This window comes from Sylvia atricapilla, chromosome 2, assembly GCF_009819655.1.
Source record: "Sylvia atricapilla isolate bSylAtr1 chromosome 2, bSylAtr1.pri, whole genome shotgun sequence".
In the NCBI taxonomy this organism is placed as follows: Eukaryota; Metazoa; Chordata; class Aves; order Passeriformes; family Sylviidae; genus Sylvia; species Sylvia atricapilla.
Genome location: NC_089141.1, coordinates 88,298,363 through 88,442,541, shown reverse-complemented (window position 1 = coordinate 88,442,541; position 144,179 = coordinate 88,298,363). Strand labels below are relative to the sequence as shown.

Genomic DNA, 144,179 nt, shown 5'->3' with positions numbered 1-144,179 from the left:
AAATTTAGCTGCATCCAAGTTCAAGCCAGCTCTTTGGTAAGAAGGAACCCAGGAAAGATTCACTCTTTTTCCTACCTCCCCTGGAGGTTGCATATGAAGACTAGGCTTTATCCTCTGTACAGCAATGGAACAGGCTGGGGACCAAAGCAGAAACATATGGACAAATAATGAGAGTGTTTTAATTCTGACAGGGCATCCATCTCTTCTTTTGGATATATCACAAACAAAAACTATTGAAGTGCCAGTTAAGAAGCATACAATTATTTGCAGATTGAGTGCCAGAATTTTACATTTCATTTGAAGCAAGAACCATTTTATGAGTTCAGGATTAGATACTTGTAATTATCCAGGCTAGAAAGATGCATTCCTAGGACATGCTCCATTATTTTGGAACTCTATACACACTGCACTTTTTGAGAGAAGGATCAGGGAGGGAAAAAGATCTGTACAGTAATAGCTGATAAATTGAAGCTTTCTAGAACTTGGCTTCTGTCACTGAAAAGAAGAAGAGTAAAAGACCCTGTACATCTATATCACACATCTTGGAAGAGAAACACTGAGACTGCAAAAATTATGATGAACAGATGATATCAAAGGCTAAAATAAGCAGTCTGTTAAAATACCTGGTGCTGGTTTATAGCCTGCTCTATGAAACAGACAGAATCATCAAACATGAAGGACTTCAGTTTACCTCTTATAACAAAGCAAAACTTGAAATCATGATCCTTAAGTAACATTTTTTTTCCTATTGGAATCCACTAAAAATGAAAAGGCCGGGGACATGTTCTCTTTTTGTCACTTGGGATTTTGCCATTTCGTCTCTCGGTGGGTAGCTGATGACAGTGTGTCCCCTGAGTTAGACATGTTTGTATTTACAAAAATAGGAAAGAATCATCTGTGGGGCTGCCACCCATGCAGTGGTACGTGACAGGGGGCCAGCAAAGCAGCAGCACCTTCAACTGGCCACCCTCTTTCTTTCTGAGTGTTTACCACCTGCACAGCAGGCATGGCTCGATGGCTTGTGGGCTCACCTCCAAGCCACGGGAGTTTATGGGCTGGCGGATCCGCGTAAGCCGAGGCTAGCGTGAAGTCTGGCAGTCTGAAGCTGGTTTCATGAAGCATCCAGTTTTGCCAGCTGCAGGAGGGTAATAATTTCCAAGAGAGGGACAGAGCACACAGCTGAGGGCAGTAACTATCTCAGCTGTCACCATTTATTCCATCACCAAGTCTGAATGTCAACACCCTCCAAGAGAGACAAAAGTAAAACTGAGTATCCAGGCATTGTGGGGCACAGATTTATTTCATTAAATTGAAATACTTCCCCATGATGAGTCTTGTCTCTTTAAATTTTCCATAGTGAAAAAGCATGCCCTAATATATTGCCAATTGGAGGGATATATTTTCTGTGCATGTGTAGATCCAGTTGGTTTCTTTGGGACGTAAAATACAAAGGAAAAAGCCATTGTTCTTGTCTTGCTCTCAGTTTTCAAAAACTGACAGTTCTTATGAGCAGACCAAAACAGATAACAGATGGCACTGGCTAGCAACAGGAAAACCTAGATGCAAATATTATATGGTATATGAAGAACATCACTGATGTGGCAGGGTTATGTTTTCTATCATGGTTTGTAACCAGTTGTGAGAAAAATCCAGTACTAGCACTTTGTGGTATTTAATTGGATGTGAAAGGTGCAAATAATTCAGCTGGTGACCAAATGATAAAATTGGTAATAAATAAATAAATAATAAATTTAAAAACCACCAAAAAACCCAACCTGATAAAATGAATATAAAGGGATTCGATATACTTCCCAGTAAAGCAAACAGGAGACTCTCCAGTCACGTCAGCAGATATCCAACCAGCCTGTGAATTTCTGATTTTCTTCCAAGATCCTCATGTACACAGGCTACACTGCAAAAGAGAAATAAAGGGTGCTTTTCTCTGAATGCTTTCCTGACACAAGTGATCAGTCAGTGATTTTCACGGACATCAAAATCAGGCACCATGCAGGGTCTCTCAGAGAAAGCAGCAGGTCCAGCATGTCATCCTCACAGGTACCCTGCACCCCTGCTCTCCCACACCTGGACATCTTCACGATGAACCAGGAGCCACAGCTGAGCTGAACTACAGGAGTGTGCCCAGTACGGTGCAGGTCTCCCAGAGCTTGCATAAGGCTGTTTCTAATTTAGCTTTGGTGGAAGTCAGACTAAACAAACAAATGGGTATCTCTGCTGCAAGTATCTGTGCATGGGGAAACACCAGGAGCAGCTTTGAGGAGGCAGTGAGTGGTGCCCTTGGGGGTACAGCACAGGGGAGAGGCATGTCCACATGTAGATGAGACATCTGGTTGCAGCTTGATGAGTGTACATATTTTCCACTCACTCCTGCCCACAATGTCACCTCTACCTTGGCTTTTAAAATGCAGCCTCCACAGCAGGGAAAGTCAGTGCAGGTTAAAACTTCTCTTTCCAATCAAGAGTGAAACTCCTCTTGTAGCAAATGAGTATCAGATCCAAACCCTAGAATGAGTGGTAGGGGTCTGAGCAGATGGAAAGTTGAGGTCTAATGTCCTGGTTGGGTAAGATTAAAATTAATTGCCTTTTTTCTTGAAGAAATGGGTGCTTGCCAAATCTCCAGTGTAACGCAGAACACTTATTTCTTGTGCTGCAGAGCTCTAAGATATCAGACCTTCTATGTACTGCAGCAGACAAATGCACTCAAAATGACAGAGCAATTTCTCATACTTCCTCTCTTTGCCTCTACCCTCAGTGCCTGTAGAGGCAGATCCATGGCAGTGAGCACAGTCTTACCTTGTTGGTAGAAGAATGTGGTTAAATGCTCCCTGATTTTTTTTACTAGAAAATGAGTCTGTTGATGTGGTGCCAGTCAAATACTGACAGAAATTTGAGAGAGCTGTGAAGCTCACTTGTTCACTGATGCTTCACTCATAAGTGGTGTGCCTTAGTAAGTTACTTTGCTGGAAAAATACCTTTTTCTTAGCCCTTTGCCCATTTAATACTGAATTTATGCCTACAGAGAGCATCAGAGCATCAAGAGTTTTCTTCATCATATGTATAAAATCCAGGATTTCTTTGAAGTGTTTCTTAATACTCTTTCTGTGTTCAAGTAAACTGTCACTGAGTTCACTGAGGTTTGCCCATGCAAGGAGCAAAGGTTCTGTCCCCTTGAGATTACATAAGCCATTTTCTAGTAATTTGTCTACTAAGGTGACAGATTTCCTTATTATAGCACTGAAAACAGGAACTTCACTGTCTTCTAACACAAATGGCTTTACATACTTTATGAAACAGAGCCAAAGGCACTGCTCTTGTCAGCTGGAGTTGCTGGCTGTTTGGTTGATCTGGACATGAGAATTATCTACTTCCCCTTCCTCTTTTTTTGTTTTTGTTAATGAAGGCTTTATACCTGACTAAAATACATAGCTGCTGTGTTTTTCCCTTCAGGTCATGTTATCGGAAGCTTTGACTTGGGGGTGGGAGTAAAAAAGTTCACTTACTGAGTAAGATTAAAGAAATTAAAGGCTAAGGCTCATATTTAATTTTCCCTTGTAGATGTAATTTTTCAAGCAGTGACAGCATCAGAACCTTTTCAAGTTTTATAGCTATTTCACATTTGGCAGAAACAACAGGAAACCATCTGTAGAAAAGCAGGATTGTTGTAAGCATAATATTCAGTAATGAAAAAAAAGATTAAAAGAAAACACTGTTATCTATATGTGATAGCTTTGAAGGTGCAAAGAGCAGGATGCTTGCATTTGCTACTAACTTTATAAAAATCTTCTAGATGAGTAAGCCATGGAAAATAAATTATTATTTCAGCAGAAGGAATAAATCCAATAAGAAATTTGGCTTTTGGTTTCTTGTTGAGATTTCCATGCTGATTGTAAAGATGCTTGTGGTAAGGAAATTGTATATGCCTGTTTTCTGTAAATTGTAACTTACAGTGGTGGAGCTTACCACCATTGTAATTGTAACTTACCGGCACACACACAACTTCAAATAGTCACATTGTCCTGCAAAAGGCAAGTAAGCTACTCATGTTCTTAAGCTTTAACTCCAGGCCTGAAAGCTTTTTTTAGACAAGGGAAATAAAAATAAATTGTGGAGATTCAGATGGCATGTACTGTCCTCCGTTCTCATATGACAGGATGTTCTTGTTCTGGTTTTGTGTGTTTTCTGTGCTGGAAAGGAGACTTCCAGACTTAGAAAGTGCATACCCATCTCTTGAAGGTAAAAAATACTTTTTGCTGAAACTTGCTTTGTTCAACGGGGTGTCACATCCCAAGGCTGCAGTTTCAGGGGTGCTCATGGTAGCCAGTAAATACCTCTGAAGAGCATGGTCAGTCCCATAAAGTTGTTACATTGCAAATATCCTTGTCAGAATGTCCATTTAAGAAAGGGGAAGAACCATTTTTTTCAGATGTGTTCTAAAATCTGTCTCTAATTTCTTTGTCACAGTGTTTCAAATTTTAATAATCAGACCTAGTTTTAAGATAGCATTTCACTGTGCAGAAGTCAAAATGTGTCAGGGAACTGCAATGTCTTCTTGTTATTGATGTCTTAAATTATAGCTAGACACCCTGTTTTTCCAGTTTTTGAGGCAAGTTATGAAGGCCTTTTTTTTTTTTTTTAGCGCTGAGCTGATGAGACATTAAAGGTTTCTTTTTCAAATAGTTTGGCTGTTAGGTTGCTCCTTTCACTCACACCTGCCCCTTGACTTAGAAATCGTCTCCGCCTCTTCTGCATCAAACACTGAATTTACATAGGCACAAAGAAAGTGTGGAAGGCCAACAGCTCGCACCGTCATTAAGATGAGACTACAAGAAGAACAAAGCAGCACAATGGTAAGAGAAATCTAACAATACCGTGCCTTGCTGCGAGTCTGACTAACCAGGGCTTTCCCACAGGAGGGAAGGGTGCTGAGGATACCGCAGGATTAGCAGATGCATGCAGGGCTGCTGGCAGTGACTAAGCCAGCAACAGAGAGTGAGTCGAAGTTCTAGACATGAGTCAGGTTTTGAACTTGTTGTGGTTTGTAGCGGCTCAAAAGGCTTTGTATGGCATCACTGCCAGAGTCTGCCACTGTGAAGTGATGGGCTTACAGCTGGTAGAGCCACTGACTGCTTTGGAAGGGAGTGCTTGCTTTCAACAAAACACTCTAGTTGAGCTCAACATCCACAGCACAGCTTTGGCATTATTTTAATGCCTTTAACAAAGTGCTCTGGCTTATTAATTCAGTAAGATCTTGCTAATTATGCAAGGCTCCATGGGGAATTTTAGAGATGCTCAGAAGTAGCATCGTAAAATTATTTCTTAAAATATATGAGACAAAAATAAGGCAAAAGCGGTGGAATGATACATGCATTTAGCAGCTAAAGTAAAAAAAAAATCTCTCTCTGCATGCCTTTTCTTCTGGAATTCTAAAACACAGAGGAAAGAAAATGAGAGGAAAGCATGATGTCTGGATTTGTTTTGTTTCTTCAGAACTTTCTGTTCGTGCCTTTTAAAAGAGTTTGGCATAAAGATTTGAGTCCTCAGTCCTGATGTCATGGGTGTTTTTGCCATTTATTTTAACAAACTGTTGATGTACTTTTATCTGCTGTTGCCTGTGCCTATGTCGGAGATGGACTGAAAGAAAAGGTGCAATTGCTGCACAAGCTGCTGAAGCTGTATGAGTTTAATCAAAATGAGTGAAGGACATCTATTATTCCCCTTGCAAATCCAAGTGCAAACACAGTGCTAACAGCTCAAGTTTCCCAGAAATAGATGCAGAAGCTGCTCTCTGTGGTATTTTCCCTACCATTACTAATTCTAGATGGATTAATTTAACAAGAGGTGCACACAGACCTTTGCTTAGCTTCATAGGCATGTCCACTTTTGCAGAACAGATGCAAACTCAGAAACAATTCTGCTTAACTCTGCAATATTTTTCATCTGGAGTTTTCATGCTTTTTTGTAAATGTAGATGAGACACTTTTCCTTATTCACAGAAGAGCAATTAGTGCTGGGTGTTTGAAAAGTGCATAGAGTAGCAGGCACTCTCTGAGTCTTTGATTCAGCAGCACTCTGAGGTGAGAAGCAGATTCTGTTAGATCATCTTCAAGGACTTAATCCCAAGGAGGAGCTTGGATGCCTAGCAGACAAGTCACTTCATATGCTCAGTCTGAAACTTAGGTACTAAGAAATCTTGCTTGCCTCCTCTTCACCGCAGAGGTACCTACATACCACAACACCCACGTTTGTATCCAGTGAGTTCCTTGCATGCCTGAACATGTGCTTCTGGACATGCTTTACCTGGCTTGGGCTGTGCTGGATGAACAGACCCACACACCACAGTCAAGTCCTCCCTGAGAATGGGCACACTGTTGCATGCTCAGGTAGCTCAATGGACTCAATGTGTTTCTCAGCCTGTGGAGACTTAAGCTGTTTTACTCACAACAGTGTCCCCAGCCCCAGCCCTTGTGCATTCCAAAAGAGGTGTCTGTCTGTCTATCCCTTTTGGTTTTTTAACTGTTATGTTTTCCCAGGGATAAGCGACAATTTGAAGAGAAAAGAAAAATAATACTGCAATGTGGTGGCTAGGGTGTCCCTACACACTTGCCGAAGTGTGTGGAGGTGTAGGCTCTGGGTAGTAATATATCTACATTTAGCTCAGAGTAAGAACTGGAGCCCAGTTTCCAAACCTTGACCCAGGTGATGCCCCAGTCACTAGGTTTGGGAGTCATGTGTCTGAGTGAAATAGAGACAAAAACTGTCTCATGCAAAACAGAAAAGCTGCAAGAGGGGGGAGCTGGACAAACCTAAGGGAGCCTGTGTAGCCACGCTGCCTGGCCAGGGGCTCTGAACAACTCCCTCTCATAGAGCCCACACCGCCAGCCCCCAGCCACTTAGAGGCAAGATTTCCAAAATTGTGTTCAAACAAAGGAGGATCCTGGCAGATGGAGGTGTTTGGCCTTGTGTTGCCCTGTAGATGATGGGGGTATTTAGTGCAAAGAAGTGGCAGGAAGGGTTCCATAGGCTGGAATTTGGAGGGAGTCTGGAGGACTGTATGGCAAAGCCTTGTCAGGTTTCTAAGCCCTGCCAGGGTCATGGCCAAGGCATTTTCAAGATTTCTATTTTGAAATGTCTCTTCCCAAACTCTGGCTGTAGCAAGGATGCTGCTACCTTCTGTGTCTGCTGTGGAGCACTGAGTCCATTATGGCACTGTTTCTGTTGTGAATCTGGTCCGATCCCCAGTGAAGTAGGAAACCTTCCTGGGAAAAATGCCAGACATTAGTCTGGGCTAGTTAGAGATGGCTAAGAGGCAAGTGGCTGCAGGAACACTAAGCATGCATGAAGGATGATTTCTAATATATTAGTGTCTTGTGGCCAATAGCCAGCTCCAGCTGAAGCTCTTCTCACTGGGACACTTGCAAAGACCTTGCTGCCATGTGTATTTGTCAGTAGCTCACAAGGCACCCTTGTCACATGCTGTAGTGCAGCATGAAACCTTTGGGATCTGCAGGGAAAAGGGGCTGGGGGTGCACAATTAAGCTGTGTGGGAAGTGTGTGGGAAATTACTTCATGGCCACACAAAGGCCATTTGCTTTGGAATCCACTTAAAATTTGGGTAAATACACACAGTTAAAAAAAACAAAACCACAAAGTAGCCGTCCTGCAAATATCCAATAACCCCATGGCTTTGGCACTCTCTTGAGATGCAGGTGTTGGAAATTCAGCTCCCTGTTCCAAATTAAACAGAGAGAGTATTTGATGTTGTCCCGTGGTACTCGAAGTGTGTCATACACCTGCACCAATAAATTGATCTGTGGAAACCATGTACTCCTCTGAAATGTGCTAACCATGCCCTGTAATCAAGCCTTCAGTGCTTACTAAAGTTATAGCAAAACATTTTGATCTGTTAAAGAACTATTATTCGGAGTGAAAGCAGAGAACACAGCAGAGATTTAGGAGAAAGATGTTGCAGGGCAAACTTCAGTGAAGGGGTAATAGGTGGTATCAGTGTGGTCATCTTAGTTTATATTTCCAGGCTTTTGAGTGGCTTTGAAGTTTAAATGTTCTACAGTAACCATAGAATTTTCTGAACTCTGACATTTGTATTGTAAACTAATTGGTTTTAGGTTGAGAAACTGCTGGCTGAGCTAATATACCTTTCTCTTAGAAGGCACACTGACTTCAGCTGCTGATACCACTTTGGGAGCAGGAACAGCATCATTTGATCTTTATGTTCTAAAGTTACTCCCTTTTGGAGAAGTTTGCTTTATTGGGCACATAAATTACGAAGAGTCATTTTGTATCTCTGTATATAGCTTAGACTTCTTTCTACAAGAAGAATACATGTGTGAGAAATAAACAGCGCATCGGGGATTCAGGTGAGGAGCTTTATATATGTAACAGACTGGGCAAGAAAAATGTACAGAACTGATTCTATGCAGACGGGCAAACTCAGTCATTGTTTCCTCAAGGCTTTAAACTTGTGTCACCATGAGGTGCTAAGAGATGGGGCAGTCTTATGGTGGTTTTTTGGGGGGTTGTGGTTTTTGGGGGGTTGTTTTTTTGTTGTTTTTTTTACAGATTTATATATCCAGTATGTCATGACACGACAACAAAGATGAAAGGGTTTTAACCGGCATATAATTTATGTGGGTTTGGGTCACTTTTAATTACATGTGAATAGTGCAGAAGAAAAATAACAAACACAGCTTATTAGTAACAAAGAAAAATGCTACCCTTTCTGCTGCACACTTGTGGGCTGAGATTTGATATAATTAAGCTCAGTGTAAAAATAACTCATCTATCAATACCATCATTTATCATGAAAGGATGAGCTCTCTGTAATGCATGGTTTGAATTAACTGTTGCTTGCTGTCGAAACGACTGAGATGCTGTGTACACATTTGGCACTTATGTGCATACATGAGTTTTTGTAGATGTCTTTTGGAGACAGAGCCAAGAGAGCAAAAAAAACCAGGCTCTGAAAGCAACCTGAGCACACATGTGAACACAAGCACTTGCTATGCACTGAAAGCTTTGTCCTTTAAACAAGTTTCCTGTTTGCCTTTTTTGGAGAAGAATTAGCTTTCGTTGTTCGCTGTTTCAAAGCTCTTCACTTTAACATGCCCTCAGGTCCCTGCAAGGTGACACTTTAGACAAGCTGTAAAAGAAATGTAGTTCTTCAGCTGCTGCTGTGCACTTGATAGTTTTGTCTTATAGAAATTATGTTTCTATAACCCTTTATTTATTTCAAGCAAATATTCATGGAAAGAAATTATTTTCTATTACAGGGTTTTGCTATAGAATACATTGCTACCACTACAAATATGACTTCCCCACTGCTTACACGGAGCAACACAATTTAGTCAAACTAAGCCATCTTGTAAGAGCTGCCCTGGACCAGGGCCTGGGGGACTCCAAGGGACCCTGAACCTTGGCAGGCTATCCTCAACTCTTGGAGAGAAACAAGTGTGCCAGGAGGGGCTCTTCTCACAGCCCTCTCAAGTCACAAACATGACTGCTGCTGAATTTCAATTTGCAACATGATCTTGACATTGACCACCGCTTTGCAGGCAGAGGCTGATGACACATGGTACCACATTGCCCTGGTAGCAATAGGCCCCAGGCAGGTGAGAGTGAGTTGCCTGGGATTTCTGTCCACCTTCTTTCTATGGAGGAGTTGAATGACTGTGGAGAACAGGTGAAGGGAGCAGGTAGAACAGAAAGTTGGGGTTGCAGCAAACATGAGGGTTGTAGGAGGGGATGCTCAAATCCTGTTTTGGCTCCCAGGTGTATGAAGGACATGCTCAGCAGGGACATGAGCAGTGGCTGTGGGAACAGCACAAGGTGCTGGCAGGAGGGAGGGGTACCTGCTGCTTTCCAGATGCTGCTCAAGGTAGAGTGGAGTGGGAATGGCACCCAGAGGTGTCACACAGCATTAAAAAGGAGTCATTGGCCCCACAAAGCATGTGCAGTGATGGAGAAACTGAGTTAATAAGAGGCACAGGACTGAATGGGGACAAAACCCAGCAAATTATTGGAGGACAGGGAGAAAGATGACATCTCTCTGTGGGTGGAGAAGGAATTGCTGCTGAATCCAGGGCATTTGCTATCTTATTCATTGCTGGTGCTCTCATTCTTGAAAAATATAACAAGCACCAAACTGAAATTCCATTTTCAGAATCGTAAAATTATTAGATCAGAAACACAAAGGAGGGAGACAGTACAAATAAAACTTCACTGGCTGCAAGAAAACTATCTTGGGCCTAAAACCCATCTACCATGTAGCCCTGCATGCATATGTACATATAACATATAAATAAGTATTCACATTTTTCATTGGCTCAGAAGTAATTTTAAAATTTCCAGTGATTACCAGTATACAGAAATTCCCTGGAACCTTCTTGGCATGGTATTTCAGTAAGAGCTGTTCAACACTGGCAAAAGATGACATTGTGTACAAATACAAAATACATTTATACTCTGGTCAAGTAGTTATTTACAAATAATTATGTGAACAATCTCAGTTAATGTAAAAGTTTGTCATCTATATTCATATTTTCAACTTCTGATAATCTTTTATCACTGTTTGTTGCCACTTGTTTTGGGAGATGCTGAAGATCCTTTTGGGAAAGAAGAATGCAGTGATTCTACATGGTTGTGAACTTAGTAGTGCTGGGTTAATAGTTGGATTCAATGATCTTTAAGTTCTGTTTCAACCTAAATGGTTTTATGGTTCTCTGTTTAGGTCAGAAGGCCCTGATAGTGCTTGTAACTGCTTCTTGAAAATTCTGTCATTTTTATTATGCAGGCAGCAGTGAAGCAGCTGCTTAGAGCCAGGTACTTCTCTTTCCCATTCCTGTGGCTCCCTGTGATGGCAATATGAACTGGCCTTGCTGATGTTTTTTGTTTTGTTATTTTTTGGCAAAGCTGTGCGCAGTTTATTGCATTTGACTTTAGGTTCAAGCAGCAGTCTGTAGTGCTGTCAAGAGCTGAAATATCAGAATGAAATAGTGAATGCTGTTACCTCAGAAGCATGGTGTCACAAATTGTGGAGGCTCCAGGCTAAGTGTCTGCAACATTTCCTGTGATTGCTGTAGTGGAGCCATGCTCCATTTTTCAATGCATTGGTCACAGGCTGATGAAACTAATTTCTCTGAGAATCTTATGCTGGCACCAGGTAGAAGACATCACCCCACAAGAGAGGAAAAAAACCCAAAAAAACCCAACAACAGAAGAAACAAACCCTACAGAACAGCCCAGAGGGGGAAAAAAATCTAAAAAATAATTATAAATGGTAAGTTTTTCAATTGCAAAAAATGGAACAGGATACCTGTGGCCAAGCTGAGATTGATGCTGTAGCATCACATGCAGTTGTGTCAATTCAGTGCTAATATAGATGTCTTTCCTCTCACCCAAGTTGGCAAATGTTGAATGTGTTGTTCAAGCTCTCTTCCCGCCCTCCCTTTTGCCCTATTTTAATTCTGCTGCAAACTTAACCTGCCTTATTCAGATTTGTAACGGCATGAGGCTTATGTGCTAGCTGGGACATGCAAGTACCTGGAGTCCTAGAAATGCTTATAATTTGCATTCTTAATGAAACATAATTTAAAATCCTAAATATAGAAAGTGCTCTATAACTGAAATGGATTAAACCAGCTCCTTTTTCCCAGATCTCAAACATCCCTGTCAGCCCAGAAGTTTTGGAAGAAGCCCTGTAAATCCCTGGGTCTTAACTGCTTGACAAAGGAGAACCAGAAAACCAAATTAAGATCTTTCTGTTGAGTGAAGTTCAGAACACGGTGATGGGTCCTGCCCAGTAACAGGTCAAACTTGTGATGCTAGAACAGTCCATAGGGACCTTAGTTTTTTTGCTTATCTCATATTGCTTTCTGTCTCTGGATCCAAGATAGGCATTATTAAATGCTTCAGAAGGGCAGGTTTTTCTAACCCTAAAGTTTTGCATTAACTACCTATGCTGTCATTTTTTCTGCCTTATTTTCTCTATCAGTTTAATTTCAGAATATCTCCCCAGAACTATGTTTGAATGCCCTGGATTAATGGGGCATTATTCTAAATGCCATGGTAATTCTTCACCCTGGAAAATGCTCCTTAGCTGGTTCTGCACCGCAAATTGCATCCTTACTCCCCAATTTTTATTTGGCCTTTGAGCGATAGTATGATATAGGCAGTAAGTATCTCTGCCAATTGCCAGGTGTTATTCTCTCATTACGACAGACGTTTTCTGCCTGCATCACTTCAAAGCCTTCAATAATTAGCCCAACTCCTGCTAATGCTAGAGTTTCAGCAGCCTGAGCTCTAGGATGTTCAGCTGTGTTTCTCTACATCCTGACGACACTGTCCTGAGCACACTCTCCTTTCTCTCCTATTGTTTGCCTCACCTATCAGCTTTGCCCCCCATCAGACAGATTCAGTGTAAAACTATGTCCTTATTACAAAGGGTTTTCCTCCAGAGAAATTTAAGAAGCTCAATGAAGGTAGTGAACCACAGCTTACTTAGGGACACGATCCTAAAATGAAGAAATCAGGCTTCCCTCAGACAATATGGAAATGACATGAATTGCTGGCACAGTCCTTCTCATTGTCTCCCACCAAGTCAAAAAGCTCCTTTCAGTCCTCCACAAGCACCCGAGTGGTTGCTGCTTCCCTGGCTCTGGTGTGGCTTAAGGATCCACCCAGTGCCTGGTCCCACAGCCTGGCTGCCAAAGGCAAGGAGAGGCTGGGCCAAAACACAGGTGCCCACACAGGCAGCCAGACCCATTTCATCCTTGCGCCCCATGCCTCAGGCTGGCTGCTGTCGCTGGCTCCTTCCCTGGTCACACCCTTACACACTCCTTCATGCCCGTCTGTCTTTTCCTCCACCCACTACCTGCATCAGAGGTTTGATTTCCTCACCCCCCCCCACCAGGTTTTTTTCACCTCAAAGTGATAGCAATTCCTGGTGCATTTATCTTAGATGATGTGGTTGTTGTAAGATGAAGTACCTGCAGCAGCCAGTCTGCGGTTGATTTGAACGCAGGCGAGTCTCAACAATGAGCTTTAAGGAGGGTGTCAGGTATAAATCTTGTCTTCAAACAGCCAGGTTGCATTCCAGACTTCAGAGACACCTCTTTGTGTAGAAGGTTGGTTGGGTTTTTTTGCCTCCTTTTTCTTTTTCTTGGACCTGGAAGAGGATGAAAGTGGTGGGGTGTGTGCGTTCGTTTAGGCTGATAATGAGAGTGGGGCTCACGGGCATGGTAATTTGGCAGCCTCTTCACTTCCTGTAACAGTTTAAAAAAAAAAAAATCATTCAAGGGCTGCTTAAAGACAAACATTTTTTGTTTAACTACTGGTGGCTCATTTTCTGAACACCCATGCAATTAATCTTATTTGTATTAAAGAGGCAGGCTGCTTTTTGTAAGGTTTTCTGAGCTATAATTAATGAAGATCAAAAATGTTACAGAGACGTAGCATTTAACTTTTCATAGGTGCAACAACATCTGCAGCAATTAGAGAAGCAAAAGAAAAAGGCATTGTGTTGGGGTTTTTTCCCTTCAAAGTGTCTTTGTTAAGCCTCTTCAGTATTCTAGCTGTGAATTTAATTTTTGCTAAGGAGACTAATCAATACTAAAACCACAGATTTTTTTTTAATTGCATTGATTGTCAAATGCATAGTTAAAAAATATTATCAGCTATGTCAGACTCGTGAGAACCCAGCCCATGAAGTGAAGAGCTACCTGTGCAGCACCTTGAAGAATCAGACCCTAACAAGAGTGTTTACTGCTTGCATACTAGTTTTCAAGCAAATGCATGATGAGTGTGTTAAAACTTCAAAAGCATCATAGCAGTTTCATGATTTTACAGGCAGAAAAATCCTGAATGTTTTGCCACTAGGAATTCTGTAACACAGATTAGCTTTTAGCTGTGCTGTTTAAAACATAATTAGTTTTTAATAAGTAGCTTATTTATCTCTGGATGATTAAATGAAGAACTCTGGAATGCATCACTTGAAGACATATGACAAGAAACATGCATAGTTCTACCTTGGCACTAGCTGCCTCCCGCTCCGCCAACCTTTCAGCAACTCTAGCAAAAAGAAAATCTGGTTTCCACTGGCTTGAAATCAAAATGTGGATGGCTCCAAGTGTGTCACTTGGGTTCACAAGGCAAAGTCAACCTTTGCCTTTATAACAGACACACACCATCCTTATGCCAGGGATTGCCTGTTTCATATACATTTGGCATCTTGGTAGCACTTTATTGGATTAAAAAAAAAATGCTGCAGCTACATTATTCCTATTACTATCTGAACTCTTCTGACACTGCTAAAGCAAAATCATCTCTGTCATCTCTGTGATCTGCAGTTTGATCTCAAACATTGTTTGAGGAACAAGCTATCCTGGTGTGATCCCAAAAGCCAAGAGAGGCACCATCTGATGTGTACTAAACCACATTAAGAATGAAAGAAGAATTAATCTTTGTCCTTTCATTGTGGATGCAAGTGTCACATGAAAAGCAACACATGGAGAAGTTACAACCCATGGATATCTACTGCACCCTTTCTATGTACCTGATGAAAATGCTACCTGATGACAAGTCCCTCCATCTCCAGTAACAAAAATACTGCATGTGTAGAAACCTGGAGGCAGCTCTGAGCAAGGGTTCTGGGCAGTGCTGAGCACCCTGCTGCTGTACCCCAGCAGCCTACAGCCCGGCTACTCCTTCCTAAGGAGCCAGCAGCTCAGCACCCTTGTGTCTGGGGATTACTTGTGCTTAACCCGTGCTTGATGTCTGAGGATAGATGCGTTTGGTTCGAAAAAAAGTTGGCAAAATTGAATCATGGAATTGCACATGCTGATTGCATCACATTTATTTCTGTTTACCTTGTGACTCATAACTTTCCTAATTATATGAAAGCAAAAAAGGCTAAAAATTTGTTGTATTTAAATGTAAAGTTATTTGTCATCTACAAGAAATATCTGGTCTCCAAATCTAACCCCTCACAAGGTAAGAGCCCAAGCAGGGCCAGTGGTTTGAAGGAGAACGTTTGGCTTTGTGCAGAGGACAACTGTAGCAGGATGGCTTGGGGGTGTCAGGAGAAATAGCAGCAACATGCTACCTCAGTCCTAGCAAAACCAGGCACAAGAAAATGTCAACAGTTTCAGCTTTTTTCTTAATTACAAAAGTGTCATACATTAAAAAATCCACACTTTCAGGACCAAAATCTGTACGTTCTTTGAATGATATCCAGGTTTTTACATTTTAACTGAGGTGAACCCCTCCCACAGTCCCCAGTTACTCATCTTTCCAAGCACTCTTTCATCTCTTATCTTTCAGACTGTAAGATCTCTGAGAAAGAGACAGTCTTTATTTATGTATGTACAGAACCCGCATATTTAGCACTAAGCTCAAATGTTTGCCTATACACTGTAAAATAGCTGCCACACAGTGTGGTTTAAGAGTGTGTCAAGGGTATTAATTTCTAACAATTAAGAAGGGAGTGAGAAACAGTGTGAGCAAGCTGTAGTTTTTGTTCAAAACAAAGTGATTGAGCATGGAACTCCCAGAAGATTTCAGTCAGGGAACCCCAAATGCACCTTTGGTCAGGACAAAGCTGAGGTTGTCTGTGCAATGGCATTTCTGCACTGTAGCTTCTTTCTCCCTCATGCTACTTGTATGCTAATCACAGCCATCATCCTGAAAAAGTTTTGATAAGGATGCTCTCAGGAGGAGTTGCAGGGCTCTGGGAAGCTACACTCACAGTACTCACACTTAACAGACTCCATTTGTTCAGGAAAATTATGTGTTCGGGGATTTTTCTTTACCTCTTCAGCCTGTACCCTTTTATCCAACAGGTCTACTGTGTGAGGCCCTGAATTTTTGATCCTGCCCTCAAAACGCAGCTCTGCTTTAAAGTCAGATGAACAGTGCCTTTGATGGCTTTTAGTTATTATACCATATCACCCCTACACACATATGTTCAGTTTATAGGTAAAAACACAGCTGGTTTGACTCTGTATGGCACTTTCTCGTAACATGATTCTTTTCTCTGGTGACCTGCAAGAGTATGAAGTAAGTCAGAAAAATAGTATATTCACCCTCAGTTCATGTAGAAATAAATAATTGCATGGGCACCAGCCACTGGAAGTTTGTATCTGTTTTCTTTCCCTGACTACCATCATAACCTGAAATCAGAAAATCACTCTGCATCTTTCTTTTATGTGGTCTCAAAGATGAGATCTTTTAGTGGTGGTTTTTTTTTTTTTATTTTGTTGGGGTTTTGGTTGGATTTTTTGTTGTTGTTGTTTTTGGGCGGGTATTTCGTTTATTAGGTTTTTGGTTTTTTGGGGTTTTTTTGGTGGGTTGGTTTTTTGGGGTTTTTTTTTGCTTGTGATTTTAAATGAGTAGTAAATCCTCTGAAGAGCTGTATTTATTTACCTGCCTGTGTGTGACTACTGCCATTTAGGCTGTGCTACGTAAGACATCCGTGTGAGCTTGGCAGGTCTGATATAAGACCTTGAGGGGACTCACTGCTTTTTGAAGTGGCACACTGGGGTCAGGCAGTGTGCCATCTCAGGTGCCACTAACCCCCTGTACATGGGTAGCTGTATTCAGTCCTTGTTGAGGCCAGCAACAAGAAAAATTGCTTAGTTAACAGATCCAGAAACATCTTTATCTACTTCCTGGTCATTCGACAACTTCCTTTTCCCAAAGAATATCATACATTTATTCTTCCTTGCTCTCGTGAGTGTTCCCAGCTATCCAAGTGAGTACAACTTTTATGTTTGCTGCTGCATATAGTGGGTTCCTACCTTGAATGTCACTATGATCACTTTGCAATATCCTAGTAGGGTTTCAAAATTATGCAGGTAATTTATTATCACAAATATGAACTGATTATTAAGTCCTATCGATCTTCTATGAAAATCACAGAACAGAACATTAAAAAATTGCTACAACGTAAGATCAAAGTAGAGGTTTCTTGAGTGTGAGCTCCAGTAACACTGAATGTCCAAAAAGCAAGATCACTCTATTTTTAGAAATTATAGATTTCCTGTTCCTTGTGAAAATTACTGTCATGTTTTCAAAGATACCTGGAAGAGGAACAGGTCTTGACATTATTGAATGAGTAATATGAGATATACTTCCACATATAAAATTGCTAGATAAAGAAATGGCACCTATCTGGTAACATTAACTGCTTTTTTCCAAGCCTGGTCTATTGTAGTGTCTAGAGATTTACACTAACACTGTGTTCAAGCCTTCAACTTAGTGTTATCATGGAGATAAAGGTCATCTGGAATTTCAGAAAAACCGGACCTCTTCTTTCAAACCTCACTTCTCTCTGGATCCATTTCTTTGTTAAAGACACATGACAAAGTGAAGTTAAAGTGTATCTACACCTGAGGCAGGTCATGGGTTACTCACAGTTGTAGTAGGCTGGTGAGGATCAATGTACAATATTGCTTGCCAGGAGTAATCGCATTTAAAAATCTAGCAGAGAACTACCCCTTTTGCATTCCTTTATGCTCTTGATCCCAGATTTTTGGTACTTTAGAGAAACCATCTTTGTGCCCATTACACCGAATCCATAAAAAGCAAATTTGAGTGTGTGAAGGCATTGATCTATAGTAATGAAGTCCTTGTAAAAAACACTGTTTGCTTTACCTTGTACACAGTGCTAGAAGTTAATAACACAAGAGCTGCCATGAAACAGTGTTCCCTGTGCTGGTGAGTCATGGAGAGCCCATCTAGGCAATCACCATCAGAAGTCAGCATGGAACTTTCACACTAGGAATTCAATGTAGTTTCTAAATAAAAGCTTAGAATGGCTGGTAGTTCAGAGGAAGCTCTGTGAGAGGTGAAGTCTCGCACATCTGAGGATTGTCTTTATGTTGGTCCCAGTGCATTAAATGTGTCAGGATGAGGACTGGGCTCCTCAGCCCTGTGTCTACCACCAGAGCTCTCCCTGCCACTTCTGCAGAGGGGTTTGCATTAATGTTAATAAAGATTACACATAGAAATGAGTTTTTCAGCCAGATGTTTCTTCATGTGCACACACTCAAACACCACTAACACTGTTTTTAAGTAACTTAAACAATTTATAAATTCAATTCTAATTCAGAAAGTGTTTTAGGCAATAATACTGGGAAACAGCTTTGGAAAATACAAAGCAATTCAAATGCAGGATTTGTTAAGTGAAACAGTTTACATGTTTGTAGTACTTTACCTGATAAAATTGCTTACTTTTTTAATGGGAGCAAAAGTCTTTCCCAAAACCATGGGGAAACAGTATCGGTCAGGTCTTCTTTTTTATGCACCATTTCATCCAGTATGAACTCAGTCCTCAGCTTGGCCAGCAAAATACCCTGGAAGTATGCCCTTAGGCCCCCCAGTCATGCCAGGAAAGCATTTGCTTCCTGGAGGCACAGACTGCTAGACCTGTAGCAGCACCACCAAGCCATCTCCATCTCCAGAGCAGCTATGTTTGTTCCAAAGGCTGAGGAAAGGACTGCTTGGCTAAACAGATCCCATCCTTCCTAACTGGAAAGCTTCTCTTTGCTCACCCCTAAGCAAAAAGAAGTTAGGAGAGCAGCTCAAATCACACCACCATGGCTTTAGGACCTAGATTGTGGCAAGCCTAGTGTTCAAAATGTGAGACAGAGCACTGGACACCTGAGAGTACTGAGGTGCCCACAGGGTGTCCCTGCTGAAGAATCTGGCAAAGGGGCACAAGGGAGGGTCTCCTTGGGTTGCCTGCATTGAGAAGGAAGGTGAACTCCAGAGCGTTCCCTACCCGCTCTCTGACATGTCTGTGTAGGGTGCTTGGGGGGAAAATATGGGCTTCCTCGGGATCACTGCTCAGTGCCATAATGGATGGCTAATTATAGGTCTTGCAGTGAAAGAGGCAGCCCCACAGAGATCTTAAGCTACTAGACTTTCAGTAGAGACGTTATTTCTGGGATATTATTCCCACAGGCCAAAGTACAATTACAGTGTTGGTTTATGTTTCCTTTAAAAAAAATGTTAAATGAGCAAGGTGTATGATTTTAAATTAATCCTCTTATCAAAGACTTACTTAGATGGAGTTTCACCTTTTGCTTCTTCCCTGTAATGTCAGTGATATCTGGGAAAGTCTCTGGTGTGAATCTTTGCATGGCACAAGGTAAAGGATCTGAGCAGGTACAGGGTGGAAGGCTTGGTCCAGCAAGGATGGGTACTTTCTTTGAAATCATCTGGAAACCTGATCCTGTATAGTAAATGAAGAAAGAAAGAAGCCTTTTGCTGTGCAGTAATCCTCCAAAACAGCAAAGAGAAATTAATGTTGTTCCCTCTACACATAAGAGAACAAGTTTGTGAAGCAAGTCAGGGATCTACTTCAAATATTGTTACTTGCAGCTGACCACTCTAAGGGGAGATATTGCAGTGCAACTCTTTGCATATATCCTAATAATTGCCTAGAAAAATATTCCCACAATTTGTCCATAATTAACCTCTCCCTAGAAGATGAATATATGAGGGAAAGATTGGGAAAAATTAGGTCTGATTTCAAAGTATTGAAGAACCATTTTTTCCTCTCTAAAGTGTCACTTCCTTGGGCAAAGTGACAGAAGGATGCAGTTTGAAAGCTTTGAGCTGTCATGGAAGTGGTCTTTTCTACTTTGTCTTTTCAGAGCACACATTTCTGACTTGAAAATAAAGATGGGCAGAATTTGACAGAGTTAGGAGATGTTTGCAAGCTGTGTCTTGGGAAGAGGTAGTGGAAGAGAGAAAAATCTATCAGAACTGAGAACTGAGGACTGTGCACGTTTGCCTGGGATAAATTCAAAGTCAGGGCGCTGTTTTGAGGGTCCTTTGAGTTCATAAAGGATGTCATTGAAGCACCAAAGCCCAAAGTTTATATGTGTCCAATACTTTGTGCTGTACTATCGAGAAACAGCATGCAGCAAGATAGTGAGAAGTCATTAAAAATAAGGAATATAATAGATAGGACCATATTTTTCAGTCTTGTTAGTATAACTTCAATCCCAAAATACATGGAAGGATTTTATGAAAGGATATACAAATTGTATGTAATGGCTTTTCATAGTAGTATGCCACTGCCTTTTAAACACATGGTGGAAAACACAGCAGTGTGTTGTGCTCAGAAATACTTTCCAATTTCCATTTAGAGTGCGTGGGTTTGGAGCATGTGACTAGAGGGGTAATGTTTTAGGTTTAACTAAAATGGGCTCTGGACTGTGCATTTGTGGGCCTGCATTCTCGAGACTTGAGCTTGATAACATTCTTTTTCCCAAGCACCAAACATGGTTTAAATAGGATGCCTGTTTTCTGATCTTAAACAGCATTGTCAGCAGCCTGATACTTCAAAGACTGAGCTAGGCTGCTGGCAGGGGGCCAGTCCTCTGAAGGAAGGGTGCCCACATCACTTGGCACAGCAGGTGGTGTTTCTCCTTGTCTTGTCTCCAGTCACCAGTGCCAAACCTGCCCCTTTGGTAAAGCCCAGGATCTCATCTAACCACAGGCCACATATACAATAGCCTTTGCAAACATGATTAATTGTCTCTGAGATGTACAGCAGCCCGGGGAGTAGCTCAATCTCTAGCAAAGAAAACCTGTTCCCTGAGATACAGGTGTATGGTAACAAACTAGAGTGGAGGTGGGCACTTTAATTACAAACCCAGGCAGTCTGTAGCAGACATATCCCAACCTCCAGTTCTCTAAACACATTTAAGGGATGAAAGTGAGTGATTCATGTGTAAAAGAGGCACTAGTCATCACTGACTATCCCAGTCCAAGAGTAAGATGAGGGTTGTTTTTAAAGCCTGTTGCTTTCCCAAGATGTCAATTTGTGTGACAGGATGCTAGCTGTATTGTCCAAATGCCCTGTCAAATCTATCACAGTGACAAGGAAATACTGTCCTCTCCTCCTTCCTTCTGAAATTCCTTGAATACCTGGTGCCAGCAGTTCAGCTGATAATGCAAAGAGGGATGAAAGCAGACGGCCTTGTTTAGAAGAAGTGACTTTCCAAATGGGTTTTGACAGGCTCCCTTCATCTTTCTGTAACATGTCATTTCAATGCAAGCAACAGACTACAAATAAGCCCTTTGGTACAGCAAAGGCTATGACAATTCTCATATGTTCTGTAACTGAACTGCTACTTAATTGCTAATGTTCTTGTGATTATTCCATTACTTGAAATATGCAGAGTGTTGTATTTCAGTCTCTGAGCTCAGATTTGGCTATTTTCAAGACACTTTTCAGGTTTTGGATCAAACTGCTAACTACAGGCTTATGTTAGGGCAGGTCTCTGGTGCTTATAGTGGTATTGTTTTGATAGGGAAATTATAAGACTACTTCCTTTGAGTGCATTGAGCACTCACCAGTTTTATCTGTGTGATTCTCTTTTATTAACTCTGTCAACTGCCATACAGAATGCACTCTTTGTGTCTCATGGCTCAAATCCAGATGCCACCAGCATCACTGAGAGCTTCACTGCAGACTTCAGGGAGGTTTCAGCTGCACAGCTGTGCCTGATGCTTCACCTCAGGGAGGAAGCAATCTTGTTCATCCTGAACTGCCAGGCTGTACTTTTGAAATGGGATTGTTCAGACAACCCACATCCCCTCAAGTGTCTCAGCCCCTCCTAGTCTGGGGACAGTGGTGTCTCTCCCTCACAGGTCTGGAGTCAGGCACCTCAGTACACACCCCACCTCACCAGATGGAAGATGAGCCACCACACAGGGAGCGTGGGACTGTTCACAGAGACACAGCTGTGTCTCTCTGTGCCTTCTAGTAAGCAATGCTGCAGATGACAGGTTTTAAATCCCTAATACGAGAGAAAAATCTCTGAAGGACAGGGGGAAGAAGTCTACCTAAAAAACAAGGCTGGGCTGACTATGTTTTACTTAAGGCAGAAAAGCACCATGCAAAATGTGACCAGGAGCTACTGTATACACACCATGTAGTTTGCATAGCAGAAGAAATATATCCATGTGGCAACAAGGGCTTCAGCACAGAGCCTGAGGTATGCCTTGGGCTTTGCCTCTCTTGGCTTAGTCCCAAAATATATTAAAAGTAGCCTGGAAGTTGCTTTGACTTGTATCCAACTGTAAGGGCTCCAGTGGACCATGAAGGCACACAAGGCAGAGTACAGAGTGTAGTAATGGTTATAGGTTTTCTAAGTTATCTGAAGCATCTATGGCAACTTGTCAGACTGATCCACAGGAAGATAACTAAAGTCTACTCAGCTGCACATGAGCTTGGCCTCTTAAGACAGGTCCAAGGCTATAGAGAAAAAAGCTTGTTTACATAAGAGAGAAAATGTTTCCCATATTTGCTGCTTCCAAGCTGATCTACAGCAGTCAATGATGGAAATTATCCTTCTGTGCTTCAGCCCCTCCCTTTAAAGCAAGGTTGTACTATTAAACACAACAAACAAATTCTGCTAGTCTACTTACCTTGACAGGTCATGCTCCAGCCTCCATCCCCTTTTCCAGGATGATCTCCCTTCCCTGTGGGATAACCTCGAGTAATGTGAGGCCAAGAACAAGAGCAGCACTACACAATGGCATGCTGTGTTTGAGCCACCTAAAGAACATGCATCAGGGGTCTGCCTGGATCTCCTATGGGTTGGAAAGGCAGCATTAGTCCTTTCTCACACCGTAGAGAGCTGTTTCTCATATGTATGTGTGTGTGTGTGTGTGTGTATATATATATATATATATATATACACGGGAAGACCTTGTCTTTCCCTGTGAGAGAAGACTCCCCTTCTCCAGCTACAGCACAACCAGGGACCTTCATACAGCTACATATCATAAAGCTGCAGCTAGAAGCACTGCCAACATGCAGGACTTTAGCACAGGATGTCAGCAGCAGCTGTGTGAAGCCTGGGGGAATAATTACATGTGTGGCCCTCAGTGCTTTCCTAGCTTCACAGTGATGTGAGTCTCAGGCTGTTCCAGGTTTCTCCATGCTGGATGTTAAATTAATTAAGTAAGCAGAATGAGAATGCTCTAGCAGCCACCTTCAGAAGAAGCCTTGGAGGTTTAATGTGCTTTAACTTCATGGGTTTAGTTCATATTACAAGTTCAGGTCCTCTCCTAGAATCCCCTCCATGGTTACAAGCCTTTAGTGTTATTTTAGCTTCTCACTCATGCGTTTATCATAATCTGTGAAAATCAGAGTTGACACAATGACAAAAGTTGTTGCATTGAATACATTGTTTACTTGGCTTGAACAGTTATTTTTATAGTCTCTCCAGAGAAAATTTCTTACAAATTTGCCAGAGATACTCAACAAGTTGAACTAGAAACTTGGCATTTCTTCTTCCAAAAATTCTTCGAATTATATTTTCCAGCAACAGACTAATTGACAACATCTTGCTTCACATAGGCACATATGATTCATTAGATTTCCTCAACCTATTAACACTTGGAGTTGATGGAGGTGGTCAGCTGTTGGCACTGAACAGCCAGTAGATGGCTCACCTAGCAGGCACACTGATCAAGCCCCCAGATTCAATTTTGTGTAGAGGAGGGATAAAATTCCTGCCAGCTCCTGACAAGAGTGATTCTTCATGCCCAGACTGAGATTCTCTAGTGTTCTGCACTGTATATTTTACATAGTGAATCTCTCACCATTTTAATTTTCCCCAAGGCTTTCATGCTGTTCTAAGGGAAACAACTGCTCTTTTTCAAACCAGTGGGACGAGACAGCGTGTTTGACAGGAAAGGCCTAAAATTTATGTTTCTCGTGCTTCATGCTTAGACTTGAATTTACCAGAACAGCTTCTCCAAGAGGTAATAGTTTCTTGTTATTTATATCCACTGAACATCACAGTCACCTGTGCAATCCAGAGCTGTCTGTGTCTGGGTTATTTACATATTGATACCTGCAGACATTTTAACTTGGAAGAAGGAGAGAATTACTTTAAATTTGATTTGTAACCAGTAAGGAATAACCACTCTGATGCAATTTTTAGCTTAGAAACACTATCTCCCAAAAATTTGGGTGAGTTCACCAGGACCATAAAATACTTTATGATATATGCCTTTGGACTCCAGAAACCATGGACCTGTTTGCAAGAGCTCTGCAGCAATCACTATTTAGTTGCCTATAGGGCCGCTAAAAAAATCTTCTAGGTACAACACATTTGTTAATACTAGTGTGACTTGCAGTCTACGGTATAGTGAAGGTGGAAGGACATGAGGAGACATGGTATTCCAGCAGCCATGATTTCAGAGTGGTCAAGATATCTTTCCCCAAAAAAGGAGCTGAGTTCTGCATACTAAAAATATGTTTATTAAAATTAAGTTTAATTTAAACTGAGATTACTACCAACATCTGTTCCAGCTCTGCAGAAGACAAAAGAAATGGCTAGAGAGGGTTAAAGCCTGGGTTTCCTACCAGCCACCAGGGAGGAAAAATGTTTGTAAAAGAAAAAAACAATCAAAATTTCTCATTCTACAAAGTCTCATCCATTCTGTTTCCAAATTGTTTAACATTTTAGGTTTTAAGGGGTAAACAATGCATCTCTGCTTCTGACTCTTCAAAGATTTACCATTCTCAGCTCTAAGACAGTGGGTTCACTGCCCATCCTGCCTTGCCTCCTGTCTGCTCCTGGTGTCTGGACACTGAGCTCTGTGCAGGCAGCAGCACCAGCTCCTCCCAAGCCCACATGGAGCCTAGGAGCACCCAGCATTAGTCCTTTCTGGGCTGGTTATCCTGCTAAACCACATGTGCCCTCTCTGTGCCACCCTTCTCCACTTCCCACTGCTGTGAGTGCCTGTCCCATCATAAATCATGGATCAGATGTGCAGGCATCACTTTGCTGTGCATAAGGTTTTTTCCCAACTTGCCCTGCAGAAACAACACACGCATGTTTTTAACATAAAATGTAACTAATTAAAATATATCAATTTGATTTTGGAGATAGCTCTCAAAATCTGTCCTGTTCAGGAGGGGAGCTTACTACACAAACTGACTCTAAGCAGCACCTCAAGTGCTCCAGAAAGTACTGAAGGAGATGTTACTAGTTTGACCTAGTTGTGTGTGAGCTGATTCAGACAAAGAGGAGGCTTCCTCCATTCCCCCAGCTGGCTTTGATGTACACACAAGCTTTTTATTCAATATAAACTCAAACCAATATGGTTCTATCCCAACAGCTAGAATTGAGAATAGCTGACAGATAAGACACGTTAAAACATTCAGTTAGCACTGTTAGGCTTGCTCATGTCATAGTGTAAGTAGACTTTTGACCTGTTTGACTCTTTCAAAGCAGATACTTGACTGCAGCAAGTGCTTTCTCCGGGTGCAAAGTCAGGCAAGCAATAATATACCTGGATGGCACTCCAGGATATTTTCAACGCACTGTCTTTTTAGGAGACTGAAGGAAAAAAAAGCAGAAAGCTAAAAACATACGTTTTCATCATCTGTCCCTTTTGTCCTTGGTGCTTGATTTTACTGCAACCTGTAAGATTTGGTCCTTTAAAACTTCATCCCTTGCATGAAAATTTCCCTCTCCAATTGCCCTAACTTTGGTATAGGAGGGGCCACATAGTGTTAATGATGAGAAAATCTTAGGGTTTGTAAGCAATCAAAGCTTCCCATGTTTCTTCTAAGTTGTTGATCTTTGAAGTACAGAGGTGCCTGCTCTGGAGGAGTAGTCACTGCTTTATACTAAAGAAAGCTTCCGAGAAGCTCAGTGTCTCCATGTGAAAGCCATCCCTCAGTCTTCCACACAAAAAAAAATGGAGTCAACACTAAGCCATTGCTGATGTACTCCAAAAAGACAAGATACAAGCTTCACTATAACATTTCCTAGGCTCTACTCATTACATATCACTCTGCTTTGCTTTTACTTTTAGGATGGCAGTTAAATGCAATTAGTGACCCCATTTCTCTCAGGTCACTTAAGGAGTTAACCAAATTTTAACATAGTTGTTTAAAGAGCAGTTAAATATCTGCAATGAATATTTGCAGACATTGATAATTTTGTGTTGTTTTGTTAAAATAGATGTTATCAATTAAGGCATCCTCCAGTAGTTTGAGCTCAGAGTTGGCCAACAAGTGACATAGGAGATATTAGGAGAAGTTAATGGACAAAGGGGAGCAATTTCCCAGCTCTGTTTAAAGCAGAACTGTTCTTGCCAGTCACCACAACTGTATTCTCTCCTGACCACACAAGTGTGTTGCCTGTAAAACATTCAGTCCTCAAAAAAGAGACACTAGAACTTGAGGATGAAAACAGATTTTTGTAGGGGAAATATTGCAAAGATATTCTGCCAGAAAAATCTTTTTCAGCAACTTGAGCATCCAACTCAAAATAGCAGCTCATGTTGCTGGAGTCACTGCTTTCATCCAGCATCACAGTGAAAAGATGTGAGCTGGCATGGCTCAGCAGTCTCCAGGAGAGACGATGACAGCTTTCTGAGGGTGCAGATTGCTTTTGTTCTCCAGATGAAAACACTCTTACCATAGCAGTCTCAACATCTCCTTTACCAGCCTGGCAAAGCAAGGAGCATGAAGAACGGGAATGTGTTGCTATGGCATCACTGGCAGAACAGAAAATACAGTAGAGTTTACTCCAGCCGGATGAAAAACCCAGGACAGTTGTTAGGCACAACTGGAATGCATTTGCTGGGGTATAAATAGAAACACTGCAAAACTGATATATGTCTTACAAATGCAAGATTTTTTATTTTTTTTTTTTTTATCTTGGTAGTAATGCCTAATAGCTTATGGGGAAGAAAGGAGGAAAGCAAGTTAAAAACTTACTAGCTTCAAACATGTAGCACCTTAATAGATGAGATTTTAGTCTCCAGCAGATCCCTAGCTGACTTCAGGACCTTCAGTCTCTCACAACCCCATTTGGGGATGTGTGAAAAAGAAATTATAAACTCTTTAATGCAATGCTCCATCCAGAGTGGCCAAGGCTTTCATAAAATTACTCTGTGCAGCTTTAGACATTCATTTCAAGAAAGATGAGGTCACAGTGGAGAAAATCCAGGTAGAAGCATAAGCAGACAGTGCTCTAGAAATCGTGGGTAATGGTGCAAGACTGAATGAATCAGAACTCTTTTACATAAAGTATGACCAAGCTCAGGTCACAAATATCTAGGAGACTATTGCAGAGCAGAAGGAAATAATCCTTCATGTCTGTGGAGGGTAAGGAAAACAGCAGCAGTTCCAAGTGAATGAAGGGAGATATATATAGATGAGGCATGCAGAGAAGCTGCCTCACAGCAGGAATGGCAAAGCAGTGGAATAAAGACATGAGAGAAAACTGTGTAATCTCTGTCACTGGAGGTTCCCAAGATGCATTTAGATAAAAGTTTGTTGGTGTGGCAGAGAATGATTCTCTTAGTATGAATCAGAAGGGTAACTTCTCTGAATGTGACTCAGAAGATAACTTATTGAGGTCCCATCTCGTCCTGGTGTTCTTTTGACAACTGAATTATTTGATAACTGTTAAATATAAAATAAGCACTTATCACAGAAATACCTTTTTTCTTCTTCTCATAGGATGCACTTTAATGTACTGATACAATGAATTATAAAAGATCTGTATAATTCTCTGTAGAATCTGATTGCTTTATAATCTGGTCTTTTTGGGTGTATCTTGAGATATGTAGACTTTTAAAAAAAGTAAAGCTGAGAAGATGCAAGAATCTTGTTTTAATCAAGTTAATTTAATGTAGTTCTGAGATTTGTTTCAGTGTAAACTTTATTCTATTAATGTTACTTCATCATCAAAATTGCTGAAAAAAGTGGGAGATGAAGTATAGGAAAAATATCCATTCTGGCCTTGCAAAAGGAATTTTTATGTTAAAGTACTTGGCCACAAATATCACACACATAGACACAAACTACAAAGCTGTCAGATGTGATAGAAATGAAATATTGGGAGAATTAATTTCTTCCATGTTTAGTAATAAACTGCATGAAGGCCATAAGATGAAGATGCAATATCCAACTCTAGTAAGCATCTATGGTCCAAGTTTTCCAATAAAAAATATCCATGAGAACTGAAGAAGTATCTGCAGTATCACCTGAATTGCAGGCAACTGTAACCCAAGGAAACCTTTCAGCCTCTCATTGCTGAAATTACAGTGAATTCTTTAGTGCCAGGACAGTAAGAAAAGCACTTAAAACTACAGCTGTAAGCTATTATTCTTCTTTCTCATAATCCCGATAAATATGAATTACCCATTAATTGCCAAAATTATTTTTAATCTTCTTAGAATTATCTTAGCTCGTTTTAGCCAGCTCTGCTTTCTGCCTTGCACTGCTGTGCTATGTACAAGCTGAGTGGAGAGACATCCCTCCAGCCAGATGTTGCATTTCTCCTGTGCCAGGGACCTCCTGCTCTGCTTCCCAACAGCTCACCTCTCCCACCCAGAGCCCAGCACATCCAACTTCAGCCCTCATTCTGCCATAGCCATACTACAGCTTAGCAGCTGTGTGGAACCTAGTCAGGCCACTTCTCCAAGTACCTCCTCAGCCTCTCATCTCTTCCTTGTGAAGTCCAAACGTGATCCACCAGCCTGTGCTGAGGTAAATCTGTGTTCTTGGCTGCAACGCTCTCAGACAAAGCCCTTCATGGCATGTCCAGCCCTGAAAAACAAAACAAAACGAAACAAAAACAAAAAAAAAAAAAACAAAGGAAAAACCCAACAAAACAAAGCAAAGCACAACAAAACAAAATCCACAAAGCCCAGTGAGAACCTCCTCCTCCACAATCTCCAAAATCCAGCGACTGATGAGTAAGCACAAACTTTCCAGCAAGTTCTGCCTCTTCCTAGCCTAGAGAGATCCTAAATAGCTCTAACACTTCTTCCCCACTCTGCTCTGAAACCTATTCAAATATACCCAAAGGGGAACAAGAACAGTGACTGGGATTAGTGTGAGTCATCTGACACAGGTATAGTCCTGGTGCAGGTATCTTTAAGGTTGGAAAATGCCTCTAAGGACATCGAGCCCAACCATTAACTCTGCACTGCTGAGTCCACCACTAAACCATGTCCCCAACTGCCATATCCACATGTTTTTTAATACTTCAAGGGATGATGACTTCCCTGGACAGCCTGTTCCAATGCTCGACCATCCTTTCTGTGAATAAATTTGTCATAATACATTATCTAAACTTCCTTGTGTGCAACCTGTGACCATTTCTTCTTCTATTGTTTATCACTTGGAAGAAGAGACACACCTCCAATCCAAATGACTACAGCCTCCATTCAGGTGGTTGTAGAGTGACAAGGTCACTTCCGAGCCTCCTGATCTCCTGTCAAAACACCCTCAGCTCCCTCAGCTGCTCCACATCAGACTTATGCTCCAGATTATTGCCCATTTACCAGCTTCATTGTCCTTCTTCGGACACATTTCAGGACCTCAATGTGCCTTTTGTAGTGAGTGGTGGATATGTTACATTTCTCTACAGTCTGAAACAAGACACAGGGAAGCACTCATCTCCTCTCAGCTGTGCAACTGCAAAACTACTACAAGGACCCCAGTGAGAGCACATTAAGGCCCCCAGTGAGAGGGTGACTGGGTTACAGAAAGCACATATCTCTCCCAGGGACATGTCCTGGGCAGTCCCAGTCTGTCTGCCAGCTCAGGCTCCTCTGAGCTAACCAGTTCCTCCACAAGCACTGCTCAGGGTGAGGGCTTTGCTGGGAAAGGCAGGACCTGCCTGAGTGCCTTCTCTCCTGCCATGTAGTTCCTGTGTTTCACCTGTGGTAGCTGCTCTGTGTATATGTGTCCCCAGAATACCAACATGTCTTCCTTCAGGTTTGTGTGTAACTGAGTTTTGTCCTACTGACTAATTCTTTGCTCTAATTCTCGTCACCATCCCTAGGCACTTGGCATAGCTCAGCAGAGCTGGGGAAATGTGAGCAGGTCTCTGTGCTGCCATGGGGCAGACATCCCAGCTTTCTGTCAAGCTGTCTTTTCCCATGCCTGCAAGTAAGAGCTTGAGCCTCATCACAAGGCTTGTTTAAGACTCATCCTCTTCCCCTCCCACTGCTCAGCACAGGATGGCTCCAGTTCTGCTTCATGAAGCCTCAACAACCCAGTCCATTCCATCATGCTGTGCTTGCTTCCAAGCCTGGAGGCCCTATGCTCCCTGATTGCCTCAAGACCTGGGAGCCCCAATTCATTTTCCAGAGTCATGTAACTCAGACTCTACCAGGCAACTGGGTTTGGAGCAGCCAGCAGGCAGGACCCCACCGAAGGGCCCCTGCAGCCTGTGCTTGGCTCTGCTGTCTTCCAGTTACGTCACATTTCCCATTCCTGTTTCCACCCTTGGTGCCCTCTCTCCAGTGCAGGCTCCTGGTCTGGACAGCAGCACTCCATGCCCAGACTTTTGCCCTGGTTTCTGCTTCTGCCCAGCTTCATCCCTCCTCCCCAGCTGCCCTCTGGTCTTCATTTCTTTTCTAACCAGGGAGCACGGAGCACCGTCCCACCCAAACCCTGCTGTAGAGGTGTGGCAGCTCCCTGTGGGGTTTAACTCCTAGGCAGAGCTCAGAATAATTAAGGGGCCAGATGGATTCCTCCCACAGTTTGGCGGCCCTGGGAGAGCTGGGATGTGCACACATTGCTCCTGCAATCCTGCACACGGCGTTCTGACTCTGCACAGCTCCTGTTTTTGTGCCGTTCCAGGCAGCCTTTGATGGATACAGGTTTGCAGCATGCAGACAGGACCTTTGCCATGTCAAATGCCTCCAAGCAGCAACCACCCATGTTGGCAGGCTATTAGGTTTCTATGGAATTTTGACAAGTCTTCAGATGAACATCAAACCATCTCAAATCTCCTGAGGGGCTAAGAATTAAAAAAAAAAAAATCCCACACCAAACTGATTTCACATTTCAGGATTCCCTGCAGCTTTGTAGCTAATTTAGAATCTGTTGATCCTGGTGCCAATAAATAGTTTAAATTATCTCTGTACTTAGGCTTGGTTTCATCCTCAGGTTAGCATTAGTTGTTTAGCTAGCAAGTCAGTAACCTAACAGTACGTATAGGAGAGATATTAGTGCGTATTTGTTCCACTAAGCAGAATGTCTAGTGGTAGCTAAACATTTCTCTGGAAATCTTGCTTTCTCAGAAGCAGGTGAGTGCATTATTAATATATGTGCTAATGCACTGCCCCCCAGTGGAGTCAGAGTCCTGTTCAGGAGATTGAGCTTTGCCAACCTTCACTTGTAAAGTGTGTAAAGAGAACACTCACAGGACATACGGTAAATCAAAACGTTAAATTAACCATTGGTGAGGCAATATTAAATCTATTCAAATGTGTTTTATGGGGAGGATGGTTCACATCCGATTTTAAATTTGCAGTACAATTAGTGCTATCCCTGTATACCTCCTTTCTCAGAAAGCACTGCAGTTAGAGGGAGCAGAAGGTCTTCAGTTGTTTGGGGGTGATGCTTCCCATTCCCAAGATTCTAAGAGAAGCTATAGGAAGTTCTCATTTTTAGAGAATAGCCAAGTCTAAAATGTCTTAAGGCCAATGAGCAATAATGGTACTAATAATAACACATAACTATAAAAGCAGCTGTCAGGACATATATTTATTCACTACAACATCCCTCATCATCTGGTAGGAAAATGTGTTGCTTTCTGGTAGGTAATAGTAAAGATTATACATATTTGATCATACTGGATGTTTCTGGAGATTACTTTAAATACTCCCAATGGCTCCTTGTTTTCTATACATCTTAGGACTTTCACTGCTTCACAGAGGTCCCTTTCCTATCATAATTTAGTTTTTCCTACAGCAACACAGAATATTATAAAACCTGAGGTTAGGTTCACAGTTACAGTCAGACTTATGGCATGTCCAAAGACTCTTATTAAAAAGTAGCTTTACATGACTATAAATTTTTAAACCTACAACTAAACATCTAGATGATCAAAATCAAGATCATAAATCTGTGACACTCACTGTTGTGTCAATTATTCTCTGGTGTCATCCTCTCCATTTTTTCCACAGTGCTCTGCCATATTTCCATCACATCACCTCTGTGTCAGGACAGGGTAGTGCTTCTGAAAGTGCATCTCCATCTTTTCTTGTGCCCATGTCACTGGAATGGGATGAGGCAGTAGATGTGCTTATGAGTGATAAAAATATCTTTTCTTCTCAGCAGCTTAATTGGGTTGTAGCACCATAAAAGGTATCTGAATGAGCTAAATGACCAATTAATGGAGTGGGGAGAAGGAGAAATATAAAGCTAATTTGTAATTCAGTACATTTGAAGAGAACATGTAGGCTGGGTTTAGCAGCACCTGAGCCAGAGGCAGTCAGCAGCTCTCCCCAGGTGCCTGGGGAAGGGAGTCACAGACACCTGGTAGTGCACAGCACTAGCAGCAGGAATATGGCTTTCTTTCTGCAGATATATTTTCTGTACACCACATAGGCTTGCCTTCCAGGGCATTAGTTTGCCAGCCTGAGCTCCCCACTTTGTCTGTGCTTTCCGGAGTGCTTGCTGTCAGGTCAGCAGGTGGGAAAGCTTGGCCTTCATATATTGCAGGGGTGGCCTACATCATGTGCAATGGTTTCCAGTTACCTCAGCTCCCAGGCCACAGGTATCAAGGCTGAGACACCAGTGGGGCCCGTGGAAGGCAGACCCACACCTGCCCTAGGGCAGCCCCCCACTTACCTGCAGCGAGCAGCCCCTGGACACCACTGGCCCTTCCTTTCAAGATGTGTGCTCGCAGCCTATTCCCTCTCCTGTAAAATCACAGCAGAGACACTGCACAAATTAAATGTGCAATATGTCCTTGATAGGTAGAACATGGCTCCCGAGTCCCCCTTGACAGGAAGCTTTAATTCCTAATGAAGAGGATACCATGGAATCCTTGGACTTTGATAAAACATTTGACACTCATATGCATAAAAAACACAAGACAGGTCCTACAGGTCACATCAAAAGAGAAATCACTGATTGAAGACTCCTGTCTGGTCTCTCAAAACCAGTCTTATTTAAGTGAGTGTATTGGACTGCAAATTGCAATGACAAGTGGCTGAGTGCGCCGTGGTGGAAAGCAGTATCTGTTCCCAAACAGGCAGGGTGCAGTCTCAAGGCTGCTGTTTCATAGGAAGGAGGTCAGATGGTCACTTCCACAAGATGACACCTTGTGTGGCAAGGAGGTGGCGTCTCAAAGTTTTCCTGAGTCATGGAATGGTGGTGTTGGGAGAATAGGCATGGAGAGATAGGTGATGTCTTTTATTAGACCAACTGACAGATCTAGAAAAAATAAACATTTCAAGCCTAGTGTGTTCATCAGGTCCAAAAAGTACCAGTAAAATCCATGGTAACTGCAAGGCAGAAGCAAGAATTCTTGGATCAATCTTGTTATGCTAATAAATCCCTCCACATGAGAGGGAAAAGGTGGTTAACACCTGTGGAGCATGGGGGATGTTAGCTGGGAAAAAAGTGACAGGCTGTAAGCTCCTGCAGAGAGGAGAAAAAAGGAGAAGGGGAGGAGAAAACAAAAAAAAAAGTCATTAGCACCTGTGTTGTATTTTTAAATATATTATTACATTTCTGGTATTTTGTAATTAACTGAAGTTAATTGTGAGCTCTTGGTTTGCATATTTGAACCCAGAGGACAACCAGTTTAAAGTTAGTTTGCTGCCTTGAAAGGCTCAGCTTGACATAGCCTACTAATGGGTTTATCAGATAAGGTACCACTAGGCTTAATGCACTCCTTAATTAGGAATGTAAACACCTTCATTAAAAAAAAGAAATGAGGACCTCAGAGAAATTATGAAGAGATTTTATGATTATCAACTCGAAAGAGAAAGTATTCCAACAGAGAAACCCTTTTCTCCCTTCTTCTCTAGGAACAGAGGCAGCATACTTTGTAATTGCAACCCTACCGAGCATGTTGACCTTAGAGATTCCACTGCACTAGGACCTTCCCAGAGTTTTGGGACATCCTGGCTGGACAGAGAGGTGAAGGACAGTCAGCCTCTCTGAAGACGTGTGTGTATAAATAGTTGTGTTGTGTACACACACATGCCTGCAAACACACAATTCCTGTGGGCATGTCCGTGTGACGAGCTGGAACTTCAGCTCTTCTTAGCCAAGGTGGTGGTTGTTCCTTCTCTTGCCTGTACACGTGGTGGTTGGCATAAATAGCAGCCTCAGCAGGCCGTAGCTCGCCAGTACCCACAGATGTGGGGGATTTTAGGTGTGTTCCTCTGCCCAGCACTGGAACTGGGAGCTGTGTTCTGGCCTCTGTGCCCCATCCCCTTCACTGAAGCCCCAGGGGGAGCCGTGCCCATGAGATGGGTGTGTGGATGGGGCGCATGGAGGGCTGCTCCCATGGGCCATGCCCTGGCCTCCTGCTTGTGGCCCCTGGGGCTGGTGCTCCTGCCCTGTGCCGTGCCCTGCAGCCGCCTCTCTCCTCGGGCACCCCGGCACGGCGCCCGCTCCCTGTGTGGCCCCTGTTCCCGCAGAGAGCTTCCCCTCCCTCTGCTCTGTCTCCCTGCTCTCCCCAACAATGGTGGCCCGGGCAGCTTGGGATGTAGCTTTGAATTTAAATGCAGCCAGCCTTTAGTTTACAAAAATAATAAGTGCCCTTCAAACACAGTTATGTAAAAAGTAGAATAATAAAAAGCTTAATGTTCGTTGGCAGCATACATATCCCTTTGTCTGTAAGACAGAGGCTCGCTGACAAACAAGAGGCTTTTCTGGGACTCTAACATCCAGTACCAAAGTATACATGGCCACCACATAATACCGCCTCCATTACCTTTGCCAAACAGTGAAACTGCTGCACCATCGTTTATGCACTTGTACAGGGAGGGCGAATCTGTGGCCAGGAACCCTCCTGATAACATCCTGCCCCATGCAGGGACCTACTCTGCAGTACCTCCAGAGGCACCACCATGCTCTGCTGCATCTCCCTCCCACTGCACCCCAGCTGCTATTCTCAGTGCCTGTCAGATGCAGTAATTCAGATGTTTTCATGTAAACCATGGAAAAACCAGAACTGTGTGTTGACCTCTCTAACAATATTTGGCTTTTAGTTAAGAAATGCAAATGCCCTGTAGAGCTAAGAACAGACATTATTTGTTGAATGGTCACCATGCGACTTTAATTCTATTTACAATTTCAATAAATTCTTTCAATGGTCACTGCAGGGTTTCACCTCAGTTCCTTCCTGCGAAGTATTTCTAAATTTCAGCCATTATTGTATTTAAATAATAATACAGTAATAAATACAATAATCAATCATTATTGTATTTAAAGAATGACAGTGTCTGTACTGTGCTAAAAATCATCTGCTTCACAAATATTGTGATCTTTGAAGGTAATCAACAGCTCCCAGGAACAGACCCTGAGAAATGGAAACAAAGTGTAAGCTCAAATCCTTATTGGTCCTAATAGCAAAATCCAGGTCTCAGACCGTTATGCTACTTGTCATCTAGAAGAGTAAAGCACAGCAAAAAGGAAAAGGTGGTAGAAAAGCACCATCATTGCTTTGGTAGTTAGTATTTTCCTAATAAGCTTTTAATTTTCTGCTCCAAATGGAAAGCAATACGTGTCTCAGGAGAGCTTCTGAATCTAAATTGTTTCCATATCAGCAGTTTTACCTTGCCCGTGGAAGCAAAATTCCAAAACCAAGTTTCCTGTCCCTTGGGTAAATGAGGAAACTTCTTAGGAAATGGTGATGGAGAAAGCACCGAGCAGATGTGGCACTGAGACAATCCATCAGACAGTGAATGACTGTGTTGCTGCTCATTATCTCATCTTAGAAGTATTAGGCTGGGAAGTCTAGGATGATCACTTGCAATTTTTCATGCTGATGTAAGATCAATTTTCCCACTATTTCCATGGAAATCTCAGATGCCCTCTGGCAGCTGTGAGCTGGCAGCAGGGTGAGCTCACCTGGGCGGTGGAGCAGGAGATCTGCTGGGGAGGATGGGGATGTGCCCCCAGCACCAGCACCTTTGCCAGTGCTTCTCCAAAGAAAAGCCCTAGCCCTCAGAAAACAAATACCTAAGCAAGGAAACCAGAAGGAATAATATGACCATTATAGCACTTCATGGCAGACATTAGGAGGAGCTGAAAATATTCAGAAAGTCTTCATGGAAATCACCTTAGGAAAACAAGCAGAGGTGGAAAGCAAGCCTGTACCACTGCTGAGAATCCTCCTGGTGTCTAGCCAAAGCATTCAAGATTTTTTTTCTCCATTTTATATATATGTGTGTGTGTGTCTGTGTATTTACATATCAGAAATACAAAATTTCTGGAGGTTTTTACTTAATTATGCATCAGGACACATCGCAGATTTGTTTGGTTTTTTGTTTGTTTGTATTTCTGGTGGAACACAATAAGAAAGCAAAAGAGCCTATGTAACTTCTCCTAAGATCAGGGCAGCCTATTGACTGGGAGACATGCAAATCCCTGCTCACATTTTTGCCCTAATATTTTCTTGTTTGCATAAAGCAGCACCAACTGCAGTAGCCTTCATGGCAGGAGGTCATGAGTGCCTTTTCCCTACAGTATCACTTCCCCACCAAAACACCAGTCTAGCATGAACATCACTGATGTGGATGTGTTGTGGTGGCAGGTTGCAAGATTAATTAATTTCCATTTTCCTGCCCAAAAAATCCATCCTATGCTCACTTCCCTCTCACCTCCCCCAAGGGGCTTGAGACAGCACAGAGAGGAGTTGCCTGTGAGCCATGTGCCCTGAGAGGACTTAGGAGCAGGAATGGAGACCACAGTGGTCCTCCAGGAGTCCCAGCCCAGCAGGGTTAGGTTTTGGAGGGATGCGGCTGGCAGATAAAGCCAATGTCAGTCCAGGGGAGAGGCTGAATCAGGGCTACGCCAGCAACAAATGGGCTGGGGCATGGCTGGATTGGTACCAGCCAACTGTGAGCACTACGGGAAACCCCAGGGTCCTCTCAGAGCTTGTTAATGCCCTGTTTCTGTAGAAATGTGTGTCAGTCGTGCCAAGTGTGTTGGGAAAAGCCTTTCCTTCATTTCCTGCTTTTGCTTTGTTCCTGCATTGTAGCCTCTTTTCCCCAAAAGGACTTTTCATAAAGCTGATGGGCCGCCTACCTGAGAGCTAATACTGTCTTTATGTAAGGTGAAAAAACAGGTTCAAATATCAACTTCAAGACATAGTTTCCAAATAAATAAGTCTATAGGAGATGGATGGCTTTTCATTAGGTTTGATTGTCCCCAGGTCCTCAACACAGTGCTTCCATTAACAAATTAAAGAATCTTTTGTCTCCTCTTGTCAATACTGCTCCCACTGGAAAAAGTCTTGTTTCTGTGCCTCATCTATCAATTATTTTTTCTGACAGGATTGCCAGATCACAGGGCAATTAAAGTTTTATGTGTAGCTTGGGCTGTTCTCACTGCCTTTTGATATTTCAGGTAAAAAGGGAGAATAGAGTTGTATCATTTTAGCACTTTTTACGTGTCTCTGAAGAAATTCTTAAGGTATTTGCAGGGTCAAAGTGATAAAGAGACAGTGGGAAACAGTATAGCTGGTGTTATTCTGCAAATGTAATAATGTTCTGCACAATATTTTTTCACAACAATGCAAATTGTAGTTGAAGCTGCAAAATAGCTTTCTTCCATCATCTCTGAGTTTCCATTTACTTTTAATTTGCTGAGTTTATTCCATCCCTGAGCATCCAGTGCCATCATTGTCATTCAGTGATGGGCTTCCTGCCTGAAAGCAAAACTCAGACTGCATCTTTTTTCAGAAGTCTGGAGCCAGAGTGAACTCTGCTGCTGAACTCTGGAGCCTGTTGAGGCCCTGCAATGAGGATTATATGCTTATCTCAGTTAAGAAGGATTTAGCACCATCAGGAGCATACAGAGATTGTCTACTGAGCTCATGCAAAAAACTGTGATAATCTGTGGAAAAGGCGGTTTGTGAGGTTCTTCCCATAAACCCTGGAACTCAGGGAAAGTGCTGGGTTTACTGGTGGCCCTGTGAAGGACAAATGTGCCCACCTTTGTTTATATGAAAGCTTTTGTCATGCATTCTGCTGTTCTTAGCTGGGGTCATGGATGTGGATTGATGATTGATACCAATTTGCCAACTACTTAGGGATTACATTCCTAGCCACAGACCTGATAACCAAACTGCTGCTTAGGAAACCCCTGAAAAGAAAAGTGTACAGGCCTGTTGGAATTGGCAAAGTTGTTTGAGACCGTGGTTGTGCCTTTTCTTCTCACAAGGTTGTTTTCTGTCCTTGAAGTATATCTATCTCAATGATGAAACTAAAGAAATACAGAGATACAAAAAAGCCCCCATCTGTCTACATGAGAAACATTTCTGTGCTTCAATCCTTGTGTTTGCTTTCCTCCTTTTTTCAACTGTATTTTAAAAACCAAAAAAGTCTATGTTAGGAAATTATTTTTCCCCTCTATTATTTACTGAAGCCAAAGAATTAGAAGAACATGTAAGGTCATCCATTGAAAGCTGTAAGCTTTAGCTTAGTCCACCAACATGGTAACCTCATTGTTTGCACATTTCAAATGTGCACTCTGATTATAATCATGGAAGCTGTAAATCAATCATGGCAGCGCTACCTAATAATCTAAGTAAATTATCAAATTCGAAGGCTAACTACAATGAATGATGCTTTTTCTTGTTTAGACAACATGAACTAAGCATTTTCTACCATGTAGTTTATTTGTTTGTTTGTTTGTTTATATCTACTAGTTCTTGATAGAAAACCACACTAGGTTTTTTTTTATCAAGGAAAAAGACTCTATGGAAGGATTTTTGGTCTGAGAGGAGAAATATTTGAGTAATAGGGTCCCAGTCATCTCTTTTTTTCTGTTCCCCAACTTCCTGTCTTGCATCTACAGGAAAGTAGCTGAGACAGGGAGTCTCTAGCATTTTTTGCTGTGGTTGCCACTGGGAAAATAGTCTTCCTTTTCGTGTCATCTTACGTGTATATTCTTACCAGCTATTAACGAATATGCCCAAGAGACAAATATAGCTGTAATTAGCAACCCCCGCTAGTCATGACGAGACTTGCTGTGTGTTGCACACCTGATCCACAAAGACACTGTCTGTGTTTTACACCTCCTCTCTACAGACACCCACACGTCCCAAACAAAAACACAAATCAGGATCTCTGGAGGGCTTGGCAGACAAGCAGCCGGAGATCTCAAATTCCTTAGGAGCAATACCAGAGTCCCAGCAAAAAGTACACCTTCAGCTCCTTCCTGCTCACTGCTTCATGCCATCCCACAGGAGAAAGTAATTTCCTTCAGCTGAAAGAGAAGAATTCATTAAGAACTAATTTGTTTTAATGGTTAGGGGCCATAATGTCTGGTCACTCTTTTTCCTGCTTCTTGGCAGAAGGCGGCTGGTTGAACATGTCTTCATAGGCATCAGCTAGAAACAAAAGTGATCTTGGCATTAGAAGACCCCTTTTTGTGTGGATGGGATTAATGAGTGACAGAGAGCCTGGTGCAGATTTAACTTACCATGAAAACTGACAGCAAGCCCAAGAGCAGCCTGGCAGATCTTGGTAGATACCTTCAGGTGTCTCCCCAGCTGAGTAACTAACTACCTGTGGTCCTACTGCCAGAAACCTCCTTCATCTCCCTCCCCCCACTCCCATGTTCACTCCTGTGTTATAAAATAAGTGTTTTGAGTTTTAACACCAAAGGAGGAAAAACCTCAACCAAACAACCAAAACCAACAGAAATAACACAGCCAATTTATGGCAGTGTACTTGAATAGGAGGATGAATACCAAAATTTAACTTTTTTGACATTGCAATTTGTGGGAAGTCTCCCCTGGAGTTCTAATCTAGCACTTTGAAATGGCTTTTTCCAGTTAAAAGAAGTATTTCCCATATGCTTGACATATTGCTGCATAAAGTGAAGGAATGCAGGGGAAAAAAAAATGTTTACATACAGAATATACCCCACATGCATATTTATATTAAGAGAGAGAAAAATATTTTATTTATGTATGTATAGCTTTGACACTTTCAACATTTTATGTAAATAAATGCCAAATGCTTGTATTGAACATTAGTGGGCTATACTTCTTCATTTCCATTTTTCAAATCTGGCTATGATTGCATGAAAGTGCCTCAAACAGTGAACATCTGGGTGGCTTGAAAGCAACTGAAGCGCGGTTTTGCTGTAAGATATACTCTTACTGTAAAGTTACAGATTCAAGATTTACTGGTGAAAGTTTTGGTTCTGAGCAGCCTCAGACCAGATTTATAATTAATGTGGTAATTTAGCAGCATCATATTAATAATTTTAATATCTAAGGTCTAACAAATTTTTTCCTAGTTAGGGTACAGTTTAACATACATATGCATGAAGACAATATCCTTGGAACTTTTCCAGGCAACTACCCTGCCACAGAGAAAGCCTTCATCCAACTTCACGTTTGACACTTTATACAATGGAATTACTATTTTCCATCTCTTACCTCCAGATTTAGGACAATTGATCTCTGATTCTCTTTTGTTTCTAGATTTCAAAGTGTAATTTCCTGCACAAACGAATATACTCATAACTCAGGTTGTCCACCCACCCACCCAGGTACCTGTCTCAGCTAGCCCAATTGCTGGAAGGAACATATAAAGCAAGTTCATAGCTTGATGCTGGAGTGATATAATCTTTGCTTAATCTACTTGGTGTTTAAAAATGTAAATGTTAGCAGCTATCTCAAATACTAGACCTCTGCTCTCATGTAAGTTATATGCTTGAATGTAACACAAAGCAGTAATTGTATTCTTCTGGGAGGCTAAAAGTGTCCCAGCATCTGAGACATGGAAAATTGAAAGAGTAGTCTACATCTGCTAGGACTAAAACGTTGCAACTGTATCTCAACCATTTTGCAATTTGAAGCTCTAAAACCCCCAGGGCATATTATGTGCTGTAACAATATAAGTAAATATGTTGTATCAAACAAACAAACAAACAAAAACCCCAGTTTGTGCTTCCTTTTCCTGTCTCTTTTTTCACCTTAGTACTTGAATATGGAACTTGAATCCAGTACTTGAATATGGAACATTAGCTCTTCTTCAAAACTAATAATTTTAAGAAACTAAATAAATTAGCACATGTGTTTGTAACATTGATTTCAGGCTTTCTTTTTCCCAACTGTTTTAATGGCTTTTTGGATATAAGGTTTGGCTCCTTCCTTGGCTATAACTTCTTAAATCTGCAGTTCGCTTATCAATCTGATGCTTCCTAAAGGAGAGAAAGCAGCTCTAGGTTTTCCCAGTGCATCCACGGGAGCTGACAAGGAAAGAGCAGCCCTGCTGCTCTGGCTGCCCACACTGCTTGCTGTTGGTTCACTCCCTGGCTCTGCTTTGGCTGCTCCACACAGATCTTCCCCAGACAAACCTGATGTGCTGTGGTCAAGCACTAATTGGTGTAGACACAGGCCAGGCTACAGATCTCCAGCCCTCCTTCATTTAGTGGTCAAGGCACAGCCCTCAGTACCTTGTGGGAGGATTTCTCAGCAAGCCAAGAGGTGGCAGAGTTCAGGCTTGGTTCCTCATCTTTCACAGATTTTTGTAAATATGGCAAGACTGGATTCCCTCCTGGCATTATCTTCTCAAAGAGATGTGTCGTACAGGCGTGTGCTGTCTGTGTGTGTGCACAACTGCACGTGCACATCTCCCCCTCTCTTTGTTTAGACCTCTGGGCATTGCTCCCATGTAACCTTTGTTCTGCTTATGAGCCTTCTGTTCTTATTTTGGCAACACACACAAATATTTACTCATGTTCATAAACAATCACCAATTCTATCTTTTCAGGTAAAATATCAAGAGAGCATGGCTCACCCGGGTGAACGCAAATGGACTCACATGTTCCCTTTCCTGATGGTAGGTATTTCTGTGTGTACATGTCTCCCTAGGGAGAAAGATAAGGGGGTTCTGCTTGGGTTATTCATAACCACCTGTGAATTGTGGCAGAGGAACTAGGCACTGAACCCCAATGCAGTGATCATTTTCATTCCATAAAACACCTGGGAATGTGCTGTTTAAACCATAGCTGCTGGAGAAAAGGAGGAAGGAGAAGGACCCAGGATGGAGCAGAGACAGAAGGTGCTGGAAGAGCACATTGGCCGGGGTGTCACATGAAGCACAGCCCTATTGTGGTTGAGGCCCGAGGCAGTGCATAATCTCTGCCTGTTATAGTTACCCCTTGCAGTCACATTCATAAAGGCTCATTAGGGCTGGGAGTGATGAGGGTGTGAACTCGGGCATTTGCATGTGCAGGAAGCATATGAGTTAACAGGACAGGAACCATGGCCTTCAGTGTTTTAAGGAGTGGCAGTGCCAACAAGCATGAATGTCAGTCTCTGGGAAACTCTTGGAAGTACCAGGGTGCTGGAACTTGCATCTGCTTCCATTCAAATAGTGTCACCACTTCTGCTTCTGAGCTTTAGGGGTGTTTCACCCTGCAATGCTGGCCCTGCTGCCTGTTGAACCATAGCAGCTGTGCAAGGGGAGGGGGTGAGGCATGGAGGACCATGGCAGTGGGAGTGACAGTGCTCTGGAATGCTCTCTGGTGACAGGTCTCCCTGGTGTACTCTGCCAGTGCCGAATACTCCAACTGCGGTGAGAACGAGTACTACAACCAGACCACTGGCATGTGCCATGACTGCCCCAAGTGCGAGCCGGGAGAAGAACCTTACATGGTAATTTCATACTCTGCTGCTGCTGGGGGGAACATACCAAGCACCAAATGCAAAAAAAACCCAAATACTTTGTTACGTGGAAGTAATGGGTAAGGAAAGGAATCAAGGAAGGCTGTGGATGCCTAAGTAGGAGCACTCACACCTCCGAGTGTGCTGTGGGAGTGAGGCATCTTGCATGCATGCCACATCACAGAAGCAGCCTGTTAAAAGGGATACTGTAAAAACTGGAAGGTAGAAGTTCCATACACAGCCTCTGCCAGTCTGTTCTCATGTCAGTAGTTGTGTAGAATCTGGTGCTGACATTCCAACACAGAGTGATAAATTGGTCAGTCTGGTCTGCTTGCTGGCCCCTCACACTGACAAGTTAGTTTTGCTCTCCCACTAAGATATTTTGGCACTAGAGGAGCTTGGGTGTTTGTGCAATATTTTAAATTATGGTTTCTAAGTTACTATTTGATTTACAGCAGATAATTGTTGCTTATTAAAAAAAAAAAAATATTACTGAAATCCTGTTTGGTTTTAATGGGATAAACATCCTATTGCAATTTCACACAGTTGGTAGTCCCGAACAAGTATGTTTGGGTAGAAACCAGTTTGGTTTAGTTTTATTTAATCTAAACATCATGTTCAGCTGGGACATGTGAGTTCAGAGGTTACAAAATCTTACCCAAATATTGCCTTTTGGGCTGTTCCCTCTGGGGTCTCCTAGCCTGAAACTGCTGATAGCCCTGCTGCAGCTGTTTCTCCTGTAGGAGTCTTCTCTACTCTTCCATTTTTAGTTCACTTTCTATCCAAGCAGCAGCTGAAATTCACTTCCACAATTTGCTGGACTATGATAGTGTGGGGAGCCACTTACAAGCAGTATGATGCTCCAGTTCCCCTTCTCCTCTCCAGCACACAGCGTGCTGCATTCTTATATCCCTGCATGGTCATTTTAGGCTAGACACTAACAGGCCAAATGACCGACTCCTCTCCCTTTGTGCTGGAAAGCCAATGGGGCAGACTGTGAATGTTCTCTTTTGCTGGAAGTTAGTGTGCAGCACCAGACTGCTTTTGAGTGACTGTGTGTGTTTGCAGACATGTGGATACGGCACCAAAGATGAGGACTATGGCTGCGTCCCCTGCCCTTCAGAGAAGTTTTCCAAAGGAGGTTACCAGATATGCAGACGGCACAAGGACTGCGAGGGGTTTTTTCGAGCCACAGTCATGACACCTGGGGATCAGGAGAATGATGCAGAGTGTGGCCCTTGTCTCCCAGGGTAAGGACTTATCCATGGACCTTTGCTCTACCCAAGGCACTGGGAAGTACTTTTCTAATGTCAAAGTCTCTGACAGCCTCTCCATGTCAAAGCTGACTGTAGGTGCAATACTGGTAAATTATGCTTTTCCATCTCTGCTAAAACAGTACATTTAAATGTTTCAAAGGCATTGGTGAGTTTAATAAACACAGAATCGTAAAATAGCTAGGCCTCGAAGGGACCATAAAGAAGATGTTTTTAATCTTACTGGATTCTCACTGAAAAAAATAGCTGTTTGGAACAACTAGAAAACTTATTCTTTTACTAGAAATGGAAAGGGAACAGGCACAGGTGTGTAGTGCCATTTTAAATACCCAAAGAAATCCAGCTTGGCCTCCAGCTGTAGCTTCAGAGGGACACCTTCTAAGTCTTGCTTCCTACTTATGAGCTGCATGACAGCACCTTGAATACCCTGTAGGGTCTATGATGGCACTACAGCATGTTTAGGGGCATAAAATATCTCCTCTCCAGATGTGAACATCTGGCATATTCATCAGTCATTGGCAGTATTAGCTAACATAGCTGTTCAGTGAGATTTACCAAGGCATTTTAGTCTCCAGGGTCCTTTCTACACATCAGAATGGAGTCTGAGGAGCTGTTGATGTAGTGTGTGTGGTGTTGTTCAGAGTCAAAACAAGTTTCAGGGCTGGCTGAAGGGGCTTAAAATAGGTGCTGTTTATTAACTCCATCTTTGTAGTGGTCTCTCACACTTGGTATAATTCTGGTAAGAGTAGTGAGAAGGAAATTGCTACATTGGATATGTGTATCCTTGACAATATTACATCTGAAGGTCTGCAAGCCCAAGCATATATTTGGACTCTTGATATCTTTCTGTAGGATGAGTAAATACTCTAAAATACAACCTCACCTTACATACTTTTTTGGTTTCTGCCACTATTTGTCTTTGGTTTAGAGAGTAATACCTTCTGACATTTGGCTTTTGTGCAGTTTGTCGATGCTATATAATCCACACTCCCTATAGCACAGGAAGCTCTGTTAAAGAGGCCCTGCAAGCTTCCAGGTTTATATTATCAGTGAACCTGTGTGAAATTTTCACAGTTTACAAATAAAATGAAGGATGTGTCTAGCTGCCAGCCAAACAGACTGATGATGTGACCTGAAAAAAGCTCCCTCTTGACTTCCTCTCAGATCATAAAGAGCAAGAAACTTAAATAGTGGTCACAGTTGCTGTTTTGCAATTTTTGTAAGGACTAATGAGGTCACCCAGGTGGGAGCAGGGTGCTGGCTGAAAATAATCAGCTTGCACAGCTGGTGCTTGGGGAGAAATCTCAAAACACCGTGTTTGCACAGGTGTAGCCTGTAGCAGAAACTGGTCTGCCCGAATCTGGCTGAGTGCCGCTCCTCCTGCAACGCTCAGGTCCTGGGATTGTTTGGCAAAGCCAGCAGTTGAGGAGAAACACCCTCTCTCAGTCCAAGCTTGAATAGATGGAATTCTCAAGATAAACTAAATATGAGCTAAAACAAGCTCTGAGGCTGCCCTGACTCCTCATGCTACTTAAAGTCCTCAGAGTTTGCTCCTGTGTGCTGGTGGGGGAAATGCAGAGCCTCTGTGTCAGAGCAGAGAGCTGGTGAGTAGCTGATTGTCCTTATTGTCCCCTGTGCCACAGGGAAAGCCAGGTACCAGGGTGAGTGGCAGCTGCCAGGGTGCTCCCTTGCCTGGGCAGTAAACTCAGAGAGCCCCTGAGTGCATGTGAGGGATAAAAGCAAGGTTTCCATTTTCAGAGGACTGCTTCCATACCACACCGCAGACCTGCCCAAGGTAACAGCCCACATGCTGCTGTTTGCACTTAGGGCCATCTTATCCCTTTGCTATTTTTCACCACCTCAGTTCAGAAGCCTGAGGTAAAGATGAGCATATGGCACATTCTAAATGAAAGTTTTCAGATAAAATGCCACTGAACTGGCAGCTTTTTCCAGTGGTTACAAGAGACATCCTCTGTACTTTATCCTAAACTAAGTGCTGGATAATTATATATTTTTCCTTTTATTTTCTTTTTTTCACCATTACCAATGACCAATTTTAGGGAAAGAGACATTTGGTAAAAGAGGAGAGGTCATCTGCTGCTTCTTTGTGTTCCCTCTCTTATAAAATAAAAATAACACTGTCATGCTCACAAGAAATGTGCAAGACAGGGAAGACTTTAAAGGCTTAGTTCCAAGGATGTGATCCTCAAACTAAAGTCCAGTTGCCAGTGAACCCTAGAGGTACCTAGCCTGAACCTCCTGGGACACTCAGGCTTTGTCCTCTGCTCCCCACCCAGAATCTCTTCCATCATGCCAACTAGGACAGGTTAAGACCGTGGAAATTTGGTGTGACTCAGACTATTTCCCTCACTGAGGTGATCCATTAGTTATTCCTGGAGTGTGACTGAGGTCACAGCCGACTGCAAGCAGCAGTGGCTGGTCAGAACAAGGGTCCCTCTAGCCTGGTCATCTTCATTCACCAGTGACCATGAGGAGTAAGAAAAAGTCAGGTATTAATAATACATATCCCTTATGTTGTCCCAGCACCTATTTTCATCTTGGGGTAAGTCTCCTCACAAGATAGTATTGCAATGAAATAATTTTCTTTTTAAATACTATCAGAAATGCCTCTGCTACTGGCACTTCCCCATTTCATGTGTTTGTCCATGACTACAGCAAATGCAGGATCAGTCCTCTGAGAGGTTTTAAGAGAGGGAGTGAGTGCTCCTCTGTTTTCTGCATGAAAAGGTTTAGCTAGTTAATTGCTAATGAAACTAAGTCCCACCCTTGCTGTTCTGGATAAGGCAGCAGATGCCTCCACCACAGATACTCCTCCTTGCTGTCTCTCTGCAGACTGTTCCCTGCTGAGAACAGCATCCACCCCTCTCCACCTCCTGCCCCAGTCCCAGGCTCCCTGTTCCTGTGGGAGCACAGGCCTAAACCTGGGTCCTGTCCCTGAGTCTGGAATGGCAGCACCAATGTTAGCCCAAGATAAGCCACTGTAGTGTTAGGCAAGAAAACAAGTCCATTTTTCAGTCTAGCATCTATTCTTGGATTTTGCCTGTAGCCCCTCCAAACCTGAGCCTGGCAGTTGCCAAGGAAAGAAAGACTAAATATCATAGTGGAAGAGTTACACTGTGAAAATTAATTTTGTCAGTAGTGGGTCACTTCTCCATAGCTGGTGATATAAAGCTATCACATATTTCCAGCATTGCCTTTAGTATCTGGTGCATTGGAAAGTAACCAGAAACATAAATCTGTCACCAGTACTTCGTGGGGGTGAGTTACTAATGCTTGCAACTGCAGTTTCCTACTCACGTGAGTGAATGGTTGCCTGCCATCAGCATCCTCTTCAGTTTTCTTTACATGTCCTCCACCATTCTGCATTGTGGTGAAAACCAAAATTATTCCACCAGCTTGATTTAATTAAGTGTCAGAAGGATTGTTTGTCTTTCCTAAACCAGCACAGCTATTAGACTGTGGATCCTAACTGTCCTGTATTTCTCTTCATAGATTTATGTGTATCTTTGGGTTTCCACTCCTTCGTTTTGTGGTTTGGCAGCATTTTCCTGTGTATTTATTAACTGTTTTACAACCTAAAATTATGTAGGCCCCCATAAGAGAGGCAAGATGAAGTTTTGCTTCTCAGAGAATGGTAGAGGGGCACAAGGAGCACAAGAAATATTTGAAGGAAGAAGTGAGGGTGAATCTTTTAAAACCAGTAAGAAAGAAATCAGGAACCACGTGTAGTTCCCCTGCTCTCTGAGTTTCCTCCCCTTTCTCCCCTTTGCAGAAGTCCCTGTCTCCCCTTTGCATCTCTGTGTATCCCATTTCCTAGAATGATATCCCTTATTTGCCATTCATTAATGCACCAACTGATTTTGATGGATGGTTTCAGCAGTGATTTCCTAACAATGCATACATTTTCCAGAAAAAGCCCACACTTCACATGTGTAGGCAGGTACATAAGAGCAGAAAACAGATCTCCAATTGCATAAAATGTTTGTAGTGTTGAATTCCTGTCTACACAGAATAGATTATGAATTTATTCATCTCTTCATTAAAATATGTAGTGATTTACAAGTGATTTGTAAGGACATATCCGTAACATCAACATTATGATGTTACATCAACATATGTATGATTCTGATTCAATTACTCATTAGAGTGCATATGGATCCAACCCTTGAGTAGCCAATTACCTTATTTCAACACTTACTTTATTAGCAGCCCAGAAGTTCAGATTATGAAAACCTTTCCTTCCCACTGTAATTCCACTATCAAGGACTGATTTATAAAAAATACAGCAAGGAAATAAAAAACCAAAACCAACCTGTAAAATCTAACCTGCCTTGCCCTGTGAGGGTGGTGCTTTTCTGTATTTTTTATTATGATCTGGCTCAGATTTGGTTCTAAGATTACAGAGAGTATTCTTACAGTGTTTTGAGTGAAATTAGCCAACCATATCCAACTGGTGGTCTTCCTTAAAAGATTACTGCTTCAAAAAGCTACATTCTCCTATTTTGAAAAATCTTATTTCAAGGCATGCTGTAAACTGCAGTTTGAACTCAGCAGGGAGACTAATGTTGTTTTAGGCGATGTTACCACTTCTTGTCATGTCTAGATGTTTGATTAATTACATTCTAGGAGGAAAGGAAGAAGGGAAACACAGTCTCTATTTAGGCAATTTGGGGAAAAAAAATAAAAATCTTTGCCTCAAATTGCTTATAAAAGTTTTTTTAAATGATTTTATCTCCGTATAATTGGTTGCTGCGGAACAATGTTCAGTCATATCATATTAATTTGCACTGTTTTGCCTCTTCTTGCCCTTCACTGCAGTTACTACATGCTGGAAAACAGACCTCGGAATATCTATGGGATGGTTTGCTACTCGTGCTTGCTGGCGCCTCCCAACACCAAGGAATGTAAGTGTTCTGATGTTTCCATGCATTTCATCTGGTTTTGACTTAAAATCATCTGGAAACTCAATGTGAAATCTTTCAGTGATGATAATTATGTTCAAACAATAAACCCAGCTCCAGTTGAGCAATTTCTGCTTCCAGCTAGCCTTGCCAACAAAGGGAGGGAATGCTTATCATTTGAGGAAAAAGCAGAATCTTTGATTTTAGGATCTAGTATTTCTCATTTGTTCTCCAGCTTTTATCTGTTAAGATATTCCATGCAGGACTTATTAGGGTGACTTAACCAGTAGATCCAGGAAATCCCATGTCTGTGTAATTTTCTTTTTTAAACTGAGTGAACTTCATAGTCTGTTCACCTGTGAAGAAAACTCGTGGCAATTTGTAGACCTGTAATTTGTCGGAGTAAAGGGGCATCACACCTTCTCATAGCCTTTGGCTGATTCAAGGGTTGACATTGACATCTGGTGGTCAGCATTGATAAGAGAATTAGTTCTGTAGATTTCATTGACAAAAGGATCTGTACATTTCATTGACAAAAGGGTCTGTTGTTTGCTAATTGAAGAAGTCATGTGTGAATGTACCTAGAAATACCTAGAGGTTCATTTGTGTACCATGCACATGCAGTGGCTTATCCATTCTTATGCCATGGGGAGGAGGGACAGCTCACACCAACACTGTACTGCAGGGGCAACCCCCCAGAAAACTGCTGTCTTCTTTAGAGGGCAAAGAAAGTGAGAAAAAGAAAAGGAAAAGTGAGACGCTCTCTGAATGACCAAATTACTTTGACACCCCTTCAAGAATCTGGAGAAGATCAAGACAAAATCTTTAAAACAAAACAACACCAAAATCCCAAACAAACAGGAAAATGAGCAGTTCCTTAGCAAGATGATGTCTCTAAAACAAAAATCCTGTCCATGTTCTTTTAGAAATCTTAGTCATGAAAAGGAATTGCAATGTTTTACCTGCTTGTTTTGAAAGCAGGGGTTGGAAGTCCCAGAGCATTTACTTATGTACATAAATAGCAATTGCTTCATTCAGATGCTGCAGAAATGTGTATCACTGGTGATCTGGAAGTCACTTTAAAGGAGTATAGCACATGAACATCTCCCAGCTTTCCTACAGTTTAAGAGCTTGGAGGAGCTCACCAGAGGATGATCACCACTGCACAGAGCTCCTGGAGAGCGGTAGCAGTCCAGAAGGAGGCATGTCCCCGAGCTGTCTGCATGCCAAGGGACTGGGCTGTTGTACAGCTGCCCATCCCTTTTGGCTGCAGAAACCCACCCAGCCCTGAGAATGCCCTTCTGCCTGAGACAGTGGGAGTGGATGAAGAGCAGGGTGAGCGTGGTTTTGGTGAGACAACATCTATTTAGGAGATGAGGTAAGGGTGCTAGGGAGGACCAAATGCGAGACACAGGAAGAAGGTGGAGAGGTAAATGAAAACACAAGAACCTATTAAAGGTAAAGGAAAAGCTACACACATCCAGCAATGCAGAACAAGGAATCCATTCTCCACTTCCCATGGGCAATTTGGTATCCAACCATCCCCAGGAACGCTGAGCTACGTCACATGTAATGATGCCTTGGGAACACAAACGCCGTCACTCTCAAGGTGCTCCACTTCCTCCTTCTTACCCAGGTTACATGCTGAGCGTGGCACCATATGGTGTGGGATATCCCTCTGGTCACTTGGGGTCAGGTGTCCTGGCTGTGTCCCCTCCCAACTTCTTGTGCAGCCCCAGCCCCATCACTGATGGGGTGGGTTGAGAGGCACAAAATGTGCTGTGTAAGCATTGCTCAGCAATACTGAAAGTATCTCTGAATTATCAACAACTTTTTGGTCACAAATCCAAACCTTAGTCCCATACTACCCACTATTAAGAAAAATTAACTGTACCTCAGCCACACCCAGCACAGAGAGTCATGGTGGGACATGAGACATAAGGTAAGAGGGTGCAGATGCACCTGGCTGCCCCATTGGTGGGAATAGAACCATGCATGCTGCTAACTCATAGCTGGAAATTAATCTCTTCCTCAAACACATGCTGAAACATGTGTTTGTCTCAAACACATGCTGAAATGGGTTGTTAGTAGTATCACACATGTTATAACTTACTGATTTGGGAAGAAATTACCAGATCTTATGTCTATTACTCACCTAAAAAAATCCCAGTCTTTGTCTTTTGTAGGATGTCTGGCAGATACAACAGGTAATGTGTTTCTATGAAGGAAGTGTGATCAGCACAAGTGATCAACCACATGCAATTTTTAGCTTGATAAACACAAGAATAAATATGTATTATCTTTGTGAGAAATTTAGGCAGGTGCATAAACCAACAAATTGATTGGGTACTAAGATAAAAGAAAACGTCAGTCCTAGGAGGACTAAATATTTCCATTTTAATCAAGTCCATTAAACCAACCATTTGATTACAAGTGTTCAAAAAGCAAGAAAGTGTCTCATAATCCAAGTCCCTCAAACCAGTAAGTTCAGGTAATTTAGTTTGTGATATCTAAATCTCTGGATCCCATTTGGAAGGGCAGTACCCCAATTCATAGGCATTAATTTGTACTCCAGCTGGAAAATGAGCCTTGCTGCAGGAACCCCTTGAAATGCTCCCTGTTAATGTTAAAGGCAGTGTAAAATCTGGTATTAGCAGACGATCTTTTTCACACATTTCACTGTCATTAGATTATACCAGTCAGAGCAAAGAAGAGGTGACATGTTAGTGTTGCACAACTGTGGAATTTTTCAAGGTTTGCAAATTCCAAACTCATCTAAGTACTGGTCTCCAAGCACATAACCTTAACAAGAAGATGAGGTTTCTGTCACATGAAAGATAATACCAACATTATGATAGAAATTGTTTATTTGTGCAGAACAACCTCTGCTTATTAACTGGTTGTCAGGATGGAGAACTCAGTATGAAAACTCCAGGTGGCCATAGGGATCTTCTGTTCCTTTGTTGAGAGTTCAGAATAGCAATGAACAGCATTCAGGAGCCTAAACCTCACACTACAGGGTTGCCTCTCCCCCAGAGCTCCTAGTTCTTCAAACTCTCCTGCACACCACTGGAGGAAGGTGACCCAGTAGGTCACAAGGAAATGAGAATGGCAAATTACTTAAAAATAGGAAGCTTGGGGTGGCAATCTCTGAATTTACAACTCTATACAGAAAAATGAGGGCAGATAAATCCTGTTTCAGGCCTTCATTAGGGCTGAGACAGGATGGGAGAACAGTGCTGCTCTCCTTAGCTGTAAATATTCCTTGCTGGGGAAGTGCCTGTACTATATGTTACAGATGGCCAAGTCCAGGGGTATGTGCCCCTGCATGGAAACTTGCTCAGGGAATTTGTCTGATGACACATTTCATCTGGCAGAAAAGTGTTTGGGTTTGATCAAAGGGTAAGCAAATATCTTTCAGCTCATATGCAGTCAATAAAACTTGAAATGGTCAAGGACACAAGATGAACACTCCATGCTCCAGCATCTGGAAATATTAGTGTAAAAATGACTGGAAGTGAGAAAGGAATTCCTTGATGTGCCTTGTGTCACCTTGTTGGCTTTTTTTGCCCTCTCAAAGGACTTGAGACGTAAATAGCACAAAATAGTGAGGAAAAGAGGGGTAGGAAAGGGAAATCATTCACATAGGCCAGAGGTTTAGTTGAGGCAAACATGTCACCAGTTTATGGTGCTGAAAATCTCAGTGGTCTGGAGCATGGGAGCAAAGTTCTGCAGCCTGGGGGGAGTAACAGGCTTCAGTGGCAGCTTGTGGGCAGTGGGCACACAGGGGGAAAGGGCTCTGCATACATGAGCATAACAATGTGTGTTGTGTAGCAGCGAAGCTTTTTCTTCTGTGAAAAAGGTGAACATCACCATAAAGACTACACTTTGCCCTGACTTGTGCACTGTGAAACAGCCATGGAAGATTTCTGGCCTCTCAACATGCAGCTCCCTCTAGTCTCCTGTGCAGGAGCTTCTGTGCTGAGCACAGAGGAGCACAACTGAAAAGCAAAAGGTGTGAAAACTTCAGCTTGAGGCAGATCATGAGCCATCAATGCTCCTTGCCTGCACAAAATGGATCTGATAGCTCTGTGATAAATAACAGCACTGCAAAAGGGAGGGGAGGCAGGTTTTCCATGTAAATCAAACTCCTAAAATAATGAACACCAAACCACTCTAAGATGTGTCTTCCCACAGTTAATGGTGCTGGATTTTGCGTCAGCACCTCTGCAATTGGAGTCGCTTCAGGCCTCTGACTATGTAGGGTGGTTTTGTTGTTTTCTTTTTCTTTTATCCAGTGTAAAAGTATATGCAAAGGACAGAAGATTTAGCCATATATGGAGTTTCTCTGGCAGAGAGGTACGGTTCCTGCTGGAAGAGATTCTGTCTTTTAGCAGCTGAAACTCTCAATTAGTTTATGTATATTAACTCTCTCTTCAAACTTTGATATTTGCCAAGCCAATTCAAAAATGTTGGAGAAAAACAAAATCAAACCCTGCTTTAGGAACACTTACTTTGAAGCTGAATTTACACAATTACATCAAATATGCGAATCCTTTTCTACTCACAGATTATTGGTTTAGAGAATTTCAGCAACTGATTGTTTTCTTTTTAATCTACTGTATAGATTAATAAGTGTGCATGTGCATACAATATTTCATGTTATTTTATTTCATTTTTTGGTAGATTTACATATGAAAACAGATACAATAACCAACCTGTGAAAGTTTTTAGTGCTCACATCTGCCAGGGGTAGCTTGGGAATTTTTTTTTTTTTAAATGAAGAAAAATATTAATAAAAGAAAAATTATGTAGTCAGGCTATTTTTTAAATACCAGAGCGCAAATGACATCTAGAAATTGAAATGATAATTTTTATTATTATATCACTAGAACTTCAAAAAGAACTAAACAGATGAGATGGGAAAATTGAGTAACAATTGATGGTTTTCTGTGATGAGGTGTGATCAGGAGGGCACATGCAAACCACTGTACTGGAGACTCAGAACTCAGCCTCCTTAATTGAAGGGCTTAAGTCAAAGAGACTTAAACAAAGCCACTGTATTAGTTAAAATAATTATTTCCGAGATTTTTATTTTAACTTTGCATTATTGTAATATCACTTATTTCTATTCCTAGCCAGCTTTACCCTTTTGTAATACAATCAACATCAGGATCTTTTTTCCTTCTGTTTTAAATTATGCCTACAAACGAATAGGCTTGTTATCTGGAACTAAAAACCTTTTCTTTCTTTTTGTTTTTTTGAGTTGTTTGATCTCTGAACAGCCATTTCCTCTTCACATGTGTACTGGGAGAAATGTTGAAGGCCGTGCTTTATTATTCACTGTTGGTATGGCCTGATTCTCCTCCCCTAAGGATTTGTCCATATTAGGAAAGGAACCCAACCTCAAGATAAAATTGGCCAGCTTCAGCCATCAGCCTTCAAGGGGAGGGATCTGAGAAGAAAATGTGGGCTTTGCTGTCTTCAGCAGCTGGGAAAGCTGAGCTAAGGTATCCCTGAGGAGGTTATGTGGTCCTGGTGCAATTCTTCTCTATAAAACCACTCCAGTGACTTTGATGTTTTCACTGGTGATGGAGCTGCAGCTCCCACAGCACCACCCACCCGTGGGAGACACTGCAGGTCCCTGCAGGATTGCTCTGACTGGGCTCAGGAGCTGAAAAACCTGCAGGGCTGCAGCCTTGTACCACTATTCCAACGGGCTGGCCACCAGGACACTGGGGAAATGGGAGACCAGCTCCAGGCAGGTCTGTTCTCTTCCTTATGATGCTCTAAAGTCATGACAGCAAAGTTTAAATAGCAATTATCCCCTTCATGTTGCACAGAGAATGGGATGATAACACTCAATTCCTGGACAGAGGCTTAGTTCATGGAGTGTTTGTCTATGACTTTCCAGTGCTGTGCAATGATAATGCTCCCAGTGAGTCCTAAACAAAACTTTGACTCATGCAAATAAATTGTCAGACTAAGGCCACGTGGCCTATTATCATCATCACTTCCCTGCCCTGGCAAAATAAAAGGAGAGAGAAATAAAATAGTTATAGGCATTATAGAAAGCACAACAGAAAAAAAAAATTCCTTTTTTATGATGTAGTTACTTACAGAAGGATTGACCAGACTGAAAACAAAACTCAAGGGGAAATATCCTATCATTATATTCTGAAGTTTAATTCTCAGGATTTGTTTTACTTCATGCTCTTCCTGGTGTAATAGCTACCTACACTAACTGAAGTATCTACCTGTGACTCCAGAAAATATCAGAGTAACTTATAGTATTCTGTAAAATAAAGAACACTCAGGCAATCCTCCATTGCCTAGGATATGTTCTGTTATCAGTGATTTGTGATATTTTCAGGGTTGGTTTATGTTTGATTACTGAAATCAAATGTAGGCACCTCAGAAAGCAGGTTGCCTTTGACAGCTGCTTTAGCTTCCATGACTTTCCAAGTGCACAGGCATTCCATTTGAAGTGTTGTTTCCCTAACTTTGAAAGCAAACCTTTCATGTAAGTACCTAAATACAGATTTAAATTATTTAGAAGTTCTGACCCCTGATTTCTACGTATCTAGGTCTTTCTTTATTACTATGTTTAGTTAAAATCCAGATTTAATTTTGTCAGCCATAAACTGTCTATTTTTATGGAATTTCAACTCAGTATAATTTATTTTTCATCCTATGTTTCATGCTGGTAGTTACTTATTTGCATGTGTGCTTTATCCTACTTCAGCCCATAACAGAGTCTCAGTGATGGCACTCACAGCTCATCTGTGCCATTCATAGCTGGGCTATGCCTGGGAGAGGAGGGATGCATCAGGAGATAGCAAGCTGCACTCAAGAGCAAGAAATAGATACGCATATAGACACCAGTTTTTTTAAATGTGTCTTATTTTATGATCACTCTGATTGTATGTGGTGTAGAGACTTTGGGGATTTTTATAACATGTTATTAAGTATTAAATAGACTCAAAAAATATCTGTTGCTAGTTGTGAGCAGCAGTCCTTTGAATGGACCAGTAAGCTGATAACCCACAGCAACATATGTCAAGGGCACATATGGTCTCCTACTGCACCAGATTTTATTCACTCACAAACACTTGCAAAGGGGCATGGTGGTAAAAACTCCTTTCCCTGTGACCTCCCCCTCCTCCTCTCACAAATCTGGTAGTTTTGTTCATCAATTCTTACTGCAAGTTCTGTCTCAAGGTACAAGAACAACTGGAATAGTCTGTTACATAAAGCAGAAAGGTTCATTGAAATAACAACAAAAAAGTACTTTATTGCCCAGGATTTGTTTCCTGAAAGAACAAAAGGCAGCTGCATGGTAATTTAAGTTAAAGCTATCTTTTGAGTTAAAATTCCCAAATATTCAAAAGTGAATACAGATTCAATTGTTCTTTTAAACAAAAGGTATGGAGAATTTTTTAATGAAATTCTATTTAGACTCCAAGAAAGTAACTACCAAATCACTTTTTTTTTTTTAATAAAAACATTTACAATGCAAAAGTTGACCAACCATGAGTAATAAACTTCTTTTCTAATTTCTTTATCACATTCCTACAGTATTACATACAGGTGTCTAGGAATATAAACCACTCTTTTGCACAGCTATATTAGAGCCATCAGTCTTTATTTAAAAAATAGAGTTATTTCCATATGGTGTGCTATAACACCTTAGGATGTCTCTGGCTGAGCTATATCTAAGTCTTTATAGATTATGTGTCATCTATATTGGAAGCAGAATTAATAATGTGATGGGATGCAAAACTGGATGTGCACAGGAAGCAGCAGCTATGAGTTGTTTCTTTTTGCTCATACAAAAGGGAAATAAACTGAAATTCCACAGAAGGTGGCAGTTTGGTTCCTCTCGTAGTGCAGGTGCATGAATTGGCACTTTCTTCTTAGCCACATCTAAAGAGAAATCTTGGCTCATAATGGATATGCCAAATTATTACATTTGACAGTAGACTTAAAATATGTGTAATGAGTAACTGCCACCCAGGCATGTGTAAAAGGCCACCACATTCTAGCACCAGCCTTGATTTTGCCATGCCAGCACTGCAGAACAAACGAGGTGGCTTCGTGCCCATGCAAAGGACATCCTGCAAGTGGGCTCTGGGGCTGGAGGCTCTCCCTGGGGTGCACAGGAGAAGAGGGGATATTGTCCACGTGCCTGCTGTGGGCAGCACCACACCCTGCCCTGGTGTGGGGTGGAGCTGGCTGGAGTGTGATGATGCTGAATGAAGAGTGATGACCTTCCTCCTTACCTTTCCTGTGCTACTTGCTGCTGCCTGACTTCCCACTTTGAGAGGCTTTTCTTCCTTTCACAGATGGGTGAAAAACACGAAGTTAACAATAGCAAGAGGCTGAAAGATTATTAGGCAGAAATACTTCAATGACTTCATGCTTCAAGTGAAGGAAAAGAGGGGCGAGTTTCCTAAAACTCACTTGTGGAGATGGGCTGAAGCTTGTTAGCTAAACACCAGGCAGACAAAGCAGCACAGCTTGCCTGTGTTCACTGAGAGGCAGTGTCAGAGAAATTATTGTTGACTTGTTGCAGCTTGCAAGGACCGTGCAGAATTCCAATTGGCTGTAACTGGATTTGCCAGGGGGGCTGCAAGAATAGGCATAAGCCTGATGGCTGTGCACGAACATGAAGGAAAGTATCAGGCTGCAGCACTGGCCGTTTGCTGAATTTCTTCTGTTGTCCAGCCACGATGAGTAAACACAGAGGTCATGACCAAGGATGATTCACTTCAGTTTAGTGAAGAATTGAAATTTTACAAATTACCTCTCTTTAATGTCCACTACATGCAGATGACAGCTTCATTTACTGATCCCTAGATAGTCTTAGTGCATTGCAGTTTCTGGAGCTCATAACTAATTCTTTTTAGAAAGAAATCTGTCACAGAGAAGGACCAGAGGCAAGACTTATATTATCTAGCCTTAATTTGCAAAATATGAAATGCATCTGAGTTAACAAATTAGTATATTTAAAACCTTATGAAAATCTTTATTCCATTTGAAAAAATACCGATTATAATAAGTTAATCCATTTCCTTCCAACAAATGATGTTTGAAAGAAGTTTTATGATTGTTAAAGAAAATTTCTTTTTAAGACATCTGCAACTCATACTTTGTGGCCTCCTTCAGTGTACATTTCTCATTCACAGCATGCAGACAGTTTTTGTTTGTTTATTTTTTTTCTTTAAAAAACCCTTTCTCTTCATTTGAAGAATGTGCATACTGCTTTGTTCTTAACCCTAGAACATTTCTCAGACCATTCCAGACCTCTTCCTTTCTTGTCAAGTTTACCTGGTGATTTGATTTCTTTGAATATTTACTTAGTCAAAGGAAGGGCACAGTGAGCTCTCATCTACCCTGATTGCCAAACCAGCTTGTGGAGCCATGTGCTGTGCACACCTTACCAGATGACTGGGACAGCTTTTTGCCTTTAGGTCTGCTGAATTTAATTATCACTGGACTTTTTCCACAGACAGCTAATACAAAGCAGGAGGAACTTCATAACTCCTCCAAGACAGAAAATGATTTTCAGTGTCTGTTGATAGTAGCTGTTTGCATTACATGTTTACCAGTGGCATCAGAGTTCATTTGAGAAGGAAGATAACGTTTACTCCCAACCCTAATATTTTAGTTGTTTTGGAATACTATACAAACACCCTCCCATATAAAAGCATTCCCATGAACAGCTTTATTCCAAATAACATGCGCTATTGTTTGCTATTGTCAAAATATGTTATTTTATGACTTGGTTTAATGCTTTGAAAACTTGGTGCATGACCCCAATTTTAACCTTGACTGCAGAATTTAGACCTGGAAACCTCTACTGGATGATCTCACTCCTCTGACAGGATGAAGTTTTCCTATAACTTCTTCATTTAATTTTTCAGTGGATTTTCACTCTCTCCAGAATATAGATTTGGACTGACAGGAAATCATAAGAAACATACTGCCCAGTTACATCACAAGAAATTCTAAAATTCCCTTTTATGCCAGTACAGTTCCATGGAACAGAAAAGCAATCAACACCATTATACGTCACTTTCCCTAGTTTTTCCTGTGGCGTCATGAGGGTTTGCATACCATCACAGCTTCACATTGATGCTGCTAGTGAAGGTTGCTTATGAGATGCACTAGCTGATGAACCTACCAGCTAAGTCTAAGTCTGCAGCTTCAAATACTGGAGTGGGTTGTTAACTGTTTGAGTAATCAGCTGGACGCTGGAAAACTTTCTGCTAACCAGGACAGATCCATAACATGGGAATCTATGTGTGTTGGCTTTTTCTTCTGAGTTCATATCTGTTCAGGAGTCTGACTTTCACTCCCTCTGGACACTGTGCAGAAACCTGGTCTGTAACCCAACTTTCAGTGTACCAGTAACACATTTTGGGATTAGGGACATTTCAAAGAGCAAGTAGCTCTTGGATCCTTTGCTAATAAATGGGAATGCAACCAACCCAAGTAAAGGCTCTCTTTCCTTGAGTCAACCTATACCTTTGACTGGACAAAGTAACCATGGAATTTTGTGGCATTTTTGTTTATATTGCAGGTGCAGGCACTAACTCTGGCATTTCAGCCATTTTCCCAAGCACCTCTGGCACAAGCACTTTCTCACCTTACCAGCATGCTCACAAAGGTAAGAATGCACTCACAGGGTTAATTTAGCAGCTCTTTGTTTTGAAAAGGGCATCGACAAAGTGCAATCAAACTGAAACTATCTGTAACTATTTTCACTATCTGTCACTATTTCCAGATTTCTAAAACTGCTGTTAGAAATAATTCGGATTTCATTTTTGTTTCTCACTTAATCAACACTGCTGTTTGTCAGCTGAAAGTAAAAAGGATTTTACTGAGCTGTACCCAGTGATGCCAGCAATAAATTTAGCTCATTATTTGTAGCTTTACAGAAATAACACTCTGCCTCAGCAAAGCATAACTTAGAATGGTGAAAATAACTTCATGCACAAATATGGTCAGTCTCTTATTGAACTAACACAAACAGTTTTCCAGCATGATTATTAGGCTTTTAAAATTTTTGGACCTGAGAAGACAAAATGGGAAAGGTGCAGTTAATGAGGTACTGACAATGCCGTTCTTCTTGGTATTGTCTGAAAACATCACTGTTAGGATCACGTTTTCAGAGAAATTAAAGCTGTCACGCCTCTTAGTATTTCTGTAATTTTCTGCATCCTTTCATGCCTTTTCAATTCTAGCTTTTTGCATCCAAGTTGTCTTTCTGAATATGTTTTCACATAGCTTATTTTAAATTCACCTTCTAGCCATGCTGCTTTTTAAGTATCTGGTAGAAAAAAAATCCATTCTTTCATATGAGCATTGTATCCTCCTTTTAACCTAGAGCTTTTGAGGCAGCCACAGTAATCAACAGTAATTTTAGCTCTTTTTACCTTTGTATATTTACTGTTTTGGTCTTTTCAATGCTGATTCCCAGAATGCAGTGCTACAAATGTTTCTACTCTTGCATACATACAGCTTCCCATGTTAAAATACAAGTTTCTACATCTTTGTATCTGATGGATCATACCATCAAAAATTCTTAATGAATACTACTAACTGGTTAATGCATAAATACCAAAATTTTGAGAAATTTTTAATTAACTTGCCTTTGAGATGCAACACTAAGTTTTTCAATGCTTAACAAATAACCAAGACTCAGATCAACTAAAGGATTATTATGTGTAGAGCAGACTGCAAACTGTCAACTATCCTCTGATCCTAAGAGCTGCTCCTTCATTTATTTTTTTTATTCCAGCAGATCTTTCAGGACAAGGACATCTGGCTACAGCTCTTATAATTGCTATGTCTACTATCTTCATAATGGCTATTGCCATTGTCCTCATCATCATGTTTTACATTGTAAAAACAAAGCCATCTGCTCAAGGTAATTGTTCAGCAGGTAAAATTTTAGTTGCAAATGCTACTTTTAGAAAGCTTCTGAGAATAATTAGTGTTATATTTGTATATTCTAGCCTGTTGCAAGAGCCACTCAGTAAAAAACGTCGAAGCTCAGGCTAACACACAAGAAGAGAAGAAAGAAGTGCAAGGTACAAGTTGTTTTAGTTTTGCTTTTTCTATCCAAGACAACACTGGGCTTAAATATTCTTAATACTTTTCTCTTAATTGCAGTTTCTCCTTTGGAGTATATAATCCCCTCACCAGTTTACTAAAGAATTGTCTATACTAGATTTTTGTACTTCCAGAATGTCACTTAATCCTCAGATAGCAATTAAAAATATACCAGAGAGATTTATTTTGTCAGTAAGGTTGCCAGCAGAACTAGCTCCTGTCACAAAGCACTGGTTTGGAAACTTATTGCCAATTTAAACTTCTCTAATTGTTGTTCTACAGATAATGTTGTGATATTCTCTGAGAAAGAAGAGTTTGAAAAGCTTACAGCAACTCCAGCTAAGGCTGTCAAAAGGTAGGTAAAAGATAAATATATTTCCAGTTTCACTGAAATAGGGGAGGCACATGGTCATCATTCATCCTGGTACAGTGGAACACAAATTTGATGGGTATGCTGGGAAGTTGCTGCAGCAGGGCAAAAATCACATGCCTTAGTAGGCTTTTCACCCTCTGGTTTCTAAGTGATGATAACAGACATTGTGAAGAGACACCTGTGTCCTCCGCATTCCCTCTGTGACCAATTCATCAGATCTTAGGACTCCATCTCCTCATTTCAGAGGTTATTTTCTGGGACTTATCTGCCACAGGCCTTAAGAAAACCCCTTGTCTGTCCCTAGCATCCTCTGGATGGCATGGTGTGGTAGGTTTCCTCCTCTTGTCTCTGCCCAGCAGCCAGACCTGCCTAGGTAACATGATTAAGGTGGGCTAAACAATGTCCTCAGTTGGAAAATCCCTCAACGAAAGGATTCTTGCAGGCTCCCTGTGACTGTGTGGCTTGGTGGGCATTGCACATACACACTGGGCTGGTGAAGGCTGTTACATTCACAGGATGTCAGAGGAAAGGCGTTTTAAAAAATGGAAAACCCTTTTATTTCATTACTCCCAGATAGCAAAAAGAAGATGACTGAAGTCAACCCATGAGAGGCTTCACTAAGATAACCACATCCTTCATTTTACAGTGAAAATGATGCATCTTCTGAGAATGAACGACTTTTAAGCCGCAGTATGGATAGTGATGAAGAAGCTGCAGTTGACAAGCAAGGGACTCCAGAGAGATGCTTGTTATCTTTAGTGCATTTGGCCAGAGATAAGTCTTCTACAAGCAATAAATCAACAGGGGTAAGGCTACTTTGAGATTTAAAAATTCAGGGCATTTTTCTACTTTTTACAAAAAAACCCCATATAAAGCATCAACCCACCGAAGTGCATTGTAGGGTAGATCAGATTGATTTGCAAGAGCTTCTCCAGACAAATTCGTTATAGAATCTCCTTTGCATAATGACATATATGCTTATGTATAGTGTTCAGGGATAAAAATCAAATTTTCTACAAGAAGTTTTCTATAATTAATTGGCTTTTTGGAGTATTATATATTATAGTTTCAAGAAAGAAAAAACCCATATAACAACAATCCCCTGTCATAGCTAATGTTAAGACAGTAAAATAATGAAGCAGGCTGGATTTGGCTGCCAGCAGAAGAATCTAAGTACCTTGACCCAACTGCATCAGCATTTCCATGGCACAGATTTCTCAATAATATCCGGCGTTGTGCTTGGTTTCCGTGTGGAATTTTGAAAAACACACACTTGGTTTGAAGGTCATTCCTGTGCTCTGAAGGACACTGTAATCCACTGTTTTGCTGTGGAAGGCCTTTGCTTCTTCCTGCTGAGCATGTACTGCTCAGGGCTTTTTATCTCACTTGGAGTATTTTAAAGCACAGTTAAGGCCACACCTCTACCACACAACCTTTCAGTTTGTGTTGACATCAAACTATGCTTAAAAAGAAGGTGTCCTGAGATTTTTTTTTTAATATCTCAAATTTATTTTAAAATGGCTATAGCTAGGTCCAAATCATATAATTAAACATCAGAGATTATTTAAGAAAAAATAGGTTTGAAAATGCATCTTTTCATGTTTGCATGTTTAAAATTGTTGAGAGGATCAGCTCAAAATTTCTAAAACATGCCACTTTTTAGCTGGGATCAGACACACAAAATCCCAACACGTTAAGCGGTTTCGTAGTTGTAGAAATTTATGACCATCTGAAAAGAATTTACTATTCCAATGCTCACATCTAAAAGTTCAGGTTTTTAAGGTCTCTCTAAATATCCAACTTTATGATACTTTTGTAAGCTTGAAATAGGATAATACACGTTGGTTAGTCATGAAATCAGAATATTTCCTAAGAAGGCGGTTACCTTCAAAAGACCGTGTATCATAGATACATTCTCCAGAGTCATTTAGATAGATAGCTGATAAGTGCACCTAAAGCATGAACTATTTCTTCCAGACCGGTTCTTATCCACATCCTCATGGACTAAAGACTGCTGACAAGGCTGAAGACAGACTTTCCAATGAAAGTGCAGATTGCATCAAGATTCTCTGCTCCATACCTAGGATGTCACAATTAAGCCAGTTGCCAGAAGTTAGAAAAGCAGTAATTTTCTTCAGATTGGGAATTAAATATCAGTACCAGCACAGGAAAGATTATTCAGAGCAGTTGGACAAAGATAAAGAAAATTAGAGACTTGCTATTAACCAAGTCTTCTTCCTAGTTAAAACAAAACTTATTTGCAATGAGCTGCCACTCAGAGAATCATCATGATAAACATTTCCTGTTTGCGTCCATCTTAAAGTTTAGATTTAAAAATCCCCCATCTTCTGGCCCTGCTAAAAGGAGCTTCTTGCATAATTCCTCATGGAATTACTTAACCTGCTTCTTTACCCTAAAAGTGAAGGGAGAATGAAAAATAAGCATCTGATAGTTTTCTTAGGAGGAGTTTTAATAAACCCCATTAAAAGAAAATTTCCTGTTTTCAAGGTTGTAAACCAGACAACCCAAGCCTAGAATAGCACCATGACCGACTCAGCACATGTAAATTACTCGAGGAAGATGTGAACAGCCCTCAGCTCCTGCACTGCTTTGCCCTGCAGTACAATGCACTCACCCTGTGCCTTCCAGACACACTTCAGATGGAGCAGCCACTCTGTGCTCTCCAGCTGCAAACCCATTAATCCACGTCATTGAGGCACCTTGCCCTTTACAGCCCAAATAAAATGAGGAAAATCTTTCCACAAAACAAAGTACTGAAAGCAGAGCTTTTATTCAAGCCTCGTTTGCAGTGAAAAGTGACAAATTTGTGGAGATAATGCTAGAGTGCTGTCAAAAAGACAGCTTTTCAGAAAGCTCCATCCTAATGAGAGGGAAGAAAATTTCAGCCCCTGAGAACTCATGACATTTTGACATTTGTTTTCACTCCACATTGAAACCCCAGCCAAAACCTGGGAATATTTTCCTAAATGAAACTATATTAAAGTGTCCGTTTTTAGCTTGAAAAATGTCAGGCTATCAGTCTTGTTTCTTTCTTGTCAAAAATGACTATATATATCCCCCTGGACCTCAGATTTTTCCTCTCCAAAACTTTGCTGACTTTTTTTTTTTTTTTTTTTTAATAATCTATCTGTAAAATACTTTACTTAATTAGTAATGCACAAAGCAGGTCCACATCAAGATACAGAAAGGAAGAGCCCCTCCTCTATAGTGCTCTTAGATTACTGGAAGAAAGCAATTTTGGTCTGAATGTAATTTCCTGCATCCAGTCCTGACCTGGTTTACCTAGACATCCCTACATTAATTGTTGCATATATGGTATTGGATTTGTCCTCATTCTCAAGAGTTTACCTCAGTCTGAAAGAGAAATAAAGTAAACACTTGGGGCAGAAAAGTACTTGCTCTCAAAAAAAGTCTAGAAGTTGAAATGAAAGATCTCTAGCAGTGGCAGGTGAAATCAGAAATATGTTTATGTTTCATTGAATAATTGCTGTGCCATTTACTTTGAGTGTTTGAAAGGGACCCTTGAGGACACTGTGCAATAACCCCATGAAACGGAGATGTCCCACAGACTTTCCACTGCTGTCTGCTAATTGTTTAATCTTGTAACTGAAAAATTATTGAAATGGATTTTCTCTTCTCACTTAGATTCAAAGTCGAAGGAAAAAGATACTTGATGTGTATGCTAACGTGTGTGATGTTGCAGAAGGTGAGTGTACAATTTGCATCTATGCTAAAAGCATGAAATTAGATCACAAGCATTTGTTGTAAAGTAAGAAAGGCCTCTGGCTATCCATGGAAAATAGTCCCAAACCAGAGAAGACACTCTGTAGGCAGATTTGCATTCACTTGCCAGGAACGCTGTGGTGCCATGACCACAGAACTGTCCAGGCTGGGCTTGGGCTGGAGCAGCCCACGGCTTCTCCAGGCACCTGTATGGGCTTCCTTCCTGTGGAGGGCAGGAAGAGTTGTGGTGGCTTTGTTGGGACACACAAACACACCAAGATGCAGAGAAGCAGTTTTGTATTCCCCATCTAGAGGAAGCCTGTTGGTCTTATTTCCTTAGATAACAGATAAAAAATAGTTCCAAATATGGAAGTGTGGTTTGGGGAGGGTCAGGACTGAGAGTAAGACACAATTCTCCACCTACTCTTCTTCTCTAAATTCCATCCCACATCTCACAACAAAATGTGGAGTTTCTAGGCTGTAAGTGTTTTGACCCTGTTTAGTACTTGACTACCTGAACTGTTTTAGCAGGAGACACAAATTAAGTTCCCTATAGAACAGGGGATGTGACTGCATTTACTTCCCACCACATACACACACACTGTGTGTGCACATGTATGAGTATTCTAGAATTCAGGGAGCTCTGCCTCCCATCAAATTATTCCTGATGCGTAAAAGGCAGGAAAACTAAAGAAGCAAAAGTCTGGCTTAGGAAAAATGCTGTGGCTGGTTCTCTCCTCTGTTTTCAGAACATAAATACATAGAAAATACGTCCAGGAGAAAATAGCCTTTTCCCCACAGGATGAATGTTAAATCCTCCCTAGAGATTCACTACAGTAATGACAGTTAAGCACTTGCAGGGACTTTTATTCTTGCATCTGGCATCATTGCTTCACCTCACTTCTCACTTTCCTACAAGGGCAACTTTCAATTACAGATATGTTTCAGCAGCTGCTGGTGAGTCTAAGGGAAGGGTCAAAACTGTCTCTGGAGCTTAAATACTGAGCCTGACGTGCAGAGGTAGATTAATGGGGCTGCTCACTAGGGACACAGCTGCAATATAGTTTTTCTAACAGCTAGTAAATTGTTGAAGGGAAGGGCAGAGCCATGGGAATTCATACAACCCATCTATTACTTCTTTTCCAGGCAACTTTTTACCCTAATTATGATATCCTACTGTCATTATGAAGAATTAATTTGGCAATATGCAGTAGCAACTTTGGACCTAGACATATATCATGAACTATCACTTAAAGATTCAGCTGTATTAATTGCTAACAGTGTAATCTGTTGTACTTTAATAAATGTCAAGACTTGTACTCAGGGTCACCTGACGATGCACCCCTCCCTCTGCAGGTCTGAGCCCTACGGAGCTGCCATTTGACTGCCTGGAGAAGACCAGCCGAATGCTCAGCTCGACCTACAACACAGAGAAGGCCATAGTGAAGACGTGGCGCCACCTGGCCGAGAGCTTTGGGCTGAAGAGGGATGAGATCGGCGGGATGACAGACGGCATGCAGCTGTTCGACCGCATCAGCACGGCAGGCTACAGCATCCCAGAACTGCTCACCAAACTGGTCCAAATCGAGCGATTGGATGCTGTTGAATCCTTGTGTGCAGACATTCTGGAGTGGGCACAAGCAATGCCGGCTCCTGAAGCAGCAGGGACATCCTGACACGCCTGCCTGGGGCCTGCGCTTCCACATCAGAAGTGTGATTCCAGTAAGCACTGCATCAAAGACCCTGGACTGAAGACAACTGATGCTTCTTCTACATCATTTCTCACAATAACCAATGGGAAACTCTTTGACTTCTAAAAGTGAAGTAACACATCTTCCAAAACAAGAGCAGAAATTTCCCAAGAAGCTTGGCATGAAGCATGTCATTAAACGACATGATCGTGTTAAAAAGTTACTGATAATCAGAGGAGACACAAGCATCCGTTTTGCAGTTTGTGTATGAGTAGAAGGGCAAATAACCCTTCTGTTACCCTTCCTGCCTGGCCTTCAGGAAGTCATTGAGTAGCTCTCTGAAAATATTCGTGTCTCTTAGGGCTTCATTCAATGGCTCAATGGTTTTACAGTTACAGTCAGAAGCAGTACCACATCTACAGTATCAATTAATACACATTAGGCACCTACATTTCTGTCTGCTCCAACCAGTTTCATTTTCTACACTTATTATGGGTTTGTTGAATCTTGAAGTATGTGCATTATGTGCACAGGTGTATATGCACAGTCCTCAGATTGACTAACTATGCTACATGGAAAAAGAGTTAACATAACTTCCAGCTTGAAGTGCTTCAAAACGATCTAAATAATGCACATAAATGCACTCCTGGTCCATACTGACATTTCAGAAATTCTAAGTTCAAACTGCTGACTTACTGAGGACAAGCTGGTTACCAAGTGGGCAGTAAAAGTGGGCGGTTACTCCTTGCAAGTTGAGAGAAAAAATCTTCTTTTCTTTACTGTTAAGAAAAAAGGAAAAGCAAAACCAGATTGTCCATTAAAAATATACTTTTCCAATAGTGACATCTATATATTAAATTATATTCTAGCCAGAGGAATTCCAGAAAACAGTGGTGCACGTGTGACACAAATGAAAAAAAAAAAAAAAGTAGATTTCTTTAGAGACACTTGAAATACAGAGGAAAAAGTGGTTTTAATGCTATACTTTCCTAAGCCTAGACCATGAGCACACAAGCTACCAATGACATTAAACTCATCTGGAAAGTAATGCATTATTGTTAGTTTGAGAAGTACAAAAATTTACGATTTGGTTTTCTTTTAACTGGTTTTCACTGTTAAAATTTATCTAAAACTCATTCAGACCACAGGTCAGTGTCTGTTACCAAACCTATTTGCCTAATTTATAGCTAAAATAATGATGATGGATTTCATCAAGTGCAACCACTAAATTAAGAGACGTGTCAATTACAAAGCAGTGCTTCTTAAATTCCAAAATGCACAAGTAAACAAAATGCTATTAAAAATATCTAGTATTACCTGGAGTTTAGTCACCAGTATTCCATCACTTAGTAACTAGATCTTATCTACTATAGTATCATAATTGTGCAAAACATTTAGCATCACCCTTTAACATCTATATTTACTATTGTTTCAGCACTTGATTTGTATATCAGGGGAAGTACATACTGCAACATAAAACCTATCCCTCTCATTATACTTTTTCCACCCTTTCTTTCACATCATAACACACTCTTGATTAACTTGCATATGCCAAATTTGATAAGATTTTAACTCTTCTTTCAATGATGCAACAAGCTGCATTTATTTGAAATTTAACTACTGGATTGATGTTGAATTTAGGTGTGAAATTCTTGCAGTCTTGAAACTTATGACAAATACATACAGATTTCAACAGGCTTCAATAAAATTTCTAGATCTGCTTACAGCTCAGCACTCTTCAACATGATTTTCAAGACCATGAATTTGCAGGTTTTACTATTGCTACTAGAAAGAAAAAAAAAAAAAAAACAGGGCAAGAAAGAAAGGGGGGAAAAAGCATCAAGATTCAATTTTTCTTGTGCCAGTGTGTAACTACAGTGTTATTCAGTGGACTGCTTCCTATGTTATATGTGCTATTTAAAACTACACATCACATATTTGTTAAAAAGAAGATACAGGAATCTTCTTCTTTTTATGTTTATTGGGCCATGAAAAGTTAGATTTTTGAAACTGATGGTGCCAATGCGAACACAGACTATTTAACATTATTTTATTTAGTATACAGTATTTTTATTGTTATACAAGAGACATATGGGATTGAAAAAATAATTCTGTAGGTCTTGCCAAAGCTTACTTTGTAATAACTTTGTTTAATGCTGTATATATAACTTATTATATTGTAAAATATGAACATAAGATATACTAATAAAAGAAAGAGGTCAAACACAGTTGTATTAGCCATTTCTTTGATTAAATAGCACATTGCCTTACAAATCTGTAATTAAATAGGTTAGCCAAGGGCTGGCAGGCACATTCCTGTGGTATGGCAGTGTCTTGGAAACATATATGGAGCAATCGCTGCATTCCTGTAGGAAACTGCTTCTCTGCATCTCTGCAAAAACATCTTGTCAAGAAAATTTGTATTCAGTATTTCACCTTGAAGGTAATGTGAAAATGCCAAGCCCCTTGGAATTCCTCAGAGAATCTTAAAGTTTTTATCTGTGTACTGAGAACTCTGCAGACTGTGAGACTGGTGAGTAATGTCACAGTAACTGTGCTCTCATTAGCATGTCTTCATTCTGCATTTCTAAATTAGCAGTACTTCACAACATTACCAGAAATCTGAACTGGAAGCTTTCACTTCGTGACAGGATAATTGTGTTCATGCAGTCTTAGACTGCAGAGGTGGGACCACCAGAAGAACAAGTAGCTTCTGTAAAAAAACAACAGAGCACCATGTTGGATTTCCCCCAGTGTTGGGGCATCCGTGGACAGCAGGGAGAAGGAACTCTGCAGACCTGAGCTATTCTAGAAATACGTGGTTTTATTGCAAGGGTCGTGGGTAAAGAGGGCTGCTTTCAGCCACCAGCCTCGGCTGAAGGGAAGCCCCAAAGAGAGAGGGAGAGAGAGGGCGTATGAGGTAAGGGAGTAAAAAAGCTAAGAGGGGTAAAAGAGCTAAGAAGAGTGCTGGGGTCAGGGCAGTAGGAGAGAGGAAGGCAGAAGAGGAAGAGAGAGAAGAGGAAGAAGAGCGAGGACCTTGTTATAATACATTATATCTCCTTTTGTGCTGAATGTTTTAATTTACAGCGACCAACAGGCGCAAGACACAAAAGCTACAAACTTTGCATGCAACTTATGAGAACTACTAAATTACCATATCATCCTATATTCTAAACTCTAAAGACTACTCTTCTTATCTCCTTTTCCCTTGATGCCTTGGCAGGGTGGAGATGGACTGCATTCTTGGGTCCTTTTGTTTTCTGTCCTTCAACCTATCTCCAGTTAATCACCGACTTCCTGCCTGCCATGCCTACATCTTCATTTCTATTTCACTCACAGATTTTACATCTCCAGTATTTCTTACCATACAATCATATCCATAAGCCCTTCCTGTCCCATCTTTCCCAACACCCCAGACCAAAATACTTACTACCTTGTAAGACTTTCCTCCTCTAATCCCAGCTTCCTAGCCTGACCAATATTGTCCCAGTTTTTTCCCTAGAGAAACTTGCTGGTCTTTGAAGATTTTCTCTGATTTCAGGTTGCAATCAGGGACTGTCCTCTACATAGTGTTCAGTATCTGATGGTCCTGGACTGATGACATAAATAATAAGAAGAGAGGTCAGCTGGGCTGAAAAGGGTAGGTACCAGCTTTGCAGTATAAAGAAACAACAGCTGAATGTTTTTTTATTCTATAATTTGGGATAATTAATAGTATTATTCATGAACAAAGAATAATGTGCATAAATGCCCAGCAGTGTGGGTTGGAGAATGAGCTGAAAAGGCACACCAGTTCCATTTCTCCCTGTCAAACTCTAAGTTTCAGACAGTTCAGCAGTCCTGCTTTGTTTTAAGGAAGGTGTAATTAAGAGGAAAAATTCCCATTGTTGCAGGTGAAAATCATGACCCAGAGATACAACAATGATTCCTGTAAGCAGAAGTCACTCTTCTGCAAGCAAGCTCTATACTTGTCTTGATAATGAAAAGAAAATTGAGCCCATATCCTCATTATGTATGGGATAAGCTTCCTAGTGCAGATTTCACTAAATATATTAATATAAACAGGGCAAGAATGGACTGTCTCAGGCTATATCTAGTTCTAGATGCATAATATTTCATATATATTCTACCCCCATATCCAAATAAGCTCTTTTGATTATTTATTGTGACATGATTTATAATGCATAGCACCTGTTACCTCCGGCATTAATTTATCACTATCAACTACTCTTCAAGGACAGAAAAATGTTTTTTGCCACTGTTCTGTGAAACTAGACTGTCTGAATACTTAGGGAAGAATGGTAAGCCTTTGTATGCACTGCTGCAGAAGGCATCACTGATTAGCTGTTACGCAGGGCACACACAGGCATCTCATTTGTCCATCTGCTTTAATAAAAAAAGAGATTTTATAAATATAATTGAGACTGCTATAAAAACAAGCCTGTATTAGGATGCAAGTTGGAATAGCAAGACAATTCAGGAATTATTTTCCAATTTAATCTACCGCATAGAAGTAAACAAAAAATCAGGAGGAGGTAGTGCTGAATTAGTAGAAAGACAATTGAATCAGGAAGGAAGCAGTTCAGCATTTGCTTCTAAAATTTGGCCTTGGTGTGCAAGACTGCTGTGAGAAACAATCCTCCTCACACTTCCTCACACTTCAAGTGGGGAGGAGGACAAATCAAGCACACATCCAACTGCTACTTTGTGGCTTCAAAGGACCATGAACCAAGAAATTATGTTTAATTGCATTTATTATATAAATAACTCTTGGATCTACACACTAAAATATTGCTTCTTCCGAAGCAAAAAAACCAGTCTGGCAACACTAGTTATCTCCAATCTTCTTTAAAAGCCTACTACTTTTCCAAAAAGCTGATGTGTGGGTGGGATATTATGCTCCTGTTTGAAACTCTACAACATGATACTTTTTTTTCCCCTAAGGCTGGATAGATTATTTTCACTAATTTTTCTCCATAATCAACTGTACTAAGGGTGCCATTTTATGGACCTGAGGATGATTTTAAAGTAAATTTATTAGTAGGATTGTTTTTGTGCCTTTCAAATATTGTTAACAGCATCCTGGCCAATGAATTCTGCAGCCCTAGCTTGAGTACATTTACCAGAGCAATCACTTACCATCAAGCTGCAGTGATCAGAGAGATGTGTTATATTCAGGGAAATATTCCTTGGGTCCAGTCTAAATATGCTTGAGTAATGGGCACAAACAGAACTGGTTTCTGGGAAGAAAATATATATGGCTTCTTAGATTCCTTTTCCTCAGTTAATTCTCTCAGTGTGACATCAGAATGTCTTGTTATGTCTTATTTAATTTCAACTCAGGACCACACCAAAAAAAAGTATCTACAAGCAAGTAAACAGAAAGTGATTTCGTTAGAAGTCATAAGTTATCTATCTCTTCTAGTAGTAATAAGGACACACTTGCATTCAAACTTATGTAGAAAGCACAAGTCTCATAAACAAGGATATTCCTGACCGTGGTCAGAAGATGGCATTCAAGGGTTTCAGCAGCCCAAAAGACAAAATGGAGAGCAGTGGTTTTGACTCAACACACTACAAGAGACAGTTTAACACATAAAGCTGCCTATGTCCATCACTGTTCTTCACGGTGTGTAAAAGGCAGGATCTCAATGCTGCACAGCATTATTACTTACACTGTAATTTCTGTGAGTTTTAAAAACATGTTTAAAAACATTACATCATTCTGAGAAACACGAGGGGTCACTGCTCTGCCACTGTAGCCCCTTTAACCATTGGGAAAGTGGAAGATTACCAAATTGTTTCATAGATCAAAATTTCCAACTTTCTGTACTACATTTAAATACATTATATCCTGAAGATAAATGCTTTTTATCAGATCATCAATCTCCAAAGCCATAAGTTTTAGGTGAAAAATTCAGTGTATAATTAAAGGATCCAGTGTAACAGCTCTGAATTATGAGCTCTACTTACAGCTCCTTTCAAATCTGGTCTGGTAAGTTAAATCATGTATTTTAGACATTGATGCTGATCATGAATAGAAGGTCTTTAAAATATGTTGCCTTCGGCATACCTTCACCTTCCAAGTAAATTTATCTGCTACAAGAAATCTTTCCCTATTATATATATCAAATTCAGCTATATAACATTAGAAAGAGATGCAAGCCAGTCAAGTTCAGGAGAACAAGAAGATAATTGTGAAATCCCACTTTCAGACCTGTGATCAGCTGGTGAAAGCCACGAATACGAAGAAACAGTGCCCAACTGTGCAGGATGGGTAATGGGTAGCCTAGTTTATTTAGCTGTGCCAAGCTTCTGCAAATACAACTGTCCTGTGCCCAGGAAACAATCTTTCTTACTGATTTGCTAAATCTAAGCTTTGTAGATGAGGTATGAAAAATTTATTAACAGCAAACTTTTAATAAACAGCAAAGGTGATTCCAATTTATAGTAGATGGGCTTGTAAAAAGAAAAAGGGCTGGGTTGTTGGTTGTTTTTTTTTTTTCATATTTCATAGTCTTTTCTGGCATGAAAACTGTCTCAACATGAAGAGATGCAATATTCTTGTTGACTTTCTCAACAAAAGGACTCTAACAGTTGTTCAAAAAAACCAGCAAGACAAAATTGTGTGTTAATTATTTATTTTTCCTTAATGTGGTAGGTTGTGACTACAAGGAATTTTCTGTTTCATGCCAGTGATGGCAGCTGATCACTTCTGGAGGCCTACACACAAGCAAGACAAGGCAGACTGTAGCCAAGTTTGAGGCTCTGTGCTCTAACTGATCAGCTCACAGAAAGTTGTAAAAATCCCTGCCATTCTTATAAGGGCAAGGGATGCCTCACTAGACCAAGTGTCTCAATGCCTCACCTAATTTGGTCTTGAAAAATTTGCACAAGATCAAAATGATTAGTCTAATCCTTAGGTCATCAATATAATGCATTAATACTTAACAGACTGAAAAATCCTTTTATTTTGCATTTTAATAGAAACCTAACATTTAGATCATAAAAGCTTGAAATTAGATGTGATTCAACTTTCCAGAGTATAAACAATACTGTATATAAACCACAAGGGATCGATATTAAAAGCTACAACATACTCTATGTGTCTCTTTTAAATGCATTTACCTTTGCCATTATTAGATGACCACACTGTGTTAAATTGGTATCCTGAGGAAGATCAGTAGATTAAACTACAGCAATGAAGGCTGAAAATGAATAGCACAATCAACATTCTTGTGGAGATAAGAAAGCTAGCAACTTTCTACAGGTTTGTGAATTTTTTGTTGTCATTGATTTTGTAGTATTTTTAAATGGTAGTAGATGGAGAAGCACATGAGGATTGGGAATATTCTTCCTAAATAATATGACTGTCTCCAGCCAAAGGTAGAAACCAAAAACTACAGATGAAGAAATATTTATTTCAAAATGTAATGCATTGTCAGAAAATTCTTTTAGCTGTGATTAGTGTTTTTTAAAAACTACCTAGAATTGGTTTCTTGCCCAGAGAGTGCACAGGGCATGCTGTCTCTTCAAGACACACTTGGTGCCAAATCTGCTGTAGACTCCTTTCATAGAAAACCTTGCTAGACATGTTAGGTCAAATTGCTAGAAAAGTATTTGCAGTTAGAATTCAATTTCAAAGACCAGTTCAAAGACTTCTGGTAAAAACAACACCACCACCACAAAAACAAAAACAAAACATCCCCAACCAACTAACCAAAAATCATCAAACCAAAACCAAACAAAAAAAAAGGCAAAAAATGAGAAATAAAAACTCTCTGAAGTTTTATATTGATATCAATGTTAGTGAAAGACTGAAATACAGCAGATCTTTAAGCTTTAACTGCATTTTCAATTTTGCAAATATTGATTTGCAGTAATTACAGTGTAAATCAGCAATGGAAGACTAAGTTCAATTTTTAGAAGTATCATATTTCCAATTTGTAAGAATTTCTAAACACTGAACTGGCAGACAAAAAATATATTCATACTCAGAAAAGAAACAGGGGACAGTGAAGATTGAAGATTGCAAATTAAAACAAAATACAGCAGAAGCAATAAAATACAATAATTTTATTACAGATTACTATTAATTTTGTTACAGATTACTATTGACATTTTAAGAAATGCTTTTATTGAGATTTGCAAAGATACTACCATCCAAAGTTGCATTATACAAAGCAGGATAAAATACTAAAAGCTACTTAAATACAGGAAAAGATCAAACATACTCTAAGAAATTCTGAATCCAAAATAAACAAAATTTCTTATTCAATACATCTAGTTATGTTAAATTAAAATCTGGTTTTAATCATTAAAACTGCAGGATTACCAAAAGATAATCTTCTAAGATACCTGTCTGCTACTTATCAACCATAAAAATTAGAGTATTTATAAAAGTCTTTGAAGAGTGAAAAGTAAGTAAGATACATATCCGTAAGGAAAGACTGGTATTTCTCATCTCCTTAGACTAAGGATTTAATTGCTTATATTGCATGAGTCATTCAAAACAGCAGCATTGCTTCATTTCTTTAGAAAATATTGAAGAAAGTCATCTAGCATATTACAAAGTTTTTAATTTTTTTTTTTTAGGAATGAGTGAAATACAAGTGAGAATAGCACGATACACAGCGAATTACACACGTGCTTCTTAATGTATTTCTACAAATCAGTAAAAAAAAACCCTACTCCAAATTTCAAGTAACATAGGCAGTTGGTATAAATTATACAGAACAATAATTTGATTGAAAGCTAGTGCTAGTGACTTGTGCTTAGACTGGAGGCAAGAGAGCTACTCCTCAAGAATTCCAAATTCAGCAGAATTGAATTGAGGTTTATAGAGAGGAAGGTGTGATTCGGATCTATAGTTCTACGCAGCTCTTGGAACATTTGATGAAGACCAAACAATTCAAACATCTTCTTATTGCTTCTGCAAAAGATTTTGAATAAAATAATTGTCAATTGAAAATATAAAGGTTTCATATAAACACTAAAGATGCTACAAAAAAAAGTATTTTTAACGAAGTAAAATGTGCATTATTTTGAGTATTTAATATAATCATTCTATGTATGTTTCTAAGCATAAGGTTAATCAATGCATGGTGAGAAAAATTTGGCAAAATTAACAGAATTTTTTCTTGAGTAAGTGATATGTACACATAGTATAATGAAAGCTCAAGGAAAGGCTGTAACAAGGCTTTTCACTCACGTGAAATAAGATTTCAGAGACAATTTAAAATAAAAAAGGATTTATGAGCCAATTTTACTTTGACTAGTAAATCCCAGTTATAATTTATATTAGATTTATATTAGATTATTTTATAGGAAAACTTTTTTTCCTAGAGTTCAATTTTATTCTTTACAGGAAATGAAAACCTCAGTTTTGTCAACAGCTTTAAGTCCAATTTAAAAAGTTACACAGTTTAGATATCCCCTTACATAAATGAAACAACTCCACCGAGCAATGTGCCAGTGAAGCTCAGCAGCACATTACTATTGGTATGATGACCTTTGTTACAATAAACCAATAATCAGTAAGCAATGGGAACACAGTTTAAAAACATTCCAAAACAGGCTTAACTGGCTCAAAATCTTAAATTTAGTTTTTGAAGGAAATTAAAACTGAAGAAGTTTGAATACAAGTCAAAGATAAGACTAAATTTTCAAAGGAGCTTACTACCAAGTATCTGAGTAGAACTGAAAGTCTAGGATTCTCTTCTAAGAATTCTAAGCATTTTTGTCACCTGCAGACATAAGGAATAATTTCTCTTTAAGGCTCACTGTGAGGCTTTGTTTAGTTTGCACTCTGCAAATTGAACTAGATTTATGCACTGATTGAGAGGCTGGTCTTAAACCTCTATGACAGAAACAGTTTAAATTTAACTGCTAACATTAAAAGTCCAGCATTGTATATGGTAGAGGGAATAAACAGAAAAACAGAGATGAGTTTTTGGAAAAGAAAAAAGATAAAAGTCACCAAGTTCATTGACCTAAAAAAAGCTAACAGAATAATGGTAAAAAAGGATTACTTTATTCTGGAGAGTTTGTGCAGTAAAATAGAGAGCTTTTCCAAAACTGCAATATCCAGCTTGGAACTTCGAAGCAATACAGAGCAAGTCTGGAAAAACAATTCATTACTGCAGGCTTCCAGGAAAGGCTGTAAGAAACCTGGAAAAGAAGGTAATTTAAAAACTGTATTACAGAGTTCAGTGCAGAGAAAAGTGTAACTGCTATTGATATCTTTAGAAGGCCTTAAATGTTTAATGTTGCGCAATAATTACAACAAACAAATATTTCAGTTTCTGTTGAATGTGTGATGCAAAACTCAGGTAAAACTAGAAACTGAAAAAATGCAGGTTCCTAAAAGTTCTGACACTACTGATCCTTGGATTAAAAGTACCTATTCTCTTGAGAAAAAAGGAAAACAGGAAACAGAATAATTTTAAACTCAAATAAGAATTCTTACATTGAAAATGTTTATGCAAAGCTCATTTATCATGGTTCTTTCCTTTAGACCATGGGAGGGGACCATTAGGCTGAGCAAAAAGACTCACAAAGAAATACTTTAAGCTGCTGCAGATCACATGGACAGGGATAGCACATATAACAGTTCGTATGAGACCTGAGAGTCTTTCATTATCAGCACACTGTCTCTGCATTCAGTTTCAAGAGAAGAAACACAGTAATTAAGAGGTAAAAGTAAGATCCATACAACAATTAAATACAAAATCCCCTCCCTTAAAATAGTGGATGAGTTTTTATGTCACACTGAAAAGCATTTCCTTCTACCCTGCTTCCCAAAGTCTAGTAACTTAAAAATAAGGTTAAATCCATTCCCTGGATATCTCATTCTTGGCTATCTTATTACATTGCATAATGTTAAAATACTTAATGTGTTCCACTTAATAAGAAACTGCAATATACAAATTACAGCATAAACCAACAAACAAGACATTAAGAAAAGTTCATATTCTGAATACTGTACTTTATAAGTAGAGCATCAAGGTGCTTTTTTATCAGTACAAAGAGCACTGGATGTACATTTTGGTAAAAATTTTCCCCTTTCTCATTCAATGACATACAACTTACTAAATGCAACAAGTAGCCTTGAAGTGAATTCAAGGTTTTAATTTATTTCAGAATGTTTACTGATAAAAAAGCCGAAGAAATGCTACAGAAAACTGTGTGAAATAGGGCTTAAAAAAGAAATCAACTTGGCATTTAAAGGCAGCCTGAGTGCCTAGATAACTAATTTTCTGAGCTGGGCATTTATGCTGAATATTCAGAAAGGACTAAGTTATTCCTATTCCAACAAATGACCAAATGCCACCTCCCTCGTACACAGGGAACTCATGAGACTTGTGGGCCTTTGCTGGTTTATACCCTGAAATGAAGAGACTGAGAAACAGCAAATGCCTTTATCACAGAACAGAGAAACTATGGCTGTATGTAATCTTTCCTCTCTTTTCAGCAGAGGTGCTTTTGCTTCTTTGATTTAAAATGCAGGATTCAACAGGTGGGATCCACAACATACATAATGGAATCTGTGCATGGAAATCATACAGATGCAAGATAATAACAGAGTTTGGTAGCAAGAGGCCAACCTTGCAGCAATAAAAAGCAACAACAACTATAAAGTTTGGAAAAGGCAAGCAGATGTTTTGTGGTTTGCATAGCTGAAATATCCTCTCTTCTTTACCCAAAACAATGCAAAACAACAATTATTCAAAGAGATATGCATTATCAAGGCAATAAATCACTATAAATTAATTTGCCTTTCTGTTTACATCTACTTCCGTGTTTCTTGCATTCTTTCTACCATGTTCAATACACCCATGGTTTTATGCACATTGTCCTCTCAGTTTTAATACTTTCAGTTACAATTTGCTGTCTCTAAATTGTAACAGTAATAAATATATAACCAGAATGAAAGTAATGTACAAAAAAGAAGCAGTAAAAAAAAAAAAGATAAGTAAAGACACTATTTCTCATTTATTTTAGCTTATGATCCTTCAAGGATAGACCTTTCAATACCACTTTCAATATGTTTTTTCAGTATTTCTGTACTTTCTCTCCAGAAGGTATTATTTTACAGGAATTGTCATATAAAAAAACCTCAGGGCTATTTGTCAATTACAGCCAACAGAAAATCCTTAGATGAGTTCACCACATGTGCTACATTTAGTGATATGTGACTGACATACACTCAAGACTTGGTGCTCTTTACTGAGCCACTGGTGTCTATGACAGAACTCTGGGGTTATTAAGTATATACAGCAGAGTCTTAAACCCAGAAAAATAACTAAAATTTCACTTCTGGTATGATCCTGCAATGCCCTAGTGAGTTTAACTTGCTAAAAATCCATGAGAAGTGGTGTCAAACTATGAACAGAAACAGCAAATAAGCAAAGCCCAATGAACACGATCTACCATCTTAAGAGTACTTCCTGACCAAATATTTCTATCACTGAGGAGTGTTTGAAGTAAAATTTCTGAACAATAGCAGGAAGAGACAACCTTCTCTAAAGTAATGAAAATCTAGGACTACAAATTCTGTAGTCTGTAATTCTATAGTAATTTTATAGTAATTCTACAGAGTTACAAATTCATAGAAATTCTTCTAAAATTTGCTAGAGTTCCCACAAATGACTGCCTCTTCCTAAGAAACAGAAATGGTTGGTCCGATCAACCTGCACTGCACCACTGATGAAATGTGTTTTAACAACAAAAACTTGAAACAGTATCTCTTACCTACCAAAGATGCTTATCAGAAAGGGAAGAAAAGAATAAATAAATGTGTGAGGACATTGATATTCAAGAAGCAAACTGAGAAGAAAGGCTTTTCTTCTTTCTACTGCCTGTTAAGACAACAAATAGCTTTAAAAAACTCATTTAGCAAGACTTCTGACTCATCTGACCTCTGATTCATGAGAGATCTGACGGTAACAAAGACTGCTTGAATGAACAGGGCAATCCTACAATTTATTCCTATAAATACCCTTAAATAGCCATTAAATGCTTTTAATTTCTTTCCTGCAGGGTAAACAAATACTGTATTTAGCTGACCTGATCATTTCTTTGCTGCCCTGCTCTTACTGGTTCCTTAAACATATTACATTAAAAAAAAATACACACACATGCTGTAAGCATGTTCTGACTTTGAAGTTTACAAACTAATGTAAAAGAAAATATTACTTTTAAGACAGAGGATTTTTCCTACAAAACAGAAAAGCTAACATGGTAATAATGTCTAAAAGTTTGCAAAGTCAATCATGTGAAACCTGACTTAAAACCAAACATATTTAAATGGACTTTCTGTACACTGTTTATATATGCAATTCAGATAAGTTTTTGAAGATTATACTCTAAGTAATCAGAAAATGAACAAAACAAATATATAATTTAAATGCATCTCTAGGTGATTAACTAAAAATAATAAGCATCACATTTTTAATATTTTGGTGGCTTAGCTTCTGCATAGATTTTACTTTTATTTAATTATTTTAGAAAAATATACTTGGAATTTATCCTGACAGGACTTTGTCACAATTTAAAATAATCTGAAAAAGCCTCCAGTGGTATCCTTAAAAAATTGGGCTATGCTGTAGTTGCATTAACTTAGCTCGATTGGTAAGACTGCAACAAACAATAAGCAATTTATCATTGTTGACAGAATTCATATGAAATTTACCCTCAAAGTAATCAGTCACACAGCATAAAGTCTCACCAGCTATAGTTACCCAGAAAATTCTGTTTCATACCTAAAGCTATGTCACTTCAGGAAATAAAATGACAAATCTAAGTTCATGTTTCAACAAATTAATGATTACAGTTTTGCCTCATTTTCTAATTGAGAGAGGATCTGCTGGGAGAAAGGAGAACGTGTCTCAGCAGTGCAAGTGAATGATGCGGCAGTGTCTACTAGTGTGGAAAAGTTACCAAACACAAAAGGTAACTGAACCACAGCAGAAACACTTCAAAGGAAACAGCAACATCACTTGCTTATAACCAACTCCCTCTAAAAGTCACCTGTAAGATTTGAACCATTTGCTGAATTTAACATTTTCTCCTGTAATCAGTAGCCAGGACTGTTCAGTGTCAGTGGTTAGAGCACAGTGTAGGTGCCTGAGTTAACAGAGCCCAAGTGCCAATTTCAGCTAGTCACCCACTATGTGTTGACCTCAAGTATGATCTGAATTGCTCTTCAGTTTCCTAGGGTGTTCAAGACATTCAAACAGACACGGGACACGATGCATAGGAAACCAATATAATTCTCATATGGCAACTGGAGATTACATCCAGAAAAAAAACCTGGGATAGCCCTGTATTTTATGATGTTTTTTGACTGTCTAGAGCTTGATGGAGGTGATGATAGGGTTGAGTGCTTGAGGCTAAGAATCAGGGGAAAGTCCAAGGCAGACATCCTGATTGGAGTTTGTTATAGGTTACCCAACCAGAATGCAAAGGCAGATGAACTAGAATTGGGAGCATGTCTCATAATTCCTAATTGTTTTCACAGGGACTTCAGCTTACCTGATGCCTGCTCTAAATACAACACAGTAGAGAGGACACAGTCCAGGAGGTTCCTGGAGTGAGTCAAGAACTACATGACAGATAGTGAGGAAGCCAATTAGGGAAGCCTCCCCATTGGTTCTGCTGTTTGTGAACACAGAGGGGCTTGAGGGTGATGTGATGGCTGAAGGCCACCTTGCACCCTGAGATCACAAAATGATAAGAGCTTTTTATTCTTGGAGAAGTAAGAAAGGAGGCCTGCAGGACTACTAAGAGGCTTCCAGAGGTGCAGACTAGTTTAGCCTGTTTAGGAGACTGATGGAGACAGTCAGTGGGATGGAAGGCAGCCCTGAGGGGCAAAGGAATCCAGGATGGCTGGACATCTTCAAGAAAGAAATCTTAAGGCACAGGAGCATGCTGTACCCACATGCCAAAAGACAAGCTGGTGGGGAAGCAGACCAGCCTGGCTGAAAAAAGAGGTTTCACTAGAACTCAAGGGAAAAAAATAATTATGGCCTTTGGAAGAAGTGGCAGGCAATTCAGGAGGACTGCAAGTTGTGAAGTCATGGAGAGAGACAATCAGAAGGGCCAAGGCCCAAGTAGAACTTAGTCTGGCAATTGGTGTAATAGACAATAAAAATGTTTCCATGGATACACTAATAATACAAAGAGGGCTAAGGAGTAACCCTTCACTGGATGTGAGGTGGAAACATAGTGACAAATGATGAGGAAAAGACGACCTAATGCCTTCACTGCCTCAGTCTTTAACAACAAGAGCAGTTGTTTTCCAGGTACCCAGTCTCCTGAGCTGGAAGACAGAAACAGGGAGCAGAACAAAGCTCCCATAATCCAAAGGGAAATGGTCAGTGACCCGATATAGGCACACAAACAAGCCTATGGGACCAGACAGGACCCACCAAAGGGTATTGAGGAAGGCAGTGGGAAATGTTTATCAAGCCACATTCCATCATTTACCAACATTCTGGTTAATGGGGAAAGTCCCATGTACCTGGAGGCTGACAAATGTGACACTTATCTACAAGAAAGGCCAGAAGGATGACTCAGGGAACTAGAGGCCTGTCAGCCCAACCTTGGTGCCAGGGAAGGTGATGGAGCAGGTCCTTCTGAGAGTCACCACATGGCATATGCAGGGATCAGGCCAAACCAGCACAAACATGGGTTTATGAAAGGCACGTCTTGGTTGACCAACCTCATCTCCATCTACAGCAAAGTACCCTGCTTGGTGGATGAGGAAATGACTGGATATTTTTTACCTGGACTTCAGAAAAATTTTGCCACTGTTTCCCACAGCATTCTCCTGAAAAAACTTGGCTGCTCAGGATGTGTAAGAGTGCACTGTTTGGTGGGTAAAAAAACAAGTGAAAAAAAAATCCCAAATTGGTAAAAAACAAGTCAAGAGGAAGCACTTTGCAAAGAGAGAACAGTCAATGCAATGTATTTGCTGGATTTGGACCAAAAAAATGGAAAACTGAACATATGTGTCCTTCAGTAAAAATCTAAAGATATTTTCAGGAACTAAAGCAGAGAAATAAAAAAGAAAATAAAATGTACTATAGGTTTATCTGTGAGTATGTGCATAGGAACTACAGTTGTTGAGGCAGAACAGTCAGATATTTTTGTTCGATAAATAAATGCAGGAGTTAGAACTAATCTAGACTTCAATACCATTTGAGAAAGCAACATATGATATTATATTGCAGAAAATGGGCGTTAGTAGAGTGGCTGGAAAGCGTGCTGTGTAAGGAATTCACTAAAAATGAAATTCAGTTTTAAACACTGATTTTTGCAATTGTGCTTATCTGGTGTACTAATTACTGACTACGGCATAAAAGTAGGAATAGCCTAATAAAATTCAGTGCCAGAACTGCCTACTTAGAATGTAGCAGTATAAAATATATGGAAATCAGAATTATCATACTTGCTAGAATAGCAGAAGCATAAAGTTGATATACTAAGAATCAACATTCATTTTTCCTCGAAAATCACTGATTATCAGTGGATCAAAGGATGGATTTGATCATCAGAGGATGAAAGCTTTTGCCGTGCTGATTGAACTCAGTTTGTCTATGAGCAATCAACATGGTCTTATCATTAAAGACTGATTTTAATGAAGGCTGACAGAAAAACACACTTTACAAATAACCTAGGTAGCATTTTAAATTGAAGTTGTACACTTCTATGGGTTACTTTGTTCAAGAAGCCAGAACAAAAGCTTAGTGAAGCCAGAAGAAGCTTAACGAAATATCAGAATCACAGAAGGAATCAAAACGCTCTCAGTGCACACCTGAAGGGGCTTTGTTCCAAAGACAATGAAAAACTCTAAGAAAACCTTAACATAAATAAACATCACTTGGCCTCACCTGTAGTTCTGTAACATTAAATTGCAAGTGAGCAGGTATTTAAAGTCTGAGCTCTGACAACGCATAGATGTTACTCAAACTACACAATTTTTATTTTCCACTTCCAAGGAAAATCTTTCTTTATGGAATTATTTCATATATGACATTGCTAGAAAAAAAGCTGGCTAAAAAGTACTGTAGTTCTGATAGTAAAATACAGAACAAAATGTGTATAAAAATATTTTTCCTACTTAAATCATTTTATGTAAACTATAAAACTGTAAACTTCTTATTAAAAATATGCAAGTTTGGTAAATAAGAGCTTACTTGAATAAACTTCAATGTCCTAAAGATTTCATAACTTAAGTTGACTGGAAAGTGGATGTGTATATCCAAATACTGATATAAACAACTCTTTTTAACATCAAATACATTTTAAAAGTTGGCATTCACATCTACCTTCAAAATGATAATTCTGCTTAAGAACAACATTATTACCCTAAAAATTCCTAAAAAAAGAGTGAAGCTTTACTTCCAAAATGGATACTTGTCTCTACATAACTTTGTATTTAATGGTTCCTTCTGTTGATTCTTTTGTAGTGGACAAGACAGGGTATAAAATTCAGAATGGTTAAGCATTACATGACTGCTACTTAGAAAAGGGAGAAAATAACAATGCAGACGTTATTTGTTAATAAAGAGGGGTACTTCATACGAAATGAATTTCATAAAAATTAAAGTATTCAAACTAAATTTTAAATTAATTAACAAAAACTGTGCAAGATTTTGGTGTACTCGCTTGCTTTCAGCATATATAGGTCCTAACATTAGCTAGGCAGCATTTAAGAGTCAGAGATCCTTATCTGTGGTTAAAATATTAAACTAAAACATCTATTAATCCAACACATTAAACTGTTTTCAGAAGAATGAATAAAAATTACAAAGGTAAGATAGGATAATAGAGGAAGGATTTCCTTTTAAATGGTTTGTATTTCAGTGCTCAAGCCATGTAAGTTGTAAATCATTTCTATCCCTATAGCTTCAACATACAAGTCCTCAGGACAATTTCACATCTGCTTTTCACACAGGTGAGGGGAATCCTACCTTAATACAATATTCACAACCATAACATTATCCTTTCAGTACTGCAGAATAAACTCACTTGAAAACATAATGATAATATGCTGGGAAATGCTACATTTTAATCTGTTTAAGCATACGGGCATTTTTTACTCCATGCCTTCACTGCTTGTAGTCTGTAAAGCCTCAAAATGCTAAGACTGCAGAGGAAGCATAAAGGGGCGAGTTTGAGTTTTCTTGGCAAATCCTGACCATTGACTTTTTAGAAGTACCCACAGAACAGTGCACGTTGTAGAGTTCCTAACATCAGTTACAGAAGCATTCCAGCAAAAAGGAAAAGAGGAGTGTCCTATAGATAGTCAACAGAAGAAGACTTCAGTATATATGTAAATAAGCACAGCTTCTGACTATGAAGAAAATCCTTTTATCTTCATTGGCTTCATCTGGACACAGACTTGGTTATCCACAACAATAAAATTTTCTTCCAAAAAAAAATTAAAACTAAAAGTAAGGTTCAGTGAATGTGTAAATACAGCTCACTTTTGCATTTATTAAAATTCTTCAGTTATGTCAATATGGTTAAGAAATCACACTTAAGCCCTACCAGAATGTGCCATAACTTAGAGTAAAACTTGAGTATAATTTTGAGGGTTTTTTTTAATGTGCTCTCATTTTGATTTATGAATAAGTACACACTAATATAAAATACACTCTCTGCAAAACAGAAAGAAACTTTGTCTTCAGGTACATTTAAGTTTTATTTAAAGCAAATGCCAGTGTTCTGTAATGTCCAGTGAGCAGGTAAGTTTTGATTTTATTGAATGAACTTAAGGTTGAGAAAGGGGAACCTATTAATCTATCTGACAGGAGTCAGATATCACTGCAGGAAGCTCTCTGCCAACAGATTTCAAATCAGGCATGAACCAGACTGCAGTTAACAATGGTATTTTTGATAGGTGAATATAAACTCCCTACATTGTTTGAAACCCTTTTAACTGATTCACTAATTAAACACAGTAAGCTGTGTTAGAACACAGGAAGAACACTATTGAACAAGATTGCGTATGACAAGTATTCAACTACAAGGTGATTTAATACCAACGATGTGCTGTCCTTCAACATCCACAGAACAAATTTTCTTGATGAGGTCATGCTACTTATTACTAGATTGTTTCCAGAAAATGTTTCAAGTCTGGTATCCAGGAATTCTCTTGAACACTGTGCTGCAACTGCTGTCCTAGAAACAAGATCTGCTGAGAAAAGAAATTTGTAGTCTTAGGGAGGGAGCTTTGGGGTATGAAGATGTCACTGCTCCATACTATACCAAACTAGATGATTAGAAGTAACTATTACTTTAATTATCAAACATTAATTTTAATAGTAATCTTAATGGGAAACAGTAAGAGCTTTGTTAAGCAATAAATACATTATATGCCATTTGACTAAACTGAAAAATCAGCATGTAGCAGTTAATATGTTTTGCTCTCAAAATTTCAAAGGCAGTCAGAACACTCTGCATTTGTAGAAATCTATCACCAAGTCATTCAGCATATAACAAAACACTAAACCTACTTTCTATGACAATTCTATCAGAGAAGATTTTGGTTTTAGATCTGTCTTCAGAAGGATCATAGGTTAGAGATGGGACTGAAAACCAAACACCACAGCCTGGAAGCTGCTTTCCTTAACTAAAGTAAGGAAACCTTCAAAAGCTGTGGTACCGAAATCTTTCTTCCCTATTAAATGAGCAGGAATAGATGTCTTACTCTTTTCCACAATGAGACGCAAGAAAGATGCCTTCATCTGAAGCCTCAGATTTGAGGAAAAGAGCACCATGACTTGTAGGACTTGTTCCCTTGACTCAACTTTTATCAGTCTTTGCAGTAAGGGAAAGGTGGGCATCCTCCAGAAAACAAGCATGTATTGAAACACTGGTAATGGGTATGGAGAGCAAGAAAGAAATTGGAAAGGATATAACTGAACTGACAGTCTTCCTATCTGACCATGGGACCAATGAGATAGCTATACCAATTTATACACCATGATGCATACTTTTAAACAAAAATATTAGCAGAATTTAAGAAGAGAAAAGAGATAAAATATCTTTGTGGAGTTGATTTTCTACTGTCAGGTTCACAAGAGGATGTTAACTCTCACAACTGTGGAATTTAGAAGCAAGTATCGTTTCCCCTAAAGAGAGCTGACTAAACCAACTAGACTGCAACTTAGGCCACTGAGCTCATCTGAAAAAAAAAATTTCACCATCATATAAACCACATGAAATATAACATAAATTATTTAGAATGATATCATTTATCCTAAGAATTATCTATAATTTCATGTCAGTTACTTATTAAGTTTCTAGCGTAGGTTAAAATAAGCAATTTGCTAACAAAATGCACGTGGTTAGGTAAGGACCCACACAGCTGCAAAATTTTGTTCCTCAAATCTACTAACAGTAAAAGTAATGACTAGAATCCACAGAAGTATTGGAATATGGAAAAACCCCACTATGAGAGCATAAAAGTAAACTGAAACTGAAGTTCTTTTGACACAAAGTAAACTACCTGAATTACTGCATAACATCTTTAGCAGTTTTCTCTCACTCTTGTGCCTTGAGGAGCATACTAACCTCAACTTTTTTCACCCCTGACATTTAAAAATCAGCCTTTGGTCCAACTATGAAGGAGTTTGTGTATGACAAGAACAATGATCAATAGAACATTTTACCTCCTCCTTAGGGCTTAAGATTTTTGTAAAAGAGGTGAGGGAAACAAGATTGGCATATATATATATATTTATACCACACACATATATATATTCTGTGCATTAGACACATTGTTACAATTCTAAATATGTAATGATTGGGTGTACTGGGTCTGGCTGAGACAGAGTTAATTATCTTCACAGTAGCCTTCAAAGTGCTGTGCTTTGTATTGGTAGCTAGAAAGGTGCTGGTAACACACCAGTCCTTGGCTACTGTTAAGTAGTGCCAGCAGTTTCAAAAATTCCTCTCCACCAGCAGGCTGGGGTTGGGCAAGATCCTGGGAGGGGACACAGGCAGAACAGCTGATCCAAAGTGACTCCCATACCATGTGGTATTTGCTCAGCAATACAAGCCAAGAGAAAAGAGGAGGAGGAAGGCAGCACGAGAGGGGACGGGGGCATTCTGTATTTATGACACCTTCTGGAGTAAACTCCATGCATGCTGAAGCCCCACTTCCCAGGATGTGGCCAGATACTACCTACTGGTGGGATCCTTTGGTTCCATGTGGGGACTTTGCTTTTGCTCTAATAAACTGCCTTTATTTTGACCCACAATTTATTTCTTCAATCCTAATTTCTTTCCCTGTTCTGCTGAGGAACGGAGTGTCAGAGTGGTTTGGTGGGCACCTGGTGGCCAGCCAGGGCCACCCCACTATATTGGGACAAAATAGTGGGATTATTTTTTTCAGAATTTCACAATGGCATGGAAACTCACAGATGTCTGGGAAATAACAGTGCAGCTAAACTTGATGCAACTAAAATTCAAGAAACACATACAAATTAGCTTCTTAGGGGTACCAAAATTCTTAAACATTTCTTCACAGAATTCCACAAGTGGCCTAGCTGGAGAGGTACACTATTGTTATCCACCTTTGTACAGAGGATATGTAGAAAGCAAAAAAAAGTACTGAGGCATGTCACCTTTCAGTCCTCCACCATTTCCCATTGAAATGTTGGTGTCAGGACACTCAGAGATTGTTGATGCTAAACTTGTGAAAAAAAATAGACTGCATGAAAGCTTGTCTGACAATAAGATCCACAGCAGTGAGACTTAATTTTAAATTGCCATTAAGGTCTTGTACATAGATAGAAAAAAGATGATGCTAATGCCTCAGCTGTTGCATTTGACATCACATTTTCAGTAAGTGAAGCACTATCAATGTTGTGTGAACTTGCAATGGAAACCTGGATTCTGAACCCACTATACCAGACATATTATGAAGCAAAAATCAATGATACTGATCCAAAATCTAAGAACATGCAAACCAATCCCAAATCTGCTTAAGCAGTACTGCACACTCTCATCCTAGTTTCCAGCAAGAGAAATATCTGTCTTAGTCTAGTGGGTACCTTCAGAGAGATGTCAACAAGTTAGACCCGGACAATCACCAACCATATGAAGTTTAACACGGTGAAGTGTCAGATTCTGCACTTAAGATGGGGCAACCCTGGATGTACAGACAGACTGGGGAATCAGAGGCTGGAGAGCAGCACTGAGGAAACGGATCTGGGGGTCCTGGTCAGGAGAAAATTGAACATGAGCCAGCAGTGCCCTGGCAGCCAGAAGGGCCAACCCTGTCCTGGGAGCATCAGGCACAGCATCATCAGCTGGACAAGGGAGGGGATTGTCCTGCTCTGCTCTGCACTAGGGTGGCCTCACCTCAAGTGCTGGCGACAGTTCTGAGTGACACAGTATAGAAAAGACATAAAGGTATGAGTGAGTGTCCAAAGCAAGGCCACAAGGATAGTGAAGGGTCTGAAGAGGAAGCCTTATGAGGAGTGTCTGAGGTCACTTGGTCTATTCAGCCTGGAGGAGACTGAGGGGAGACCTCACTGCAGTCTTCAATAGCCTCATACAGGGAAGAGGGGCATGGTCATGATTTCACTCTCATGACCAGTGACAGAAATCAAGGCATGAAGCTGAGTCAGGGGAGGTTTAGGTTGGATATCCATGGAAAGGGTGATTGAACCCTGGAACTAGCTCCTCAGGGAGGTGGTCACAGCACCAAGCCTGTCCGTATTCAAGAAGCATTTGCACAATGCTCTTGAGCACAGGGTGGGACTCTTGGGGTGTTCTGCACAGGGCCAGGCATTGGACTTGATGATCCTGATGGATTCCTTCCAACTCAGCACGTTCTATGATCCTGTGATTCTTCATATGCAGCTTAAGCAATTATCCTTAATATATGAGGGCAACCTAGGCTTCATTTCTGGAACTTGAGAAAAGTAATTTCTTACAGGGGAGAGAACCTACCTAAGGTTCAGATAAGCCTGGACTGCACAGAAACATTAACATTCATTGCTTACTATAAAAAAAAAAAAAGGTACACGCAGTTACAGGGAGTACAGTACAATTGGAGTACAGTCCAATACAGTAATTATTTCGTATCTGATTCACATTTTTCAGCCTGGACAATTGAGATTCAAATCTGTAAAAACACCTCATAAAAAGAAAAAAAAAAACAACCTTAAGAAATAAAGTCATAGAAAATTATAGGCTAGAAAAATCTCCACTGGCTTTTTCCCCATTTAATTTCTAATTGCTTCATCTCTGAAGGTATTATTTTTGAGCAAGAGTATTGTAACACTCCTACAGAGCCATAAAATTACTGCAACGAATTGAGAGAATGCCTAGGATGATACATATTACATAAAATAGAAGTCTAGACTTTGCCTCCTGCTGATTGGATGCTGTCTTTTGGGGCAATATGACCCCATATTTTAGTATAGGGCCACTACCTATGTCTTCATATTTACGGCTGCATATGAGTACAGCTTTAAAATTGAGCATGAATTCCTGTTTTACTCTAACACTGAGTTCTCTTCTGAATAGTTACTGCCACCTTCCAAAATTTGTCTTTTAACGACTTTTTAATTGGAAACTTACCAAGGAAAGAAAACGATTTCCCATTGGCAACACTATTTCTTACTGTTAAAAATTTCCTGCAAAACACTATGTATTGGAAAAGACCAAAACATACCTAATTTGTGTATTGGCAATTTATTTAACCAAAGAGTAAGGCTTTACATAAAGCTTTATATCCAGCTGCCAAGAAAATTTTCAATCAAATGTCAATTTAATTAACCAGTACTCTTCCTTCCCTGACTTCACATAGATACAACTTCTCTGAGAATCAAGAAACTGCAGGCACCTAGTGTATCAGAATGACTACTGCTAGGTAACAGAAGATGTACTGTCACAGTCATTACCCAAATAAATACCAAATACTGTCCATCTTTCTTAGACTGTTATCTTTGTGCATTCAGTTAATCCTTTCCCAATCACACTTATGGCTATTAGGAAGAATAGGTTAAGACTCCATTACTTACCTGGTCAGAAAAAGACTGCAAGGAAGAATAGAATTTTAGCTAAATATTTTTGAACTTAGGTTGCTACAAAATTGCTTTTTTCTCAATGTTATACCATCCTAAGTCAAACATGCTTTCTATTTAACTAGTACAATGCATAATAACAAAACACTTCCAAAACAATGTACATTTCTGTTCTTAAAGGTAGTGAGTGATTTTATCTTCAAAAAATAAAAACACTCATAAAGTTAATTGAACATGGCATTGGAATGTGTCACTACCTTCATGCTCATCCAGGTGGTTATCAACTGATCCTTACCTGTATCACCTGGAAAAATGCTACGAAAAATAAGTTTACAAATGATTTTCTAGGGCCAAAGAACAGTAATATTCAGCAAAACATAACTTTCCAAACTAGATATTGAACAATGATTGGGAATGAGCTGTTCAAACTAGGAGAAATAAAACAGAACCTATTTTTTACCTCCACCTTCTGGCAGGTTTTCATGATTTGGCTTCCCTGGCACAGCCTGACTTCAAAGAAAAATATCAGCAAGGTAATATAGTGGAACAAACTGGAAAGCCAAACAAAAAATAGCTACAAGAAATTCACAGCAAGAAATAAGGAAGTAACCAAAACAAAATACAAAATACAGTGGCTGAGCAAAAGAAGAAAACACAAGATGACTCAGAAAAAGACAATTCAGAAATATATTTTATGTCTTTACTGAATGTACACAATATGAAGAATTGCTAATAGTACATTAGACTATTTATACAGTTTTATATTGTATTTTTATACTGCTTCAACATTGTTTTTATGCTTTCCCCACCTGGTTTTTTTTGGGTTTTTTTTTTTTTTTGGGGGGGGGGGGGGTGGTGTAATTAATTTATCAAATTTACCAGATTCCATGGTCATCTGAAGTAATCCATCAAGAGCACTGGAAAGCAGACATGTACTGGATACTTTTAGGTGACTTAATATGACAGGCACACATTGGTATTCCAAAAATAAGGCCTTCCCTTCATCTGTCTTCAAGTCTATGCGAAGGGACTCAAATGCCTGAGCCAGGTAATCCACTGAAAATATCAGAATACAGGCAATAAAGCTTCTATAATCATTGTTTCATTAAGCCATGTGAACAGCTATCTGACAGTTACTACAGCAGATACACACTTAAAAATTAAATAGCTGAAAATATTGAATTTAATTTTTATTTAAGGCTCTGCCTTAAATAAAAATTAAATAGACTCTGCCTATTTTTACTCCTTAACAATTTACTGTGAGTGGAGAAAAAGACCATCTACAATTTATGTTTTAGAAAAATATACTTACAAATGTAAACTCCTGCAAATATTTTGTTAAAGATGAAAGAAAATACAAACTCACATAGCTTGAGACAATGTTGGTTTCAACATCTGGGAAACCGCTGTTAAGGGAGCCAGTGGCTGATTTGCCTGAGTGAGAGCAATTATTTTCATGAGAGCAACTAGTCCCATTCCTTCTATTAAAAGCTGTAGTTTAAGTATAAACAATTTATATTCTCATCCATTGTGAGAAATTATACAAAGGATGTAGACTAAGCGAACCAATCTATTTTCTTAAGTTCCTGCTGTCAAATCTTCCTCAGTATCTTGGAATGGCATTGATCATCTGGAGCACAGAAAATGAAGTAGAAGGAAACAGTATATCCTATTGCATAAGTTTAACTACGGTGCCACCTGCTGGATACTGACATTCTGAAGGAATGAGGACATATGTTCAAACCAAATCTGCTGTTTTATCACCAGATCATTAGTGCCATGTGGTCAGAGTGATCAAAATTCATACACGGTGATATCTGACATATGTTTAACAACAGACTGTATTTTTTGTGTTCCAGAAGCCAACAGTAAAAAGCAACCATGAGAAGCTGAACTGATTAATTCTAATAAAGACTGTTGTTCATCTGCTTAGGGTGTATCAGTCTGTCTGCAATAACTAGTTCTTTATTTCAATTCTTCTTGCATTGTTTTTATCAAACATTCCTAGAATGTGAGCCTCAGTTTGAGGCTAATTATCATGCCTCACCAAAATATGTTGATTGAAATAGTTCCTTCCAACAGCTGGAACATTGTGTTAGTTCATGAATGATGTCAGGACGGTCTTCCACCATGTTTTATTCCCATGTTTACTACAAATACTCACAATATAACTACTGCACAGGTCATTAGGCATAAAACATAGTAATTTCCTAAACATCTAATCCAGAAGCATGACTTCCATGAATAAAAACTCTATTCATTATTTATGCATTTAAAATCTTTGGCATTCCTGTTTCGTGTCAATCAGGGTGCCACAGATTGTAGTAGTTTTGCGATTTGGATCTCTGTTGTCTAAGAAATGCCCCAAAACTTAACATATTTCATCTGATTTTGACATTTTGGCATGGTATTTCAGGAATACCTTGAAAATCAACATCTCTGTAACCTGTATCAATCTCTTCGCATGTTACTTGTAAAGATATTTTAAAATACAAACCATTCTGAGAAAAAAATGGTAGCAAAAATAGAAACATGGAATAATTTAGGTTGGAATCTAGTCCAACCTTCCTGTCAAAAGCAGGATCTCTGAGGTTAGGTTAGACTGCTCAGTTGTAACCCCACTAAAAATTACTTGCTTTCAAAACGATCTGTGCTTTTAAAATTTCTTTGAAAAGGGAAAAATAAGTGGTTAGTACCACAAGGAGCTGGAAAAAGGTTATAGAGATGTTCATTCTTATGCTACCCTTATAAAACTTATTCTTCCAGAAAATCAGTTATGCAGACACATATTACTGCTAAGTTACTCCAGGTAAGCAGCAATCACATCTTATACCTGCTCTTAATGGTATAGAATTACTTTTCTGCCTGACTTCCATAAAAAAGAATCTGCAACACCTTGCTCCCTGTTTCTCTTGAAGAAAGATAAGAGTTCATAACTGAAGGTAGCAGTTAACAAATCAGCTGAGAGAAGAGTTACCTTATTTGAGTTGTATTTTCCACATCTTTCCTCACACTGTCCAGACAAAATCTGATTTGTGCAATCCTGCAGTGTCTACTTTGAAACCTTTGTCTTCTCCCCCACTTAAGAAATGCTGACTTGTCTGACAAGTCATCACATCAAAAAATCCCACATAAATTCTAACATAAAATGAGTAATAGCAAGATTCATACTTTTATATTTTGCTTCAGAATACCCAAGTAAAATCACTTTTCACTAATAAAGCATAATAGACTCTATAGTATCACTAAAATGCTTTTTGTCCAGACAGATGACTGAAATAGATAAATTAATGTAAAAGAAATCTTGACTTACCTTGTTTCGCTGTTTTAAGCACAATCAAAGTTGACAGAAATCTCAGAGGCATACAGAAACTCTTGAAGAAAGCTGCTGACTTTGATTTACTTTCTGTAGACTGTTCAGAAGAACTGTGTGGGTTTCCCTTACTCACAACGCCTTTGAAAATATCTTTGCCAAGTCTTCTCATGGTTGATCTCATTTTTGCATGCTGCTTTAAACAGTGCATACAGTTAGTGCAAACATTAAAATTTGACATACATATGCTCTCCATGCAGTTAAATATTAAATTGCAAATGCTTTGACCATGTATAGGAATATAATCAGTACAGGAAATACTGCTTTGTGTTCTAAAAGCAGCTGAACAATATTAACACGATGCCTTATCAACACACACTTCAGCAAGAGACTACTTAGTGAGGCTCCTGGATACTCTGACATTATTTAAGCTGCCTCTGGTTCCAGAAACAACTGTTTTGTTAACACAATGTTGTAAGCTTACCTGAAGTTATAGTCTTTAAAAGCATTTACAGAATCAAGGTCTAAATATGAAGCTTAAGAACACTGTACAGTAACATCTATTAGATTTTCATCATAAAGTCTACAGAAATATTTCCACAGAATCAAACTTCACAATATGCTTGTTTAAAACATAGTTAATTAGTAGAACTGAACACAACATCATACGATTGTACTGCATTTAAACTCAGGATATTTACAAAGTCTTTATCATTTTAGCAATTTAGCAAGTGAACATTGACAGCACTATGCTAGGTCTTTACAGTATAACTATTGTCTTTTTCTTAATTATATTGCTAAATATTTTCTTATAGCAGTCTAGTCAAAAACAGCAAGGAATGTCTTGTGGTTAGACACCAAGCAGACTACAGAAAAATCAAAATTTTTTCACGGCTTTGCCACTCACATCACTTTCAACTAATCTCATTCATAAAATACACAATAAAATAACTGCATTCTCTAGTGCAAGTTTTGATAATACACATGCAAAAATATAGTTTCAGATGTGCTTAGACATCACAAGAGAGATAAACAGGAAAACTACATTGAGATATAAAATGCAAAATTTAAATTTAACTTGAAAATGTTAAAATTTGTTTTTCATTTGCCACCTGTCTGTGGTGAACACTAGGAATTTATGTTTTACAAAGACAGCAGTTTCTTTTCTATATGCTACCTGAAAACATCCATTTTTCTTATGTATTTAATATGCAAAATCCATTAGTATCTTCTGTGATTTTTTTTAAAACATACTGCATGAGGACTACTTGTTTTACCTGTGTATCAGTGTCTATCTGTCTTATAGACCAGTAAATAAATTTAATCACAGGCACGTGCAGTTTAGGATTCACATATGGCATCCACTGGAGTTGCTCAGTAACCATAGGCAAAAGCTGCAAAATTATACAAAAACAGAATTACATGCAGAATATGAACTATTCTATAAGCTAAGTGTAAGTGAAAACAAACAAACCTCCTAACTTTTTTTTGGAGTTTATCAGATTACATATTCAAACATTCTCTGGGCTGATCCAGTACAGCTCACAGAATTATAACCATACACAGGTTTTAAATTTTAAATAGGTTTATATGTGGGAGTGGAGATATATGTGAACTCAATCTCAGTAAATCAAATCACAGTGGCAACAAATCTTTTATATAATGGATAAATAAAATGAAGTGAATTTTCTGAACACCTCACTGATTTTTAAATCTTGGTATCACAAGAAAAAGCCATAGAGGTGTTGAAATACAGCATAGCATCACCTTTTATTGGTGATAAATTGAAATTTTAGTATCTAAATAGGCATTAAAATATTTTAAATTTGACCTGTTCATCTCCTTAAAACAATGTATCACATATAAAAGACAAGACAAGCTATCACCTCACAGAATTCACCTGAAATAAAATGCTGAAAGTCTCAGGTTGAGACAGGACACCACCCTTTTTACTAAAAATTATCTGTATGCCTTACAAATGACAAGTTATCTATTGTATCTCACCACTGGAATGAATATTGACTTACTAACAATTATTTTGTTTTAATTACATGCTGACCTGTTATACTCTCAGAATCATTTAAAACACACTGAAATCTGAAAACATATTAACACAACCAAACAAGCCAAACCTCTTTACCTTCATGCACTTTTCCTGAACACAGGTGTTCCTTGAGCTCTGGGCAACCATAGGTTTATGAGTGTCCTCTTTCTCGTCTTGTGTTTCTATTTTGCTAAGATACTGCTCAGAGATCCAATCCATAAGGTAAGTTAAGAGCTCATAAACTTGTGAATTCAATGGTAGCTGTAATATATTCACAACATCAGGTATTTCAGCTTTTGATTTAATGCTTTTTCTAAGTTAAAATAGTATCAGATTGAAACACATGAGAGTACATTAGCTATGAAATATTATCCATAACAGAAAGGATGAGTATTTTATGAGAGGTAAGAACTGAATCTGAGAGGTGAGTTACTGTAGCGTGAGACTGTGGAAAATGTATCCAAGGAGACAGTGATCTTGAACAGGCCATGTGTGCTCTGCTGGGCCTTGAACCTAGGGTTCGAGAAGCCTGTACAGTATTAATGTAACTGTAATGTACAATATCTCTGAGAAAGGTAGACTGTGTGCAGATCCCAGGTTGGAAGGGGGCAGTCCTGACTGGGAGACCACAGTACATCAAGGAGTCAGAGATCCACACCACAGTTAGCCTGAGCAGGTTGCAGTCTGTGGTGTGCTGCACAGATGAACCAACAGCAGTTTATCCTGTGTTTGGCTTCAGGATAAACTTAGGCAATTTTCTCTTGGTACTGCTGATCCTGCCTGGCCTTGGCCTTGTCTAAAAGGGCAACAAGTTCTTCTGTGAACATCCTTCAAGAACAGAGCTATTTTCTTGCAAGAAAATGCTATATATGTTGAGTGGCTTCTCTCAATGGACAGGCTCTGCTCAGCATGCCCTGGTCAAAGTCCACCAGGGCTCCATTTGATGCTGCACAAACAAAACGCTCCCAGCATCTAAAGGGACACAATTTTTACCCACTCTCTATATTCCTCCTGTTATTCTGTCTTATTAGGCATTTAATGAAGCCATTAAGGTCTTTCTTACAAAGACCCAGAAGGAACCGTGCAGTGTTTCTTTCTCTCACACCTCACTCCCCAGTGCAAAACAAACACCTATTGTGATGGTCTCTGGGTGTGAAAAACATATCCCCCTAGTTTATTTTGTACCTGGTCAAATGGTAATAAAACAGCTTGGAAAAGAACTCACATACAGAATCACTACAGTTTATAATTCTGGACAAATGAATTACAGGGGAAAACAAGTCTTTGATGTCCTTCTCACGGGGAAATTCTTATTTCAATGCACTAGATCAACTTTGTTTCATTTCATGTAATCCACTGTTGATAAATTTAACTGAGTAACTAGCATTGTTTAAAAAATGAACAAAGAATTCATGAAACTCTCATCTTGGCTTTACTACACTGCAATGAAATAGACTACAAAAGAAATCCAGATACGTGAAGACAGGCTGCATGAACAATTCCTTAAAGACCTCAAAAGTTTTCTTCTATCTACCTTCAGATACCTCTTTTCCTCTTCACTCAAAACTGTAACTACTGATACTATTTGTATTTCATGTACAACCAAAGTATGCTAAAACTTACATAATGAGAATTTGTTGGCTATATATAGACAGCACAGTTTTAAGGTATTCATTGTAGATCAATTAGATAGGGTGGTGTGAATAGCTTTTTCATTTCACAGTTTACCTCTAGTTGGAAAGAAAAAAGCATAACCAGCTGAGAGGTGTCAGCAGAGTAATACCATAAATGGAACTACATGGAGGCAGAAAGAATTTAATTAAGTGATATAAGAAGATATTTTTTAAGGAAAAGAAGTGATTGTTTTGGAACTGTGAATGAACATTGGATTTAATCTCTGTCCTTCACTAAAGATTATTTCTCAAAAAAATAACAGTAGTATACCACTTTTGGTTTAGAAGATTAAGGTTCTTTATCGGATACTTCTGAAAGTAGTTCTTGGATATTTCTGAAAGTACTTTTTTCCTGGTGTTATTCATAAGGATAGTGCTGTACTGTAGCAGTAACCAGAATCAGTCTAAGATTTGTTCTGACGCAGCAAAAGAAACCTGTGACAGGTTATAATTAAAACTGGCAGATGAAAGACAATGATCTGAGGAGGAAGACTTGTCATATAAATAAAAATATACACACATACATACACATAAGCAATATGAAATCCAAGACATATTTTTACCAACGAACTTAATTCTTTAAGTTTGGATTTTCCCCCAATACAATGTTTCTCTTCTTAGTGTAACTCATACAATAAAATTAGAGGCTACACTTTGCCATTTCTAGCAGATGCACAGAGAACGTTACACTGCCTAATGTCTTTTGAATTAAAAGATTCAAGACTTCTGCTTAATTCTTACCGTAGCAGTTTTTGAAGTTGCCATCACTTTTTCCTGTTTCACAGGTTTACTTTCTTTCGTCACTTGACATGAATCGCTAGATTTACGTACCACTGAAAATTCATGCTTCCTCTACAACAAAATATAACAATGAATTATATTTCACTGGTTACCTATAAAAGCAGGTACATGTAAGAACAAACCTTACTTGTAGATTCTCTAAATGAGCTTTTATTTTTCGTGCTTGACCTTCCAACTTCTTGTTCAATTCAGTTACATCATTTACCTGAAAGAAGCAGAAAATATTCAAAACCGTAAATTCAAAACTCACTTCCTGACTTAATGATCACAGTGAAGTAATTTGATGTAGTTGTTGCGCAGGTAAATTATTTAAGTTCAAGTTTTTTTCTTATTAGCATGAAAAGTGATAAAAACAAAATAATCATCCACCTCCCTCAACAAATTACAGGATCATAGATTGGCTGAGATTTGAGAGCACCTGTGGAAGGCATCTGGTCCAACCCCCCAGCTCAAGATGGGGCATGAAGAACAGGCTGCCATGTCCAGACAGCTTTTGAACAGTTCCAAGGTGTGAGAGTCTTATCTCCTTCAGAATAAATAGGACAGCAGCAGTGTCTCATTGTTGACCTGCAGCCCAACCTTTCAGAGTCCAGGAGAAAAACAAGCACTATATGACACTCTAGATATACAGGCACTTCACATTTGATCACTTTTCATGAAAAAGTGACATATGAATGAGTACAAAATCAATAGTCTTGTTAATGGGGAAGCTGGTTATTGACCACACTAAAAAACCAGTTTGCTCGGTGAGAAAAGATCAGGAAAACTGAAACCTCCATTTAAATAAAAAATACATGCTCTATCCATACAACAATAAACAGCATAACCATCACAGAAGCCCTCAGTTCGCAGAGAAATGCAAAAATTATATAGTGACAGGAAATAAGACAGATGGGTTGCATCAGAACTATCAACATCCTAGGAGTTAGGTCTGACCTTCTTAAGGAAAAGAATAAGACTGCTGTAGATTTTTATTGTTTTCAGACTATCAGAACACAAATTAGTTCAATGAATAAACAATGTTCAAATAATTTAGAAAATTTGTGTATCACCATTTTATATCAGATGTAACAGTAAAGTGAGACAAATTCCTACTCTAAGCACTACAATGAAACACCACTCTAGTGGTGAAATAGTGAGAAAATACTGCCTCAATTAAAATTGGCAAAAATAACTGAAAATACTGATCAAACTGAAGTTAAACATTCTACTTTTTATTTAATAGAATCAGCATAGCAATTTGGCACAGCAAATCAGCACAGGGTGGATTCCATTATGTCATTAAATACTTTCTCTCCATCCATTCTCAATGGATTTTCCCTTCCTAACAATTAGCTGCTGCTGATAGTATAGGTTTAATGATTTCTGCAGCTGCAAAGCTGGGGAATAGAACCTCAGCTTCACTGCAACCAGGATGTTGCTTTCATGCTATTGTTTTAACCAAATCAAGTATAACTTTGCCTGGGTAATCAGGGAGGAGGGAGGATTAGGATGATCTGTACTTGGGCCTACGTATCTTAGAAATAAAGCTATTCTCTACTAGGTCAGGTGAAACTGTACCTAATCATCATATGACAGATGATAATTATAACAATTGTTGGTAGCTGGATGTGATTACTACCTTAAACTAGAATCGTGAAAATCATAAGGGAAGATATTTACCAAAATTCATGCTTGGGTATATACAATAGAACAATGGGGGCTTAATGATTAACATAGAACGAAGAAGACTATAATACTGTGTGTCTTCTGAGCCTTTGTTGGAGTTGGATTTGGGTATGTACCCCGGCTCCCAGAGCTCTCAATAAAGCACCTCAATCATTCCATGATAATGTGTTTTCCTCGCTAACATTGCTAGTGAGTCAGTGGAATAAATCCAACTTCTTTTTTATACCGTAAAAGGTCAGAAAGGCTAAATTTCACGTACTAGAAACAGGTGAGAAAAGTACTTTTAGTCATTCATACAACTCTTGTCTCAGAGAAACAAAAGGTCAGCAATTTTGCAAACTGAAGCTGATCAAATATTTAGAATTGTTGACTGTAACATGTAGAATTATTTATTACAGGAAATAATTTTACCTGTTTTCTTAAAGTGTCATTCACTTCCTTCAAGCTGTCAAATGATGACTTCAGCCTCCTATTTTCCTTAGTTATTTCTCTCAAGGCTTCTGTCAGCTGCTTAACTTCTGCCTCATGTTGCTATAGAAATATCAAATTTAAAAACATGTTTTAAAAGAGACTAATCTAGAAACAGTAAGTTCCAGTTAAGTGTTAAAAGAGTCAGACAAACTTTCAAATATCAAGCTTTTCATATCCAAATTTGCACATTCGGTCAGCAGTGAGAAAAACAAGATCTGTACTGCCTATTAAGAAGGATTTATAGAGAAACTGAGAGCAACATGCACAGCCTATAGCTCCTACAGCTGCCTATTCTTCCCAGACCAAATATATGCATGTATATTTCTCAAAAAAATTCAGATGTGGGATGCGTTTGTGAACTAAAATCAATGACAAAGCTTTTACTTACAGCTCACTCTTCCAAATATTTACAAAAAGTTGTGACTGTGTTTTGAGATTTCAACTCATGTTTCCGGTTTTGCTTACTCTGAATCATGCAGAGTGAGAAACCAATCCTATGCCTTGTAGAGACTGGGGCTCTGGTTTACAACACAAGCACATGAATTATTAAATACAACCTGCATATCCATTGTTGTTCATCTCTTACCCCTGAAATTTGTTTCACATTGAATCTTCTCTGGACCTTAGATTTAAGTACCTCAGATTTGGTAAAACGGCAAGGTTGTATTTTACTGAAAATCTTCCAGCTTTCATTTCTCCCCTTCCATGAATTCCCTCATTTTCACTATTCTTTCCTCCCATGCCCCCAAAGTTAGGTTGGTCTTCGTCTAAACTTTCTGAGTCTTTGTTTGCTAGTACTCTCTGCAGTAGGTGTTATTGTCATAAGATCCCACTGTGTCTTAAAGCATTCCCAAGGAAATCCACTACAACTACAGCTAATGCAAACATACTCATTTAACTTACACACAATTACAGACAGACCACTTTTTTTCCTCTAACATTGATCACATAGCTTTCACTATTTTACAAAACAATTACCTCCTTTTTCTAACTTGTAACTGTAAAATATACTATACATCAATCAAGTAAATGCCCCATTCTGAAACAGAAGTCATACAAAAACTCTAGCAATATTGTTCAGTACTTTTTATTTAAATCCCTCCTTTGGGGATTTCAAGAGCTTCAAAGAAATAAGCAGGATTTCCAGCAAATATGTGATGGCTTAAAAGAGCTACAAATGAAAAGGGCATATAGAGCAATATCTATGATTAAATATATTATTTCACCTCTTTTATATCTGAAATTTTTTTCTGAACTTCTTCCTCAACGCCTCTTATTTTAGCCAAAGCTGCTTCATGTGTAAAAAGCAGTGCTTCTTTTTCTGTTAGACAACGTTCTTGTTCCTGCAGTTGCAGAGCATACTCCTGCTGTGCTGAAGTTTCTCTCTGTATCAATAAAGGAAATATTAAACTACTTTAAAACCCATGTGAAGTTTTCCAAAATTATGCTGAATTTAAAATTTTGTCCCATGCTTAGCTCCTTGTAAAATTATAGTTACACAAGCGCTTACTAGTACAAAGTATCTTGACAGCCACCTCTGTCCAGTTTCCTTCCACATTAACCCAAAAGACTTCCATGTGCATTGGAACAGTTCAGCCTCCCAAAATTCAACTCAACATTGTTGCTCTAGAAAATTAAACTTTGGCTTTTACTTCTAAAATATTTGGATCATGGTATTAACTGTAGGACAGAACAGACTCTGATGTGACTGCCTGTGTTGAACACTAGATTAATGATATTGTGTCTTCAACTAGTGAGAAGCATCCCTGAAAAAGGGGTGAAGAAAAAAAAAAAAGATAAAAAATTATTTTTCTCTCATATGTTGCAAAAGGGGATGTCCTGGACTCCAACAACAATTATGGCAGGGAATCCAGCAGAAGTTTAGGAACTATTACAGAGTAAAACCATATAGGTTCTTTTGTTAGTAGCCTAAAGCAACTGGAGATGAACTGGTGGCACGAGTAGAGGGATTTTGGAGGAGGCCATGAAGGCAAGTGCTTTGGAAAGCCCAGAGTCAGACCAGTTTCAGATGTTCTCAAGAGAAGCAATGGTTGTGGGTGCCTCCCTGTACACCCAGAGTGTGTCACAAGCCAGTCTTGGATGTAGAAACACTGTGTTCCAACTCCCTCAAACTGAATCTGCCTATTTACCTATCTATCTGATCTACCCAAAATTCAAGTCATTACTGAATCACTGAATTAATCTAGAGGAAGAGGCATATGAAGACACAGATTTAGTATATAAGTAACTGTGATTGATATAAAGTAATATTAAAAACAAGAGTTTTAATATATAAGCTTTACATATAAGTAGTTTCAGATTTCTTTCTTGAAAGTGAGAACCTTCATACCATTATTCAACAAAAATCTTAAGGTGATTCCAGTTCCTACCTGGAGCTTCTGATGTATGACAAATAATTCATCATAAATTTGACTGATGTGAGGTGGTATCAAATCTTGTCTATTGCATGTCTGAGTGCCAGGTCCACGCAAAATTTTCTTAAACAAACCATGGTTGATAATTTGGTCCCTATTTTTTTGAGTATTTGCAGCCAAAGGAGATGGTAAAGTGAGGCCTGTGGACATGAAAAAAAAGTGCACTATACACTAAAAAAATCAGTCCTAGCTAAACATTAATATGATTGTTGTACAAAACCGGCAGTAATAGGAATTTTGTGTTATAGGAATTCAGAACTACAAGTATAGAGCAAGATGTACCAAAATGTGAAAGTAATCTAAAGAATTAGAGATTTGATCAAAGTTCTCATTCCATGATTTATTCACACTGACCAAGAAAACAATTTTGTAAGTAAAGCTATGCTCTCCACTGCAATATAGAAATCCCAGAGATATCTGTATAGAATCTGTGCACAGACTGAATCATGTCATCAAAATCTCCTATTATTTTGGTAAGGGCTTCAGGCAAGTGATTTGCTGCTGATTAGACCTTACAGTGACACCTAAGTAAAGAGAACAAGACTTAAGAAACTGCTGGACAACACATGAGAAAGCAACATAAGTATTGCTTCAAGTACTTCAAGCAACATAAGTATTGCTGAACCTCCTAAAATAATTCAAAAGAAAATACTCATATTGATGTGAAATGTTAAATCCCCATATTAAAATACATTTTAGTTACCTAGTGTATTTCTCATTGAATAGAAACATTAACTAGGAAGATTTTTAAGTTACATGTTATACTTCACAGAGAGTTGTAAAAATGTATAAAATTAAATATTTAATACCTGTTCCCATGTATAGAGATGTATTTTGAATTGCATCAGTTTCAGAACAAATAATGCTATTTTCTTCTAGACCACTTGAATCAGAAACAAAATCTTGCTCATCATCAAAACTAAAAGTACAAAAGAGCAGTAACTTTAAATTACTCAGTTCCCTTCTAACATGATACATAACAGAGCACTGAAAGAAGTCTGTATAAAAAGAGAAAACATTGCATAATGTAAGACTTTGATATTTTTACTGGTAACAAATAGCAGTTAAATCATTTGGATGAAAGGCATTATAACTTACAAATCTCAACCACAGCAATTACGTGCTGCTGACTTAAGAGTTGTTACAATAGCTAGGCTTTTCATGCTGTAAGCACATGTAAGCAATAGGTAAAACCAACACTTCTCTCAACACAAACCACTAAATTCCTGGAAAGCTAAAAAATTATATTTTTTCAGTTTAGTGAAAAATAGCCCATAAAAGAAATTTCTTGGCTTCTGGAATTGAATTCTCTCTAAATAAACATAAATCTTTTTATCACTCTGGGCTATTCACTTTCCTCCTAGCTTATTTTTTTATCACCTAGTTCAGTTTATGTCATTCCTATATCCCCCTTAGCGATTCCAACATACACAGATTAAATTAGAAAGTGAAACAATATTCCTCATCAAAATCAGCACCCTCAGTATGTCATAAATTGGCCACAAGCAATTCTTTACTTAACAAGAAAACAAAAAACTTAAATCAACTTTTGTACAGTCCAAATAACAATGTTTATTTGTCATTTATCTGGATTATGAGAGAAAATTAGCAACGGAGAAATAAAAACACCTACCAATGCCAGTCTTTCAAACTTTTTCGGAAATCATGATCTGATCTGTTCTCTCTTCCAGTTTCAGTAAATTCTGACTCTAAAGAACAATGTGAAAAGAAACAGTTATATTTTTCAGAGAGCTGTCAGTGTCACCTGAAATATTTTGCATTTGAGAAGCTGACATTAAGAAATCAATAAGGACTTATTAGAAGTACTTATCATGTAGGTTTAAGAACCAAAACCATCACTGATGCAACCTGATGAATTATGAACTTAATTATAACAGTTTAAGCCACAGTAAGAATTATTAAACTTTCACATCAGATTTGTCTTTCTGAAATTTTAGAGCTTGTCTGCCTACAGAAATTTTTCTGTAACTGAAGTCTAACAAATACATTGATTTAGTCTGCTGTCCCCATGTGCCAGTTTCTGAAAGAGACCAAATGCATTCTAAATATTAAACATTTATGTATCTTTAAATTAAAGCTAAATACATGCATTATGAAGTGGACTGCTACCAACTAATTCAAACATGACCTAAAGACAAACAGGCTGTGAACCATTGTTGCAAAACATCCTTTGCTCTCTTTACTTGTTACCATTCCCAGGCTGGCTCCCAGGTATCACAACCCCCTGATCAAGCTTACCTATCTATTTAAAATGAGGCAGTACAGAACTAAATCAATTTAGAAACAATACAGCTTTAGTAGTATATATTTTCCCTGTAAAAGACATCAAAGCACCATTGCTGTGTATTACCTTTATAAGCTAAGGAGCTTCTGCTTTTACATTTGGTATGCAATGCTCCTGAGAGGCAATCCTACAAGAAAGCACAAAACCACTGCACTTCAGTCAAAATTTTTGGGAAAAGTATGTTACAACTTACGGGTTTAACAGCTAAACTGTCACACCTTGTGACAGAATTCTTACTACAAACTACTGGATTTGAATAGGGAGGTGAGCCTTTAAAATACATAAATGTAAATGGTCCTCATATTAACATAAAGAGGCAAATATATTCTCTACAGTCTAATAACAAAATACTCGTAGTGTTATATGTTAGAATATTTGTGAAACTATAAAGCACTATGAAGACAGTGCCTAAAATAAAGGCATGAAGGCAGAATTAGGTAATCATGGAAACAGTGCCATCTACCTTCATATCTAGGCTTCTTATGCCAAAGCTGCCTGATCTACTTTTTCTTACTAATTTATATCTACATACTAAAAAAAAGAGTGAATGACAGAAAATTTAGGCTACAAGCAAAAACAATTAAATGCACAATACAAAATATCACACTCAAGGCAGTTCTCATGATCTCGTTTTACTGCATCCCTCTGCTGTGCTCTAGATCAAGTGATCAACTGCTGTATTTTCGTGCCCTTGAATGACCAATTTTTAATGAAATAAACAAAGCACACAAACACATGTAACATTTTCTTCCTTGCAAACATTAAAGCCTCAGTAACAGTCTTTTAAAAATAAGTTTTAAAAATTATTTTTCTTTAAAGTACAGTTCTGCAGTTCAAAGCAGAATACTCCCCAAGAAAAATTCCCCATAGAATCTAAAACACCATCAAATGCTATTCAAGGCAGAAATCCATCTGCAGGAACTAAGGGTGCATACAGCCCGATTTGAGCTACTAAAAACCTCAAAATCTTCTTCATATGGCATTTGGGATGGTTTTTGATCCTAAAATGTCAAGTTACTTTTCCTAAGGATAAAAAGGCTGGGTTTTGTATTCATTTGACAACTCCAGGACTAACTCAGTACTCCAATCCAACTACGTACCTAACTCAAACTCACTTTCAATCTCTCCCAATCTTTGTTTGCTCTTGGGTATTTTTCCACCACATTACTTCCCCTGCAGCATGACTTTGAGCACTTTAAGGCCTGTTATCCTCCAGACACCCTGGAAGCATTTGGCCCAGGGAACAGCGATGCATGAAAACAACTGTAAAAATTCGTTTTACTGAAAGACAAGCAGAATTCAGGCAAAACAAAGCCGCCTGGCCAGCAAGTACGTCTACTAAGTATCAAAGGCTTTTGAAACACCAGCATGGGGGAGGGGGGGCTTTGCTGCTGAACTTCTAGGCAGATCAGTTTTGATTCGTCAGTAAAAGTAATAGAAAGCGAGGAACCACAATACAGTTCATTCATCTGAGTGCAAAGACCTCCTCCGGTATAAAATGTCATTGCTGTACCTTGGCAAAGGAATGATCCCATCATAATTAACTGTCTAGTCATTGCAGCAGTCTCTAATGAACCATGGGGTTGATTCCTGATTAACTGGATATGGAACAATTTCCTGCTCTCGGACAACAGAGCTAATCACTAAGCTTTACAAAAAAAAAAAAAAATCACAAACACACCTAACACATTCTAAGTAAGGCTGTCAATTACTGTGGCACAAAGAAAGAGACAGAGAAAGAGCTATCCTGCTACATGTATTTCATAAAAGCTCAATATACTCCTAAGAGGACTCACATATTTTCTCACTCAACTAGCAGGCACCAGATCCTAGGCAAAAACTGCATGCTAAACTGTCTTTGGTACCGCATAAAATCTGGAATTACAATTGCCAGGGAAATTTCCTACTCAGACAAGAATGACTCTTCAGCACTTCAGCTCTAAGGCAATCGGAGCGCGGCGTCAGGGACAGGAGCAGCAAGAGCACGGAACCACCTCAGGCCTGTGTAAACCCCACTTTCGTCTCGCACTGCCCGGGAACGCAACAGCACGGCGCTCACAATGAACCCCGCGGGAGCGGACCTGCCCCCCTCCCTCCATCTCCTCCGAACGCTTCAGGGACGCGGCGAGGAGGAAATGTCTTTCCTGTGCCTCCTGCTCGTCCCCGCAGGCCGCCCGCCCCGGCCCCGTCTCACCCCCGCCGGCCCGGGCGGGCCCTGCCGCCGCAGCCCCCGGGCGGAGCGGCCGCAGCCGAGGCCGGGCCCCGGGCCCGCCATGGCGGCACCGCCGCGCTCGAACCAACCGCCAGCAGCCGCGCAGGCGCACTCGGGGCCGCGGGCAGCGCCGGGCAGCGCCGGGCAGCGCCGGGCAGCGCCGGGCAGCGCCGGGCAGCGCCGGGCAGCGCCGGGCAGCGCCGGGCAGCGCCGGGCAGCGCCGGGCAGCGCCGGGCGAGCCGCCGCCGCTCTGGGCCCGGCGGGGGGGCACACACCATCGTCATCATCACCAAGAGCAAACACCGCTCCTCTCCACCCCCGGCACGGCCAGGCCGGGCAGCGCCGCTTCCAACCCGCGACCGAGCACCACGCTGGCAACTGGACCACTCAGGGCCCCCTCCTAAAACACCTGCAGCGACGGTGATTGCAACACGGCCCTGGGCCGCCCATGCCCTGTCAGCCTTTCTGGGAAAAAATCTCCTCCTGCTGACCTACCTAAACCTCCCCTCGCACAGCCGTAAGTCTATGTCCTGTTGCCTGGGAGAAGAGGCCCAACCAGCCCTAGCTCCAGGCCCCTTTGAGAGGTTGTAGAGAGTGAGGTGAGAACCCCTGAAAACATATTACTGCTGTCCTTTAAAAATAAATAAATAACCTCCCAAGTAAAGTTAAGCTAAATGCATGTTGCCAGCACAGAGCTGCAGAGTATCAGTTTAAATACACCCCGCATTCACCTGTGCATACTCACTCTTGAGAGGCAAAGTTGTAAAAGGTACAAGCACGTTGGAATACACAAGCTAGAGCCTGCAGCAAGGTCAGAAAAGTTGTCCACAGCTAGTAAACACTGAGCAGAGTCTAAGGGTTATACTTAAAAGTATGTCAGGTAAAATCCTAGTGTTAAGATGATGTTTTTCATTAAGCTAAGTTTTTTAGAAATAGTTTTAAGTAAAAACAAAAAAGGTGGGCATATTGATCTAGCAAAACATTGATCAACCATTTAAAAACCATGCAGACAGAAAAAACCACCATCTACCTAGCTCGGCCTGCTTTCTTCACACTGGAATACCCATTAACTTTCTAAGGACTTCAGTGTACTGTCCAGCAATTTGCATCTACAATCTGTACATTCAAAAGAGCTTCCTGAGAGCAAGAACCAAGTTATGCAAGTTATTTCCTTTTAAACAAACCAAAGTGAAAACAAGACATTATTTTAACAAGACTAGGATTTAATTTTTAAAATTTGACACTTAATACAAATATGTCAGGATAACACAAATACACCTGAAATATGCCAGTGCCTGAAGTTTATTTACCATGCAAAAATCAATTAGAACACATAAAAAAATTCAACTATAGCCTGTAATTTTACATTTATACATCAGAAGTGTCCATTTTAAGAAGTTGAAATAATTAGTCAATAACATCTAAGTACTGATTTATACTGCTAAAACATTTGTATACTCAAAGAAATAATTCTATATTTGCCCACAGTCTGTAATGACAATTCTTCCATTTACTAGCCCTTTAGGAGAACCAAAGGATTCGATCTTTTTCACAACATCCATTCCATCTTTCACAAACCCAAATACCACATGTTTGAAGTCCAAGTGTTCTGCTTTTTTAAGTGTTATGAAGAACTGAGAATTATTTGTATCCCTGCCCTTATTTGCCATTGACAACAATCCAGGACCAGTGTGTTTCACTATGAAATTCTCATCTTCAAATGCTGTTCCATAAATTGACCGTCCACCTGTTCCATCATGGTTAGTTATATCTCCTCCCTGAAATAAAAAAAAACAGACACAGCATTAATTGACAAGTCCCAAAACATAACCCAAAATTTTATTTCCTTTCATCAATAATGACTTTGTTTTGGAGGAGCTTGTTTTTCATTTTCACAAGTATCAACATCTGCTTAATGTAGGGATTCCCAGCTTCTGCAGGTTTGTTCATGGTAAGGGAAGCAGTAGTAGGTTTGTCCCTTGTTTATTCTGAACACAGCATTTTATCTTCCTGCTCCCCACGGTGACATTCCTCTAGGCCTGCTTTTGCTACTGCCTGCATCACTTGGCCCTGGAAGCTGCCTGGACCTGCATTCTCTCACTGAAGGCCTGTCCTTGCTTAGTCCCTGCAGGCACAGGATTAATCACCTGAAAAAGGTCAACACAGCAGTGAGCAGTAATTCCATACAGCTTTGCCACATAACTGGTTGAGCAGCATGGTGTATCTTTTATCTTTCTAGAAGGTGGCAAACTTGTGGTTCCTGATAGTTTGAATATACACATAAAGGAGACAGACAGTGTAAATTGTATCTGCACAGCCTTAGTTCTCATTGAAGAGCTTCTCACTGTACCTCAAGAAAGTCCAGGCAAAGCAGAGCAAACTTAAAATATACTCATGTAATATGATAAAAGCTTCAAGACCACCCAGTTCCAACTCCCCTGCCATGGGAAGGGACATTTAGAACTAGGACCAGGCTGCTCAGAGCTCCATCCAGCCTGGCCTAGAACACTGACAGGGACAGGGCATCTACAACTTCTCTGGGCAACTTGTTCCAGTGTCTCACCACCCTCACAGCAAACAACTTTCTCCTAATATCTAGTCTAAACCTACTCTCATTTACCTAGGAGCCATTCCCCCATGTCCTGTGACTACATGCTCTTGTAAAACGTTCCCGCCATCTTTCTTGTAGGCTCCCTTCATGCTCTGGAATGACACCATTACATCACCCCTAAGCTTTCTCTTTCCCAGGATGAACAAATTCAATTCTCTTAGCCTTTTCTCACAGGACCAGTGCTCCACCCTTCTTAAAAGTCTTAGCCCTCCTCTGGACTCGCTCCAACAGGCTGGTGTCCTTCCTATTACTTTTGTGTATTATTTTCCTATATTACTGTATACATCTGGGCTTGTAGAAAGTCATCTACATGCCTCATCTTTGGGGATGTAGTGACATGCAGATTATTAGCACAGCATGTACTGATGTTGGTTCATTCTGCCTGTTCCAAGTTACTAAAACTCAATGAACTATGGATGAGAATTTTAAGAAAGGTCTATCTGAGTTATGATAAATTCCCTAAGAACTTGCCAGTGCCACTGAATGCACGCAGAGGTTTAAAACCAACACTGTCGACCTGGGGTTACAGGCATACTGCAGGGGGATGCTTTCAGCACAAAACCTGATGTTTTAGGAAACAGGTCACTGCGTGGTAATTGCATCTACAAGACTTGTTTTAGATTGAAACCTAACGTCTGTGATACTTGGAGTATCACTTTTAAAGTGCGCTTTATCTGAAATACAAAGTGTACTTTAAAGTCCAAGAGAAGCCTGGAAAGTAAGCATTCCTAACAGGTGAGCACACTAAAGTTCTTCTCTGGGGAGAGAGAAGGATGAATGGTAGTTTTGGGAACGCCTGCTTTCCCTGGTGTTCCTGTTTAGCAACAAGCCCCTTGTCTATTGCAGGAGGACTCCACTTCCCTTCATATTTTTCCCACCCTGACAAGATAGTAACTAAGAAACACTGAGGCATGAGGCCACTGGCAGGTGAAAAGCATCTTAGGGTAGCATGTGCTGCATCCACCATTTCTCATCTCCTTGTAGGGAAATGACAGATGAGACTATCCTGCACAGTGGATTCATGCTGCCAGCAAGAATGTGCTGTTCTGCAAAGTCATTGTTTTGAAGTGCCATTGTTAGTCAAGATGAATCGCATTCTCTCTGTGAAGAGTCCTCCTTTTATACTTACCTGACACACAAAGTCTGTGACTATTCTGTGGAAGCGGGAGTTCTTGAATCCAAATCCTTTCTCTCCTGTGCACAGGGCTCTGAAATTTTCAGCAGTTCGAGGTACAATATTTGCAAACAGTTCCATGGTTATGTGTCCTAAAGGTTCATCATCAGCAGAAACTTCAAAATACACAACAGGGTTGGTGTCCTTTGACAGTCCTGCTGCCAGAGACAAGTGCCCCTTTTGTAGTTCTGACAAGCTTAGCTGGCATTCTTCAAACATTTTCTTGAAAGAATTGGCCATTTCTTGGTTTTTAAATCTGACTGCAAATTGCTCTACTTTTACTTCGCCATCTGAAAATAAATCCAAGAAGGTCTGTTTAGTTTCATGTTTTAATAATCTCCAGGGAAAAGCAAAACAAACTACAGACCACCTGAAAAAACTCACCAGCATAATCTGTGGCTGTCCAAATGAAAGCATTGTTTGATGTATCCGAGGGCACTAAGTTCATTTCTTTGGTGATAACATGGTTTGCACAGACTTTAAGAACTTGGTCTCTTCTCATTAGGATTCTATAGTATTTCTTCTGTGTATGGAAGAGTATTTTGATCTCACCAACACCACGCTCCTTCCACTGAGTAACATCTCTGTCCCATCTGTAAAGTTTTGCCCTCTCCTTGAAGAGAATTTCTTCATCTTCTTCTCCAGATTTTACCTCCACCTAAAAAAATAGCACAGCAGACTGAGTACCTGTGATTTCCTAGAAAGAAATTAAATAATTATTACATAAACTTCTGAAGATTCTGACATATTAATGGAAGATTATTCAGTGTGTTCTTTTCTCCAACATCCCATTCATTATGCTAAAATGGGTAAAACATTTTCAGAATTTAGGAGCCAAACAAATTCCACTATATGAGACCAAGTACAGCACTGCAAACCTCCACCATGCTACATGCAGTTCTGGTGGGTGTCTTGGTTTTGCTTTGGGACTAGTTTGGTTGGTTGGGTTTTGGTGGTATTTTTTTAATGTGTGGGTATTTTTCTTTTCCTTTTAACAAATCCCCAATACTTTATCAAGTGTTCTGGCAAATTTCCCAAGTTTGTTTCAGGTTTTCTGAATGATGTGCACACCGACAAGTGAAGATAAAGTACTGTTACGATGCTAGGAGTTACCTTTAGCACATTGTTAAAGAATTTGATGCGTGCATTTGAACAGAATGAACACCAAGTATACAAAACTTCAGCCTGACAGCCATATCTCCACCTCACTTTATGTATGCATTTACTGGCCTCTAATCTCCTTTAGTTAGCACTTTTCCGAAGATATGCAACACTTGAGAGAACTAGAGAAATATGTGACAGAATACTGCTTGTGAAACTGAAAAAGGGAAGCAGAGATAAAAAGCATCATGGAAGTCATAATGTGACACACAGATGAGCAAAGGCACACCAAATTTTAAAGAAGGAAGTTGAAAGCACATTACAAAATAGATCAGATGAGCTGTTCAAACTGAAGGACATCACAAACTGTTCCCTTTGTGCTCTACTTGCCTTGCTCAATTTTATTAATCTGTAGTTAAACTTTATTATTTAAAGAAAGGTCAGGCAATATAACTATATCATCAAAAGAGTCTGAAATGGTTACTAGGCTAAAAACCAAATCAAGATGTGCAACCATGAGAAGCGTTACTCAGTAAGTTGTAAGGTTACCTTCAAAGTTGAAGGTTCGCCTACTTCTTCAAAAAAACATTTATTTTCAAACTAACAAAGTTAGGTCCCTTAGCCTTCAGGTAATGTTAATTTTACATCTTTTTGCTTAGTGATTCTAGAAATGTCTTGCCTAGCTTAGAGTAAAAATTCTTAGTTGGGATGGGTTTCATAGAACTGAATCTACAAGTCACTCATAGAAAAAGCCATAGCTGAATTGTATAAGCCCTAGCAGTTATTCAGTTCAGCTCTTACAAGCTACATGTACAAATTTGCATCTTGATCAACTCTCAGTGAAGTTATAAAGAAATCTGTTGGAGTGTGGAGATTTTAACTGAGGCACCAGACACCTCCCCAGGGCTATGCTGTACTAGGATTTAGAACAACAGGTGCTGCAACAAAGTCAGTGTAAAAGATGTAGAACAAGGCATACCACCACAGAAAGCAAAGTTATTAAGCAAAATGTATTTTAAAGCTTGCTGTGTTAGCAGAAATGCTTATCTTAATGTTATTTTATATTCCAGAAGTCATCTTACCTCTGGTAAGGACACAATAGGCTCAAAGTGGATATCATCACTATGTACTACCTCATCATCACTACCACCTTCATCTTCATCTGCTTTACGGGTGGTATCTCCAAACACAGTTGCTCCTGTATTTGCCCACTTGAAGTTTTTATCTACAATTAAGAGAGTCACATTTTAAACTTCGTGTAATATTTTCCCATCCTGACAAAAACTTGTAAAAAATAGTTGTTTCTAATGATCAGCAGAAATTTTGTGCACAGAAGGTATATTGTATGAAGCAAAAATCCAGCTGAGGTCTCTCTCAGAGACTAGCTGGACTCACCTTTTGAGCCAAAAGCAAACTCTTCAGAACTTTTTGATGCCAAATCTGCAAATGACAGGCCTGCAGTATTGCCAAAACCAAACGAGATGATTCTGTTTTCTATCAAACAAAAAGGGGAAAGTCAAAGATTTTCTCTACTTTCTTAAGGAAATGCATTTATGTAGTCACAAGAATAAACTGGAGACCTGCCTACAGCATTTTTTTCCCTCCCAATAAATTTGAAGTTTGAATGACACTTGTCATATAATGGCCATCTATTGTGGTTTTAAAAAAAGGCCCAAGAGTGTGTGAGTTTTAGCATACTACTTATACGCAGATCCACAGAGCTAATGTGATATTTAATAGTAAACTAACGAAAGTACATCATAGGTAAATATGTTGTAAATTACACAACAGACACTAGCATTGTTTTGTTGTAGTAAAATCGAACTCAAAATTTGATATACACACATTTTTACCATACTGGTACCTATGCTTCTAATTCAGTATTGGCACTACTACTCTCCAAGACAGCAATGACACTAGATCAACTGATCCACAGAAAAGGATATTTTCCTTCAAAAAATCCTCAGAGCATACCCCTGACCTTACCTTGTGCTGACTCTGAACCATCTGAATCACTCTTTTTAGTTGACAAATCTACAGGTTTGTCTTCAGCTCGTGATAAGGTCTGTGATACTGGCACGGTTTCTGTGGTGGAATGTGATTCTTCACTGCTGGTACCTGACTGGACATGTACTGTCACCTCATCTTTTGATAGAGCAGGTATTTCTTCCTTACTGGTACAGACTAAGTCACCTGAGCTTGCAACTTCATTCTCCTGCAATTAATCAAAAAAAGTAATGTAACAGATAAATAAGTTAGAAGACCTTAGGATTCAAACCTCCTCCCCAGGAGTTTAAGAACAGTCCTTCATAGAAATATAAAGAACACCAAGAAAAGCTGTTGTAAGCTTTCTGAAGTTTTTCACTGCAGTTAACACAGGCATGTTAACTTGACAAGAGACTGAAGTATCTTGGAAGTAGTCTGTTTTCAAAAAAATACTGTTATTCCCTGAAATCGAAATCAAATCTGTGTTGGCAGGCACTTGAAGCACAGCTACAAAAAACCCCATAACTTTTTCCAACTGGATGTTTTAGTTCTAGAACTGTACTGGTCTCAAACATATATGAAGTAACTGTACAAGTTTAATAACAAGAAGTTCAGTAAAGATTTAGCTCTTACTTTCATTTCATGAATTTCAGCTTCTGACTTTATGTCTTCTTCTGGACTGTCACCTTCAGTGTCAGTACTAACACCACAAACAGACGTAGAAGGAACCTGCAGAGCTTTTGTTTCATCTTGCTCTTCAGGCGCTGGTTTCTCTTCCCAAGTAGCAGCACATTCCCTTTCATTGTTGAATTCACTTTTTCCTGCAAGGCCTGCTGTAAAGAATTAATGAAAAATAGCTGTGAAGGCAGCAAATACTGAAATAATTTTTAGCCCCTACATTATAAATTAATCTCATAATAGCCAGATCAACTTGAACACAGACTTCATGAGTTTCACAGACAGCATTACTGTTTAAATAGTGGAAGTGAAGACTGACTAACCTAATCTGGAGTGACTAGAATTGAATATACAATTTTTTTTTACTGGTATCAGGGAATTTCCACGCAATGATGAAGAGTTTAATCATGCAGCTGCCACTACTATTAACTTTCTTCAGTATCTCTTTATATTTTAGATGGCTCAATCCTTCTAGCACATATCCTCAAAAACCCCCAAAACTTTACTTCTAGAAGTACCTACCCAGGCTTCAAGTTTTGCAATGCTGAAGTCTGAGACACAGTCAGACACACATAAGCAAGTTGTCTACACCTGTATTTTTAGTACAGAGACCAAACAGCTTTTCTTTTAGATTGAACAACATTAACTCACAAGCTTAAACTGAGTAACTGCAGAAGTAGCAAGTATTCAAAGATGTAGACAACTTTCTCTTGAGCAGTGTATGCCAAGCTAAATTTTTCATATTCAGAAGGAGCTCAAGATAGGAAGAGACTTCGATGCTCTTGTTTAGAGATCACCTGGAATGTACATTTCTCTTTCAGGTACACCTTTACTGCTAACTAACAGTTTGACATACTGAAGCTTAACTCTGTACTTTGAGATGCAGGTTTTCTGCACCCAGCATCTCTGCTTCTAAAAACCATTCCAGGAAATATAAAATTAACCTTTGCCCATATGTCCTTCAAATTCAGAGTTTATGTTTCAGTACAAGAAGCACAGTAATTAAAATTTCTTAAGACCTACCTTTTACAGGACCTTGCCCTTTCTTTTTCTCTTCTGAATCACTGGGATAGAGTCTTCCATTAAGTTTCTTAACAGCTGTTTCATAGTCTTCATCTTAAACACAGCAAACAAGAGTAAGTTCTCAGGCACACTCTAGGTCAGAGAAGTCTACTAAGCCCTTCCAACTCACAAGGCCAGCGGCCATAGGTAATTTTTGCTTATGTTTTAAGAGTTACACAAGTCAACAAGTAAGCTTTCACTTTAGTTTTGCTTACATGTGCTCCAGAGTGCTGTTAACACTTTTTCAGCCTAGATTGCTACAGACACATGTCACAGGTTTTGGTTTTAGAAAACAGATTTCTTACTGAGTGATTTTACTAAGACTACCACTAAACAGATTTGGAAAAGAAGACTGAAGATTTTTTACATAAAAACTTGCAAGCTCAGGTACTTGTGGGAGGGGGCTTGTTTCTCCCATTTTCTGTTGAATACAGTATTTCCAAACTTCCATTTAAAGTAACTGCTGCTGAGTAAATCAATGAATCTTAATTACATCCAGTAAGGTTTGACATAAAGTAACAGTATTAGCAATTTTCTTTAGAAGAAAAAAACCTCACTAGAATAGCATTTAGGGAACCTGAGATAGTTTGTTTTTCATAAAAAGGGCTTTGTATTTGTCTCAAAATACTTACTAAAGTAAGCTTTTTGCTCAAATACCTCTTACCTAACCAACTGCCTTGGTAATGATTTCAGCACCCTCACCCCAAACAAGTACCCTTTAGTCACTCCTGGGTCTCCACCATACTATTCTGTTTTGAAGACTTGAGTGTACACCTTTGGTCATAAGGACATTGACAGGATTACTTCCCACTGGCCCAAACAAAAATATTTCAGTGTCTAATGGTTCTAACTGTGCTGAGTATCTCAAGTTGGAAGGGACCCATAAGGATCACCAACTGGAGCTCCCTGCTCCTTGCAGGACTACCTAAAACCAAGCCATATGACCGAGTGCATCACCCAGATGCTGCTTGACTTCTGATGTATGTGTTGCTCTAACTACTGTCCTGAGGAGCCTGACCACCCTCTCAGTGAAGAACCTTTTCCTATTCTGAACTTCCCTGGCAGCTTCATTTCATTTCCTTGTGTCCTATAGTTGAGCAGCAGAGAGAGGAGATCAGCCCCTCCTCCTCTGCTGATGCCCTTGAGGAAGTTTTGGACTGTGACGAGGTCACCCCTCAGCCATGTCTTCTCCCAGCTGAACAAACCAAGTGACCTCAGCTGCTCCTCCTGAATGTGGCACTCAAGGCTGTTCACCTTGGTCACCCTCCAAGACCTTCTTACACAGAGGCACCTGAAACCGTGCACAGTACTACTCAAGGAGGGGCTGCACTAGTGCAGTGTATTACATCCTCTCCCCACAAAAAGGCAGTAAACCAAATTTTGGCATTCCTTACCGTCATCCTCGTCACTCACATATCCAGGCTTATTCTTGTAACAGAAGAATGTTGAAGGGAGCTTGAGGAAGTCAGCAAGAGCTCTCTGTTCAGGGGTAGGCGTTAACTCGTAAACTACTACAACCTCATCAGATGGAACATCATCCTCTGACACCGTGGTCTTCTCAGCTTTTTCTACAGAAATTGAACAAACCATTAAAACTGAATCATTTCAGAACAGGAAATAGGATTAACCCCACATTAATATGGAACTGAATTAATTCTAAGGGTCTATATATTTTCTGTTGATAGATGGGAAACAAAAATTGAACTTCTAGGAGGCGAGGACGGAACAGCGAATTGCCTTTGGAATTCAAGCATTTAAACAAAACATGGCTGCATCTTTGTATTATTAAAAGGATTAAGTCCTCATGTTGAATAAGAGACAGCTACAGAGAAGAGGGATAGAGGTGCCAAACAGAGGTAAACAAGCAACCTTCAGGCCTGAAAAAAGTGAAGCTGTGTACAACAACCTGTCCAAGCAACTGAATAGAACTCATTTCAAATTACTTATGGGAAAGTTGAGATTTTTATTAGCTAATTTCAATTTATCATAATAGCTGCTGATGAAACTTTGATTGTTACAAAAGGAAAGTAATTCTTAGTTCCACTATCAAACAACAAAAAATATTGCTTTCAGCCTATTTAACAAGCTTTTGAAACAAGGAATTATCACCATCGGTTTTATTATTTAGCTTTTTGTCTCCTTGTCTTCAACATTAAATTATTCCTTTCATCAGTATTGAGATCAGTGCATGATCAGTGCAAAGGTTAAAGCTGAAAGTAAAGCCTAGAGCAAACTTTAGATAAAACACAGAGCTGCAAGACAGCATTGGAAACAAATACTTGAGTTTATTATGAGGGAATGGAAGCAAGGAGGGAGGATATAGAAATTTAAACATCAGGTATGGTTTGTTTGAGGTTCTGTTTGTTTAGATTCAAGTGTTATTTGGAAAAGGGGAGTTTGGGGATAAAGGTCTAAGAAATAAATCTGTGAACTATTTTTAAGAATTATCCCATAAGCACATCAATAACCACAATAACTGTTTCTAAGAACAAAATTATTGCTTTAGTACCTTAGCCTGTTTGCTAACAGCCTATTACCTGTTCTCTAGATTTAAGTTAGAATCTGAAGGATGGTCTCAAAAGCTCCCTGTGTTTTTTATGAAAGAAAATAATTTAGTAAATCTGTGGCACAGTGTAATCAGAGAAAACCTAAATATCCAGCTAGAAACCAAACTAGTACCCAGTTCCCAAAAATCACTGATTTTTCTGATCATAGAATTTAACTTTCTACTGCAAGCAGAAAAAAGGACAGAAGAGACATGTTTACAGACATGTCCTTTGATCCTCTGTCACAACTAACACACTAAAATAGCTGCTTTTTAAAAGCAGTTTTCTCATTACTTTCTACTTAATTGTCCAGTAGATTAAGAGCAGTATAAAGTAAAGTAACGGCAAAAGCCCATATACTGATTCAAAATTAGATATTTTTTCAAAGTATTACTTATGCAGTCTTTGCCCCACCTTTATTTACAAGTTGATCATTTCAGGCATTTATATACACACCAGAGCTAAAAGTAACTCAAACCCATCACCAACACACTCTTGTAGACTAATTCTTTTTGCTCAGATTTTTAGACCTCAGTAAGTTCTCTGAGCTTCCAGAAAGTAGGTGTAGGATAAAACTCTTGAACAGCAAATTTCTAAGTTCATAGCATAACAGCAGGATATAGATGTTTTCATACATCTTCTCAGAATCTTATCCAAAAAGCTCACTCACCCTAGCTGATTTAACGATTAGAAGTACATCTAATACTGTGTTATGAAAATATGCAGATGTCCTGCATATTACCATGTGTTTTATTCTTTCTGGTTACTTAAGTGTCTTAATTGGACTGAGTAAGTTTGCACCAAGTTCACCTGAGGTTTAAGTGTGGAGCATTTAGTCCTACACCAAAAAACAGCTTTCCTTAGGATCAGAAAATTTTCAAAAATGTATCTTTGACTATAACAAGACACTTTTTTCAAGTCAGTCAGGCAGATGGTAGAAGCATGTGCTTTCTTTAATTTCAGCAGTAGAAATTCAGCTAGAAGCCATGGCAACACATACACTGTTCCAGTATTTTACCAGTCACTGCTCATCAGGTTTGACAGCATTTAAAAAGAGTTATCATGCAGTCTCTTTCAGCACCCTCTGGGCAAAACAGCTGATTAAGAGAAGTACATTTAAGGTCACTTCAGATTAGTCTACAGGTAAAGTTCTCCATGAAACTGTTTTATCAAACACTGGGTTAATATTCTAGAATACTTCAACAATAAAGATTACTGTTGCAAACACCTTAAGTATATCTTCATAGGCAGCCATGATACAAAAAGCCACGCATACATACAATGTATTCTGAGAAGACTTGGTTTTAGGATAACAGAACTTTCTACTCTAGGTGAAAAAACCCACACAAAACAGTGTTAGTATATGGGAGAAACAAAATTCAGAACAATATCATGCACAACAGTTCTTTTCAGTGCTGTACTGTATTTTCACTTTTGTTTGAACTGACATTAAGACCAAGTAGGCCTGAATCTCTCTAGCTAGTCACAATACCAGTATTTCCTCTCATGCACTGATCCATTAATATCGAATATAAGAGGAAAGCACCAGTTTAAATCCTACAGCACGTAACAGGTACAGTAGCCTGCAACTGATATGATTCAAACTTGTAAAGCACTGGTGTGGATTAAGTCCAGCTGGCAATTAAGCACCAGAATGGAGAGTACAATCACATGTCAAATTTGTAGGTGGAGGTAAGAACAGTTTAGTTATTGAAAAACAAGTGACATATAATAATGGAAAAAATAAAACTCAGGGGAAAAACAAGTGATGCACAATACAGCTGCTCATGACCTGCTGACCAATGCCAGACTCCATTCTCACACTCCTACTGGCCCCTCTTCCAGGTAACTCCACCAGTTTACAAACTGAGCATGGTGTTCTATGCTGTGGAATATCCCCTTGGCCACTCTGAGTCATCTGTCTCAGCAAAACTCCCTCCCAGCTTTTATGTACCTCCTCAATGGCACAGCATGAGATAAAAAAAAAAAAAAAAAAAAAAAAAAAAAAAAAAAAAAAAAAAAAAAGTCCTTGACTTAGAGTAAGCACCGCTTAGCAGCAACCCCAACATCAGTGTGTAATCAGCATTGTTCTCATACTGAATCCAAATACCAGCACTGTACCAGCTACTGAAAAAAAAATTAACTTTACCCCAGCCAAAACCAGAACAAGAACTTATAAGAAGTTTATGATATGATCTGAAAAAAATGTAAATGCATGGAGCTGTGGAACTACTACAAGGTTAAATTCCTTTTGCATGTTGTTCTAGCACAACTCAGAAGCCACTCGTCAAAAGAAGCTCCACATGAGAAAACTTTGTATTATATTTGTACTGGATAGGCTTGAAAATTAATTTAGGAAGGACTTCTCAAAATCTTTTACTATTAAGTCATAGCTCAAAGACCAAGAAATAACACTGAAGACAATCATTAACTGTAAGCAAAACACTTAATATACAATCATAACCTAATTATCTGAAAAGTAGAAGTGAACAAGTCTGAAGTACCAGAAAGGCTTATTTTGTTTGTTTTTCAAATACATCCCCCCTGCCATATGCCCCCAACATAACACCATGTTGTCAGAGTCTGTCCAAGGATGTGATATGCCTCACAACCATCTCCAATGACTGAGGACTGAGACCCCAGACTCTGAGAGGAGTCCTGGCCTGGCTGAGGCAGAACGTTTGCCAAGTCTCAGAGGACTGATATGCATCTCCATGAGAACAGAGTTCAAGAACAACAGAACTGGTCACGGTGGACTGAGCCAAGGCTACTTGCCCAAACTGCTCCGTCCGTACCAGAGTACAGCACACACAGTGTGCAGTTTGTCCCTGAGCACCCAGCCTCGACGCAGGTGGCTCCTGCTTTGGCTCTGGGCCCCTTGCTTTGCCTCAACACAGGTGGCTCCTGCTTTGGCTTTGTGCCACTCGCTTTGGTCCCCGCCTTGACCAACCTATAAAACCCTGGAGACCCCTGCTCACTTTCGTGTACACCCCACTGGAGAAGATCGTGTCTGTAGGCATCTCAGCCTCGAGGACTCGTCCCTCCACGTTGGTAGCTATAATCCCCTTACCCTCTTTTCTATTTTTCTTACTATTCTCTACTTTCTCTCCCTACTATCACATTTTGGTGGCACTAAATAAAGGTGCATTTTTTGTTGTATAAATTGAGTTGTCCCCGCTGTGTCTTTTGCGCTCTGAGATCCTAAAACGAACCATCAGGTTCCTTGCATATGTTTGCGGACCCTGACACATGTTCAATTTGAGGTAGGAAAAGTTCTTGCGTGTGTGCCTTGGTACTGAATGATGAATCACTCCAGATTACAGACATCATAAATTGAACTGAATTGTTAATAAACTCCATCCACAGGGATGCATGAAAACACAGAGCAAGTGACCTTAGGTTATGTATACAGAACAGGAATTCAGTGTTCAAGTAAGAACAGCTTACCAAATGACATTTTGACACTTTACAACAATTTAAGACTAATACTGGAGGACTGTCTTACGGAGACTATGTTTGTTATTTAAAATTAAAATACTTTTAAAACCATGTAAGCTGAGCTTGCTTACAGCAAGCATACTTGCAAGCAGCACTGGTAGCAACCTATAATCAAACTATAAGCTCTAACAGTTTTGTTTACAGGGTCTGAATGTAAACAAATTGGTTACAAATAGGCAGAAGTTTTCTAACCAGCTAGAGTGGACTTCAGATTATACACGAAGATGGTTCTCACTTCTGTGCACTCTTTCTTTTTAAAAGCACAGCAGTTAACACTGATAATCAGGAAACAGAAATCAAACATTTCCACAGTCTAAATACATTTAAGCTCTTTACCGGATAAGCTATCTCAAGATCTTCAGGCATATTTCATTGACATAGAGTAAAACACACTAGGCACCACAAGACATATTCTCTGAAAATAACAATGTAATTTCTCTAAAAAAAAAAAAAAAGAATTTAAGAGATCCAGTGTACACACCTAGTAAAACTGACGAAAGAAGTGCAGGGCACATATCCTCAAAAAATAAGGCAAACAAGCCAAAAGCTTAAACAGGGCCATCCATTGTGCTGGCTCATGTAAACATACTAAAGGCTAGAGACATTCTCTAACAGGACAAATACAGTAGTCAGACACACAATTTCAAATACTCTCCTTCAGCATGCATGTTAATTGTAAGGATTACTGAGGCAACTGCTTTGACCACAGCTGGGTTATTGCCCATGCCTGCTAGAGTGTTTTTATCACACATTCAGTGCAGTATATAAATACCTTTACTATCAGGTTGCAAGGAGGATGTGCTTGTCCAAAAGGCCATGGGATTAGATTTAAAGAGGCTAAAATTAAATCCTAAAAAAATAAATTGTTGGTATATAAGTGTTTACCTGGAATTTTAAAAGGATAGAACAGATTTATCTATGTTCTGCAAGTATTCCATAGTCATATTGCAAGGTGGGAAATTTCATCTGTTCATTCTACACAAGCTTATCCAACCAATGTGAATGTACTGCAGCTATTACCTTCTGCCATGTCACTTTATTACACTTTAGCTAATAAACAGATAGGATGTGTTCATGAGTCTGAGACATCCCATTTTTCTCACAAAGACACCTCAGCACATTACAGTGGTTCTGTCACAGCCACAGCTTCTGCCTGTGCATCTTTCTTAGACTATGACAGAAGCCACACAACTGAATATGCTGTCACAATCTCTTTTCAAGCTAAGGAAGTAGGCTGACATCTCATGTTAAGCTACACAACCAAAATAGCAGCAGCTGGTATTTAACACTTTAAGCAAAGGTATAGACTAGTTCCACAATTCTCATCTACTTAATTATGGGGATAATGCTAATTTTAGCTGAAGCATACATCTGCTATTCTCACACTCTGCCACTCAGAACAAGGGCACAGGTACACACAACATCAATACCTACTTAAGCCCCAAAAGCAAATCCACAAATTCTTTCAGCATTTAAATCCAAGATTTAGATGCAGCATTTCAGAATTTAACCTCTCTACCTGAAAATCCTGTTCTCAGTAAATGAATTTCCAACCTGCATTATTAATTTTCATTTTTATTTGAAAATAATTATGTCTTTAAATTCCCTTCTTTAGTTGAAACTCTGGAGAACATGTGGATAACTGCATCAAAACTGAAAGAGACTATCAAGTCTCAAGAGAATAAAGAATAATCATAGCAGAGAGTTGACTGCTTAGTAAGTTGCATGATTGAATAAATTGCTAGTAAAACAGACACTCACCTTTGTCCAGAATTCTAAAGGAGAAGTTAGACGGTCCATCTTGTGTTGAAGCAGACAAGTTGTCCGCCTTGGCATCTACAGGCTTCTGAGTAGCATTTGAGATTTTTGGTGGTTCAGAGACTTCCAGTTCTTTCTGTGCTGTGCTCTGAGAAGCTGGAATATGGTCTTCACTCTTTCTTGGGGGATTAAAACTGAAGCCGAAGAGAGAACCGGTGGCTGAAGTATTTCCAAATGTGAATGTCTTCGACTTTTCATTACTGAAAATGCTCTTGACAGATTCAGATCCAAATACAAACTTTGGAGGAGAAACCACTGTTTTTGTTGGTGTTTCAGAAGTATTTGACACCTCTGCAGTCTCTATAGTTGTATCAGAAGTATCATCACCGTGGCTGACATCAGTTCTTTCTCTGGTTGTTTCTTCCAGGACAGCTACAGCATTTTTACCACATGGAGATTCTTTTGGTGTATTAGCACGAGAAGAAAGAGGTGTTATCAGTGTCTCCCTCTCTTGGGCATGCTTTGCTTCATCAAAAATTTGCTTAAATGAGTCTGCAACATCTTGCAGCTTGAATCGCACAGCCAGAAGCTCTACTTTTCTTTCCCCATCTGCAAAGTCACATGCAGTCCACACCCAGGCCCTGTCAGATCCTTTCATTTGTTGCATATTCATGTCGGGTGTTATCCTGTGATTGGCACAGAGTTTTAGTACCTGGTCCCTTCTCATTACTATACGAACTTGTTTGTTGTCATAGTTCTGCAATATCTTGATATCCCCAATCCCTCTCTCTTTCCATTGATTTGCATCTTTGTCATATCTGTAGAGTTTGGCTCTATGGCTGAAGACAACTTGCTCATTTTCCTCACCACTGGTCACTTCTACAAGATCAGGCAGAGGTACCACAGGTTCAAAGTACTGTCCATCTCTTTCCTCTTCTTGAGTAACATCAGAATCTTCATCTGTGCCTACTGATGTTCTACTCTGATTCTGTTTTGCAGGAGATTTGGATGGGCTCAAAGCAGATTTAAAGCTGAAACTAAAACCAGTGGTAGACTCTCCAAATCTAAACAGATTTTTCCTTACAGGGCTACTTGCAAGAGGTGATGCGTATACAGAACTACTTACACTATCATCCAATGCTTCTTCACGCAAGTCATAGTTATCCCATTCCAGAGTAGGGCCTGTACTTTCAGCATGTGGCTTTATAACCAAATCAGAAGTACTGCTCGTACAAACTGAGCTTACATTTTCCTCTTCTGACAGTTTAGTTTTGTCATCTGTCAGAAAAGTTTTGAGATCTTTTAAGCCACACTTCATTTCCTCTGCTCTCTGTATAAGCTGAGCTGTCCTACCTGTATCAACAAGTTTATGGGGTGTCTGCAGTGGTATATCTAGTAGTAGCCTCTGACATTCTTCAAACTTCTGTTTAAACTCCTCAGCCTGCTCTGGTGTCTTAAATTTTGCTGCTAGATGTTCCAACTTTGCATCCCCATCAGAAAAGTCATTGGCCATCCACATCCATGCTTTGTCTGAGCCAGACAGCTGTTTCAAGTTCATTGTTGTTGTTATCCAGTGATTTGCACACACCTTCAGTACCTGTTCTCGCCGCATCAATATTCTTACTTTGCCATTAACTTCATTTTTAAGAATCTTCAGATTGCCCACCCCCCGTTCTTTCCACTGGCTTGTTTCTGGATCAAACCTGAATAGCTTTACTCTCTGGGAGTACAACACTTTCTCATCTTCCTCTCCTGTAAATGGTTCTACTTTTTCAGGCATCTGAACTATAGGTTCAAAATGGATGTCATCACTGTCCTCTGTCTTATACACATCATCATCCTTCTCACCAAGGTCAGCAGATGTGTTTGCTTTCTGATCTGTTTTAGAATTTTGTGAAGAAAACAGCTTTTCACCTGCACCTGAAAAACCTTTGAAGTTAGGGTCCTTTTTGCCAAATTGAAAGCCTTCCCTAGGAGTATTTTTTGCAAGCTCAGCAAAAGTAGAAGTGCTGCTATTTTGCCCAAAAACAAAGTCGATTTTCTCCTTGTCTGCTGTTTCTTGAAACTGGAATCCAGTTCCACTGTCTGAAGGCAATTCCTTTTTGTCTTTTTCATCAATGCTTTTTAAGAAACCAGTTGTATGCTCTTTGGACGGCTCATCTTTCTTAGTGGTACTTTTACTAGACTCCTGTATCCCAAATTTAAAGCCACTTGTAGGCATTTGCATTGAAAAGCTAAATCCTTCCTTTGCAGACTTGGCTTCAGCATCAGAAGAAATCTGAAATGTAAATGGTGGTGTCTTGCCTTGCTCTAGACCAAATTTAAAGCCTGTTCCCAACTGTCCTCCATCAAGTCCAGGTAATTTACTTTTCAAGCCTGTGGTTGTTGGCAAAGTATCACCAGCTGGCTTACCAGAAGGATTTGGCGTTTTGCAGGCTACACAGACTAGTGAAGAACCTTCATTCCTCACAAGGCAAGTATCACAATCCCACTGACCTTCCTTTTTAGCAAAAAGCCCTTCAAACCCATTTTTCTGTGGCTTACTTGTATCAGCAATGGAACCAGTCCCCAGAGGAGCAGATGTCTGAACAGAAGGTATGGGTGTATTTGGTTGATTTTGAGGTTTTGGATTCTGACAGGAACAGCAGTTCATATCTTTTGCTTCATTTTGGACCTGGCATACAGGGCAGTCCCACTGACCTTCCTTTTTAGCAAAAGCAGATCCCAACTTGTCCTGCACTGTGTTACCACTCCCTTTCAAACTTGCAGAGCCAGTTAATGGGGTGCCATGTGTTTCCCACATACCTGATTTTGGATTTTGACATGATACACAATTCTTTACAGTTGCTTCATTTGGAACTAAACATACTTTACACTCCCACTGATCCTTCTTCAAGAGATGCTGCCCAAACCCACCAGAAGAATAGGCTTGCTGAGCATCCTTTCCAAATGACATAGTAGTGCTAGATGCAGTAGATGCAGCTCTAAGGGTGCCTTTGCTGTCAGGTTCACTGCTTGCTCCATCTTTTGGAAACTGAAAGCCCAAACTCATGGTCCCAGGAGTGGTTCTGTTGGGCTCCTTGATGTCCTGATTTGCTGTTTCTTTTGCAGTCCCACTGCTCTGAGCCACAGACATGTCAGCATTTGACCCCAAGGATTTTAAAATATTCTGTGCCTCCTCAAACTTTTTTTTGAAAAGCATTGCTTCTTCAGGTGTTTTAAATCTAATTGCAAGCTGTTCTGGTTTTGGCAATTCATCTGCATAGTCTAAAGCATGCCATACAAATGACTTATCTGATGCAGCATTTGGAGTTAATTTCATATCAGTATTTATGTAGTGATTTGCACAGATTTTCAGCACTTGGTCCCGCCTCATTAAGAGACGAAATTTGCCAGATACTTTATGTTTAAGTATTTTCACGTTTCCAATACCCCTTTCTTTCCATTCTTTAGATTCTGCATCAAAACGAAAGAGCTTGGCTCTGTTGCAGAAGAATTCTTCTTCATCTTCCTCACCTGTCTTTACTTCAATCTTATCAGGAAGTGGCACCACAGGATCAAAATGAGGACCATCATCATCCTCATCTCCACCATGGGTGCTTCCTCCTTCTGTTTCATGACTTCTATTGGCCAAATCTGAATTTGAAGGCATAAATACAGGTTTGTTTGGTTCTTGAACAGTAAATGTATCATTCTTCTCAAAACCCAAGGTTTTGTGTGCATTTTGTCCTGTGTTTTCTCGAGAGATGCCTGGAATATGTTTATTGCTAAAATTAAAGATATTTCTTGAACTGTTTGTGGGATCATTAATGGGCTTTTGTTCAATGTATCTATCATCCTGCAAAGGTTTATCAGATGTTAGAAGATCCAAAAGTCTTTCTCTACTATTAAAAGGTGCATTAAGGGGCTGTGGTGCAACTTGAGGGGGAGAAGAAAAAGTAAAGTCCCCATCGTTAGACTTGAAGTTAGGTTTAAATTTAAAAGTTGTTGGCTGACTTGGCTGTGCTGGTGCTGGCAGAGGTGGTTTTGACCCTTCTGCTGTTCCGGATGGTCCAAATTTAGGCATTGCCTTTGGTTCTGCAGGCTTTAAAGTGGGTGGTGTTTGCGAGCGGTTCGTGAAGTACCCCGGCTTAGGCAGAGTTGGATTGGTGCTTGCCTGTGGAACGCTGTAGTTGTAATAGTCATCAGCTGTACGGGGAGAAATGAGTGCAGTACCAGGAGAATCAAAACGCAGAGGTGGGCCATACATCTCTTGGGAAAACATACAGCCAGAAGTGTTTTGCAGAGGTGGTGTATGCATGGGTGGTGGCTGATAGGAATATATGTGTGGCTGAGGCGTAAGTCGGTTCATGCCATAGACAGGAGGCTAAAGAAGAAAACAAGCACTCTGCTTATTATGGTGACAAAGAGGACAAAATCTTACTGTGCTGAAGCCCAGGTAACATGCACTCTTAAAAGAAACACATGCTTTCAAGTTTAAACCTAAACCAGTTTTACCTTAATTTAAACCTAGATGGGCAATTGAGAACAAACACTGAAAAGGGGGCAAAATATGAGTGGGTTGCTTTTTCATGAAAAAGAGCTTTGAAAACCCCATTTTCTTTTGCCACACAATTAAGGGGGGAATAGTTAAGTGCTATCATACATACCTGTAGGAGAAATGTGCACACACATAAAATGTATTTTTTTTTAGTTTTCCCTCTCAAACTCCATATCCCAAAAGTTAAGCAGGGAGAAAAATTATCATTTTATCTCTAGCAGTTTAAATGCACCAAATTCTGCACAAGGAACTGCAATTACCTCCAGCTACGTACAGAATCAAAACCAGTCAGTAGTTTTCAGGAGATTATTTGAAGCAATTTAAGGAAATAAATTTCTTCTCACCTTTGCTGGTGTTACATTGGTTGCAGCAGTTCCTAGAAGATACTGAGAGTTATAGGCAGGTGACTGGCTGTAGAACACAGATGGGCCAGTGGTAGCAACTAAAAAGGAACACCAGGAAAACAGTCAACACTTTTACCTTTTCTTCTTGTTTTTTTTTACATACTCTTCCCAGCAATCAGTTAATGTGAATCATTAAAACACTTTAGCATTATTTTCAAAAGTCTTACTTGATTTAGCTAAGCATTTAGATAAAAATTCTGCAGCAACTTGCCTGTTAATGGGGCTTCATGAAGATTTTGTGCTCTCTGATAACTGTCTGGCATTGCATCAGTTCCATAGTTTTCAGCAGGCCACCGATGAGATGCATTTGTGTTGGAATTAAGTTTCATTTCTTGCATTTCATTCTGTCAAGACAGAGTGCCAAGCAAGAATGTAAGTATCTACCGCACAGGTATTTGTCAAAGAAAATATAAGGCATGATCCCTACCCTTTTGCTATTCATAGCATGTTCAATCCAAGGGATGGGGGTAATTAGAAAAAAACAAACCAAAAAGTACCTGCCAGATCATGCAAGACATGCCCATGAGTACAAAGTACTCCCATTGTGTTCTAAAGCCAGAACAAACCAGTAAAAAACCCAGAACCAAGTGGATGAGAAACAAGCTGATAAAAGCAAAATTCTTTCTACATACAGAAAGAGTCCCTTAAATGAGTTGCCTCAGCAGTCCTGTCCAAGTTTCAAAGAGGATCTTGAAGCAAAGGGTACCAAAACTCTGATACTCATTTCAGGCAGCTATTTACAGAAAGTAATTCTAGGAACTGTAAGTTAGCCCATGTTCTTATCACTATATCCTTACCATAACTAAAAGGCCAACAGTTCTTTACTAAATATGGTGACAGAATTTTTACCTTTAGAGCTTCCACTTGCTGACAAATCATTTGAAGTATAGATTTATGGTCTTCTGCCCACTGAGGGGGAGTTTTCGGAGAAAACTAGGGAAAGAAAAGTTAATTGACTCACTTGAATGTTTCTTACAAGATAACAATTCCCTGAAATACTAACTGGCTAACATACCTTGTAGGTCTTAGTTGGTGAAAAAGAGAACTTGGTTGGTGATGGAGTGGAATGTTTCATTGCTGAATCTACAGTTCGTGACAGGCCATTCCTGAAGGCAAGACTTCCCTCTTCAGCATTCTCACCAAGTTCCTGGATCACTGTATCTAACACCTCTCTCACGGTTTCAATAGACACTGGCAACTAGAAAGTTTTTTCAAACATGAGTCATGACTGCAATTCTCCCTCAGAACAAGACAAACTACATTCAGAACTCTGGCTGAGCAATTCATAAGTCTTTCATTACATAAATACTGGGTTTGGTTTTTTTTCAGCAAAGCTTTTAACTTGTTAGGATTCTCATAAGAAAACAATTCACACAAACCATCTTGCTTTTTCAAACTGACAAACTAAAGGACAATGGCAAAAGCTATTTGTTTACATTAAAACTTTCATCCACAGGGTAGCCAGGGTATCACATGATCTGGTAGGTTACAGAGGTTACCCAGGATTTAACTTGCCTTAATACAAAGCTTGGTCAAAAAAAACCTAACTTGAATGAAAAGGATTTCCCTTGTTGAACAGTAACCTAAGCTACTGTGTGCCTTTGAACAAGTTTTTAAAGCATGAACGACTTACATTCTCAGCAACTGACATATCTGAAGAGCTTTCTGCAATAATTTTCATTAGATAATACTTGGCTTTAAGAAGGTAAGTTTTATGCTCTTCATGTTCTTCTGGCAGCATGACATCATTTTCAATCTCTTCTGCTTTTCTTTGGAAAATCTAAAGAAGAGGACACAAAGTGAATAGTATCAGTCAGAAGGAAACTGAATAAAGAGAAGCATTTCTGGTTAATGCAACTTACAAACTTACCACAGCAAGATTCCAGTATGACACCACATTCTCAATAGCTTCAAATGCTGATAAAGCATCATCAGTTTTGCCATCAACTGCATCCAACATAGCAAATGCTATCTGTGCCTCTTCTTCATATGCTGCAACCTGAAAGACCTACAAATAAAGCAAATGAAAACTTCTACTTAACAATGGAACAATATAGTATTTTTTCCTATAATACAGGGAAAATTCTTTTTCAAGAAAGTTGGTACTGAGGGTGTTCAGTGCCTTCAAATCATACACACTATTTTAAAGGTAAGACCAAAGTTAAAAGGAGAGTATTTGCCCCCTTTATAAAACACTATAACCAAATTCCACCTTTAAGAGATTCACAGTGGTAACAACATGGAATAATACAACATAGACAAAAATCCCATGACTAGGTATGTTTCTGACACAGACCCTTCTCTTTGGCCTTGGCTCAATCAATCTGTACCTGAATGTCTACACTATGGAAGTGTTTGAAGAGAGGATCAGTAGGCTCAGAAATACTCCTATTCTTTTTGATGGTTTCCAGCATAGGCAGAACTTTCTTCCAGTAGTAGACACTTCGCCCAATATATTCCTTCTGGTCATAGAAGGAGTTAAGGTTAATTCCCTGGTGAATAAAACGGAATAGATAAGTACGTTATTTCAACAAACTCAAGTCAAAATGCTACTCCTATATATTCTTCTCCTATTTTCTTTAAGAGCTCCAAAGTCCTTCTCTTATACTAAGCAGAGTGACTATGTAAAGTAACATACATGTAGAAAATAACACTACAGTTTAAGACATGAGTAATTCATAGGGTGACTAAAACAACAAATTTGCTTATAAAATAATCCCCTGTTCTTAACAATATACATTCATCCAATCCCCCACCCCCTGAGTCTGTTCATAATTTAGAAAATAAAGAAAAACATTTTGGCTTCTATATATTTAAAAATAATATCAGCTTACTGTTTTCTGCAGGCTTTTTGCCCAGTGTATGATTAAGGCAGGTTGAAGGCCATGCTTCTCCAGTGCTCGCAGAGTACTTATGCCATGCTGTACAATAAGCCTCAGCTTTGCTGCAGTACCTGGTCTGAATATCAGAAGAAACATTCCTTGATCAGTATTTTCTGGTTTTCATCTGTTCACATACAATTCACTTAATGAATATAGCCTGCAGCTTAAGTCCTATCTTGCCTCTAGGTTAGAAATACATTGTTAGAAATGAAAATTCTATTTACAGAAATCTTTCAAGCACATCAAATCCCTACTACAAAGCTTCAATGTGAAAAATGTTCAAAAAACTTAATTTTACAAGAATCTATAAGGACAATCCAAGCTGGTGTAGCAGACGCTGCCCAGAGGTTTAATCAAACATCTCCAAATTGAAAAAGCCTTACACTGATTTTCTCTGAAGAACAGTACGAACAGCATCCCACCAGGATTTTTGCTTTTCAGTATAGAGTTGTTTGCATATTGGCAATGGTAAGAATTGAGGCTGATGTGCACTGTAGTGAGAATTAAACTTCTCTTGCAGTTGTAAGTTGCTAGTGAATACCACTCCAAGTAGGAATACCTGTTTTTAAAAAATAAAGTTATTAATGACAATCAAACTTCATTTGTACAGTATCCCTTAAAGAACTCAAAAGTTCACTTACTTCAAGGTCTAACAGGCAAATAGATTCAGGAGCATCTGTTTCAAGTCTTGATGTTTCTTGGGGCAAGTGAAAAAGCTGTTTTAACCATTTGCGCATGGGGGGTAAAACTGACATGGAGTTCCACTGCAAGCCGAGCCACACGAGGTGCTGGAGACTGCCATTGTGCAATCGAATGGCACCTAGGCAAAAAACAAGGTTGGATGCAAATATCAGCTTCCTGCAAGCCCTCAATACTGCTATCTGATCAAAGCTGGGTTTCACATTTCACTCTGTCAGAGCGGCCAAAGATACTTTACAGACCAACGAGCATCAAGATTCCACGTCTCACTTACAAAGGGTTACAAACTTCAGCCAAACATACCAAGTTCATCTAAGAGCTCAAAGCCATCAACCACTTAAGCTTCTGAGGGGATGACTCTCTTCATTTCCACTCTTTCCTTATTCAGTCCAATCGAGAACTAGTTCAGCAAACCTATTTACTTCTCCAAAAATCCTTAAGGAATTACTGAAGAAAATTTCATTGCAATGTAAAGAAGCGTTAAGTCTTTCCTATGACATTAAGGCAACTTTGGACAGCTATTCCAGGTGTTTGTCTTTTGTTGCAAAACAAGTATTTGTGTACCAGCAGTACCTCTTCCACAAGTATTTGCAGAAGAGGTTCTGGTACGCAAAGCTGTGTTGTGTTTCAGAAAGTAACACCTCTTACCAATATCATATTTGTGAAGTTCCACTTGCACTGGTGTTTGTGTACTGACATTTCCAATATCATCTGTGCCGATAAAAGACCTCTCTCTGCAAGCTCCACTCTCAAACAGGCTATCAAACAATGCAAATGAGCCATTCTTGTTTGCAAATGATTCCACAATCTCTTTAAAGAAGTCTTGCTTGCCATGACTTAAGTTCAGCAGCATATGACCTAGAAAACAAAAATATCACTTCACATAAATAAAGCGAACACGAGGAAAGTAGTATTTGCTATACTGGACTGCTCTTTGCAACTGAAGGCTAGATGGAAATCAGGATTTCCCCTTATGAAACCTACAGACTGTTCCAGTATACTCTCCCTGTAATTAGGTCAGTGTTTCAGCACATAGGCTTTCCAAGCTTTTAATGACAACAATCCCAAAGAATTTGTAAATCCAGTTCTTTAGGAAAACAAAGCCCTCCCATCATGACTGTTCTAAGGGCATTCCAAGTGACTGCAAAATAAATAGCTGTAATACAGGCAGAACTCTGCATTAACAAAATCCATTCTGAAATAAAATGAACCTGATGTCTAGGAGGTTCATGTTTTCATCTAGGCCCTCTTAGAATTTTGTTGACTGAAAACTGTCTATGCTTGGCAGCACAACGAACAAAGCTGATGAACAAGTGAAAGAATGAAAAGATCAAGGAAACAAACTAATATTTTCTTTCCCTCTTGGGGCTAACAATACTTGCAAAACAGCATTGGTAGGCAGAAGCCAATTCCAGTAGATTTAACAGACAATAAAAGCGAAACTCTACCTTAGCATGCTAGAAAGTCAGAAAGGAGGGAAAAACCCAACCACTACTGAAACAAAGAACACACTCTACCAGCATGCTTTAAGAGGAGAAAAATAACTTTAGGTGTCAGAACCAAACTACTGTTTTATTTTACATATGTAGTTAGAACCTATAAGGTTTTACTACACATTGCAGTGATAATGTTACAAGAAACAAAATTATGTTTTTAAACTAACATTAGCCTTTACTGTAAGTCTGCAGCACTAAAATGAAACTATACAGCTTTTGTTTTATTACCAGACTGGCTTTTTCGATCACAGGCCAACGTTTCTAGCAGATCTTGTCCGGTTTGATCCCCCTTTATGAGTTTGGACTTTGGTTTAGGAACCTGGTGAAGTAAGGAGAAAATTGTTACAGGTTTTTCACAATAAGAGCAGGACATTTAAATGAATCTTGGAAATTAAGAAATACTTCTTTTTAGCATTAGGAAGCTATAGGAAAACAGGCATTATTCATTCTGAAGGTACATATACTGGGTGTGGTTCTGTGTGGGATGGGCAAAGAGCAGAGAACCCACCTAGATTACACAGGTGAGCAAGTACAGCTATTAAAAGTAACATTAAGCGTACACAAGAGGAAGTAATACCTGCAACTCAAACAATTGTATAAAAAAAAACAAACAAGGCAAAGAATTCATAAGGCAAAGAACCTTGATTTTTTTAAATTCTGTTGTCTATCCAACAAGTATATGGGAACTATTCAATTCCTCTCCTTCCTTTCCTACAGGATTAGGAGACACACAACATGTGAATTTGTTATATTATGAAAAAGGAAATATACTGCAGGAAACAAATGCACTAATACTTAAGAATCAGGTTACTCTGGTAAGAGGAACAGTTGAAGGTGTACTTTTACCCTATTTGTATCATTTGAAACTTTTAAACAATTGTGAAAGAGAAGGGTTTGGTGAGTGAGGACACAGTTCTTCTTTAGATACATAAACACTAGTTCATCACAGGAATACAGGAATTCAACACACGCACAGGTAAAAAGCTTTAAGAAAAGCATCAACTAAAGGCTTAGACTGAAAAATCATTTACCTGGAAACTCAGGAGATAACACAATGCTGCTAGTTCACACGTAGCTCTCCACTGTGCCTCATTGTCTTGGGCCATTTTCAGCAGCAAAGCTCCAGCATGCATGTACAGCTGTCCTTTCATTTCCACATAGGTACGAGACAACTCGTCAGCCACATTCACGTATGGTTTTACTGACTGAAGCACACGATCAAAACTAAAATGCAGAGAAGACTCATTCTAAACAGAGTCCTGGTAAAAGCTATAGCAGCTGATTTTGGATCATGCTCATTAACTGTGAATTAAGTAACTTCATGAGTCAATGGTAAGTACTGTTTCTTAAGTAACTTGTTTAAACTCAAGTTACTAGAAAGTACAATTACCTCAAACTCCCAAAGCTCTCAAGTTTATTGAAGCAAATATTACCTAGATACTTATAGTCTTTTTCATATCATTTTTGCACAGCTACTTTTAAAACTCTTGTCCAGAACTACACAGAAACTTGTTCACTACTGCAGACTTAGAGATATACAGGAGGTATTGTTGACTCTGCTCTTTCTTTTCGTTACCAGAAAGGTCCAAAATACTGTTTAATGGGCTCTTCAAAAATAGAAGGTACAGAAATTCTAGTACCTGTAGATTAGTATACAATCCTCACTCAGGAGAAAGTTTCCAGAAAACAGTTAAAACAATTTTTCAGCTGCTGAACAAGATTATAATGGCTGTTACCATTGCCATGATCTGGAAGTGCTTCAGATGTGAACATCTCAAAACACTTCAGTAAATCAGAAGCAGAAAACTCAACATGGTCAATGTTAGAGGAGAAAAAAACAAAACATGCTTGGGTATTAAATATTCCTCATCCACTCTGTACTACTTCGAATACTCATGCAAGATTAACAGACCCAATACTTTCACAAAACACAATATAACAGCCATTATTCTACCAAGGAACAAAGATAAGTTAGTAAAAACCAGTAACAAAGGAAAGATAATGGCAAGAAACACAGATCTTAATCAAGTTACTCACTACAAACACCATTTTCTACTGCTCTAGATGCACCACAGATGGTAAGCCTTTAAGTTGGCTGTAACACCACCAGTTTTCTCTGAAGGAGGCTATTCTTGCTACAGGTGGTTTGCTCCCTCTCAGTTATACTATATACACAAAGTTCCTAATTACACCAGTGTGCAGTGTTATTTAAAAATAAAACTACTGGGGCAAAGTTGAGAGAAAAGAGGTAGTCTTGGGTTTTCAGTTTGACCTTTTTTTGTTGCTTTGTTTGGATTGGAATTTATTGAGCCAGTGTTTATTTTTTTCCAATTGTTTGGGAAATTTGGATTAGTCAATTGCTTAATTACAGAACAACTTTTCTAACTGAAGGAAAAGAAGGTACAAAGACACAGGATATAAATGAGTCTTCTCTATGGCTGTGTGCTGACCACTCAAACATCTGTCAAAAGACAGCCTGGGGTTCACATCCAGTAATCACTCTTGGCAGTCAGTACAGAGAATCAATCTCTTCTCTCATCCAAAACCAAGGTAAGATGTGAAACAGAAGCGTGGCAGATATTATGTGAACCATTCTTAGAGTGCCTTTTCTTACTACAGAAAAGTTTAAACAGTACCTTTCGAGTGCCTCTCTGCATTCCTGAACATCTCTAGAAGAAAGTGTCAGTTTGACAAAGCTGGAATAGGCCAGCAGATGATCTTTCTTGATAGTTCTCCAGTTATTTTTATCAGACTCCAAGTCTTGTAAAGATTCCAGATATTCCTAAAGAAGAAAGTTCATCACAGGATAAGGAACAGTCATCCTTCCATGAAGACAAGGGCAGTACTTCTCCAAAACACACTAGTAGCACTTATTGCATAATCCAGTTTCACAGGTGAGACCTTAACATATTCTTCAGCAGCAAAGTTCCAGGGAACTATTTGCTCGAGCAATTTTATCCCTAATGGAACTGCTGTGTCTAACCCAGCTTTTGAAGTAAGAAACTCAATAGCTCTATAAAGGTTAATTTTAGGGAGAAAATTCCAATTTAAAAAACCAAAAACACAAGAAGTATTTTGTAATTCCACTGGTTTCAGTAGACTTGCATTTGAAGGAGTTACATCCCTTGAGATATAGCTGTCAGAACAAGGACACTAAGAGAAATAGACCAGGTAAAAAGATATGGAAGACTACCACAGGATCAAAATATGATTAAACACCTCAAATGTCTCTACAACACAGGAACACCATTCCAAGCTTGACTGCAAAGGTATTCTCTTCTCTGCTTCCTGACAGTGGAGCACAGCATCCTTTAATCTGTTATTTGAACGGTAGAGTGCAACTAGTCTGATGTTTATGTAGACATCATCTGGTCTTGCATAAAGTTCTGCTTGAATCAAGTCAAAAAGCTGATTCCACCCATCTTCCCCTTTACAATCCAGTAACTGCTCCTGTTGAAACATCAAGGCAACATGTTAATATTTCACTTCCCACATCAGTCTTCTGAGCAACTACAGCACTAGACAACATTCTTTCCTCCACTACATAGACTACATCACTCTAGCTAGAGTACTCTTAACAGCTTTCAGGTATTACATGAAGTTTGATGAAATACTCAAATATTTAAAAATGTGTATGACTATCACAGAAGAAAAATCCTCTCAGAGGAATTTGCCTCTTACCAAGAGTAAGGAATGTTTCTCAAAACATTTGGTTCAGTGACAGCAGACCATGCCATAGACTATCTGGCTTAAAAAAAACCAGACACCTTGTGACTTCAATGTGGCTGCTGCCCAGCAACACAAAATTAATATACCTGTGCAAAAGTGACACTGTATGGCTCAAAGTATTTACATGATATTAGAGAATTATAGCATTTCTCACACTCCACAGGAATTACCATAATACAGATTTAAAAGCGAAAAAGTAGTGTAAAGCAAGAAAGTCTGAGTTCACAGATTGGCTACCTTCCTGCCAGTGACACAACAGAAAGAACAAGTGGCATCTATCTAGTCTTTACCTTCTTGACCATGATAAATAAGAATCTCTCAACATTTTGGAAGAGGATTAAACTTAAAACATTAGAAAGGGTATGAAAGCATGCAGCTCCAGCTGCCTTTAAAACTGGACAAAAATGTCAGCCTAGAAAGACTGATATTAAAACTATTAGCTGTTGCAAAGATGCCAAAATACTTTAGCCATAGTGTTTTGCTTGACGTGACAGGCAAAAGGCACTCCAGACAGGTGCTGAAAGTTTGTTCAAGCCATTGAACAGAGGTAATTTTGAACTTACCTTCAACCTGTAAATAGCAGGACTCCCAGGAAAGAGCTTAGCAGCTCTGTCAACCCAATATTTTGCTCTTCCATCAGTGATGTCATTACTGCACAGTAACTCTGCAATCTTCAATACAAGATCTTTCTGTGTTGGGTTCAATTCCACAGAACGCTGTTTTTCCCCCATGCAGACACAGGAGTAAAAAAAAAAAAAAGGCAACTTTAATTTATGATCCATGTAGAACAGGTAAGAGTTACATCCCCACATGCCACCACTAGTTCACAGCACCCAAACAGAACTGCTGAAATTCAGAAAAGCATAGGAGACAATATAGACACCACTTCCTCTGCATCTATCACTAACAACTGCTATACACAGACAGCAGGACTATAAGGACCTCTAGTCTAGCCAGGTGTAAAAAAAAAAAAAAAAAAGATGGTTTAAGAAGTGTGGTAGTACTCCATACATAGAGTTATGTTGGCCAGATGTCTGAGCAATCTTTCCTTCCAAAGCCAGAACAAAGGCAACCCAACTGGAAATTTGACATTTATATGCTTGCCCAATCAAAATTAAGATTTGTCCCTCCCTTCTGCACCTGGCCTCTTCAAAACCAAATTAAAAAACACACAGTAAGCCTACAGTCTTCTAGTAGCAACTAAACTCCAGCTGTCATCACAGTTTACATTACAGGATTCTACAACAGTAGTCCAAGAGGCAATGCATGACCTGGGGAGAACTTAACAGTAGGTAGGACAAAGATCAAGTCCAGAAGAAAAAAACAAAGAAGCAACTTCAAAATACACTAGAGAAGCAAGGGATATCAAGTGAAGAATCCTCTCTGCAGTGTTTCACGTGCTTTCCATTGTCAAATGTGTATGACATAGCTTTCCCAGGAGTATGTTTTCTTCTATGGGTTTGAGAATGTTTAGCCATAGAAGGGTTTTAGAAATCCATTTATAAATAAATAAAGCAGAACATTAGGGGTGAATGTAGTACTTACCTTGTAACATCCAAAAGCTTTTTCTATGTTATCCTCAGCTTCATAAATTTGTCCAAGAAATCTGTGTGCTTTTGGATCTCTCTCTTGTACATTGAGGTATGTAGATATGTATCTGTGAAGGGGGGAAAAAAATCAGTTACTTGATCAGTGTTTTTCACTACCACTTCCCCTCTCACCCAAGCTCTAATGGCAATTTTATCTGCCATACAGGACACACAGATGTATTCTGTTCTAGATGCTTTGGCCAGACCACAGAAGTGTGGACATGTTGTGTTCCAGACACTGTGTCAGGACCTTTAAGTAAGCAGCAACATGGTTTATACCTGTACAAATGCTACTTACTCACCAACCTGCATTTCTCTTGATTAAAAAAAATAAAAGCAGGAGTTTGTAGAAATGGTAAGAACTACTCAATACAATGAGCAAAAAACCAGCCAATTCAACCAGGTAAGTTTTTTTCAGTACCACAAAACTAATCTCCTTTTAAATTATTGTTTTACAAAGGTTTAAAAAGCACTCAATGTCAACACTGACTGTTAGCTTAAAGCAGCAGAATATTCATCTTGGTTTCTCTGGTCTACTTCATACAAACACAGCTTTTTTTTTTTACACTTCAGAGAACAAAAAACCAAATGTCCATCAATGCATGTTACCTTTTAGCGAGTTCATATTCTTTTATTTCAAAATACAGCTTAGCAAAGAGGAATCCTTTCATCGATTTCTGAAGGAGAAAAAACATGATAAACACACTTTAGACATCTGGTACTTCAAAAGTAATTCCCTAATGAGTGACTTTTCTTTTGAGCAATGCCTAATACCCAAGGGAGGGAATTTAAAGATTCGTTATCAGCTCAAACTCACTCATCACATACAAGAGTTTGTTTCTGAAAGATGTAGGTTAAGAATGAACAGAATAGAAGTTTTTGTTATAAAAAGGCTACTAGGAAGATAAGAGATTACAAGAGAAGAAAACAACAAGCCTTTAAACATGTGATATTTCATACATCACTCATTAAAGAGAGTGGAAGAATAGGTTCACCTACATTTAGTTTATGCCTTTGCAATGTAGCAGGGAAAAAGATATTCTACAAATCAAGTGAGAGCTGCCATTTAGCCCTACTGCAGTGTACTGTCATTAGACACTACTGTTTAAGTATACTTGAGGAAAAAGCAACTTTAGCTTAAGTCATTCTCAGTCTGGGTAAGAAATGCATTTATTAAATTTAGTTTATTTCTGATTAAAGTAACTTAATGTACACACCCTATGGGCAAGAGGTGCAAATATCTCCAACGGTATTTTTTGGGAGGTAAAACAAGAAAGTAACAAAGAAGCCAAGGTGGCAGAAGCATGATCAGGAGGAAAAGTGAAAGGAGTGAGTTAAAGAACTGGCAAAATTACAAGCAAAAAGGTAGGAGGAAACCAGACAAATTTATAGCTTTAGCTCTCAGTATCAAAAACATTTCTGCTTTTGAACCAAGAAACACTGGAGCTAGTTACATCTATGATTCCAAACAAGTGTGTACATTTTGAAATCACCTGAATTATAAGTCTCCCTCCCTCACCACTGTTATTCATGCAAAATTTTAAGAAGCAGTTAAAAATTAAAGCAGGCCTCCTAGGATATCTCATTTCGAGACTGTATTTTTGAAGCCTGTTATAAGAGGAAAACTGAAGCATGTCAGAATGGAGCTGCATTTGGCATCTTCTTTTAAACATGGATGAAAAGAAGCCTCATAATAAATGCTTTGGAGCCTTATAAGCACCCCCTCCTTAAATCAACACAACAGGAAAAATCAGTAACATTCTCCACCAGTGACTGTGCTTATACAATTAGTTGTAGGCATTACTTATTTAAAAAAACCTAAATAATATGCACCAGTTAAGTCTTAAGCAAAACAGGAGAGGATTTATTTTGCTGTTGAGTTCAGCAGGAATTTCAAAACAATTGAAGAGCACCTATGAGTCTGAGAGTGGTGCCCTTGACATTGCCTGCTCTAAACAGTACTCAAATCAATTAAGCCACAGAACAACTTTGTTGCTGTTGGGAAAGATACAAATAATGATGATGTGCACAAGGCCTGCATTAAGGCCCTACTGCATAATGGTGAACATGGATGTATTCATACTATACAACACAGTGCTGAATATTCTAACTAAAAAAAAAAAAATCAATTCAAGAGCAGTAGAACAGGATCTTTCAGGATTAAATAGCTCCCATGAATTGCATCAGACTGTGATCCTTTTCCAGATATAATGAAAAATGGTAACGAGCTATGCAGAGATCCTCATCCTTCTGGCCAGTTACTAAAATACAACAGAAAGGTTCTTTTTTCTCTCCTAATACTGCTACAAAGAAAAGACTATTGATGAGACAACACACAAAATTGAAAGTGCTTCATGTGTTCCTTGTTTAGAGTCTTCTGCAAAAACGAAACTCGGGAATCTTTTTCTGAGAAACGAAACTCGGCAAACGCGGGAACTAAACCCTCACAAAACTTAAGAAGTCTCTACTCAGAGAGCTGATAGACTCTTTAAAACTACACTACGGCTTACCAGCTGTAAAATATAGGTGCACAGCTCTAGTAAGCCACTGCTGCCAGTTACGGAAAGCACGTCCAGTACGCGAAACCCCTTGGCCCTTCCTCAGCTTCCCCTACCTCACTCGACTTACACATACCCCGAGTAATTACATGCTCAGAAAAACTCCCAAATACACCATAACTCACAGAGTACCAGAGCAATCAGGAAGGGAAGAGACCTCTGAAGATCATCTAGTCCAACAACCTGCCATGGCTCGGTCACCTAGGACAGGCGATATAGGCACGCCCAGGTGGCGTTTGAGTGTCCCCAGAAAGACACCCCTCCAGAGAGGGACCCTTTTTCCTCTTCCCACCACGGACGGGCCAAGCAGACCGACACGGAGCTCGGCGCGGGGAGGCCGCAGAGAGCAGCCGCCCCCCAGCCCAGCAGCACAGGGGCGGCGATCGCAGCCGCCCCCCGGCCCGTGGGCAGCGAGGCCTCCCCGCGGCGGGCACGGGATGCGGCCCCACACCGGCCGCACGGAGCGGCCGCAGCGCCCACCGGGCCCGGCGAGGGCGGGCAACGCGAGGCCGCGCTTACCTCTCTGGGGGACCGAGCCGCGGCCTGCAAGGAGGCGACGTAGCGCTCCACCTCGGGCTTCGTCCGCCTCATCATGGCGCCCCCGCGGCGGCGGAGGCCGCGCCCGGCCTCTGTCGCGGCGGAACGCGCCTTCCCGGCCGGCCGGCGGCCTTGGCCCGGCGCCTGCGGAGGGAAGGCGGAGGGAAGGCGGAGGGAAGGGGAAGGAAGCGCAGCAGCGACGCGGCCGCCGCGCGTTACGCAAGTTCCCGCTCAGCCGCGCGGCGCGCGCAGCCCCGGCGCGTGCCCGGCTCCCGCCCCCAAATCAACGGCCGGGGGCGGGACCCGGCCGGGTCTGCGCATGCGCACGGAGGAGGGGGGCGAGCGTATTAGAAAATGTGTCTTGGGAAATTGTGAGAAACCAAGTTTTAGCATTATCTCGCCTAAAACTACCATAAACTCACCTCAGTAATATATAAATATATATGGTGATAATATACTTATCACCTAAATATTATACTATATATGTATGTATATTTAGTTAATGAATTTTTACCCAAAGCTAAGTAACAGTTCTGGCGCCCTCACCGCAAGAAGGACGTGGAACTCTTGGAGCAAGTCCAGAGGAGAGACAGGAGGCTGACCGGAGGACTGGAGCATCTCCCCTACGAAGGCAGGGTGAGGAAGTTGGGGCTGTGCAGCTTGGAGAAGAGAAGGCTCCATGGAGACCTCATAGCAACCTTCCAGTATCTGAGGGGCCTACAGGGAAGCAGGAGAAAGACTCGGTCTTGAACTGTAGTGATAGGACAAGGAGCAATTGCTACAATTAAAAGAGGGGCAATTTAGAATAGATATAAGGATGAAGTTCTGCACTGTGATGGCAGTGAAGCGCTGGCTCGGGTTGCCTGGAGAAGTTGTGGGTGCCCCATCCCAGGCGGTTTTCAAGGCCAGGTTAGATGGAGCTCTGAGAAATCTGGCCTGGTGGGAAGTGTCACTCATGGCAGAGGCTTGGGACTAGATCTTTAAGGTCCCTTCCAACCTGTAATATTCCAAGATTCTATACTTCGTGTTTCAGAGCAACTATAAATTTAATCTGTAAGTATAAGGGCCCTTTTACTGAGATCCAATGCTCTAGAAAACCAGTCTCCAAGTATTACAGCAGCTGTGCTGAGAAACCCTTTTTTTCCAGGCACTGTGGATAGTATCATTAAGTAATTAATCGCTAAAACACAGCTGGGAACATGGACTAAAAGATGGACCAGCAACCCTCAAGGCAGGACAGATTTGCAAGTTGTAGTTTTACGGGTTTGGTGGCTTGAGGATGAGCCCTGTGGTGAAATTCCCAGGAGGAAGCCTCAGATTCTACCCACTGGAATTAGCCATCTTTCCTGCCAGTTCAGATGCTTTGGTCAAAATAAGGCCACTGGGCCATATCTCTTAAGAAGTGTAGTTAAAAATAATTTCTCCAGTTCTCTATCTCAAACAACCCATTGACAGTCACAGGATTCCTGCTACACCTAAAACATACTGACAGCCCCACGGCTCTTACACTCTTTGCAGGAAAAATAAGGAA

At 39.6% G+C, this 144,179-nt stretch overlaps 3 protein-coding genes across 7 annotated transcripts; 1 reads left to right on the top strand and 2 right to left on the bottom strand.

Moving 5' to 3' along the window:
- Positions 1-41,809: 41,809 nt before the first annotated feature.
- Positions 41,810-67,903, top strand: EDAR (ectodysplasin A receptor). Of its 2 annotated transcripts, none has more exons than XM_066313727.1 (11): positions 41,810-41,874; positions 42,570-42,692; positions 43,770-43,951; positions 48,815-48,900; positions 59,483-59,569; positions 60,707-60,832; positions 60,921-60,995; positions 61,300-61,372; positions 62,037-62,196; positions 65,057-65,117; positions 66,491-67,903. In XM_066313727.1, the coding sequence occupies exons 1-11, from the start codon at positions 41,824-41,826 to the stop codon at positions 66,808-66,810; spliced, it is 1,344 nt and encodes a 447-aa protein (XP_066169824.1). In that variant the 5' UTR covers positions 41,810-41,823; the 3' UTR covers positions 66,811-67,903. The 2 variants fall into 2 exon arrangements, with proteins under 2 accessions (XP_066169824.1, XP_066169823.1); XM_066313726.1 differs by having other exon boundaries at positions 60,704-60,832.
- Positions 67,904-75,463: 7,560 nt separating this feature from the next.
- Positions 75,464-104,197, bottom strand: CCDC138 (coiled-coil domain containing 138). Of its 2 annotated transcripts, XM_066313724.1 has the most exons (12): positions 104,093-104,197; positions 103,239-103,423; positions 102,075-102,233; positions 100,789-100,908; positions 98,837-98,914; positions 98,650-98,760; positions 96,332-96,496; positions 95,469-95,585; positions 94,192-94,384; positions 91,758-91,934; positions 76,857-76,995; positions 75,464-75,757 (listed from the first exon to the last, which is right to left on the bottom strand). In XM_066313724.1, the coding sequence occupies exons 1-12, from the start codon at positions 104,100-104,102 to the stop codon at positions 75,586-75,588; spliced, it is 1,626 nt and encodes a 541-aa protein (XP_066169821.1). In that variant the 5' UTR covers positions 104,103-104,197; the 3' UTR covers positions 75,464-75,585. The 2 variants fall into 2 exon arrangements, with proteins under 2 accessions (XP_066169821.1, XP_066169822.1); XM_066313725.1 differs by lacking the exon at positions 98,837-98,914.
- Positions 104,198-109,002: 4,805 nt separating this feature from the next.
- Positions 109,003-142,889, bottom strand: LOC136357986 (E3 SUMO-protein ligase RanBP2-like). 3 transcript variants are annotated; one of them, XM_066313722.1, is made up of 30 exons: positions 142,631-142,889; positions 140,163-140,230; positions 139,510-139,621; positions 138,528-138,680; positions 137,455-137,685; positions 136,872-137,017; positions 135,267-135,459; positions 134,464-134,554; positions 133,388-133,597; positions 132,682-132,860; positions 132,424-132,599; positions 131,993-132,116; positions 131,489-131,650; positions 131,029-131,166; positions 130,792-130,938; positions 130,174-130,356; positions 130,008-130,091; positions 129,370-129,502; positions 129,099-129,196; positions 124,218-128,580; positions 123,229-123,306; positions 117,807-117,980; positions 116,374-116,466; positions 115,306-115,502; positions 114,673-114,901; positions 114,082-114,180; positions 113,769-113,911; positions 111,970-112,243; positions 111,541-111,875; positions 109,003-109,578 (listed from the first exon to the last, which is right to left on the bottom strand). In XM_066313722.1, the coding sequence occupies exons 1-30, from the start codon at positions 142,703-142,705 to the stop codon at positions 109,273-109,275; spliced, it is 8,994 nt and encodes a 2,997-aa protein (XP_066169819.1). In that variant the 5' UTR covers positions 142,706-142,889; the 3' UTR covers positions 109,003-109,272. The 3 variants fall into 3 exon arrangements, with proteins under 3 accessions (XP_066169819.1, XP_066169817.1, XP_066169820.1); XM_066313720.1 differs by having other exon boundaries at positions 115,306-115,505; positions 142,631-142,888; XM_066313723.1 differs by lacking the exon at positions 123,229-123,306 and having other exon boundaries at positions 115,306-115,505; positions 142,631-142,887.
- Positions 142,890-144,179: the final 1,290 nt, after the last annotated feature.

What these genes read in the sequence shown, in the direction of transcription:
- LOC136357986 (XM_066313720.1), bottom strand. Translation starts at nt 142,705, where the DNA reads ATGATGAGGCGGACGAAGCCCGAGGTGGAGCGCTACGTCGCCTCCTTG. An exon ending in ACTTCACAAATATGATATTG is followed by an intron (nt 132,861 to 133,387) that starts GTAAGAGGTGTT and finishes TTTTTTGCCTAG; the next exon opens with GTGCCATTCGATTGCACAAT. An exon ending in GTTTGCTTTTGGCTCAAAAG is followed by an intron (nt 113,912 to 114,081) that starts GTGAGTCCAGCT and finishes TCTTAATTGTAG; the next exon opens with ATAAAAACTTCAAGTGGGCA.
- EDAR (XM_066313726.1), top strand. Translation starts at nt 41,824, where the DNA reads ATGGCTCACCCGGGTGAACGCAAATGGACTCACATGTTCCCTTTCCTG. An exon ending in AGAGAAGAAAGAAGTGCAAG is followed by an intron (nt 60,996 to 61,299) that starts GTACAAGTTGTT and finishes GTTGTTCTACAG; the next exon opens with ATAATGTTGTGATATTCTCT. An exon ending in CCAGCTAAGGCTGTCAAAAG is followed by an intron (nt 61,373 to 62,036) that starts GTAGGTAAAAGA and finishes TTCATTTTACAG; the next exon opens with TGAAAATGATGCATCTTCTG.
- CCDC138 (XM_066313724.1), bottom strand. An exon ending in GCTTAAAACAGCGAAACAAG is followed by an intron (nt 91,935 to 94,191) that starts GTAAGTCAAGAT and finishes TGATATTTTCAG; the next exon opens with TGGATTACCTGGCTCAGGCA. An exon ending in TCAGATGACCATGGAATCTG is followed by an intron (nt 76,996 to 91,757) that starts GTAAATTTGATA and finishes CTTCTTTTCCAG; the next exon opens with GTTTCTTACAGCCTTTCCTG.